This window comes from Melanerpes formicivorus, unplaced genomic scaffold, assembly GCF_026170545.1.
Source record: "Melanerpes formicivorus ecotype bairdi unplaced genomic scaffold, bMelFor1.0.p_v2 SCAF_48, whole genome shotgun sequence".
NCBI classification, from domain to species: Eukaryota; Metazoa; Chordata; class Aves; order Piciformes; family Picidae; genus Melanerpes; species Melanerpes formicivorus.
The window spans coordinates 4,628,504-4,772,682 of record NW_027142400.1 but is presented as its reverse complement, the minus strand read 5'-3'; the positions used below and the strand labels follow the sequence as shown (position 1 = coordinate 4,772,682).

The 144,179-nt window shown below is 42.1% G+C and overlaps 3 protein-coding genes across 7 annotated transcripts in view; 1 reads left to right on the top strand and 2 right to left on the bottom strand.

Annotated features, from left to right (window-relative positions):
* Positions 1-16,565: 16,565 nt before the first annotated feature.
* ZBTB42 (zinc finger and BTB domain containing 42) lies at positions 16,566-22,925 on the bottom strand. Of its 2 annotated transcripts, none has more exons than XM_068160260.1 (2): positions 22,711-22,925; positions 16,566-21,332 (listed from the first exon to the last, which is right to left on the bottom strand). In XM_068160260.1, the coding sequence occupies exon 2, from the start codon at positions 21,316-21,318 to the stop codon at positions 19,891-19,893; it is 1,428 nt and encodes a 475-aa protein (XP_068016361.1). In that variant the 5' UTR covers positions 21,319-21,332; positions 22,711-22,925; the 3' UTR covers positions 16,566-19,890. The 2 variants fall into 2 exon arrangements, with proteins under 2 accessions (XP_068016361.1, XP_068016362.1); XM_068160261.1 differs by lacking the exon at positions 22,711-22,925 and adding an exon at positions 22,054-22,107.
* Positions 22,926-53,162: 30,237 nt separating this feature from the next.
* On the top strand, positions 53,163-125,973 carry AKT1 (AKT serine/threonine kinase 1). 3 transcript variants are annotated; one of them, XM_068160255.1, is made up of 14 exons: positions 53,163-53,265; positions 60,284-60,459; positions 92,860-92,988; positions 99,436-99,547; positions 102,283-102,430; positions 104,185-104,316; positions 104,457-104,522; positions 106,187-106,255; positions 106,968-107,093; positions 108,275-108,403; positions 112,977-113,191; positions 118,780-118,867; positions 123,502-123,604; positions 124,324-125,973. In XM_068160255.1, exons 2-14 carry the CDS (start codon positions 60,414-60,416, stop codon positions 124,401-124,403), a joined length of 1,443 nt encoding a protein of 480 aa, XP_068016356.1. In that variant the 5' UTR covers positions 53,163-53,265; positions 60,284-60,413; the 3' UTR covers positions 124,404-125,973. The 3 variants fall into 3 exon arrangements, with proteins under 3 accessions (XP_068016356.1, XP_068016355.1, XP_068016357.1); XM_068160254.1 differs by lacking the exon at positions 53,163-53,265 and adding an exon at positions 53,379-53,740; XM_068160256.1 differs by lacking the exon at positions 53,163-53,265 and adding an exon at positions 54,794-54,868.
* Positions 125,974-142,025: 16,052 nt separating this feature from the next.
* The window catches only part of SIVA1 (SIVA1 apoptosis inducing factor), a 2,998-nt gene continuing 844 nt past the window's right edge, over positions 142,026-144,179 (bottom strand). Inside the window, exons 1-4 of one of the 2 annotated variants that reach the window (XM_068160258.1) lie at positions 143,615-144,179; positions 143,252-143,458; positions 142,695-142,854; positions 142,026-142,253 (exon numbers count right to left, since the gene is read on the bottom strand). The exon at positions 143,615-144,179 is cut by the window's right edge and continues 844 nt beyond it. In XM_068160258.1, the coding sequence (XP_068016359.1) occupies positions 142,196-142,253; positions 142,695-142,854; positions 143,252-143,458; positions 143,615-143,732 (543 nt within the window). In that variant the 5' untranslated portion in view covers positions 143,733-144,179 and the 3' untranslated portion in view covers positions 142,026-142,195. The remainder of the gene's footprint in view (positions 142,254-142,694; positions 142,855-143,251; positions 143,459-143,614) is intronic. The other variant, XM_068160259.1, reaches the window with a different exon arrangement.

Below are 144,179 nucleotides of genomic sequence, written 5' to 3'. Positions count from 1 at the left end.
GCTCTGAACTTCAGACCCTTCATTTGAATTTGAACCTTTTTCCTCAGAAAATCTGTTTTCCATATAAATCCCCAGATATCCTTTCCTCCCTCAAAGATGTGCGAAACGTTTGGCCTAAGCAGCTCCATGTGGTAACAAATCCCAAAGGCTAATTGTGTGGAAAAGCATTTCCTTTCATCAGGTTTAAATTTTCTGCCTTGTAGCATTGACTGCACCCTTTTCCTTGCATCACGGGAAAGCAATGTTTAATGCACAGAGCTGGAAAGAGCCCAAGACCACCGAGCTATTGCATGAAGACCGGCAGGCTGCCATCAGCTTTACATAATTGTTGATCACCATCACCAACAGCAAATTCCAAACATTACCAAAAAAAAAAAAGGCCAAGGTCAACCCCTGTTTCTAGGGTATAAAACCAGGTCCTTCCAACTGTTCTTACAGTGAGCAATTTGGCTCATTTGCAGAGGACAGGCAAAGTGAAGCTGTCAGTCACTGTTAGGAGGAGAACACCCAAGGCTTGGGAAGTTGCATCTCTCTCCTTTATTTTTCCTGGGTAGTTGCTAACATTGCAAACAGCTTTTAGAAAGAAAATGCCAAATCAATCTTCTTTCAGTTTGAAATTAAAGCAGTAGTTATTCTGACTTTACCCAGCAGTATCTCCAGGACATCTTTGCAATGTGAAGAGATTTCCTCCTCCCTGACTTCACTTTGGTCTCCCAAGTGTTCTCAGTGGCTGGTGGCTCTGAAGGCATGTTGGGAAAAGCCAGACCAAGGGAAAAGCTGGCAGTGCCCTTTTATTGGTCTTGCTATGGAGCAACAGCAACTCTGAACAGAAATTGGTTCAAGCCCACCAGCCCAGTCTGGACTGAACAGCTTCAAGCCCATCTGTCATGGATGCAAAGCTGGGATGGCAAGACAATAGATTCCTACAAACCATGCAGCCCACATCAACCAAGGAGTGGAGGGTCCTGGATGTGGTTATGCCATAGCAAGGCAGGTAGAGACTCAAGTCAGCTTTCCCATTGCCACCTCCTTATAGGTAATCAATGCTCAGCCTGCACCAGAGATGGTCCCCAGGGATTCAGCAGGGTGGAGCACATCAGTCTTTCCTTTAAGAAATCTGAAAGCAGCCTTGCAAAAGAGGGCATGCACCCAAACCCAGCCATTTCAAGAAAGGAAAGCCCTAGCTATGCCAGGCATCCCTTTATCAGGCCTCTAAACACCATTTTACTCCCATTTTTGAAAAAGGATAATTTTAAAAGAGGCAAACTCACCAAAAGGCCAGTAAGTCAAACCAGTGCAGTTTCCCCAGCTCATCAGTGTGGCTAACAGTGGCCATCAGTCAATGAAGCCATCATTCCTGGCTCCATCTGCTTCTTTCCTGCAGCAAGCCACACACCTCTGGTTGTGCCCATGCCATGACCTCTCCTGAGCACAGAACAAGTCATGCTAGGCAGAACAGGCAGCAGGCAGGTCATGAAGCACTGGAAGAGCACCGCAGTGTTTGTTCAGACCAGGTAAGGCAGAGGATGCCCTCATGCACACAGCTGTGTTCATCTTCCTCCCATTCCAGTCACCACTGACAGGGATGAAATAACTAGCTGATAATCCTAATAAAAATGAAATTTAAAATCAGGCATTACCACCCAAATCCTTTGCTGTAACAATATAAGCTTACAGCAGATTAGTTGGCAGCTCTCAGCCATCCTCTACTCATGTGCATAAACTCCACTTTTCTGAAATAGCTGTTCCTGTAACCCACATCCTCAGATACATCAGCATTGATTTGCTCCCTTCCTTGAGAAAACATGGCATGTGGGGGACAAATGCTCATCAGAGGCAAGGTAGGTATGGGATAAATCCCCTGTAATTATCCATGATGTAAACAGAAGTGCTAAAAAGCAGTTAGCTTAAAAAAATATATCAGGCTACTACATGCGAAAATGTGAGTTTTGGGGAAGTTATCTGAAGAGCAGCAGCTTTCCTGAAGCTCAAATCTGCTTCCATTTAAGTCAATAAACAGGAACCGCTGCTGAACTACTTAGCAGAGATTTCTCCACAGATCCTTCATTCAAAATCTTTGGGTGAAAGAAAGTATGATCATAGTTTTTGTAGATTTATGACTAAGAAAATGTAACTAGGTTATTATCATGGAAACGGTATCACTCCTACCACCACAGGGACAATGGTGAAGTTTGAGGTTAGATGTAGCTATGAATATGCATTTTTGGACTAAAGTAAAAAGATACACTTTTGGCTCTACAATGCAGCCAAACACAGAATTAATTTCAATAAACAAGGTTCTGAGATAGATGATTTTTTTATTTTTTTTCTCTCATTTCTGAGAGGGATTTTTTTTTTCTATTGAAGTTTGAAAACTACTTTTTTTTTTTTTTTCCTCTTTTTTTGTCCCCAGCAGGGTGGAGCTGGACTGGATGAGTTAGTTTTAAATACAATCTTCTTATTTAATTGGCCTCATTTCCTCAAATGAAACTCCTGTAGGATAAAAAAAATAAAATCTCTACTTCATCCATCCACACAATTATTATTGCTTAAAAAAAGTTTCCATGTCAAGCTCAACATGAACATCTATCCTATACACGTCCCACACACATTCAGATGGGCAGTTATGCCCATTCATAACCTCAACAGTTAAAATTTTGTTTAAACAACTTGCCTCGAAGAGCTCCAGAACAAGCCAGATCTGTTGCCTGCAGTACACAAGCTTCACAGCAAGGTCTGTTTGCATTCACATGTCATTAGAGACAATATTGATGAGTTAATGAAAGGTAAAAGTGGGGCAAGGCATTAAATAATAATTGACAATAATCCAGGGACAATTTTATATTGAGAAAAGAACTGCTGTAGTCTAAAAAGGCAGAGAAAGAAGTTGAAGCAAGAGCAGAAGTGCAGGCAGATGCTAAGGCAGCCTCTGCATGCAGAGTGGGAGATGAGGGAAGAAACTGAGCTACAAGTTCTGCTTGTTGTCAGCTAAAACCAGCTGAAGACATGCAGATAATTTTTCCATCTCAGTTTATTTCCCTTTCTTTATGCTTATGATGCAAGTATAGATTAATACAATTTCAAACAAAGCCTGACTTGCTGCATAAATTCAAGTTCTACAGAGAGTCTTGAGGAGAAAAAAAAAAAAACAAACAAAAAAACATGAAAGAAGAGATCAGTGTATGAAATCCAAATAGTAATAGAACTTTCCTTTGGAGTGTGGAGGTGATTTTGTTATCTTTCTCTCTAATAAAGAGATAAATGGATATTTTTGTCTCATACCTCAAAGGGTAAAAAAATTGACCAGACTTAGCTTGAGGCTGGGGGACAATCCAAATTCTGTTAACATACATCTAAGATACCTTCAAATTCATTTTCCTTCTGCTTTTTCCCAACTGCCTTCTGTAAAGAGACCTGAGTGCATGGTATTCCAAAACCAGGGCATCGGGACTCATCTGGACTTGCTAATAACCAAGTGTCCCCCTTCTGTGCTGGAATGAGAAGATGAGTTTGGTTTATTTCAGCTTGTTGCACAGTTTTGCACACACAAGGTCTAAAGAATCCCACAACAGGTTAGTTTGATGTTTTTAATGGATTAAGTGGTAGTATGGAAAACAGCACGTCAAGAATCCTTTGTGAACCAGGTTTCTTTGTTCCACATCCCACAAAACAAATGTTTCATGCCCTTTATTCAATTTCTGGGCTACTCTGGCACTTCTCCCAGTCTCAGCAGCAAAGTACATGGAAGAACTAGGAATGGGAACTAGACCCTGCTCTATCACCCTACCCTGTTCAGTCACACTCAGCCTCATGCAGAATCCAGTTTTCCTGAAACTCAGCTTGTGCAAGGACCACATCCACACTTTCTCACCTTGCTGTTGCCACCTTCTGCACAGTGTGGAAGTGCTTCCCCAGCAGGTCTGCAGGGCCAGGCGCCCAGGGCAGCAACCATCCTACTGCTGGGAACAGTAGTTCTCCTACAGTGCAAAGGAGATGAGTTCTCACCCAAATATCTTTTGCTGCTTGTTATTCTAGGGAGAGAGGGCTTTCTGTGGGTGATGACAGTATTGCAGAAATGACTTCATCACTATTGGTTCTACCACAGCAAAGACATAAATGCTTTCTGCTACTTACCCCTCAAACTCTGGCTGATGTTTACTGTATGGCCCTGAATGCATTAGTGAAGATGTGCACTCACATACACCACTTGTCAAAAAGACCAGTTAATTTAATTTGTTGATACAATTCAAAGCAGTTTGAGTTATTTGCATCTATGGGTATTGGTGTCCAGGCAGACCCTACATTCATCCACATATGCCTTAGTGAAGACTTAAAAATAGGTAATCAGTTCCTCTGTATTTGAAATAGCATGTGTAATCCCAGGAAAACAAAAAACTCAGCTGGGATGACCTTAGCCAAGAGAGTGTGCTGTAGATGGTATTCCTAATGTATTTTCAAGTATTTCTGGCCAGGTCCTTCTGCTCTTCTAGAGCTCATGGCTGGAGAGGGGCACTGAAGATGCTTTGGCAGTGCCAGCACTGCCACCATGGCTGGGCTTAGGTACTGATGAGTGGTAGATCAATTATTCATCAGCTAAAAGGCAGACTTCTATTACAACAGATGTTTCTCTGAATGTTTGACACTGCCCATTAACTCACCCTTTAATTTTAATTGCTTAACTAATGGCTATGTTCAAGGTTAAATGAGTTTAAATTTTCCTTCTTCTCTTGTGCCACTTAAAATAAAGACACCATCTAACCTAAAGGGGAGAAGAGAGGGAGAGGAACTGCACCAAGTGTTATCAACAACCTGCATTCCTTCCTGGGTGTAGGCACAACATTTAGACCTGGTTTTCATTAAAGCAGAGAAGCAATAGAAGGATTCCTCAGGTTGAAGGTAAGCGTGGAGTTGCAAAACCAGTGTGGATTTGGGACCACAATCAGGAAGAAGGTAGTGTAGGGCAAGCACCTTTCCTGAACCCAACACAGAGAGGAAATGCCTGCTAAGGAAGGTTGGAAGCATTTGTTTCAAACATGCTGTTTAGGTAGCCTCCAAATTGAGAACTCAACATAGGTAATTTAAATTTAAAAATTTAAAGTGTGGCAACAGGATGAGAGGTAACTATTTCAAATTGAAAGAGGGTAGATATAGATTAAATATTAGTAAGAAATTCTCCAATGGGAGGGTGGTGAGACACTGGAACAAGTAAGCCACAGAAGCTGTGGATGCTCCTTCCAAGGTTGGATGGGGCTTTGAAGAGCCTGATGTAGTGAAAGGTGTCCCCACACATAGCACCGGGGTTGGAACTAAACAATCTTTATGGACACTTCCCACCCAAGCCATTTTTGGATACCTGTCCCTTCCTGGGCCACCAGGGAGAGATTCAACTCTCAGAGGATACAACCCTGAAGAAGTGCTGGCTGCATGGCAGGGGATGCAGTCCCTGCCTTGCTGCCGCCATTGCATCCTTCTGGCTGATTCTCCACTTGTTTTGTTCCAGGTGGGACTACACAGCTGGTGCTCAGCATCTTAGCAAGATCATAAATACACAAATTTCTTCAGCATGTGTAGCTACAATCTTGCTCTCTGCCAAGCCAGTAAATACCATGTATTTTAGCTCTACAACTTGGCACCTCCCAGGATTGAGCAAGGTAGGTGTTGTTAATGCCACAGAAAGAAGCATGCTGCTGTCCTCTCACTGCTGCCCACCACAGGCACTAGGATGCCCCCACAGCAGTACCCACTTTCACTATTGGGATCAGCCACCTCAAGTCATGCTAGATGAAAACAGGACACATGCTAAAGAAGCCACATTTCCCAGCTCTGGCAGGCTCAAAGACACCTTCTGGCATCACATGCTAGTTCAGATCTGCACCCCAAAAATAAACTACCAGTACCAGTGGGAATAATGGAATAGGCAGGACCAGACCCAGCCCTCCCCAACCCAGGGAGCAGCAGCTCCACAACACCCCTAATCCCAGGAGAAGAGGAAGCAGGCAGAAGAATAAGCATTTTTTTTCAACACAGAGGAGAAAAGGAAGCACGTTTCCGTCCTTTCTGGCTTGTTTTCTTCCTTTTGTTCCCCTTTCAAGAGGTGATGAAGCAGAGATCAATGCAGATTGTTCTTACCCATCAGGATCTTTTGGTCTAGAAATTCCTTGTCTGCTTTGCAAATAATTTGGAGTAAGAAAGGTGAGCAAACCCTATGATAGGGCTCCAGGATTTTAGGACCCGATCTCTACTTTGCAATTTAGCCATTACAGCCAAATTAGGCTCTTAACATTGTGTTCCTACCAGGATTTGTAAAAATCCTTTGTTTAGATCCCTTGCTTAGATTCAGGAAACCCAGGCCCCACTTTTTGTCCTGGAAACAAGGTCAGTTGGACTCTGAGCAACTTGATCTAGTTGAAGATGATGCTGCTCATTGCAGAAGGGTTGGACTACCTAACTTTTAATTGTTCCTTCCAATCCAAATTACTCTCTGATTTACCAAGGAGGTTATAACCAGTTGCTTCACTGCTAACCCACATCAGCTGCCACTACAATTGCGATCTAGAGCATGCCCTGGCCTGGTTGCCCATGTGGGAAGAGTCAAAAACGTTAAAGGACATCAACTGTCCCCTGTTGCCACAACCAGCATTACACTACAGTTGTTAAAAGCATGCTTAAAGCATCCCTCCGGGTCCCAGGGACAGTTTAATACAAGGAGAGATGCTTCCTCCTTCCTGCCAGAGTCTCCTCCTTCCCAAAACAGTGCCAAGGAAAGACAGCTGAAAATCTGTGACCTTCTGATTTTGCATGCATCAGGAATGTTTCCCAGTCCTTCTTCCCAGCGAAGCAATTATAAAGTGGATCATGCCTCTTTAGTTGAGTTTTTAAACTGAGAAGAAGTTCTCAGGTTTTTTAAGTTGTGGGGTTTTTTCTTTTCTTTTATTTTCTTTTTTTCCTTCCCCCAAAGCAGGCTCACGAGGACATCCACTCATTTGATTTTGGCTCCAGCTCAGCAGTGTTCGGTAGTGACAACCATCAATCCTGCCAGACAGCCGATGGCACAGACTGCTAGGAGTGGGCGATCTCAATTTTTTGCAGCTACACTGCAATTTGCGTGGCGGTTCAACGCTAGCTGGCAGGCAGCCAGGCCTTCAGCATCCTCCTCTCACCCAGAAAGGTGTCTCTGCAGAGCAAGGTGCCGGGGCTGCGTGACGGCTGCCAAGACCACGGTGTGAACCGTGCCAGTCCCGCAAATAGACACCGGATTGCAGGGCTGTTAATCCTACACATTTCAGTGTCGCAAAGTTCACCAGTGAGATTTTTTTTTTCCTCCCACCCACCAAGTGGTATTAAGTTTACTTTTGTGGATGGCTCAGTGCAGCCCAATTTTTGGAAGAAAACAGGAAGGTTGCACCAAGCATGGGCAAAGTCAAGGTCCAGCTACCAGCTTGTCCCTACATTTTGGTGAATATTGGATTTCTAAGTATGGAAGCGAGGATTTCATTCTTTGTTCTTGAACTCATTCTTTCCATCCCAGGGGCCAGTGGAATGTAATCTCTCCAGATGCCAGCACCTCTTAGGAAATTGTAATATAGCAGCTATGCATTGTAAGTGGCTTATTCATACACGGAGAAAAGAATAGTAATATCCTTGGGGGACAGTTTTGAAGCAATGCGCAGTGACACAATCATGGGGACAGGCAGGATTTACTTCAGCTGAGGATCTGTCCCCCAAACACACTCTTCAAGAGACACAGCAGATATGTTGTTTCACATTCTGCTCTTGGTTTGTTTAAAGTCTTTTCTTGCTGTTTAAAGCCACCAGTGCTTCCTTCCCGGGGAGGGAGGCAATGCTTCTAGGGTTGCTGTAAATAATCAGAGCCAGAACAATCGGTTAAGTAAATTATCCTGTCTGCTGACACTAACAGACTCCACTGAGCTACTAGGAAACTGATCAGATTTTCTCCCCCACTTGCTACTATTGCAATAAAATAAAGATTTGATGAAAGTCCTTCTTTGGAGCAAAGGGAAAGAAATGCCTGATGGAGAGCAATTCTAGGGAGCATTCTCAAAGCTCTCATTGACCAACTCCAAATTAAGAGGTTTGTTGAGAAGAAAAAGCATGAAGGAGAACAAGGGAGCCCAAAGAGCCAACTGACAGATTACCACACAACAAAGCTAAAAGAACTCCAAACCCTGCCAGCACGGTTGCCCGCAGAGCTTGCCAAGAGCCAGATGCTGCCACGGGGATAATATCCTCCAGGGCCAGGGAATTGGGTGCCTCTCAGCTGAGGACAAGGGGATGAAGAGGCAGCTGTGCACCCCAAGCCCATCACGTCTGTAAGAGAAGACCAGAGAGAGGAATAGACAAGTCTCTTTGGGAAAATAAAACAAAGCAACAAGGAAAAACAAACAAACAAAACCCCCAAACAAACAAAAGCCACAAAAACAACCACACAACACAAACCTGTAAACCAAACAATTGAGTCTTTTCGGGTAGTGTCTTTCCCCCTTATGCAAAACAAATTGTCACTTGCAGCTGGGAGACAGCAAACAGGTCAGCCAGGGGAAGGAATGACACACAGGCAAGGGAATAACCAATATGCTTTGCAGAATTAACAACCAAATTACACATATTCAAGGAGATCAGCACTCACCCCACTCCAAGCAGACATTTATTAGCAACCAGCTCCAATGCCTCTGCAGAGTGATTATGCTGAGAAAAGGGCAAGTTAACACAGACACATTGGTGTTAACATTACCCTTGAATAGAAGTACCATAAACACAAAATATTTGTTTCGCTGCTACTGGGCAACATCTGTTCCCAACGTCTTACTCATTCTCTGCTCTCCCTCCCTTGGGGTTTCAAAGTACACAACGAAGAGGGAGAGGCTTGCAGGTAGGCTACACTGTTGTGCCCGCTTATACATTGTGCAACATCAGAGCCTGTTCAACAGTCTTTATGTGGGCAAAAGTCTGCACCACAGAACTGGAGTTTGCCCCACCAGCACAGAGCTTTGCAGGGTACAGCCAACAAACCAGCCACTTTCTATAGAAAGTGTGTTGTATTTTCCTCAAATCAGTACCTCCCTGTGTGAAAATCTATGGGGACAGCAAGTCTTCTACCTGAAAGGCTGCAGATCTAATGCTTTCCTTAGCAGATTTTTTTTAAAAATGGGGAAAAAAATTAAACCCCACCAAGTCAGCCAGCTTTGGCTGCAGTGCCAAAATCCAGGGATGCAGTAAGAGCTCTCACTACATCTATTTTTCTTCCACAGAAACCTTTAACGCCACAAAGTTCTAAAAGCTCAGGGAGGTTTGTGCCAGGTCATGATGTGGAGACAGGCTCTCCCAAGGAAACTCCCAGCACTGACATTTTAGCAACGAGACTTTGAGATATGTCAACTTGAGAGGAGAATTATGAGATCCAGATACCATGACTGTGCTTGACATCATCCTGCGGGACAAATTCGTGTTTTGTAGTTACATTCCCAATACCTCTCTGCACTCCCCTGTGCTCCATCAACCGCACAGAGCCACACCACATATCCTGAAGACTCAGTAAACAGAACACACACACAAAAAGGCACATTTTGAAAAACCATTTTCCAAGAAAAATCTCCTACATTTCCTTATTCTGAAAGCAGTTGACATTTTCTGTGGGGCTTGAAATAAATGAAACCAAAAGCCAGAAGTTCTATTTTGAAGGTGGATAATAAAGCATTGTGAGAACTTGCCAGTATGCAGCTGGCAACACAGCGAAACACCGCAAGGAAGTCACTGTGCTCATAGCTTACTTCAGAGCAGTGTTCAGCATCTTTTCATGTTTGCAAATACTGCAGAACAAAGTGTTGTCTGATCTTTTAAATTCTAGTTTTACAAGTGGCAAGGCCTAAAAACCTCAAGCCCAGTAAAACAGGTGGCTTTTGTTGCCACAAGTCTCAGGTGACTTTTTAGCCTAATTTTAGAGGTAACAAGAGTTTCTGATTCTGCTGATGCCAAGGAGCTAAACACAGTGCTTTAGAAGTATCACAGTTTCTCTTACCTGTTAGAGCTTGGTGCTACCAGGAACCAGAAAACCTTGGGCCCATTAGCGCTAGCAACAAGAACCAGGAGTGCTCTTACTATCATTTTGAGATGAGGGCACACCCAGACCCTTGTACTTTGCTTCAAATATCAATCACCCCTTTTGCATTTGATTCGGCAACCCCAGAACTGTCCCTCACCAAAGCTGTCTCCATCTGCTGGGTGCAGAGCCTGGTTCTCATCTTCACTGTCTCTTCAGATAAAGACTTTCTCTCGCAGGAAGAGATGCAGAACTGCCTGCACCCAAGGCAACAAGGCACTTAGTCAAGGTTGGGAACAGCACATTCAAGGTCTCAAAAGCCATGGAAGGCCTGAAGCCCTAACTGCATCCCTCAGAGCAAGCACTGCCACCTCTGGGTTGCTGCACCAAATGGCATTAGTAACTCCAGCTCCTCTCCTTCCCCATCTTTGCAAAGGTCCTAATGAGATGACATCAGGTCACCATCAGCTTGATGGTTCCATCTCTGAATGTGAAGCTGAACAGCTTTCAGTGGTCCAGTTACATGGCATTGAAACTAGGACCCGGTGACAGTTGAGCAGAGCTCCTTCAGACCTGCTTCCCCTTGGGCAAACTTGAGCTTAAACAAACTTTCCAAGCTCCCTCAGAAACATAGAATTGAAAATTTGTCTCTTAGGTGTAGAAAAAGCACTGGCCAGACCAGGGGATGCCAATGAGCAGGCGTTAATCATACATCACCCATCAGCCCAGAGCAGAGATCTAGGTACCTGAAGCATCAGATCTCACAGAATAGGTTTCTCTGCAGTCCTCCAGCAGCATCAGACCCTTTTCCCTCCAGCAGTGAGTGTCTCCACCATATTCTCAACATACACCAGCTGAAGTGCTCAGACTCCACAGGGCAGAATGCAGGAAGGACTATCATACTCACTGACCACCACAGGCTACACCGGCCAGCTCCAGTCTAACACGTCTCACAAACTTTGGTGTAGCCTAGTCCCCTCTTCCTAGCAGGATGTATCTGAACACTCACCTTTCAATTTAATGGGAAAAAAAAAAAAAAGTTTCATTACTAAGTGGCTAACTGGGTTATTTCTGATATCAGAATTGGAAGTTCACAGGATCACAGAATGTTAGGGGCTGGAAGGGACCTCAAGATCACCTAGTCCAACCCCCCTGACAGAGCAGGATAACCTATACCAAATCACATAGGAATGCATCCAGATGCATTCATTTTGAAGGCTACAAGAAAGAGAAGTCAACCACTCTGGGCTGTTTTCCCCCACCCCTAAAAATGTCAGTGATGTTAATTTAAAAGAAATCAAAATTCTACCATAAGCAAAAGCCTAAGACAAGATAAAGGAGAACACAGCCTATTTTTGGCCAAGCAGATGTAGGTCTCTAGAAGCTTCCCGAAGAACAAACATACCACTGAGGTCTTGGGTGGCACATTTTACAGAAGTTACCTCTGCCTGTGTTGACTCAACAGCCCTTTTCTCATGCTGCCCACCTACAGAGAGACACTTATGCCCTGGAGCCTCCTATATCTTTACTGGCCATGAAATAAAACACCCAGAGGACTTTAGAATAATCTTGTCCTGTGGTTTGGGTGCATTGCCCAAGACTCTGCATCCAGGTCTAGTTTATAAGCTGGGTCAGTTCACCCCATAAGCCCATTTTTATAGCTGCCAGTAAAGCCTCCCCTCCTTATCCACGAGGAAAGAAAAAAGCATCAGATCATATGACCTGGCATGACATTACAGGCAGAGGAAAAAAAAAAAACAACAAAGCTTTCTAAGCTAAGGGGCAGGTAGGCACCATGACAGATTGCCTGAGAAGGTTCCCACAAGTAGGTTAGGCACATATTTGTCAGGTAAAACAAATGCTGAATTTACCCTGCTCAGTAGCAGGGCAGACCACATGCCCAGACAAGGTATCTACACAAAATCCTCAGAAGACAATGGGTGGGTATGTTCTTTGACAGCAGAAGGGTGAAAGTGTTTGTTTACAACCTATTTTCTGAAACAAACCTGCAAGAGCATCTCTAAGGAAATGATTCAAAGGAAACTTCTCTTCTGACAACTAACATCAGAAGGGTTGAAATCCCAGTCATTGTGACTACTCATGTCTACCAAAACTAGTATTTCTATTTAATTTACAAAGTAAAGGAGATAGAAGCATCTGCTCCTTCCAACATAACTGCCCCTCTGTAAAATAAAGATAGCTTCTACTACATGAGAAATGTTGCAGTCCATTTCTGGTCCTTGTTCAGTGCTTGTTGCCATAACCCATTGCACAGATGTGATGGATTTTTGAACACAAGATCTATTATGTTTCCTGCCAGAGGCTCAAATATGCACAGGCTTTCAAAACACCTTGCCAGGTACTTACTTTTTATACTTACTCAACATTTGCCAGCAGTCACTGCCAAGCATTAGCTCAAGTCTTACCAATAAGTTGGGAAGTCAGTGCTGCTAATGAAATGTTTCATATTATCAGAAAGATCATCCTTCCCTCCATCCTGGAGCAAAATTGAAGTAATCCTCACACTCAGCTACTACCAAGGTAAATAAGTGGGATTTGTGATAACCAAAGCAGATTTGCCATCACTCTTTCTGCCTTCCCTCTTGCACCCAGCCCCACATCTGTTCTGCAAAATCCTGCTGCCTTATTTCCCCCCTGCCCTTTGGGGACACTGTATTTTCACACTTCTGCTTTCAAGCCCAAGCTCTCTCAGTATGACCTTGCGAACAAAGATGACACGGACTCATTCCCATCTTGTGCCAGCCAGAAAGCCCAGTGCATGCCAAGTGCCAGGCAAACACCGCAGAACATCACGAAGTGCATGGAAGGTTCTTTCCTTCCACAGCCAAAGCCAAAAGAGCCATTTGATAATTAACCACCCTGATTGAGCCAGACAAACCATGACAATGATGGTGAAGATTGCTGCGCTCCCCTGCATAATCTGTGCCCCAAGGGGTGACTGGGAGAAGGTTAGGAGCTGACCCCAGACCTCGCTTGCAGACACAGCGGCAGATGTGCTGGGCTTCCCCATGGTCTCCCCCTTGCCTGGCAGATGCTGGCCTCTCTGGGAAAGTGCTAAATGGATTCTGCTGAATCACTGCAGCAGATGGTTCGTAACACCACCTGGATAGCACAGAAAAAAAAGAAAATAAAAAAAGAGAGAGAGAGATAAGGAAGGTTGGGGAACAGACAGTACCTAGTGTGCGGGCTGAGTTATCCCCAATGAGAAGTAACCTGTGGATGAGGTTGTCATCTGAATTTTTGTTTCCCAAAATTCCCATGGTATTAGGACTGATAACATCCCTTTTCTGGTAATTTTGTCCTGAGGTCTACAGCCTATAGAGCTTCAAAACCCCTTTAGGTGCTAGAACCCACCCTCTGCTGCTGGAAAATGCTGACAGGTTGCTTTGCCTGGCAGCAGCACTAGCCATCACCCTTGCCTGCACCAAAGTCATCTTGCTGGAGCAGGGCACACACAAGGTTTGATGCACACACAAGGCCCAAGAGCATTATAGCAGGGGCCTTGAGGGGTGGAGGGGCGTTTCATTTGTTTTTAAAACCAGGTTGTCAACTACTTGGTGTTTCTGCAACAGATCATTTTGAAAGGGCAAAGGAGCCAGCTGTGTACAGAAGCATGCAGCTGTGCAAGAGAGAACAACAAACAGGAAACAGGTAACAATAACCAGTGTGTTTGCTCACTCTTCTCTTGTTAAGCAGCATTAGCAGTTTTTTTGTTCTTTTCTCTCTCTTCTTTTTTTTTTTTCTCCAGCTGAGATGAGAAGAGCTGGTCAAGAGGAATGCAGAGGGCTATGGCCCATACACAGAGGGTGCGTATTTGGAAAGCACTTGGCGTCCATCTGCAGCAGCTCATCCCCACATCTCAGAAGTAGGAAGCCAGGACCCCTTGGTCCAGTTGTTATGAAAGACACCTCACTGCACAGTTGCTCAATCTGCAGCAATTCCAGCCAGGTCCTCCCTGGTGCAAAACATAAGTCATTTGAGACAAAATGTTCTCTATGCAGGCGCTTGCAGCCCCATTCGCAATTCTTCCTCCTCCCAGGACAAGGAGTTTTCACACACCAACTGCACTGTAGGATCAACTCCATTTCACTTGAGCCTAGCTTTGTCCTACATAGGCTGTTTCTGCTGGGTCACACCTGCTATTGATTTCCTCAGATAACAGCTGCTATTTTGTGATCTGCTGTGCATCTTCCTCAGCAAAATGGTACAGAAAGATACTCATGGACAAGCAAAACTCAGGGCAGCACAATTTGCCCTCAAGCACCAGAAAAAGCTGGGTGGTGACATACTACTAACAAGCTGGGCAATACAAAGATCCCTCTATTCCTCCACCCCTATTACTTCTCATGTGGGACCTCCCTCATTAACATGCTTGGAGGCTTGTTTCACTTGTAATAATCTAAGCAATAAATATGGTCCATCCACACGGTGCTTCTCACAGCCAAGATCAAACAGCAGAAACCTCACCTGGTGACATCTCCATGGGTCAGCATGAACTGTCCCCAGTGGCTTGAAGGCATTTAGTCCAAACTCATCCCACCACCTAAGCTAAGAAAAAGCCATAGTATCCTCTGCAGTCTGAAGATGCATGGTGGCATTTGGTGACATACAGCCACCCAGACATATACAGCCATCCCTGTATGCACCTAGGCCAGACCACCTTGCACGTCACACTTCAAAACAAAAGCTATAAATAAATAGATACATTTCACAACACTCACCCCAAGGAGAACCAAACTTTGCAAGGGCAGCAGGAACCTAAGCTGTTGGCATTGGCAGGGCTGACCCTTGCCAAGGTAAGGAGCCTGTAACGTACTGCAATCCTGGAAGATGACAACCCCTGCAGCACAAGTTTAGGACAGCAGATGCCCTTGGGGGTCACCCCGTTTCCCGCAGAGATAGGCAGGATCATTCACAGCATACATATAAGCTGGCAGACAGGGAACTCTGCCTAGAGGGATCCCATTGCTTAATTGGTACATATGCACCCCACACCCTCCCTTTCCAGTATCCGCTTAGTGGCTTGGTTTCTTCTCAAAGCTTTTTATATTTCACATTCCTAAGATTTAATTATGTTATCAGAACAACAGGCATCAGGATTTGGAGTGCCAGAATTCACATTAGCAATTGCTATCAACAAAGAAAATGGGCACAGCATGCCCATGCCAGAGTAGATGTGGGCTGCTCTCCTCAATCTACTCTCAGTTATTTATAGCCTGTTTGCAAGCCATCCACCTCCTAGGTTTAGCTTCAAACTCACTTCTGAGCACTCTCCTTCCTCAAATAAAAGCCTTTTTCCCCTCCCCCTTCCCTGGCACAACACCCAGATTTAGACACATTCAATTAATTTTGGGGGGCAGGAGGCATAAAACACCTTTGAATCTTCTTCCATACAGTCACAACAGTAGAAAAGAGTGAAAAGAGTGTCACAAATAAGCAGCTGCAGGGACACCCACACCCCAAGGAAAGGGTTTGAAAAAATATTTATCGTTTCTAACACTTCGCCACACTGTAGGCAGAGGATGCAGGATCACTGGGCATCTCCAGCAGCACTCTGCCCTTCCCACAGGCAGGGATGAGAGCACAAGCTCCGTGAGGCAGGACACAAGCTTGAACCCAAGAAATACCTGCCTATTTTGAGAGGACTGCAGAGAAGCAACCACATGATAGCTGGTGGGAAGAGAGAACTGTGCCTCCACATCAGCATTAACTGTAATTTGCCTATCCCTCAACCAGCACCATTTCAAGGCCGTCTGCTTCTTCCAGGATCTTTTGCCTCCCAATAATTCAGAAAGAGAAGACACAGTACACATAGTACAGGTGGACCCTCCAGCTTATTTTCCTCTCCCGAGCAGCAGCTGGCTGTTCCTCTTCCTCCTAATTCCAGTTCCTCTTCCTCCTAATTCCAGTTCCTCTTGAAGTTAACTCAAGTTTTAAGGTGGATGTTAGCTAGCCCGATCTCAACTCTCCCAAGCCTGGGAGAGAATTGACACTTAAAGAGAACACCTTCACGTAAGATAGCCAAGACAGATTCAGTCAGCCCAACGGTGTTGGGATGCCTGGCACCTTTGCCAGGTTATCCACAGGCCTGTCATCTGATCCCCAGCCTGCTGCTGTAAAGCAGTATCCCTCGGGGCGGGGGTGATCCAAAGCTCACTCAAGACATCAGAGGGAGAGCTCATTCAAACCTCCCTAGTAGTCTGTTTAAAATGCAGAAGTGGTTCTGGTTTTAGTCCGGGCCAGTGACTAAGGACATGCTTGGTCAGACTGACTGATACACAGCAGCTCCTCACATGCCTAAAATTCCACGTGGCCCTGGAAAAGATTCTATACTAGAGTATACAATAACTCTATTTTTTTTTGGCTAAGCAGCAAACACACCTGCAAAATATTAGTAATAAATAATAAAAGCAAAAACATTATTAGTAAATACCCAAACACCCACATCCCTTCTACTAAAGTGGGGAAGAGGAGGCAGCTCAAGCTTACAACTCTAGCACATTTTATTTCATGTAAATTTATAAAGACAACAATCCTAGACACGATTGTCACATTGTACAGCACATACCAATACAGTTGCAAACAGAACTCCACACAACTAAGCACTAACAGTAGCTTGAATCACTCTTCCTGCGATTGTCGTATCTAGACTAACAGTATTACACTAACACTGAAGGAAAAAATAGTTCACTATAAAACAGTGATAGAACGTTTTTATAAAATATATTCCATTCCAATAGCTTTTCTACATACTGTATACTATAAAACTCTCCCACAAAAAATTAGTGTCTTTAAATATACATATTTAATCTGAACTGCACCAAGATTAAAAACAATTAAAAATATCAATGATTTTTTTTTTTTACATTAACTTCACAGTATTTGTAAAAGACAAATCCAGTGTTTAAAATGCAGAGCAGGACTGTTCCCTACAGAGACAGCAACCGCCCCACAGTGAAACAGTTTATGAAGAGACAAGCATTAAGTGTGTCATGGTTTTAGTACTTCTTTGTAGAGCCATGAACCTCTTTGAAAACATGCTCCAAGCTATTGCAACTTAAAAGTAAGTGAGACACACAGAGATAGCCAAAAAAAGTCACCTTAAGAACAAAAATAAGTGCAAACATTTTTTTTACTTTAGAAATTCAAGCTATGAGGAGTGGGAACACAAATACCAGACTATGAGAACAGCATGTTCATGATGGAGGCAAGAATGAGCAAGTTTTTGTTGTTGTTATTTTTGTTTTAAAAACTTTTGCCCCATATTCACTGCAGTACAGAGCATGCTTATAGCATCAGTTTAATTATTTCTATACTAAGATCAGACACAAACTGGTTTCAACTTTCCCTGCTCCGTACACTAATGATGTTCTTATGGCACATCCTATCTTATGATCTTCTAATAAAAAAAACCCAAAACACAAACAAACAAAACACAAAACCAACCAAACAAACCAACAACAGCAATTGAAGACTGAAATGCAAAAAAAGTGTCACAACAATGCAAAATTAAGGTTATCAGCTTCAGTACTGCTGACTCTACATTAAACTCTACATGTTGTTCAACATGCAAAGGCCATTGTTATAAAATTTAAAGTGGTGTAAATTAACTAGCTTTGAAATAGATTAACAGTAATAATTCCACTTACAAAAAAAAAATCTAATAAATACTATATCAAGTATCTTCAGGAGAAAAAAAAATAACTTAATTTTAGTAGAAAGAAAAATAACTTAATTTTAGTAGATTTTTGTTCAGTGCTATTTCCAATCACAGCAAAAAGGAAAAAAGAAAGAAAAGATTAAGTAGAATAAGACCACAGTACCGAAGCCACTTATGCTCAAGATACAGTACTCTCCCACAACTTTCATATGTAACAGGTTCAGCAAAAATATTTTACAGTCAAGAAATCAGACTGAAAGCAACAAACCCCAAAACTATAAATAGAAGCAAAATTTCACATTACATGTACATTCATAGTTTAAGAGATGAATAACAAGAGGAGGCTGTAACAAGTATATCCTGATTTCCTTTAAACAAGGAAGTACTTTAAAAAAAAAAAAAAATAGAAAGAACTATCAGTTCCATATTATTTTTGTAGGTAGTGCTCAGTTTTCAGACCAGAGGGCAATGGCATTGGAAAATTCTTTCTTCATAAAATGAAATACAGTATTTTAAGTAAAACTCAGCGCTTCAAATTGATTTCAAAATTAACACTTAAGTTTCACAAAACAACTCCAGGAGTGTCAGGAAAGCTGGTGAAGCAATGCTAATGCAGCAGAAAAACATTCAAAACCCTCAGGTATTATTATTATATTTCAGTCCCATGTACATGTGTACCTTGAACAGGAATTTTGGCTGGAAGGGAATAATCTGATATTTACTGCCATGCACAGACCAAAGGATGCTCTATTAGGCAAGTAATTGAGTTACTTGGAGTATACTGGTTATAGTTACAGGCAGCCTGTTTACAAACAAACATTAAAGGGGGGGGGGGAGGAGGGGAAAGAAAAAAAAAAGGGGGAAAAAAGAAGTGTGGGGGAGCACCTAGAAATTCCTCCAAAAATGTCCCCGAAAAGGTAGGACATGGGGTAAAAGGTTGGGCCATTTTTCCCCTCCAGCAGCTCATCTACACAGTGCCCCTTCAGAACACTAGCAATTGCACAGAATTTACCCCAGAGGGAATCACCAACTTCATTAAAAAATTTAAATAAAATTCTGAGCTGCTGATTTTTAGCAGCAAACTCTTCAGACAGGATAGCAGGGTATTTCCTAACACATGTGGTGTGAGTTACCGTGAACCCAAAAGACCATTATTAAGGGATTATCACTACAGCGGTGCTGTCCATCCCCTCACTGGGGAGAGGATCAGCCCCTGGGTGATGATACAGGAATGCAAATATTCACATAGCCTATGATTTTTTATTGTATGTCCTAGCACACATCCTTCAATGTTTCAGGAGTGAATGTGCTGCAGACAAAGTTTTTCCATCCATATTTTATGCTCAAAAGCAGCTTTTCAGTAGGGTCAGTCCAGGGAGGAGGCTGGGTGGGTAGCATTTAAGTCAAGTTCCAAGGCAAATGCTCCGCATTCAGAATTTAGGACTGACTGTAAATTATTCTAATATAACAAAGAGAATAAAAAAAATGACCAGTACCAAACATGCAGCCAGGAAACCTCAACCCCTTTCATAATTTGGGCCAATTTAAGGTCTTGTCTAGCTCTATAAAATAAGAATACAGCCGCTTATGCTGTGATATGCAAACAAGTTTCTCTACACTGAAATGTATTTAAATCATAGTACACCTCTTCAGATGTTTTTATGCAACATGCAGAGAGCATTAGGGGAGCTTAATAGAATCCAAATTTTTCTCTGGAATTTGCTGATTTTTTTTTTTCAAACTAAAGAAAAAACAAAACAAACAAAAAACCCCACAACAAACAAAAAAAAAAACCCAAACAACAAAAAAAACACCCACCCTGACCATGAAGTAAGTACTTCCAGCATGAAAATAGATGCTAAATCATTGCAGAATTACTTAGATCATTTCACATTAATAATGTAACATGGGTGCACAAGAGAAGACCTAAAGGACAGTGCTGGGAAGGGAGAATGGTGGGGGAAGATGGAAAGGTGGAAGGGTTTCATCACAAGGCCTCTGGAGTGTATACCTCTGCATCTTTTAAAGACCATATACCTGAAGGGAATATCACCAAAATAAAAGGGGGAGGAGGTGCAGAAATTACAATTCAGATGCTGCCTTTTTTCCTGTTTTTTTTTAAAAGGGGAGAAAAAGGAAAATAAATCACATCTCAAACAACCAAGGACTTTACAAGGCCACAATGAAATTTGCGGATATGTCTGTACAAATCCCCAGACTGTGTGAATCGTCTCTCGCACCACTTGCAGCCATGGGGCTTCTCCCTGGTGTGCACGACCGCGTGGCGGCTAAGGTTGTGGGAATACTGGAAGCTCTTTCCACACTGGCCACAGGTGTAGGGCTTCTCTCCCGAGTGAGTCCTCTCATGCCTCTTTAACGTGTACATGCAAGAAAAAGTCTTTCCACAGAGGGTACAAGTGGGGACTGACCCGTCAGGGGACAGACGGGTCCGGGAGCCGTCCTTGTCACGGAAGTGAGAGCTCAGGTGCAGCTGAAGGATGTGAGGGCTTGGGAACACCTTGCTACAGAGGGGACAAATGCAGATATGCCCAGGAGGCACGAGGACACCCGAGGAGATGTCTGAGGAATCCATGTCGTCCTCACTCTCATCTCGCTCTTGATCTATATCCTCCTCTCGGGCATGAGAGCTGCCATTCCCTGCAAACATGTGTCCTAACCCTGTCACTAGGCTTTTGGCTGAATTCCCAAAATGCTGACTCTCTGGACTCCTGGCTTCGCTGTCCTCCTGATCTGACAGCAAGTCTTGTTCATCTTTAACAAGTGGCTCGGTACCCTGCTGCTGGCTGTCGGAAGCCAGCTGTCCAAAGACATAGGAGGGGTGTAAGGAATCTCTCCCCGGCACGGGTTTGAAAGACAAATCCAGTGCACAGTCCACATCACTCGAGGCCAGGGGATGGTTAACAGACCTTTGGGACAAAGGTCCTGTGGAACTATTGACATTAGCCTTTGTTTTTCCAGCTGCTGTGGCGCACGGTTCTGCCTCTGTCGGCACAGAGCTGACACTTATATGATCAGAGGACCAGGCGGGGTGACTGCTGACCTTTTCTTTGCCTGCTGCTCTCTCGTATTCTGCAACGCTGAATTTTTGTTTGTTTCCTGGGTCAAACTCGTGTACCAGGGGCACTCCAGCATCTAGAAAAGGCTCTGCTTTCTCCAAACTAGTCGCCTCATCATTAATCTTCTCTTCCGCACATAATTCTTTATCTTTCAACTTGCCCTTGCAGACTTTCACAATGTCATACATGTGAAGGTAGCTAGCTGCTGCCAGCACATCTTCAACGGGGAGACTGTTGAATTCCAGCTTTCCCTCGTACATGAATTCGAGCAGCAGGCTGAAGGCAGGGGCTGTGACAATGTCACTGTTCAGATGCACAATATCCCTTTTGTCTAACTGGTCCCTGTAGAAAAGATGGAAGTACATACTGCAAGAGGCAAGAACGGCTCTGTGAGCTCTGAATTGAGCTTCTCCAACTAAAACAGTACAGTCACACAGGAAGCCCTGGTGACGCTGCTGACTCAGACACTGCAGCAACTGGCGGCTATGGTCTGGAAACTCCATTCTTCCTTCATAACCTGTTCAAAACAGGAAAAACTTGAATGCTACTGTAAACTAAAGCCTCCTAGCAGCTGTAACAAACAGATCGTCTTTTTGGTAACACAAGCCAAAGAAACAGCCTTGGAGATAACGTTTACTGTTAATTGACTGTAATAGTTTTATTAAAGGGGGGGGGGGGGGAAGGGAGGGAAGGTAAAGAGGAGCAAAAAAACCAACACAACATGCTTCTCATCCTTTCACACCTGCTCTGAACAGGAAAAACTTGATCGCAAGTAAACAAAAGCTAGTAAAGCAGCAGCCCCTCCAACCTTTGTTTCTCCCACTAAGCACTTTACTAAAAGTAAGATGCATGCACACACACACACATATATATATAAAAGGCATGAACTCCCAGTCTGTATTCCTAGCAACGCTAACTCGGGGCATCTTTTAATAAAGCTTATCGCCCGCGTCGCGCACACACACACGCACGCACACTGAAACTTTCTCCTCAGTCGTTATGCACCGAATCACAACAAAACGTTGGCGGCGGGCGCGGGGGAAGCGGCGTTTTTGCGGGGAGGGAGCAGCGGGGGCAGCAGCGGCCCCGGCCCCCACATGCGTTAAGGGGGTGCGGGAGGAGGGATAAAAAGTTTCCCATTAAGTTGTTAAAAGCCAAAGAGGGAAACAAGAGGCGTAAGGACAGCAAAGGGCACGGCTGCTCCTGCAGCCGGCTACCTGCCGCGGCCGGGCGCTTACCTTCCCGCGGGGCGCGGCGGAGCCGGCCGCGGGCGCGGAGCCGGGCAGGCAGGAGGGAACGCGGCCGCGAGTGCGAGCGAGGCGCGGCGGGAGGGAGGGAGGGAGGGAGGGAGGGAAGGAGGAGTGCTCGGTTTGCTAATTACACCGCAAGCTGGAGAGTCAGCTGCTCTGACTTCACTGCGATGGAAATGCTACCTCCAGCTGTGCGCCTTTTAATGCCATATGTTACTCCAAATCTCGCTACCAGCCAACCACAGCTTGCTGCCTTTTAAAGTTCCAGCAGCCCCATTTATAGCCCACGATTAAATCCCACAAACTTGCCCTGAGTCCGCCCCCCCCTCCTCTACACCACCACCCCACCCCCCCCCCTCCCGAACCCCACCTCCTACCGCAAAGTTGCTCCCCGCAGCCCGCCGCGGTGACCTTCGCCGGCGCCCGGCTCCAGGCACCGCGGAGCGGAGAGCGCGGCAGGGTGGAGGCGGGGGGGGATAGGGGGGGGTAGGGTGCACCAAGGAGCCGCTTTTCGGAGCCTCCCCCCTTTGCAGCTGCACTCCCCAACTTTGCAGGGAGGACTTTCCTCCGCCGGGGGTTATGTGGGGTGGAGGGGATGGGGAAGGCAGGGGAGTTGCCCTCCCGAGTGGCTCACCGAGTACTTACCGGCGGGGGGTGGCGGGGCTCAGCGTCCGCATGTGCGCGGCGCTCCGCGGGTGCGGTGCGCGGCCAGCGGCGCGGTGGTGTTGTGGAGCAGGTTGTTAGCCGGCCGCTCTCGCGATACTTTCTCTCCGAGCCGCGGGTGTGTGTGTATGTGTGTGTGAGTGAGAGAGAGAGAGAGAGAGTCGCTGTGTGTGTGTCTCCGTCTGGTGCACACAATAGTCCCCACCGCCCCGGCCAGCCCCGCCGGCGGCGGCCGGTGTGTGCTGCCGGCTGCGCCCTCCCCCTCTCTCCTCCTCCTCCCCTTCTTCCTCCTTTTTCTCCTCCTCCTCTCTGGGCCGCTGCATTGGCAGCGCGGCCGTCCCGCTCCTAACTCCGCTGCGCCGCCGCGGAGAGGGCGCGTCCACCCGCTGCAGCCCGACGTGCGGCGGGGCGAGCTGCCCGGCAGAGAACAGTGGCCGCATCCGCGGAAGGCCGGGAGCGCGGCAGCGGGAGTTGCGCGGCTCCTGCCCCGCGTCAGGGATGGGGCAAGCAGTGAAGTGCTGCCCCGGATTTATCTTTAGTTGCGCGTCAGCTGATAAATACCAGATGCCGACGGATTTTTCAAGATGACCTTTTCTATAGTTGATTTGAATTTTAAATTTTAATTAGCTGTAATCCCATCAAAAGTGAGCGCCTTCAGAGAGAGGGAGTGGAGAAGAGCGGGGCTGGCGGGCGGGGCGGAGCGGAGACCAGCCGCGGTTCCCATCGCGGTTCCTACCGCATCGCCCGGGGTCACACTCAGCCGCCGCCGAAATCCGGCTGCCGGAGCCCAGGCTGCCTCCCTAGCTCCGGGGGGGGGGGGGGGGGGGGGAAAGGAGAACGACGTCTCTGCCGTAGGGTGTCCCGCGAGGCTGCGGGCTGCAGCAGCGCTGGGGGGGGAGGCAGAGGTGGCCACGGACACGAAGAGATGGATTATGTCGCCGGGTCGCGGTTGATGTTTCAGGGGTTTGCTGCCCTTGAGAAGAAAGAGGGATGAGTTTGAAAGTGCTGTGAAGCTTTGGGGCAGCGGAGCACCGTGGTCACTTCGAGCTGCCAGCCGGAGTCTTGTGCTGTGCTTGACCCTCCACCAAGTAAAGCTGGGAAACTGCCTTCTCCCCCTTTCTCTGGATTGTCTTGTCTAGATCGCAATACCTGCAGGACAGCAACTGCTTTTTAATGTCTTTTCCAGTGCATGATTAGCACCTTCAAACATGAGGTTTATTGATGATTTGTTACTAATTTAATTCCATTCATTGATATTTCGTCTTCAGGCTCTGCCGCTGAAGTTGCAGTCTGTATTGCCAGCGCTGTGTTTCTCTTACAGACCACAATTATTTTAAATGCCTTTTGAGCATTAATGACTCCATCCTCTCAAAGCTCTCCTCAGGTGTTTGGTAATACTATCATCCATACTATTCAAATTGGGAAAGTCCAGCCTGGAATGTGGACATCCCCAGCACCAGTGAAAGAGTCCTGAGGTTAAATTGGTCATTGTTCAGTAAAGCTGAGAGCTTTATCTATTTGTCCACTGTGACAGACCCAGTCAGGAGTTCTCTGTCCTTTTAAAGCAAGTGTTGTCCAGCATTCACAGCCTGAAAGTACAGGCTTTAACAAAAGTGGAGCAATTTCTTTCCCAAAGTGCAAGTGCAATGTCCCTTGAGTTGCTCTCTGGATTTATTGACTTGTAGAGTTTTGCTGTCTGTCTCTTGTGTTCCAATGAATTACACTGCCTGGTAGAAATCCCTTGTTTTGTGTAATTATTTGTTCCATTTTTCCTCTTCCCTTTAATAATAAGGGGAGAAAACATAATATAAAAAGAGAATGAGGATTTTCATTCCTCTTTGGGTGCTGTAAGCTAGGAATAGTATCTAGCAGTGTCTTATTTTTAGTAAACCAATTACAATTTCACAGTAAGTCTGTGGTCATTACTGAGTCTGAAATGTCAGAAAGCCTAAAAGCAGGTATCCATTTTGTGCCATGTTGTTGGCTTACTTGTCCAGGATTCAGAAACACTATACTCGCCTTCACACCAGGGCAACAATATATGCAATATAGGTGTTGTACTGATTTAACTACAGTTGTGTAAAATACTGGTAGCACAACTCACTAATGTAAACAAGCCTGAAGTCATTACCGAAGCCAAAGCAACAGGAAGAAGTGCCCCAGAACTTTATTCCAAGAGCTCCTGAGTTTGTGAAGGCCCTTGTGAAAGCATAACATGGTAAGCAAACCATCTGCTTTCATCTCCCTGGCCTCTGAGCTTTTTGCAGGCTGAAGGCTCCCTTACCATAATGCCCAGAAGAGGCTCTGTTTTCAGCCCTCACTTGAGGGAACAGAGCCAAGCAGCAGTTGCTTGGCTGATATGGAACTCTCTGATCAGCGTCCATGCTCTGGGGAGATCATGACCATCATGCTGCTGGACATGAGGATGGTCAAATATGAACAGGGGCGTCAGGAAACACCATGTGAGGCATCCCTGTACAGTTGCATGCATTCCTGTGTATGGCTAAAACCCTCCTGGCTGCCAGTGAGCCTGTTCCTGCTTATGGAGGCTTCTGGAGTTGAGCAGAAAGCCCAGGTTTAGGGCAGAGAGAGTACCAATCAGTGGTGCTAGTATGGTTTTCATTTGCCAAACAAGGCTAGCCCTACTCCTGGTTGTTTATGCTGCCTGGATGCCAGCCAAAGCCCACAGAAATTAGTAGAAAAACCAACTGGATGAGGTCCATAAAGCCTGAGGACTTGCTTCCATTCTTACTCCTTTGATCCAACAAGGGTATATATTTACTGAGGGGGCCTCTCTAGGCCTCGTTGTTGGCCAAATGCAGAAGTGGTAGTAACAGGTTTTTCATGCAATTTGTTTTCTCTCTCATTGCATTGGGCAGAAGCCTCCTTGTATTTGTTTCTATATGATTTTAGTGCTTTTATGTTGATTTTTTTTTGTTTTGGGTTTTTGTTTGTTTGTTTCATGTTTGTTTAGTGTTTGTTTGGTTTTGTAGGGCATCTTCTTTGTGGTAGTCCAAGTCACATTTCAGAAGGGGAGTCAGGGTCTGAGATTGTCAGATACTTGCAGGATTGATGCTATTTTAAGTGAATTTATCATAGTGAGGTCTATTTACAGAAGTTCTTCCAGACTTTTCCAGAGGCTGATTTTTCCCACACAGACAGCAGCAGACATTAGAAGGACCAAATACTTTGCTCCCTGCTCTGAAACAGGGAGGCATTTCACCTCAAAGGATGCAGAATCCTGTGGTGGTAAGAGAAGGAGCTGCCATTGGTATCCACAGACCTTCCCCAATTAGCAATCTACTGCAGCACCTACCCTGCAATCAAATCCAAGGTCAGCATTAGAGGGGTTGCCCAGTTTGCAGTCAAGTCATAAAAGTGGGCATGACCTTCCCAAAGATCTTTTCAAGCACGTCATCTAAGACTCAAGAAAGCATTAACTTGCACTATTGCTATTCCAGACATTAATCAGAGCATGTATTGCAGACAGTCTTCTCAGCAGTGTGCTTATGTGAGTCGTATTTGTTTTATGGCTGTCCTGCTGATTTCTCCCTGATAATGAGACCCTGTGTGTGATGGAGTATTTGGGAGTAGATATTGTAGTAGCTAGGGCCCTTGTCAAGTCATCCTACCAAATGGATAGGCTCATAGCACTAAGCTGCATATATAAATTACACATTAACTTCTATTTACTGTAACACGGCTATCAATAAGGATACACCGATCTAGTGATATGCATTAGGAGCGCAAAGGACTTTGCAGAGGTACTGCTGGCACAGGTCATGTTCTGCTCCATAACAAAAGCCTGCAACATCCCTATCCAAACCAGCCAGGCATTTAATATCACACCTGTACTGCAGCTCCCTTCTCAGCAGCGGGGAGACAGCTTCCTCTCAGTTATTCATCTTCCCTAGTTTCACTGAGCTTGCGTAACCCTCAACTTCTGGTTGGTTTTGTTACAATCTACTGTGTTCTGGACTTGCAGAAATGGTAAATGAAGGTACTTTGGAGACTTTGAAAATCCTTTTTTTTCCCCTTTGTCCTTAAAGGGAGCACAGTTCTTGGTTTGTAATAGTGAAGGAAATTTGCATGGCATTGGTAAGGTACACTCTCCTCTCTGAGAGGTTTTTTCCCCTTTTCACCCATGCTATTCACTCTGACAGCCATGTTTTAATGTTGCTTGGGGTTTTCTTTGGCATGTTCAGAATATAATATACATTTACTTTTAAAGATGCAATACAATTAAGCATGTTATTTCCTTTTTAATATTTGTTTAATTAATTTATACATCTCTAGGAAGAAAAATTGAGAAGCCACTTTATAAATTAATAGATGGATAGAAATTTGTAGCAGCATATATAAAGAATGACAGTGAAAGGACATAAATACAAATGACCAGTAAGAGACAAAATTGGTGTTTGCTTTGGGACCAGGCAAAAGATTTATCAGGCCAGACAAAAGTCTTTAAATCAGATGTTCATGTATTCCCAGATATGCAGCACTAGTAAAGGTCCAGTGTAAAATGCTGATTTCTTATTAAGTGAGGTGTTCTTCATTGGTGTTGCTCTATTTGTAAGCAAATAATACACCATGTTAACAATGCACTTTGTTTTAGTAACTCCCAGAAGAAGAGAGAGCTAAATACTGCAGAAATGTTTTGCTAGATTAGGACTGGGAAATCTCACAATGAAAATACTTGCTAAGCAAAAATATAACCTAGAATAAAGGGCTTCATACTGGCAATATTCTGATGCCAGCTTAGCGGCAGGTCCTCAGAAAATATTTAGTCCCAGGATAAATCAATTTTACCTCCAACTATTACCCTGAGCTTTGTAAAGCAGAGAGTTGGTGTACCTATCCCACTGTCTGTACAAGGTCTTTTAAGGTCTTGGGACTTGTGGGATTGGCTAAATATATTCTTAGAACAAGTGGTGTGATCCTCATGAGATAAATGTGCAATCTTGGGGTGTAAAATACTTACATTATTCCAAAGGTGTGGCATACAGTCTTGGTCTTCTGCTGATTTTTGCTCTTCCGTGGGGTTTTCAGATCAACCTAGCTTGAGCAAATATGCATCTAGGTGCCAGTTAAAATAATAAAATCCCAAGCATCCTACTTTTCTCCATTCCTCACAGTAAAACCTTCATGTGCCACACAGTTCATACAGTCATTTCAACAGTCTTCTTGTTGGCCTTATTGAAGACCACTTCTGTCCTTTCAAATCTATCCAGATAGCTGCAGCAATCACCTCTACTATTTCTTTACCTTTTCACATGAAGGAGTGAATCAAAACCAAGCTCCTTGCTTCGACCTCCAAGACTCTCTATTTTGACATCATATTCTGTTTCCATTCCATTCCCTTCCTGGATGTTTGCTTCTTCCCTCACTCCTATATCCTTTTTGTGCTGTCATGTTAGACCCCTTCAGCATGGGCTTCTGTCTTGCTCTTTGCTATGCCTCAGGCTTTCTTTGGTGTCATTCTCAGTCTAGTTAGAGAAGCTGAGATGAGGATTTTGGGAGAAGCTGTGTTGGATAGCAAGGATTTTGGAGTGAGTTTGGGAGCTCTCTGCAGAGAGAAGCTGAACTTGGCGCACTCCCACCCTTTGCTTGACTGCTTTGGGAGCCTGAATGCAAAACCCATGTCTCTGAGAGTAGTCCAGCTTCCAGGATGGAAAAAGAAATGGGAGACTGGGGATGGGAAGAGTGAGACAGACCATTTTTCTAGTAAAAAAAAAGCTGCTGTTGTCTCAGGGCTTTAAAGTAGCCATCACACTGGTCTCTCCGCTTCCCTCTGATGTAATCCAAGTGGAGGGGAAGTCCAGAGACTGTCATGTAAGAAATGCAAATAAAAATATCTTTGTAGCCTCCCTTCTATTACATGCTGTCTGCCAAAACCTTTGCTCCCCTCCTTTACTGTTTTGCCTATGGATGGGGTTTATACTTTTATCTTGCTCTTCTAGTAAAAGAAGAAGTACTTGCTGTGAATTTACATAACTTGCCTTTTAGTGCTCTGGAAGTGAATGTGGAACTTTGGTCTTGCACTTTCAGTGCAAGTCCCCTTCTAATGAATCACTGAAATATGTGATTAGCATTAAGCCTCAGAATATGGCTGCAGAGTTGGGTATGTGAAACTGATTGTGCAGCTAGACCTATGGGGAGATGACTGTTTAGGACCCAGGTGAAGCTGCAGTGAGGGGAAAGGGACTCTTTGAAACCTGAGTAGGTTTGAACTTAGCTGCAGGTGGACCCCTCTGCCTGTGGAAGAGTTTTGATTTCAGAGCCCGTGCTTGTGTACTAAAGACTTTGCTCATGTGTCATGTCTTCACTATGCAATGAAATTACAGACTTCACAGCACCAGGGGCTCAGGCTGAAGTTTGAGATCAAATCTGTTATATTACTGAGCTCCACCTGCACCCTGGGAGGAGAAGGTTTTTAGTAGTTTGCTCTTAGAAACAAATCAGGATGGTAGAAATGTCAGAAAATGTGCAGAACTTTGGGGAAAAAAAACCACCAGCTCATGAAGATGTGCTCCTGATGTTTTTGCAATGTGTCAGTCTTGCCTGCTGAACCCAGTGACACTTCTTAAAAAGCATTTGGAAAAAAGGCTTCCAAAAGGCACTCAGCACAGTGCTTAGCTGGAGGTCAGTCTGAAACAATTAATAAGTGAAAGGAAACAACCTGGAATGGTAATCACCTGCCCAGGACCTGCCAGGCATCAGTGGTAGGGTGTCACCCAGTCAAAGCAGGAAGAGATGAATGGATCACTGTCATGGAAATGGGGTTGGTGACAGAATTTTCCATTTGGTACACAAAGGGGTTTCACAGAAGGTGGCACAACAGTGAAATGTTCCTTTGCGTAAAACAAAAAATGGACTAAAGTAAAACTAAACAGACTAGAAGTGTTGCAGAAGTAGCAGCGGGCAAAAACACTGTGGCTTTTACATTTCCCTTAGTTTGGCCAACCTGCAAGACCCAGGCTTGAGGATGTGCCTAGATGGTTCATTTGGCTGGAGTGACTGTAGGACCTTAGTTTGTGTAGCAAGCATTGTACACAAAGTGATGTGCTGCTGCTCATGTCTGCCTTTAATTCCATAGTCCAAAAGGCTAAGTACTTATTTTCAGCCAAGTGAAGCAGATAGCCTCCAGCTTGAGTCCAGAGCAACGTTCAAACTACACCTTTGTAATCTGAATACTCTCAGGCTCTGCTGCATCGCAGGGATAAATAAGGCAGGGGGAGGGTAATTTGTGATTTAGACCAGGCTTGTAAGAAGGCATCTCTGCTTTCCTTTTAAGATCAGTTATTATAGAAGAACCCTGGAATTTTGTGCTTTTGTTTTGTTATTGGGAGTTACACCTGAACTTTCCCAGCTCTTCTAGTGCTGCAGAATCAATACTGAGAAGACTGGCTCTAATGCAGAAACTGAAATCCAAACAATATATGTCTTTCCTAACTAGGAGATCAGATTGCTGATTTAAGTCATGTCTACAGGTAAGGTGGGCAAATTAAAGATTTTTACAAATAAGAGATTGGAAAGAAATAAATTACAAGTTAAACAGTGTTTGAAGTTTTAGGGAACTCTGGGGAAACAGACAAAACCTGAAGAGCAGGAAAAGGATAAAAATGGTGATGTTCTCTAGAAAGGCTGGAAAAAAAATACATTTTACTTACTGCAAAAATAAGATGGGTAAAGTCTAAATCCCACAATCCCTTACTTATGCAAGGAATCCTCTTGACTTAAATACTTGTGTAAAGTATTTGTGGGCAAAGGATTTGTTGGACCATGTCCAAAACTGAGTTAAGGTTGATGTTTTCACAGAGATGGCAGTCTCTCATGTGCTGCTCCGGGTAGTAAATGACCATCATGGGACACAATTTACTGGATGCACCAAATAAATAAAAAAGAAACCCCTTTGCCTAAGCATGTGGGAGGTTTAGGGTAGCAGAGGGCTAACAGGAAGGTGAATTGGTGACCTGGGAGGCAGAGTCAGTGGTTATGACTCTGCTGCAGCTGAGCATGGACCCTCTGCTGGGGAACACCGCTGCCAGCACAAACTCTCACAAGTTGTTTTGGCGCCTGGCCTAGAACAACATGGGGCTGTTTTTTCCCTTTTCTGCTCGACTCTGGGTCAATGTGAGACTTTTTAATTTTATATGCAGAAGGTGGAAAGAATGCAACCTTTTTTCTTTTTTTTTTTTTTTAATTTTCTTTCCCCCCCTGTACTTATCTCTACATGTGATGGCTTTACAAAGCCAGGTCAGCAAATACTTTATTTCAGAGACAAGCATTTTGTGCAAAGGGCACAAGGGGTGACCAGGGCACCTGTAATAGTCACAGACAGAAGAGAAAACCCAGGATGTGCTGCCCTCCTTCCTTAAATTTTTGCAATGGGTTCTTTACCTGCAGGCTGCCAGGTCCAGCTGATGCAGGAGGAGGGAGAGAGCAACAAGAAGAGCAGGAATTGGGAGGTTTTGGGTACTTAAAGCCTAGACAGACAAATGAGAAAAAAAGGCCCATCTGCCCTGTGCCCTGCTCTTGGCACCAATGACTCGGGGACCCAGGCTGCAAATCTTGCAGTTGTCCAGGTGTTTCTAGATGGGGATGAGTGACTCTGGCCATGCATGATTCTTCGCACATCTTGAATGCAGCTGTCAGAGTGACCCTTGTTCCCAGCAGCACCAGGAAGTGTTCCACTTTCCTACACAAGGCCAGACTGAGGAAACCAGAGGAAGAATTGCTCATCACCCTCATCCTACTTCAGAACTTCGCAGAAGGTGCTGTGTATGTGCACAGCCCTGGTGTCATTGAAGCTTAACACTAGGCAGGTGCTCCTGGATCAGAACCTAAATGGTTAAATTTCAAGTGGCTTCTTAGAGCAGATGTTCCCATGTGTATCCCCTCCTTCCCTCTTCTGACACATTTCCTACACAAACAGCAGATTGCATTGCTGCTGTCCTTTTGATCTGCGGGAGGGGGAGGAAAATCCCACACAAATTATATTAGTTCTCTTTTCAGGCAGGCTGGTGACAGTGCATAGGGGCATGTGCCTTCCTCCGCTCCCTGCCCAGATGTCTTTTTCTGGGACTTTCTTCTTTAGCCTCTGCCCACTTTTTTAAAGGTTACTTACTTTAAAGTCTGAAGGAATGAGTAGGTAAGGTTGAGCAAATCTTGGAAAAATGATGATTGCATGCTCTCTGTCTAAATGCATGCAGAGGCTGGGGTACAGGCTGCTCCGTCTGCTGCCACTCTTTTGGCACTCCTGTGGTGCCCTGCACTTGTACACTCTTTGTGGGCACTGATGAATTAAGCCATGGTGCCTGGGTGAGGGTTAAGAGCTTACTAGACTGAAGCATGTGTCCAAGACCATCCCAGTCTCAAACTTGCTGTTCAGGATGGTGGGATGTCATCTCACACACCTCAGTGTGGTTGCAAAGGGATAGCTCTTGAAACTGCAGCGGGGCAACACAGGGAGAGATGGCAAGAGCCAGCAGAATTGGATCAGTACAGGGAATCAGTCCTTCCCTCTTTCTTCCAGGATAAGAACCAGAAACAGCGGATCAGCTTGGCAAGATGGTAGGTTCAGGATGAATTAATGGAATTAATTCCTTATGGAATTGTAGTTAAGATGTGGATTTTCTTGGCACAGCACCTTCAGGGAGCTAAGACTGCATGGATTTGAAGGACCATGACAAATTTTCATGGTCCATAAATTCACCAAAAAGTGTTAAACACAATGCACTGGTTTTGGCTTAGAAAGCCACACTATCAACACTGTGGAGACTATTCTGAGGAAGCATCACTGATTGCTTACCCTGTTCTTACATTCATCCCTCCATACCTCTGCTGTTCTTTGTTGGGGCAAAACCACTACACTGGTGTACCTTTGGTCTGCCCCAGGATAGCTCTTTTTGTGTTACTGTCTCGGTAGAGGGAAGAAAGCTTGCATTCGCTCTGCTACTTCTAGCAGCTGCCGAAGCCCTCTAGAGGTACGGTGGAGATGACAAAGGTGTAGGTGTGGTGTCCACTGCATTTTCCAGCATCGTCCTGCCGATTCCTTCCTGTGCTTTGGCTGCTGTGAAACAGGCAAACAGTTCTGCCTGAGCCCTTTCCTAGAAAGGCCAGATGTTGTTCAGGAGGAGCCCCTGGGATGGCTGGGGTGTGTAAAGCTTGTGGTGTCACTGTCCTTGCCACAGCAGCCAGGTGGATACACCAGCATGAGGCAGGACGCATGTGTGAATGAGCCTAATGCTGAGCTGGCTGCTGCTGAGAAATCTAAATGTAGTGGAGTGTTGGAAATTTGATCTCTTTTTTTTTTTTCATTTAATTTTGTCTTCTTTCCCTGCTTTAGAATCATCCACATTTCTAACCCCCAGCAGCAGGCTTAGAGTATCCGGGCTCTCTCTTGCTGTCTTTGGAGGCTTCTAGAACAAACACCTGATTATTATGAGAATGATGTTTCTTGAGGCAGGGGATGAGAAAGCTCAAACGTGACACTGTGACCGGCCTGAACACAGCAAGCCAGGGAGTGACTGCTTGAAATGCTCTAAATAACAAATTCTTATAAATCAAAAGAATTCCAGAGAGACTCAGTGTATTTGCAGATGTTATTCATAGAGAGAGAGAGTCAGATATCATCAAATAACCCATTAAGCCTGACTTGCTTACTAGCTTGGGGAGGATACACTAAGCTTTGTGCTTTATCTCATTTGGTTTCTTGAGCCTGAAAGAAGAACCAGGTAGACTGCAGCAGTCAGCCTGCATGTTCCATTTATCTTCTTCTTTAGTTAAAATTATTAAAGTTGCTCAAGTGTATGTAAGGAGACCATCTCCATGTGGTTGCTCAACAGCAATTCTGCAGAGCGTAAAGTACCCGTGAGTGCTGCATGGGTATGTGTGGTTGTATGTATCAGGGAGGGTACACACAAGTGATGTAGGGTGGCACAGGCAGTGCTAGAAGCTTGGCTTTCTCAGCACCAGAACATCTGCCCCTGGCAGAGGGCACCAGCAGTGAGCAGCATTGCTTTGGGGGCGAGCCCAGCCCTATGCAGTGGCCAGGAAAAAGAACACATGTAGCAGCAACAGGCAGCAGTGGGACAAGGGAAAAACAGACTTGTCACATTCCTGGCAAGAACAGTGCAGGTTGTTTTTCATTCACAGCTTCTCAAATGCAACAGCTTTTCCAGTTGTGTTTGGGATGGTGATTATTGGACATCCTTGGATTGCACAAATTTCTGGTGTTTAGTGTTTCCCCTTGGCTCCAGAGAAAAAAAAGAAAACTGCCCCATTCTTTGTCTTCTCCGTTTATATTTTTTCATTATCCCTCCATTGCAACTCATCAAGTGAGCTCTCATTGCAAAAAATACAGGGGTAACAAAATCTGGAGTTTCCTGTGCTTGCATTTCCCTGTAACCTTTCAGAAGCTGATAAAATTAGGGGAAGTTAGAGACTGAGACTGAAAAGAACAGCAGTAGGGAAAATGGGAGCAAGTGAATCCCTCCCACCCTTTGCCCTGGCATTTCCCCACCACCTTTCATTTTACGTTGTTCAGCAATAACAATAGGAAATGGAATCATTTATCAAGTAATCAAATTTATCAAGTAATCACATATTCTTTGTGATTGCTCTAAAAAGTTAATTTTTTAATTTTTTTTTTTAGTTTGTAAGTGTTTGGCTTCATCGCTATACATTCTCAGGGCTACTCTAACGGGGATTTGGGGTTTTTTGGAGGACACATTTGTTTGAAAGGACATCAGAGTTGGATGAAACAAATTAATTTTAATTTCAGATTAAGTAAGATGAGGGAGGAGGAAAATGGGAAAAGTTAAAAGTAAGAGCTTTGGAGCAAAGCAGGTTATGGTGGGAACACTCACAGCCACCAGGAGCTCAGGCTGAAGTCAGGAGACAAGGATTCACCCAGAAGCATGGGATGACTGTGGTTTCCATGGACCATGCAGGTACACTTGCTCTTGAATATTATTCTGTCCATCGGATCATACTGTCTCTATGATATCAAGTAAAAGCTGCAAGCAGGCTCTTTGGGCATTTCCCAAAGCTGCCAGCATCCCTCATTCCCACCTTGTGGCTGGTCCACCACGTGGTACAAGTTCTCCTTCCCAGCTGCTTTTGCAGGATGTCCCAGGACTGTTACCATAGCTCAGGGCTTAGGTGGTTGCTCTTCACAGCAGGGGAATGTAAGACGCATTTCACCATTAAAAAAGGTAATTTTATCTGTTCCATTACCTTGTGTGTAATATGTATTTATGAAGTGTGTGTCTATATGAGTTCTACCACTGAGTTTCTAACCCTGTGGCTGCCCTAAGGCTTAGTAGACTTACACACAGCAAAACTCAAATTCTTCTGTTTTAACATCAAATCGTTCATTATTGTGTGATTTATTCAAAGGCTTCAGCATGAAAAGTAAGAAATGCCCGTTGTTGCCAATAGCATAATCACATGGGGCTTAATCCTGTAAACTCACACAAGTGAAGTTACTTACATATCTAAGTCTTTGGTGCATACAGCCATTTGAATAAACTCCTCAGCCTGAACGTGCATCTGTACAGTATTTAATGCGAAGAGTTTCAACCAGCCTGAGGTCTTTGTGCTAAATATACAATAATTATTATGAGAGCATTAATGATTTGTTTGTGTGCTGTTCTTGCATCTAGTGCCAAATATTAGTGAGAATGTGTATCTGGGAAGAATTCAGCCCTTTGCATTTTATATCTGTAATAATCCATGACTGAGTTGCTGGATTCTGTCTCATTTGTATATGCCATATTTTTTTTCTAGAACATCTGTTTAAACCCACACTGGATAGCTGCCAGATTAGTGGAAAGGATATGGTATAAAGAAGACTTTTGTTTCCTCCGAGCAAGGAGAAAAAACAAGTTACAAGTCAGTGCATATTGCTGAGAAGAAGCAACTTTTTCTCTCCAGAAGCAGATGTCCTGTAGTGTTTGAAAATGAAATGGTTTTGTGTCTCGCAGGCAAAGGTTCTGTGCTTCAACAATATTGATTGTCAGTTAGTACAGGCTGTCAGCCTTCCATGGTTAACCTACCAGTTGTTGAAGAGACAATCATGAGCAATTAAGAATCACATTTAGCAGTTTCAAATGCATCCATATTGCCACTTTATTCAAAATCTTTTTTCTTTTTTTTCCCATGTTGGAAAGTACATTGGTGAGAGAGAAGAAGTTCTCTTTTTCCCCCCTTGCCAACCAGATTTTCATTGCTGGCCACATTAAGAGGAAGATATATTGATCATAAAATTGCTGCAGCTTCTTGATTAAAATCTTACATGCAGCACTCCTTTCAACATCAATCTATAATGATAAGGAGGGAGCACATTGCATTGCATGTCTTTGTGTTGTGCCTTAGGTGCAAAGCACCAGGGAAGCATAAGGGGAAGAGTCAGCTGCAGAGCAGGCAGTAGCACAATGAGAAAACGACCATTCTTTGCAAATACAGATCTTTGTGATTGGCAACAGGGAAAAGGATAGGAAGGTTAAAATCAAGAAGAGCCAAAGACTTAGCAGCTGAAGGTACCATTGTACTGGCTACTCAGTGGTTATTGAAGCGTCTGACAGAAGCAAGGTAGCAAAGTGCTGAAATCAACCTGTTACACCAAGAAAAACAGCCCATGTGAGAGGAAACAGGGAGTGCTACACAACCCTAAAATCAGCAGTGCACAGAAAGCTTGTGGCTCTTGTCACCTCTCTGCCAATCATCCTTCAAGGCTTTGGTGGGTGGTGGCCTTTTAATCCTGAGCAGCATCAAAATGGACAAAGCCAGGTCTGGACCTCAGCTGAGTCCCATAATACTGCCTTGGCATTTCAGCACTGCCAAATTAATCAAATGAAATCTTCATGATTTGGGATCTTGGCAGAAGCATTTCAGAAATGATTGACAATTTGGAGTAGCAGCACTAGTAAATGAAAGGTGCTGAAAATGGGGAATCACAAGGAAAGAGGGAAATTATGTAGTGAATAATATTGAGAAATCATCTCCCACGCACAAATGTACGCAGGTTCTTATACCAAGGCTGGTATGAGTATAGAAGGGTTTCGTCTTTAGTAAGGCTTTGCCGGTTCAAAACATAAAGGGATTTCTGTGCAGTTGCTCTCTCTGACCATCTTCACCTCCCCTCTGTACTAAACACAAAGTTTGTGGTTTCACAATCACATTTTCCTATTTTTGAAACATGTTTTCTCTGCTGTCTTGCTGTGTGAGAAAGACACTGAAACTGCAAGAGAAACTGTCTCGATGGAGGAAACTGAAATGGCTTGGTGTATGACATGTGAACAATGGAACAAAGTAAACACTGACAAAAATAGAAAGCAGTGCTTTATTTTCTCTCTGATCTTTCATTTTTAGGGGATATTCGTGATTATGGAGATCTTTCAGGCAAATGGGAAATTTTTAAACTACTGCTGTAGTAGAGAATTTAGCTGTTACCATGCAATGAAACAGTATCTTATTCTTCCTGACAGCAGGATACAAAGATTTCTTGTATCTAGGATTCTTCTTGAAACTATCAAGACCAATGGACAAATGTCTTTAAACGGCCAGGAAATCTTTGCATCACACTTAGTAACTAAATACTCTATCTCTGATTCTTCTAGGATGAAACATTCAAGAAAACTAAACATGATTTTTCTCCTTTCCTATGTTTGCCTTTGAGCTGAAGAAAAGTTTTCTATGCAGCAATTCAAGCTGTGGAAAATGTCAACTAGTCTGAGCACCTTACTATGATTTTTGATACCCAAAATCTTCATCTTGATACCAGAGATGAGAAACATGGATCTGTACTGAGGAAATGACTTGGTTTTATGCTAATCTCAAGCAAACTGTTGACACTGACATTAAGCAAACATACTACAGTGTAATTACATTTTACACTGATCTATGAAATATTCATTGAATAATAATGAATACATACATGCAGTCATACAATATCATCATCATAAACTGCGGTCAAGTACATATGATATTTGCAATGCTTATACTTTGTTCTTATAAATAAATATTCATTAGAACCGAAACTAATTACTGCATGGTCGATGACAACTGAGAATATTAAGCACTACTACTGAATTATGCCTTCAAAGGCAATTTTGAAATGACATTAATTTTCAAGTTGTGGGTCAGTTTATTTGCCCAGCTATGATGATTTTTTTTTCTTTCAAGTGGAAAGAATAATGTTTATACTGATTGTCATGAGAATGTCTATGCATTTCTGTGACTAGTAATCAAATTAGGGAGCTGTGAGTATCTGTAAGTACACCAATTTTTTCATATTTAAAATTGGCCTTTCCCACAGCTCATTCAAGTTTATGTTCTAGCCACATGTCCCACAGACAAACAAACAGATGCTCTATGTAAAGAGTTAGATCATATTCTGAATGAGTGAGGAACACATGTCATCATTAAGGGAAGATTTGGTGCCAATGCTTGCATTAAGGTAGAGGAAAGAAAACAAGGAAAACTTGAAATAGAGTAATATAATCCCAAGAAAGTTGTCAAAACCAGAAGAGAGGCTATTTGCACTAGAGCTGGCAAGAAGATGCTATCTGGCAGGTTTTTTTGCTGAAAAAAATACCCCAAAAGAATAGCAAGAGGATTTTTTTTATTTTTAATTTAAAATATCCTGTTGTTGGTAGTTTGGGCTGAAACTAAAAATTATGTTTATTACCTGAACATGCCAAACTTCTGAGTTTTGTTTGAACAGAACTTTTTATGAGGGATTTAGGGGGGCTGGTTTTCCAGTTAAAACAATGACAAGACAAATAAAACAACTGAAATTTTCCAGGAATATTTCTCTTTGTTGGAAAACTAATTTATTGGTTTTTTTAGTAAGAAATTTCCATGGAAGCTTTTTTTCACATACCACTAATGAAAGGAGGATATCCAGATACAGCTGATAATAGCTCTGTACAATCTGAATGTAACAGGATGGCATTGGCTTTATTGTTACTATTGTATTGTGCACTTCATAAACAGAGACTGGAAAGATACTTCATGCTCAAGAAATCATTTTAATCTAAATGTAAGTCCAGAGGCTTTATTTATAAAATATACAGAATCAGAGCTTTTAAATCGCATGCAGAAACATTATTTAGAGAAAAATATTATGCACACATAGAAAGAATTTCAATTTCCAGGTTTCAGGAGAATCGTAAGTGAAAAATCATGCTGAAAGTAAAAAAACTGAAGTTATCTGCAAACGTCTCATGAATCTATCTGCAATTTGATCTTGGCAATTGAGCAAAGGATTAATATAGAAAACCTGGAAAAGGCTGAAGAACTCCCTGAAGTACCAGAAGAAGGAAGGGAGTCTGGGCAGAGCAAAGAACACTGATGCAATTAGAGGGTTTATGTAGTATATTGTTTCAGGTTACAGCTGATTTTGTAAATTACAGACTTCCTAAAATACAGCCAAAGGTGTGGCAAATAATAATGCACAAAGCACTGGAAGGACAGAGCTTTTGTCACATGAATTTTTATCTCTAAATACCCTCAAAAAGGGTTTCTTTTTTGGATGAAGTCCACAAGAAACGAGGGATTGAAGGGCAGGAAGAGAGAGACAGTCTCAAGGAAAGGAAAAGACCCATTTCCTTGGTGTTGGTGTAGCATGACAGGATCAGGAAACTGGGGACCAGGCTGCGAAGCCTCTGGCTGGGGGTATGCAGGGGAGGGACCTTCTGCATCTGCACATCATGCACCAGGTCCAGAGGAGGTTGTCAGATTTAACAAAGCACTTTTGGCTGACAGTTGCATTGGCCAGTGGCAATTGTAGTTTTGGCAGTACATAACTGGGTCTGCATTAGACTTGGCTGCCTGCACCATCTTTTTATGCACTTAATTTGAGAAATGAGTACACGACAGAAATTTCTGATAGCTTGATGCAACAGAAAACATCCAGTGCTCTGTAAGCTGAAAACCTCGTAGAAAGCCCCAGATCCAGGCATAGTCTTGTCTGAAGGAAACACCTGCCTGGCACTCTGGATTTGGAAAATAAACTTTACTAGGGAAGATTTTTTTGGAGCAGGACCATTCACACAAAAAAGCTTTGGGCTATTTCTTGTCCACAGCTGTGCAACTGCAGTTCTGCCCAGGTCTTCAGTACTGCCACTAAATTACTCCCACATGAACCAATCCCTGCCAAAGGGTCCCAGACATTTGGGAGTAAGGGAAAGAGGCAGCCTGGTCTAGGGTGACCACTTAAGTTTTCTTCTCCCAGTCGCTGTGGCTGTCACCACCTGCTCTGGGTCTCTTGGATGGGCTGGTCTTCTGAGTTTGACTGGAATGAGAACAGAGCTGTGGTTGGCCCAATGCAGTCAGAGGGTGCTGGCAGCTGGTTGGCAATTGGGTACATTCCTACCTCAATCCAGCTATTTCATTTATGTGACAGTTTGTGAGAAACATCTGGCATAGCATCTGACTGACATGTCTGCAGCTACAGAAAACTGAGAAAAATCAAAGCAGTCACCAGGGATAACAAAATGCATTTTTATGCATCTTAAGCCTCATTCTCTTCTCTCAGACATCAGATCTGAGCCAGGGGTAATTCAGAAAAAGTCAGTGAAGGACAGGCTAAAGACAGTGTGAACTTTGGTTAAACTGTTCCTGCCAGATGAGACACTCCCTGAACCAGGCCATCCAGGTTTCCCTATTTGCACCATCACCAATTTTGTGTATGACACTGGGCAAGTGGTTCTTTTCCCCCCTCACTTCAACAAGAGGACGTTTTTGTCATGTATTTTGATAACCACCAGTGCAACCTAGAAGAGTGAAGAGTAATTACATCCATTCTTGCTCCACTGATGATTGTATGTAAATTTTGGTGATTATCCAATGGCCAAAGGTAAAACAGGACCAGAAGCTAGAAGGTGAAACATTTTTGTATCAGTCTGAATGTCAAGAGCATGTTTTTGGGCAGATGATGCAACAGCTTACTGGTGATCATTGTGGATTCTCCACACAGAATATCTACAGGTGGTATGGCTGTTTTTCTGATATTAAAGATAGAGGGTTTAGAGGAACAGAAATGTGTTTTAACATTTACCTTTCCTTCATCCAACAGCTATGTCCTCACTACTGTAAATTAACTAGTATTACATGAAGGAAACCCAGGTTTCTGCAAGGCTCACATAGTATGATCCAGTTACTGCAAGTCAACAAGCTACCTCATGTCAGCTGAGATGTGGTAACTCTGTGAGTACTTGCTCCTACAAGCAACAAGAGCTCCCCACAGCAACTGTGCACTATTTCAGTTTTGCTTTCCCCACAACCAAGAAGTGTCATCCTACTGCCTTTACAAGAGAAGCAGCATGCACACAGAACAGTTGCCCAGCTCAGCTGGACTGATAAGTGTTAGCTTGTAAATGGCAGTAACTCAACTGAATGTCTAAGCACTAATATTGAAACCACAGAAAGTGAGAAGACCTCTTTGGAGACGTGTTCATTCTGAAGGTATCATAAAAGTGGATGTGGTTGTACAGTGGTAAAGTTCAAACATGTAGCCCACAATCTTCTCCATGAAACTCCAGCTTCATAAACAGTCACTGTTGCTGCTACCCAAAGTTGCTGCTTAAAATACTCTCTTCTGTTGGAATACACTAGAACAGGCCTTCTCCTACATCCAGCCCTTGTACAGAATGAGCTAAATGCAAAATAAGCAACAAAAGGAATGTTTTTGGAAATAATTAGGTCAATTAGAATGTAACAAGGAAAGTGGTCTAGACATAGATGGCATTTAAATTAGCAACAAACTGCTCCATTTGGGTTCTTCAGTTCAATCACCTATTTAATCATCAATTCATCTATGTGAATTCCTAGCAAATTAGAGAATTTGCTAATTTAACATACCCTGAAGGTGGTGACTAAATTATGTATCAATGTCACTGGTGCCTGCTTTGTCCAAAGTGTAAGAGAAACATACCCAGGCTCTCCAGAGAGCACGTTTGGTGTCACATGCTCTCCAGGGATCACACAAAATGCTGCATTTTAGGAAGGTCTGTAAGGTTTAAAAAAGACCCTTTGGTTTGACATTAGTCAGTCTGAATTCTGCTTAAACATTTCTCACTCAAACCTGAAGCCCATGCACAAAGCTGCCAAAAAGAAAACTGAAATAAATTTCACTCTTAACGTGTCCTGTACTCCAAAGTGGCAAGTGGACATTTTTGAAGCCAAAAGTAATGAACCATAATCACTTTTATAAGTGACACAATATACACAGATCTAAGAGTGAGAGGTGAAAAAGCAAACCATAGCATCCTCTTACATTATATGCTAAGCAACTAATCCTGTGGCTTATATAGCCCTTCTTTCCAGCCATACATGATGCCGTCAATCTCTCCTAGTGGGACTAACCCTTACCTGGGTGAAACTGGCTCCTGTGGAAAGCCTGCAGAATTTATCTGTCACTCAGGTTGCTTCTCTAATTTCAAATGGCAAATAAAAAAAGGAGCTGTTCTGGCTTTATAATTGACTCCCTGCCAGAAGCCAAAGTGTCCTTTCTCTGGGGCTCAGCTGTGATCCTTTCATGTCCTTCTTCAGGGCTGACAGGGACTTCAGTGAGACTGAAATGAAGCTGAGTAAACAAGTGTATGGTGCACCTCTGAAAGGGAACTTTGCAGAAAACGTGGGTGGGGAGAGAATGGAAGATGAGGAAGTTGGGTGGAGAAGAAATCTCGGAGGAAAACAAAAGTGAAATTTTTTAAGTCTAATTTTATGCTGCACAACCTGCATGTTCTACCCTCTTTCTGATTCAGTTTCAATTTTGACTCTGCAATTTGAGGAAGCCCCTGCTGTGTAGTCAGTAACAGATTGGGCTCTGCCGAGAGCAAAAAGATGGTATTATTTGTCACACAGAGTAGATTAGCTTAAACATCCCCTAGAAAAGGGCATGATCCTGTCTGGAGAGACCAGGCTGACAGTCTCAGAGATCCTTTCTAGTATGGTGGATGGAGTGGTACCTCTACAGGAAAGAGGAAGCATTGCTCTAGTGCAAGGTGTACTTTGTCAGCATATTATCCACAGGGGTTTCTGAGAGGTTACACAGTGACTTGAAAGCAGGCCTACTGTCAAAGAGTTCAGATGCCTCTTAAGTGGTATTCAAATGCCTAGAGATACAGGGATGGGTGCAGCTTTGGCAAGATTTTAAAAGGAAGATAAAGAGAAATGAATAATTAGGCTTCTGACTGGAGCTGAAAATTCACTTCTCCTCAGGATTGGTGGACTGCTTTGGCTAAAATAAGATGCAATTTGAATTTTTGCCAGTTGCCTGTATTAAACAACTTTTTTCCCCCCTTAAGATCAGAGACTGCTTTGTTCAGTGTTGAAGCATGTCAGAAATTCTTCTGCAGTCCTTGGAAGTCTAAGTAGGGAGAGTGAGTGGAGAAGAAGGAGTTACCATATTGTGTTTGGCACCAAGTGCAACTGAGTGTTTCTACCTCCAGGTCTGGGTCTGTGATTCAGCAGGTATTTTGACAAATTAGAGAGGCTGCATAGATGCAGATACCCATCTTGCTACCTCTCCATGCATGTTTTAGGACATTTGTCTTGGTTAAATATTAACTCCAAAGAAGGGTCCCTCTGTTTTCTCCAGAGCTGGCTGTTTTCAGAGAGATTTGCCCTTCAGCCCAAGACCTTGCACAAACAGCTTTCTTCCATAGCCACTTGCTGGCTTCAAAAATACTTGCTCCCTTCCCAGATTGGCCTGGGCAGGGAGCTGGCTGGCCCTAGGCCCTCAGGATTTTAAAATGTTGCAGGCACCACTGCAGCCTAGAGCAGAGCCAGGAGTGGGGTTACAAGAAAAACTCCCTTTGACTTCAGCAGAAAGTGAGATTATTTGGGCAGTGAATGAATACAACAAGTATACACTATTGTGGCCAGATCTGAAATGAAAATAAAGAGAATTTTAGCATTCCTTTACAGTGCCTGATTGCAGAATTTGGTCACATGGCAGGAAAGGTCACTGAAAAGCGTCCTTTTAACAGAAGCTCATTCGTATTTTAAACTGGTCACATGCCTTTTCATTTGTATCTTCTCTGATGTGAGTCTCCTTTTCCTGTATCTTTATTTACACTGATCTGTTTTCATATTTTTCTTTCAATTGCAAGCTGACTTTTCTCTACTAGCTGGATTAAGGGGCAGCAGAGGCATCCCCACTGAAGTCCTGTTTGCCCTGTGTCTCAGTGGAACAGTTCTGCCTAATGAAAGAGCATTATGGCAATCACAGTGGTACAATGCATTTTATGCTGACTGATAATTTCTAGAAACAAACTGGCACAGAAGTGCTTCTACTCTTCTTTTTGTCTCTGCAATCAGGCAAACACCAAGTACATTCCATGACATGTTGTAGACCAGAACAGAAGATTTGCATCTAAAACAGTGGGACTCACAGCTAACATTATCAGAAGTGTTTAGTGATGTCACTGTGGCAAAACACAGACTTCTATCAGTGAAACATAGATCATGCTCAGAAGGACAGCAGCATTTGTGAAAGCATGCAGTACATAACAAGGAGAATTTCATCATGCAGAGCAAGGAGACGTGTCATCAGCTACAAAGCAATAGATTTAATTCATACCTGAGAATAATTTGATCTTCAGTTTTCCTCCACACTACTTACTACTCCCAAACAGCTTGTATGAGCTATTGATGGGCAGAAATTGTCTGGGAGTTATGGCTTTTTAAGATCTGGCTTTCTCAGCAGCTGCAAATGCAAGGGCAGAATGCTGATTAGCTCTAAGATGACATACGCATAAAAAGAGGGACCCCAAGAATAAAATAATTCAAGGCTACTTAAAATGAAATATGTTTTTGTAAACATTATGCAAGTAGTGATTTGGGGAATCTGAGCCCCGAGCCAAAAGCCAGGGGGAATGCATTTCCAGGGAATGTGAAGCTAGTACTTCAACCATGCTAAGATTACAATGAGCTTTTTTGACTATTGCTAACTATAAACAGAAATTTGAGCTGTGTGGGTCAACGTGGTGACTCAGCAATCAAAGTTACTTCATCCTGCTGCAGTCGGAGGACTGCAGTTTGGTTTCCAGCACCACGTTCAGGATTTACAGAGGGAAGAGGAGATGAGTCAGGGATTTAGAGCAACCTTGCATTACTTAACTAGTGCTTGTGGCTTGATCAATGGCACTGGGCAGGCTCTGCTGTAGGGAACCCCTGCAACAGTGTCGCAGTGTGGTCACTATTATAGAGCGCTATGGAGGCTGCCAGTGTTGTCAGATGGGGGGGGGGGGGGGGGGGGGGGGAATAAGGGAAGAATGAAAAAAATATATACTCAGCAAATAACGTGAGATTTTACATGGGAGGTTATATTTACCTTACTATGCATGAACTGATGCATACTGTATCCCAGCTGTGATGCACGTAGACACAAAACTTTATGACCCATGGCTCAAAAATACTGCTCTTTTCAAGGTGCAGCAAATCACCAGCAAACTAGAATGCGCCCAAACCCCCACACTGCTCCTAGAACAGAAGTGTGTCCTCACCGGTCAGCTGCAACCTCAGGCAGGTAATTAACAAATGCCTGGATAGAATGAGTGAGGTCTTGTTTATCAATCAACATAGTATTAACTAGCTTGTGTCAGTTTTAACTGAACTGATTTGTATTAATACTGGCTGTCGGTGTGAACTGTATGGCACACCTGCAAGGATCTGTGCTTGCTCTTGAGCTTAAATTTTGGCAGATATTCTAATCTAGGAAAAATCTTCACCATTTCAAAATACCAATCTTTTGAGAGCTAACTAGGCTTTTTTAATAATAGAACCTATAAACGGAAAAGCATCCTCTGACAGCTACATCTGACATAAAATCAGAGTAACAATGTTATGCAAGAAACTGTCTAGTGGAAACCATGTCATAAAACAGCTCCAACGGCACACACACGGGGAGGGGGACTGTGCGTACTGTAACATTATTTGCAAATTATTATAATAGCTTTCCACATCTGTTCTCATGAAGAAGGAAAGCTGTGTGGCTGCTGATATTTTACTTAAGGTTTGAATCCATCTCTATTGCTTTATGTTTTGTAAAAAATCCACCACTCTCTTCATTTTACTTTTTGTTACTTTGTTAAAGGCAATCCTATAGCTCAGGTTACTCTGGAGTTGCCATCATTCCAGGATCAGGTTAAGCCTTTTCTGGAACTGAATTGTCCCAGGTGTGCTTTCAATGTAAAAATTACTCTATGAGGACAAATATTAGGGCAATCACAGCTGCTTCTGTGCTACCGAACATGATTGTTATTTTATCATTTATAGGACTGACAGAGCTCCCTGGTGCTGTGTGATGTCCTGGCACCTCACAAGAGGCAACATCTGCCCCAGGGAACCGGTAATCAAAATCCACAGAAGGGGCTGGGGGAAGGGAATTAATCAATGATTGACTTTCTCTGTGTTAAATACAAGAGTGTCTGAGGTATGGAGATTAAATGACTTGGCTAGGTTATGCAGAGGGTCTATAAAAGAATTGGGAATTGAAAGTAGACCTCTTCCATCTAAATTCAGACATGTTGAGTCATCAGTCAATAAAAAGACTGATTTCCATGGCAGTAGCGTTTGGAAGCTTTAATCAGGTTTCGTGTCCTATTATACTGGGTACTGTGTAAATATAGGGTAACGGATACTTTCTGCAGGCATGTCCTTAAACAGATCCCTGCTGATTTCAGTGGAACTCTACATGACCAGAATGATACCCTGGAGTAGACCTGGTTTTCTAAATAGGGATGAGATGCAGCAGGCAGAAGCAAAGCCTACAGGATTTATAGGATACAGATTCTAGATAATGGGATTACAGGGGTGCCTGTATCACCGCATCACTAAGGTTGGAAGAGACCTCAAAGATCATCAAGTCCAACCTGTCACCACAGACCTCATGACTAGACCATGGCACCAAGTGCCACGTCCAATCCCCTCTTGAAGACCTCCAGGGACGGTGACTCCACCACCTCCCTGGGCAGCCCATTCCAATGATGAATGACTCTTTCTGTGAAGAACTTTCTCCTCACCTCAAGCCTGCACAAGGTATGCAGTATAGCAACTTTGCTGCTCTGTTGTTTTATTTTGGAAAAGGGTAAATGAACAAGGGAAAATCATAAACTTTTTCAGTGAGTATATGGAATCTATATGCTTTGAAGTATCTGAGTACTGGTGTCTTACTGAATTGCAAAGTTTTCCTACTCAAGAATAAAGAAAACCCACTTACAAAGAAAACCCACTTAAAACAACTGCAGCAGAGCTCCCATCCATTTTTTTCACAAACAGAATTTATCAAAGAGCAAACTCTTTGCTAACTTAAGAGGTGGGACAGTGAAAGACAAATGTGAAATAAAGACGCTATAATGGGAAGAACCATGAGCACGTTTGGAGGACATCTGCTGAGATGTTATCAGTGGCAAAGAAACCCTGCCCACTCAGTGACATCATTTTCTGCAACTTCCATCCAGTCCTGGCAGGCTCAGGGGCTGCAGTGGGAACAGCGTGTGAGAGCCAGGCTGGATGCGGCAGAAAAATACAGTGGGCCTGATTCCTTCCAGGCTGGCAAGACCATCTGGCTGAGGAGCAGCCAGTTCTCCAGATGAATGCAGATGACAAGGCTGAGGTCAGTGAAGACTGCAAGGCAGGTCAACAGGTTGATTCCTTTCACAGTTGCCTTTAATATTTTAATATTTAGCATGTAAGCACCGAGAAGGTCCTGCAGAGACTGTGCTCACCATTGGATGCAGACGTGCTGAGAGCCAGGTCCTGTCCTACACAGCCCTGAAAGGATGGTCCTGTTTTGCATATGCTTTTAGTGGATCCAGCTTAATGTGTGAGCCATTCTGTTCAAGGCTGGGATGGGAAGTTTAGCAGACAGTCAATGTTTGTTGACTTAAGGTCCAAGAAAACCAAAGCCATGTGTTGAGTATGGTGAAGAGTAAGCATGCAAATAGGTACTTGCTATCTTGCTATATCAGCACACCTGCAGGGCTTTTTTAGCCTAGATTTTGTAGTGTTTGTGCATGTGCTTGACTCTCATGCCTAATATCTTCTTACACTTTGGAGTTTTCTTTCGTAACTTCTGCATACCATCAGCTCATGTGGCAGCAAGGTTTTCAATGCCTGTGTTTACATTAGAATGTTTGAATCAGCAAAGTGCTTTTGAATCATATGTCCTGATCACACTGATTTACCATGCTTTGGTTTGCATCATAGACCAGACTGGGAGTGCATGAATTGGGCTTCCTTTCAGCAAACCTAGTAGACCAGTTTACATGAAGTCTGGCCAGCACTGGGCACACAGTCCATGGGATCCTGTTACAACTAGCCGGAAGCACTTCTACCTCACTGATGTTGAGAGAGGCTCCTCAACACCGACTGACTCACTCCAGAAAACCACTCCTTGAGAGCCACTACTACTCACACAGACCAAAGCCATTGCCACTTGTTGCCCACAGTAAACTTCAAGCCCAGGGAGAGGAAGAGGATTTGATCTTGGAGAGAAGCCCTGCCCTTCAAAGCAAGATGGACATAACTTACTCTGGCCACAGGCCTATCTGTAGGCATAGATAACAAAACCAGCACGGATGCGGCCAAAGGCTAGCAAAAAAACACTCATAGGTTTTGTGACAATAACAAGTCAGGCAGCAGAATGAGCCCAAACCTGATTAGGTGTCAAAGAACTACAGGAGAGAGATGCTGCAACAGAAAAAAAAATTAAAGAAAAAAATATATTTCTCCAATATAAAAATTATTAGCAGCATTCTTCTTTCGTAAGACAGCTTCTTGTATCATAAATAAAGCAGAAGGTCCTCTTTCTTGTTGGTGTCTGGTCAGCATAACTGCATCACCAAGGATGCAGCAGGCTCTGAAGGAAAGAGAACACCAAAGATAAAAAATTATCTGTTCTCTCCTTTCCTGCTTTAATTCATAGCAGTGTCATCTTTTACCTATGAGGTATGAATACAGATGAAGACATTACTAAGTGCAATTTTATGGCTGCAGTAACCAGAAGGTCAGACCAGAATGATACTGAAATGGTCACTTCAGCCCTTAAAAGGACACAATTTTGATTCAAAGGGTAGCAGATCTTCACATGTGTGCAGATGCCATTAAAATGCACCAAGGAAATTAAAAGCAATCCCTTCTCTTTTGGCATTAATATACAAATAATAAACCCCCCTGCCACTCCACTGGATAAATGTTATATGTATACACACTTTAAAGGATCTAGGAAGCCTGACACCATAATGCCTACACCCAAGCATTACAGCTCTGCATCTCTAGGAAACTGCACACCTCATGGGTTTGCTCAACACTAGCTTTCACCAGGAGCTCAATGCGATCAGAACCACTGCTCCAAGAATCCATTTCTGTGCCAGTACCAACATCCAACAGCACAGCTGCTGCTTCGTCCACATTTCCATGTGGGGATCTACAGGGGTAATCAACCACTGAAATTGTACCAAAGTTGTTGTGTCCACATTGTACTTTGTAATTTCAGGTGAAAAGCATAATCATAATTTGGAGTGTGAGAGTTGGCAATGCAACAGAAAACTCTCAGGTTTTAATTTAATATATGTTAAAAACCTCAGTATTTTGGTCTCACAGGATTTGCCTTTCAGGCTACAGTTAGGATCATGGTGTTTTCTTCCACAAGATCATTGAATTTTCATCATTTTCAGGCATCTTCCCAGAACTAAGAACTCATGACAAAAGAAGTGGTTTGAAGCAGACATCAGTGCTTTCAGATCAAAGACCATATCTTCTAGTGTGCCTGTATAGTGCCTAATGGTGCCTGGTCCAGACTGGGACTTGTGGCTATTACTGCAACAACAAAAGCAACTGCAGTGGTGTACGGGACAACACTGATAGATTCCCTATTTTTTGTATGTTCTATATTTAACTAGCACATTTTTTTGTGCAAACCAGTTTGGTTCCTTTTTATATACCAAATTCCCCACTGTGTGTTTGCTGCCCCTTGTCATGACCATCATCATTCCCAGTGAAGAGGGCTGTATTGCTCTCATTTTGAATTTTATCAACAGCATTTGTGATCCAGCCAGAAAGACTCTTTATGGGACTGTGAACATTGGATAAAGCACAATGTGATTCCAGGGCTGTCCAGATTTTGTACCCTGGTGACCAGGTACAGAAGCTGGAAACCAAACCTAGGTCTCCTGTCTGACCTCTCCCAGAGCTTTTAGTGAGCCATTGGGAAGAGCTCCCAGAAATATGTCAGCAGGCGGGCATCATTCAAGGTCACTGCCCTTGCCATGACCAGTTGAGCTGATATTTAGTCTTACAGGAAATTCATTAGAGAAGTACAAACCAACCCATTCACTTATTTATTCACAAAATTAACTTCTAAAGAGCAAAACTACAATGTTTCAGTATGACTATATTTATTATTTTTTTCCAGTTAGGATGCTATTGTGAAATACATCTTGAAACACTGGATTAATTCAATTTTAGAAGAATAACTATGTTTATTATATTTGGCACCATGAGATACACATGTAATTTGTATTTTTATTGAGCTACATTTTTTGTCTGAAATGAAAGCTGTTTGTTTAAAAGCTGTTACTGCCTAGACTGACAGACTAGCTCTGTAATTCTAATTGATGTCATAGAGCTCTTTGAGTAGAGCCCACCTTTTCAAAGGAGAAGGAACAAATTCACTGTTGTCCCATAAAGGTGCTGCCATTACTTGCAATCATGCAACAGAACTTGTTCTACTGGGGGCTAGCTTAATAATTCCACTTCATCTTCCTGTGCTAGTATATCTTCTTATGACTGACTAGATAAAAACCTATTTTATTCACAGTTGCATAGTTTCAACATTTTAAAATAACTTCAAAAGTTACATTGAACTATATATTACCTATATGTGTGTTTAAAATGGATGATAAAAGGAGTGTCTGCTCTTCTGGTGTGGCATTGATACTATCAGCTATTATCTGCCCACTACGTTTGGTATTTTCAGGTAACATAATACTGAAGATGCACCTTATCCTGAAGTACTTAATAAATGAGAGTCAGCAGATGTGAAATTTGAGGAAGCACTCAGGGAAACCTAGGGACTTCCCTGAAAATTAGGGGTTTATAGACTATAATCCCATTGATGATAACTGAGTGATAAACCCCACATTGTTTGTGTTTATAACAAGTCTTGAGTGATTTAATTGTTCTCAAAGAAAAAAATAAAAAGCTGCCTTTGTTCATTGTTGATACAAAGTCACCCTTGTTGCAGACCAGGCACTTCCTACTTTACCTGAGTATTTTTATCCACAGTACTTTGCTGGGTTTGAGAGATAAGCTCTTACTCCAATCTCTGAATCACACTTCCCTCTCAAATTTGGGGAATGTCAGATACAAATCAGGATCCAAGCTTTCTAGTTGGGGCTTGTCTTTTATCATGGTAAATCAACAGGCAGCAAATCCAAACAATCTGTTCATCTTGAAATTTGGGTTGTTTTTTTAAATTGTACTTCCTTTCTAGCAAACAGCAGAGGTTTATTTTCTTCTCTTCAGGACAGAAAAGTGTTTACTGTATGACTTTGTACTTTAAACTGCTGCTTCATTTACAGGGGGAAATCCTAATGACCTTGCTCACCACACAGCTTGGGAGCTGATGGTTAATTTAATTTGAAATATATCTTTTATGCCTACCTAGATTTTAATCTACACTAAATACTCTGTACATAATTCATGGTAGGTCAAAATGTAATCACACCCCCATATTTTTCCTTTCCATTATCTTAACATCTTAGAGAGTTCCCACAGCAATTCCATTCTGTCTTGATATCAAAAGAAATATTTCCACCAGCTGCAGCAGATGAGGATCTGACCCTAAACTAGGTAACTGGGCCTGTACCACAGGGTCAGCTACTGTGCTAAGTTGCCTAAATGGTACATTTTCCAAAATGCACTGAAAACTGCCACAGTAAACCTAAAATACGGCCAAAAAGATACCATGCTGGGTAGCAGCTCTGCCAGGAGAAACTGGTTTGTTCCTTCGTGGAAAAGGAGGTCTTGCTCTTTCTCCCTTGACCATGAATAAAAATGAAGCCTTTCCTCTTCTCTCTTATTGCTGGCTCCTCTAAGCACACTGGTATACCCAAAACCCAGTGGTCCATTTGACACTTAAGAAGAAACCCTTGCATCAGATATGATTAAACAGACCCAGCTCATCAAAGTGGAAAAAAAAAGTGGATTTCACAGAATGTGTACAATCATTCAAATGATGCGGCAGAAAAGCTTCTTCCTGTATCAAATGTTTGCGACCAATGTAAAGGCAGAGTTGTATTCCCCAGCCTTACTGCTGTAAATGCATTTTATGCACCTTCACCTGTGGAAAGGTGTGCTGTTCTCTGAGTTACAAATAACTTACAATTGCAGAAATGACATCCTCACTGATTGCACGTTCCTGAAGAAATCCAATCAGTTCTTACAGCCCTGTGTTTATGGCACTGCCTATTAAAAAATAAAGAAAACCCCTTAATGACTAAAAGGAGCAAATTTTGATACTGGAAGCACAGAGAAATAACCAATCTGTCAAAGCCCTTCCACAACATCACTTTTCATAGCAGAATGGCTCTTACAAATCTTACAAAATATTGCCAGGCTGTAAGCTGTATTTAAGTAATTTGTGATGTTTTGAGCCATTCCTGCTGCAACAGCAGGATGACCTCCAGCACACAGAACAGAGGGAAGAGCAGCATCACCACCTCGGCCCTCCACCACCTCCAGTCCCTGGGCGATCACATCACCTTTCCATGCCACACAGCCCTCCCGCTGCAGAAAGGGTATAGAGATATGCCCCAAGCTACTGAGAGCCTGAATTATTTAATCAATCGGTTTTTTTTTTTTTTTTTTTTTCTTTTTTTCACGAGAACAAGAGAAAGCTCTGAGCGCAGGGTAAGAGGACAGGCACCCCCCGCTTTTAGGAAAGCTTGCTGGTGGCACTCCATGAGGTTTACAGGAGCCTGGCCCTTCCCAGAAGTTGAAATGCCGGGGGCCGCCCGATCCTATCCACTACGGCGGGGTCAGGCCCCTGTTTTGGGGGGTAAATTGACCGTGATCCGGGCACCAGGCTCCTAAAGCTGGTGGCTTCCCCCAGGGCCGAGTTAGGAGAGGCCACATCACCTGGCGGAGTATAGCGTCCCAAACGCCCTGGTCAAGGTCCGGGACGGTGCCGGGGAAGAGACCCCGACGTCAAACGGCCTGGGGTCAGGCCGCGCTGGGGGCGCGGAAACACCGCCCTCGGGGCCAAGGGCCAGCCTGGCGGGTAGGGCGGAGGGGGCGGCAGGCGGGCCAGACCGGCGAGCGTTGTCCCCGTGCTCTGAGGGGAGCTCCAAGGCCGGCGAGGCGGGGCCGGACGGCGAGGCACAGGAGGCGAACTCCCCCACACTTCCCCCTGCACCGTGGGGAACGGCGCGGAGCAGAGTGGGGCGGCCCCTCAGCTCGGCGGGGCGGGCGGGAAGCGGCGCGGCGGCGGTAGGACCCGGCGGCCGCACCCCAGAGGATGTGAGCGAGCGCTGCGGAGACGCGTGTGGGACGAGCCCGGCCCCTGCTGCGGGAGCTTGGCCTGGTGGCGCGAGGGGAGGAGGCGGCGGCTGCAGGGGGGCTGCTGAGAGAGGCGAGGGGCGGCCTCCCCCTCCCGGCCGGAGGCAGGGCGGCGGCGGGGGCGAGGCGGAGCGGCGGGGAAGGCAAAGCCGGCAGCCAGAGCGGGCGTGTGAGCCCCATGGGCCGAGCGCCTGCGAGAGGGGGAGGAGGAGCCGCCCCGCCGCCCGCCGCCCGGGGATGGTGAGGAGGCGGCGGCTGCCGGGAGCCCAGTGAGGCCTTCGCTCGGCACCCGCCGGAGAGCCCGCCTCGCCAGCCTTCCCCTTCCCCCGCTCGCTCGCTCGCTCGCCCTTTCCCTCCTCTTCCCTTGCCTCCTTCCCCGGCTCCCTTCCCGTGCCGCCGCTACCCTCCCATCACCTCCTCCCCGAGCTCCAGCCATGTAAGTGACCCGCTCCCCCGGCTGGGAAGGGCTGGGGGAAGGAAGCGACGGGGCTGGGGCCTGCTCTCCGCTCGGCCGCGCCGTGCCCGCCGCATTGTGCGGGGCCGGCCGGGAAAGGGAAGGGGGACGGCCACCCTCCGCCTTTCCCGGGCGGCGGCTGCTGACCCGCCTAGGCCGCGGCGGTGGCTGGGGCTGCTATCCCGCCGCCCTCACCGGGCACGGCTGAGCTGTGGCAGCCCCGGGCCGTCCGGGCCGAGTGGGGGAGGGTGGGGTGTGGGGGGGCAGGCTGCGAGAGGCCCCCGGACGGCGTCCTACCGGCGGGCCCAGGGCGGACAGGAAGCTGTTGGCTCCCCCGGGGTGCGGTGGATGAGAAAGCGGCGGCGGGGGGGACGCTTCCCCGGCGGCCCTCGGGGCCCCTCGGGCCTGCCCGAGCCGCGGCCCTCTAGGGCCCGCGGGAACTGGGGCTGCCCGGGACCTGCCCGAGCATCCCCCAGGAAAACGGGGTGCGTGTACGTATACTTATAAAGCTGGCAAATAAAGTTGCCAGCTGTTCCCCCCTCCTCGCACTTTACTCGCCCCCATTTTCCCCCCTTGTCTTCCGTAGCCGCGTTGTGCGGCTCCGCTTTGCGGACCACTGAGTATGTGCCGACGAGTGTGCGATTATCTCCGTGGGCATTTGGCATGTGTAGGTGGCTGTGCAGCGTTTGGACTGGATTTTTTTTTTTTTTCTTGCAGTCATATTTTGCAGAGCTGTAGGCAGCTGTCTGCAGATACCCACCCGCCTCCCCAGGTGAAATTCTGCAGTTGCCAAAATGTTCTTGGAGACTACTGTAACTTTTGTTTCTTTACCAAACGTAATTATAATCAAATGTATGAACATGCAGAGACATTCTATATATTTTACTGACAGTACTTCACAAATGCTAAAGCAGTTTGTACCTTATCGGTATTCTCCTCCTGGTGAAAGTATTTAAGTGTGTTTGTTTTGTTTTCCTATTGCCTCTAACATATAAGAAGCAAATCCCTGATTTGCTCGTTTTATTTTTACCCCAGGTGGGATGTACATGTCAAAATACAGTTATAAAGGGGAGTTACTAACACTTAATTCAGAAGAGTATTTGTTTACAGGTAAATAAATTTGACATAGTGTGTGACTAGTAATTACTTCTGTGTAGTACTTAATTTCCTGATGACAGCTACAACATTTTCTGAGTTAACAGGTTTAAAGACATCATGGAAATACCTTTGTTTTTTTTAATAGGAGGGGTTTTGTTGTGTGTGATGTTTATAGAACTGGTGTGCAGTGGTGGTAAATCAAATGTAAGAATTGATCCAGCATCCACAAGTTGCTTTTATCTCCAGTATTATCTTGTTGACTTATAAAAATGTCCTGTAAATGATTACATTAGGAATTAAATAGTTTCACAATTGACTTGATTTGTTTGGGAACAGAACAAAACTTCTGTTGCAAATACTTTAAAATGGATTTAGATTAAATGTATCGCAAGTTGGTACAGAAGTGCTGAGCAGAACAGTTCTTATATGAGCATACACTGAAAAGACTTTTTCTTGTTTGGGAACATAAAGAGGATTTTGTCTGGGCTGTGTCTTTGACAGAGAGGGTATGAAGACGTCTTTTCTGACATCACTCAGTTTAGAAATAGCTTAGTTTGCCCTATCAAACTATAGTTGTGGTTGCAGCTTGGACAGCTGGATGTTGTAATTCTGGCCCCTCACCTGAACAATATTAACGTCCTGTCTATTGGTCAGCAAAGACATGTGAGCGCAAGTATTTTAAACCGCAGTTTTGTAAACCTAGATTAAGCTAAGAGGTTGAAAGAAAAGTGGATGTGGCTTTAGGGATTGTTGTTCTCCACTAAGCATTTTCTGTATAGCTTAGTGTCAGAGAAGCCTTTCAGAACCTTCTGATAAACTGCACTTGCTACCATAAAATACAATTTTAGATGTGGTGTCATTCAACACAGAACTTAGAGTAGTAAATATAGTGTCCACACCTAAGTCATGGCCCACAACGCATTTTTGTAAAGTAAGCTAAGATGCTGGTACAACATGGTCCTTCTAAGCTTTCTTGAAAGCTGTCTGCCCAGATTTGGTAACTGGGTCATGGTGTGAAGCTACTGCAGGCCTAGAGGGCCTTGAGTGCATTGGAACTGCTGCTGCTGCTCCCACAAAACACTCAATGCAGGATTTGCGTAATGCAGGAGATGTACTTCGCTGGTCAAAGCCTGGTACCTATCTGTATGCTCCACTTGACATGCTGGCTAGAGCCCAACTTTGTTGTGTCTGTTGCTGTTCAGGTGCGATTGGTTGTCATCTGTGAGCTTTTACATTAGGTAGGACTTACCTAATGGGAAGAGGGCTTAGGTTGCACATATTGCCTGTAATGGGCCCAAATACACACCCCTCTGCCCTGCTTCAGTTCCTGTGCCTCATCTGCTCTCGTGACAGTGTTGTGGCTAAGGTAGGCAAACATGAGTAAATGAATCCTTTTTGCCTGGTCCTGCTGTAGTGCAGTATAAGAATATGTAAAGACATGTAGCATGTTAGGGCTCATGGTGGGATCATCTGGACTCTGCCACAGTGGGGCAGTGGGCATCAGTAACTGGTGTGATGGGCAAAGTGCTAGTCCAGGAGCATGCTTTGCTGGAATCTCCTATCTGATCTGGGATAACTAGTACAGCCTGGGCACAGTCTAATGTGCCATGTGAAGGCAATGGTGGGACTGAGATTGGTTGGTCTGAGCTCCTTCAGACTCATGATTATTCTCTCACTTGAAGGTAAGTTTATCCTGCATCCTGTAAGCTTAGGTTTCAGCTTCAGTGCTAACGGAAGAATTCCTTTTCTTCTTACTCTGCTTTAGAACATGGGTTCGAAATGAATAAAAAATTTCATCTTGGGGAGAGGACAAAGATTCGTCTCTTGATGTTGTAGAGACAAAAGAAAGTAAACGAAATAAATAGAAGAGAATGAGAGAAGGAGCTCTAAGATGACTCTCCCAAATATGGATAAGAGTTCTGCTCCATCTTCTGTTGGAAGGTTGGCTAGACTGACTCCTTAAAGCAGGTTTCACTGCTGCAGTGCTTAGGGAAGTGAGTTATCTCATTATTTATGAAGACATTAATAATCTTTAAGGAATTAATATATGTGTAAAACCAGTGTCATCGTGATACGATGCTGATGTCATGCCATTAATAACTTTATACACTTCAGCCATGTGAGGAATAATTTGGTGCTGAAAAAATACTACAGAAATGCATATTGTAAAACAAGTAAACAGAAGGGTAAGAGAAATACAGAGTTGTTTAGCTTTTGATAGTGTTCAGTCATGTGCAGACACAGGTCATACTTACCTCGGATGCCCTCTGCTCACTGGGAACCATTCCTAGATGGCCATGAATGAGGATTCTAATATTTTTTTATTTATCCTCCCCTGTAAGGATTTTATGGAAGAGGAACTTTCTCTGGTTTATGCTTCTTCAGTAGTATGTTGACCTGCACTTAACTTGCTCTTCTCTTCTGGGACATTAGTCTTACTTGCTGCCACTCTCTTGACTAGTGTCTTTTACTAAAACATGTATCAGACCCAGCTCGAACATGTGTTTTGAAAGATACCAGATAGAGAGGGTTTGCTGTGGTTGGAACTGTGTCTATGGACATCTTGTCAGACAGTGAGAAGGGATCCCCAGCTCTTCGTAGTGTGAAGAACAATGTGGAGTCCATGCTTGCAAGTTGGTGTCAGGGAACATCCAGTGTTGGCCCACTTAATTGTGCAGTGATACTCCAACTTTCATGCAGAGCTCCTTTATAATACCCTCTTACCCCTCCACCACCTTCTCCCCTTGAAGAAGATGGGCAGGTAAAGACACATCTCTGATAGCAGGGCTACAGTAGCAAGCAGGAAGTGTTTCTTAGGTGGAAACTGTAGAGAAAAGGCAATCTGAACTTTTTTGATACCACAGAGTATAGGAAAAGCAGTTGGATTTCTTTGTAGATCTTCTGGGCTGTATTGTCATTGAAGTTCATATTGTGAGATGACAGTGATGAGGGGGAGGCTGCCAAGTGATAACCTTGACAAGCATTAACCCAGAAAACAGGGACTTAGCTGCGGATTGCAGAATTTTGGGTGTTTGTGCTTTTTTTCCAGTTTTAATAATAGGATTGTCTTTCCTACAAACTAGTTTGGCTTGTGACTTCCTTTTTTACATATGATTATTGAAAAGTGTATTTATAGTTCAATGCAGCTAAATTGCTGAATTCAGAATGCAGAGGTAGGTTGCACAGGCCCCATGTTCTGTTATAGCACAGCATTAGAATTGTTAACTTTCACACCTGGGTGTTGTATTTCCAGACATAAACTGTGATAATCTTAGGGGTTTTGTTCAACACTTTGCAAATTGCTCAATGTTTAAATGAAGCCTCTAAATGAGGTCTAGTTTCCTTTTAACTTCACCAAGTAAGTCTAGCTTGCAGGATTATTGTGCGTTAAATTTTGGAAGGAGAGTAAAAGCCTACCGTTTTCATCAGGTTCTATCCTAGTTGCTCTGGAGCTAAAGGAGTTTGTTCCAAGGTAACTGGCAGTTGTGGGTTACTGGTCTATTCTGCAGCATATAGTGTTCTCACATTAGTTATGAGTTACGAAATTAAGGAATTCTTGCACATCTCTTGTTACAAAGTAATTTTTTTGTGTGTTTTTCCCTACCTCAGGTAAACATCTTGTATGTTTCTTGGAGTTGATAATTATAACCAGTTAGATAGGTTGGATTTGTAATTTGGAAAAAAGCACTCCACCTTGTTTCTGCAGAAAATTGAGAAAATTAAGTGTTACTGGAAAAAGCTGTGATACACAGTGAAGATTTCTAGACAAAGTATTAGGGGAGGGATCTCCTTTTTCCCAGTCAGTTTCTGCTGACGGTCATTGAACTTGCTCATGTTTGACCTCCTTGCTTTGAAGACTGTCCATTTCAGAGCACTGGTGATGAATGGTACAGAGCTCTTTGTCGCTGCTGGGGTTTCAGTTCTAGGTTGGATTCATTTTAACCACCTGTTTTTTCCATTCTGGGTTGTATCTTAGTGAGTTACAGGGAATTAGTTGCTTTTTAATCTCATTTCTGATGGATGGCTGTTACCTGCATGTTCAGAGATAATTAATGCACATGTGCCTAATGCATGCAGAGATATTTTTGTTAGGCGGGATGCGATGTCTCTGTGGTTGTCCAGTAAAAGCGAGGTCTTTGGTGGTGGGTTACAGATACTGCTGCATTTTGTTTTGTTAAACTTCTTGGTTACTGCTGGGAATCTGTTGTGAATTACATTTTTTTGATCATCAAAAGTAATACCAAATTGAATGGCAGTATGGACACTTCAGAGAGCACATAAGTCATTAAAGAAAAACAGAGAACATGTCTACCACAAGCAGGAAAATAATCAGATACAATTTAGAAAATAATAAATGCTAATACTTTTGGGAACTGATTACTTTCAGTGACGGAGAGAAACACAAAGAATGTTTCTGTGGTGGTCTGCCGTGAGCTAGACGTGTTTTCAGTAAGACAGGGCAATTTTGAGCTATTTAGATAGGAACTTCTCCTAAAGCAGAGGAGTAAAAATCCCAAGTTGTACTAGGTGTATTTCATTGTGAGAAGGCAGCAAACTATGGTGTGATGAGGGATGAACAATGGTTAGGATGCTCTAAGTGTTGATTTAGAATAATAAAAAGACCTGCGAGGTTATCTGAGATTTCCTGTATACCTCTAGGGGAGGTAGGAGTTACAAATATCCAAGGTGGAGACGACAGTCTTGGGGTGTTGAGGAGATCTGGAAGGAATTAACAGGATGATGCTGAAGGCAGGAAAATCAGAAGCCAAGTACTGGGAATTTTTTTTACTGTTGGAAGTTTATTTTGTAAGATGCACAGTGTGGTAGTTGCTTCTATACATCAGGCTGTAAAAAACCTTCAAGAAATGATTCTGGAAATCATCGTACCAGGGAATGTTTAAAACTGGACTTTGTGAAATCTTGGAGTTTTTATTGTTTATAGATTCATAGAATGGTTTCGGTTGGAAGGGACCATAAAGATCATCTAGTTCCAACTCCCCAGCCATGGGCAGGGACACCTTCCACTAGGGCAGGTTGTTCAAGGCCTCATCCAGCTTGCTATTGAACACTTCCAGGGAGGGAGCATACACCGCCAGGGAAGGGGCTTTGTTGTGGAGGGATGGATGTCTACTGGGCAAAGTCTTGCTTTCCCTGCTAATCCCAACAGCATCTCGTGATGCAAGTCTGCCACAGTCAACCTGCTGAGTGAAGAAGTAGGACTTAACAAACAAGTGTTTTGGCACCTCCACATGTGGAGATATAAAAATCCTTGGAAAGAGCTAAGCCCTGGTTTAGAATTTGTAGTAATAATAATAAAGAAAATCCCAAAGCAACAACATAGCAATGGAAGCTACTCCCTATTGCATCCCTTACTGTACATATACAATGTGCTTCAAATTGATGGTGCACTTCTCTTGATCCTTTCAGAAATAGCCGAGAAGGAGAAAACCAGAAACAAACCCAAACGTCCCTTTTGTGGAGCCTTCTGGAGGAGTTCAGGAATTTCAAGAGTGGTCTTTTGGCATAAACTGTTTTTTCAAGAGACATTCCAGCCATTATGAATGAAGTAGCAATAGTGAAGGAAGGGTGGCTTCACAAACGAGGTAAGTGTCTTTTCCCTCCAGAACAGTGGGTTGATTTTCTCTGGCATGGTGATCTGCCCTTTATCAGCATATCTTCAAATAGTCTTACTTTCCTGTTCACTGTGATGAGATGCAGCTTTTAAGGTGTGTGTTTGCCTCAAGTTTGAGAAAACACATAGGTGTTTTTTGGGAGGTGGGACGGTATGTTCACTGAGAACTGCATCAGCAACTGAAGGATGTCCTAACTGGAATATTAAAGTTTAAAATGTAGCGAATTATTTTGATTTATTTGGACATCTGTAGCTTTTTGGGTTAGAATTGTCTTGAGGTGAATCTTCATGTGAGCAATGAAAAATATGCCTTCATTTTGTGAGCAATGCTGTGCTCTTGCAGAGACTTGCTAGAGAATATGCTATTTTGTTCATGTCTTGTATCAGTGCCCTACTTGTGTTTTGTTTGCTCTTGGTACCAATGTCCTAGACACGAAGAATGACCTTGAGTTTGTGCACTCTGCATTTCTTTTGTACTACTAATGACATTTGGTTATTGTAAAATGTCTTTATTCTTGACTGGGTGGCAAAACTGAAATAACAGTCACGTGCACCATGCTTTTTGCATTCTTAAATGTTTTATTCCTAAAACAGTACTTTTGTTCTATTTTGTGGGGTAGGGAATGTTTGTTTTCAAATGCCACAGCATTGCTTCTATATGGTACTTTGACTTACTTGTTTCCTTGTAGTCTATCCTTCCTTGGAAAGGAGAGAGCAGTGTTAGGTGCTTTCCATAATACCATCATTTTTTTGGACCAAAACCAGCCTCTGTGTGCTCCAGCAGTAGGCAGTAAGCTCATGTGGTTCTTCAGACTCAGGATTTTTCTAGAGGGTTTGCAACAACTTGCCTGAAGGTGCAAAGCTGTAGCGTAATCATTTGTGGAATAGAAAGACGTTATCATAACCTTGATAAAGGCTGATGGTTCTTCTGCAACAATATGACATATATAAGAATTTAGAAAACTCATTCATAATCCATGTTTTAAAAGGGTGGAAAAATGTATTTCTAACAGCTGGATACACAGCTTAGTGACACAGTGCAGTGTCTGATGCTTGATACAAAAATGTTTTGATACAGAGTTTTGCTTTATTTCTTTGCACTGATTTATTTCAGAAACACCTTTCCAATCATTTTCTTCAGTAACTAATTTAGTAATCCTGGTGTACCCAGGCTACCTTGTTCTGTTAAAATATTTGAGAATTATACAGGAGAAAGAAACACAGAATTATGCTTCCCATTTCCATTTATCAATCTAGAAACTCTTCAAAAGTTATCTTTTTAGTTTTAAATTATGTTTTAGTCTAAGGATTGCTTTTAACAATTTATTGTTACAGTTAATTTTGCACTTACCTAAGTGCAGAAGAAATAAAGACTTATTTTGAGGAGCACTGTACAAAATCTGGAAGAGAGAGGTTTATTTTGAAATATATGAAAATGGAATTATATTGTCAGGATAATTCAGAGGTGGATGTGTCTGAAACTTTAAACCAGTCATGTTGTATTTCAAGCTTGTCTGTGTTTCCTCTTGAGGACTGATTTTTTTGTTATTTCTAGGATTATAGTAAAGCCATTTTCAAGTAAGGCAACCTCTGGAGGAGTCCTTAGTAAGAGATGCCCTGATCTCCGGGTCTTTCTTTTTTTTTCTCCTTTTCCCTTTTAAAATTACCTTAGAGAAACAGATTATTATCTGTGGTTGTTTTGAGATAATACTATTATGAGATTATCTGATGAACATATTTCCATTTATAAAATGTTCCTTTGCATGTTCTGCATATTTGAGACTGCAAATTTGTGCCCAAAATGTTAAATGTATTTTGGCACTTTTTAAACCTGTTCCCCAATGCTGCTTTGCCTTCTTGGTATGTGTGGTGACACCTTCATTCCACTTCATTGACTCTGCAATTGTTAATCTGGTGGTGTCCATATGAGGAGGGTTTTAGAAATCAGTGCTATCTCTCCTTCCCAGCTTGCCTGCGAGCTGAGCATGTCAGCTCCGTTACTCTCATGGTTTCTTTTGGCTGGGGGTGTGTATGCAGGGAATTGATCCACTTGTGTGTGCTTGTATTTTGTGATGAATTTTTTTATTTTTTTTTTAATTATCATCTACAGTTATTGCCAGACACTATCAGTTTGCTGGCTCTGCAAAATGGAGTGCTTCAACCACAGGATGTTTCTAAAACTGATGTCTGATACTGTGAGCTTCTGAAGTTAAGGCATAAACAATAATTACTGCAGGGAGGGACTGCTAAAGAAGGATTTTAGATATAGGAAGTGCATATTATTTGTCTTCTGGATCATTTATAAAACCAGAGGTGTTCTTTAAAGATCCTAGGGCATTCCACATGCAAATGTTTTAAATAGTGACTGGCCGAAAGCCAGATTGGGCAACGATGTTCTCTCTACCTAACGTTCCTCCATAGCTTTGATTGGATATTGTGTCTCTTACTTCATGTCCTAAACAGTTGAATAGCATGGCTGTGTGAAATTAAACAGTTGCTACATCTCACCCCAGCAGTAGCTTAATTTTGGTGATTTTAATGATTTGTGTATGTATAAATCAGGCTGCAGAGTGCTCTGGAGCCTTTCTGGATGGCAGGTGTACATAAGCATAAAGCCATCATTAGCAGGAGCAGGTGTTTTGGCCTGGCAGGGAAATAGCAGGGTTTTCTAGAATTGAGGGGTTGTTTTCTTCTGTCAGCATGCTTTACATTTCTGTTTTTGTTTCCAAGATTAAAAATACAAATGGAGAAATGAAATTAAACATTGCTGCCTGGCTGAGAGCTCTTGGCAGTTCTGTCAGTCAGTTGCTTACAGGAAGTTCTACTTCCAGTAGTGCAAATGTTTTTGTGCAGGGGCCAGAGTCATCTCCATGACATGTCTAACCTCAACCAGGCAGAAACAGAAGAATTCATGAATGAAGTTGGGTTTTTGGTGTTTTTTTTTTTTTTCCCTTTCTTCCCCTTTTTCCTTTTGGCATGGCTTGGTGGTGTTACTCCAGTCACAGTGAGGTGATAGACTCTTGTGTGAAGACCAAATGAATAGTTAAAACACTAATGCATCTTAGCATAGCTGTGTGGCTGAAGTGTTCGACACACACATAGAAAACACGAAGAAACCCAGACTTGGGGTTGGTGTGTTTTATGTGTACTTCCAGAATATGTAGTCCCCAGTTGTGTTACATTAAAGGTTTGTTTGGTGAGAAAGGATGAGGGAAATGGGTTGATGCAAAGGTGCTGTAATTGTGGCTGAACATGGAGGAGAAAAGAGAAAATTATCTTCCCAAATTGCTGCTTGTTGAGTTCTGAGATTACAGGCTTTTTTGAATGTGTGTCATGAGTATCCTCAAATTTGGTTGTGTCTTGTGGAACTTTCTAGATAAAAGAGGTACATGCCTGAGCGTATTTTATTTACTTTACTGATCCGTTTCAAAGATCTCATTAGATTTCTTGGCATTTTTCTTCTCTCGTCCCTGTTTATAAAGGTCCTTCTATTGTCTTCAGTCTTCATCCTCTTTTTTTTTTTTTTTTAAAAATCTTTCTGCAAGGCTAACAAAGAGGGGGATTGTGCATTTTGATACTCTGTCATCTTTGTCCTCCCTAGTATGTCCGGTTTTCTTATTAGGGCATAAACTCTTATGGAAAAAGGAGTCTTTTGGAGGCAGAAAAAGAGGGGGAGGGAGAAATGTACACTGGCATTTAAAAAGGAGAACTCTGAAGCAATTTTAGGCAGCAGGAGAGACCTGTGTATTCATCCATTAATATTTAGCAGCAAATGCAGAGCTACTTTTTGCTTTTGTTTTTAAATAGTGTATAAACACCACAGAGTAATTTTAGCTGTGAAACCCAGAACGTGTCCTCCAGTTGTCAATTTGTGCGGACTCCAGACAGATAAAACTATTTGACTGGTTGGAACTCTGGCTTCTGAGCTTATCAAAATTATTAGAGATCTTTAAATGAGAAATTACACAAACGAACTATTCCACTTACTTTAAATAATTATTTCTTTAACGAAACGGAGTGTCCTAATAACCAGTTGTTCATTGTGATTTGTCTTCCTGTAGCTTCATTGCATGAAATGACTGCAGGATCTGTATGTAAATGACAAGCCAGGAGTTAAAAGCTGATCATTTCTCTTTTAAATTTTTCTAGCACATCCTGTGAACTTTAGCTTGTGTATGAAAATGAGCAGAGGTCCATACTTCAGTATTCTGTTAATATTAATCAAACCAGGATCTTAAGAGATATGACCAGAAGTAAACTACATTTTTTCCCCTTTTTTTTTTTGCCAGCAAGTCTCTTTTGTTGCTGTTTTTCTTTACCTCTTCTTTCTTCTCTCTTTCCTGTTCTATGTTCCCTGCTCTTTCTCTGTGTATGTGTTTTACTTTGGGATGTTTCTTACTTTCTACCTTGACTTCTGTCTGTCTGTGCGATATAGCAGAGCACTTTCTTGGTGATTCGTGTAGCTAAAACCTTCAAGGTTCAGATTAGTTCAAGGATTGTCTGGCTTTCTTGGTATTTCAAAGGAGTGGCTGTGGGACTGGATACAAAGGATCCTAAGATACATCTAAACTCTGAAGATGCCAGCTATAGAGGGCACAGCTGCTTCTGAGGGAAAACCAGGAGGAAGTGGAAAAGTAAGACACAAGATTGGGACTGAACAAGGAAAGGAGAGAGGACATTTTAACAGAGGGAAGGAAACTGATGCTGTTTCCAGAGCTGAAAGCTAAAATCTGTTCTCTCCTTATTGGAAACAAAAGATAAGCAGTGTCCATTTGTGGTTTTGTCTGTGTCTCTTTCAACACAAGGGGCAATAGTTTTGCAACTCTCAGTTGCTTTCATTTTGCTTGTTCTGTTCTGGGAAAAAGGGACTGAGGCAGAACCAGGAAATTGTCAACCAATAAATCTGACCTTGGTGGTAGGCAAGATGCTTGAGACATTAAGAAAGGATGAGATCACAAAACATCTGGAGAAATATGAGCTGATAATGGCTAGTCAGCTAGACTTTTGGAGGGTAAGTCTCATCTGATGGAATTATTTGTGGAGAGATCATAGGAAACAGGCTGGATCCAGTATTGTAAAAAAGTCTAGTCTGGATGACAAGAAAGTCAGATGCTGAAAATTACTTAGTACAGTGTAACTGCACTGTACTGTGTCTTTGCAAGAGGTAGTATAGCATAGCAGTTGCTCATCTTCCTTCCACTAAGCAAACTACTTAAGTCTTTGACATCTTTGTTCATTGCCAGTGTTGTTTTAGAAAAGTATTGCAGAACATTTTTTCATGTAGGAAACCCTTTAAGACAGTTTTGCTATTTTAAAGGGTGAAATCCAAATGTTTCTTTGTTTTCAGTAAAAATTGCTCCCAGAAAAATCTTCATTCCAATGCTTTCTCCCACCTTTTTTGCAAAATACTTTCAGTTCCTTAGAGAAGTCGCGCTAGGTCAGATGTTTTCCTCTGATTTTCTAAACTGCCTGTCTGGAACTTGTATGCAAGTGACACTAAGCACACTCTTACTTTGAATGGCAGAGAGGATGAGCTCAGGTGTTGATGCCCACATTATGTCAATCCTGGAAGTTTACTTTCATATTCTGTTTTATTGTACATCAGAAGTGAAACAAACTAGGTCTCAATTTTATCTCTAAAAGTGGGATAGCATCATAAATTGCTGTTACTTGTCATTAAAAAAGATTTGAGAATGAGGGATCTGGGACATTGCAAGTCCTGTTAAAGTGAGCCTGGGAATGCTTGATGCAGTGGATCATGCAGAAACTGACTGCTTTGGCTTTGATCCTCTTTTCATGGTTCCTTCATTTTTGAGAAGAAAAAGCTAAGCCCATGCGAAAAAAAAGTTGTCCACATGTAGTTTTCCGTTCTTTTTTTCTCTCAGTAGGCATATTGGCAAGTCATCGGGTTTGGTTTTAGGAAGGAAGAAGTACTGAGTATGCTATTTTGAGATAAAGAGAGGGCAAGAGAGTAAATCTTGCCCACTGTTTTACAGGAGTGGTTTTAGGCAAGGTACAGTGCTATGCATTTTAAATTTGGCGCCTTGTCCTCACTTGAAAATGTCTTCCCCTGCAGCTCCTGGGTGGATGCCAGAAGGTTCCTTCCCTTGCAGCATTCACTGCTGGTGCTTACCCTGCCTAAGCACCATCAGTTGCCCTCCTTGCCAGTGCCTGCAGCTTCCCTTGCCTAAACATGCTCTGCACTACCACTCTTAGCCCTGAACTTTACCATCTGAAAAAGCTGGTGAAGACTGATGCTCTTAGAACGGTGTATGGTCACATGTAGAGTGTGTATCTTGTCCAGTTCTGGGCCCTTCAATTTAAGAAGGATATTGAGACACTTGAACGTGTCCAGAGAAGGGCAACAAGGCTGGGGAGAGGCCTCAAGCACAAGCCCTATGAGGAGAGGCTGAGGGAGCTGGGGTTGTTTAGCCTGGAGAAGAGGAGGCTCAGGTGAGACCTTATTGCTCTCTACAACTACCTGAAGGAAGGCTGTAGACAGGTGGGGGTTGGTCTCTTCTCCCAGGCAACCAGCACCAGAACAAGAGGACACAGTCTCAAGCTGCACCAGGGGAGGTTTAGGCTTGAGGTGAGGAGAAAGTTCTTCACAGAAGGAGTTGTTGGCCATTGGAATGTGCTGCACAGAGAGGTGAAGTCACCGTCCTTGGAGGTGTTCAAGAGGGGATTGGACATGGCACTTGAAGGCATGGTTTAGAAGTCACAAGCTGTTAGGTGATAGGTTGGACTCGATGATCTCTCAGGTCTTTTCCAACCTTATTGATTGAATCTTCTTTTACCCATTTTTTATGTTTCTAGTAGTTACTTTAAAAATTGGAGTGGTGGTCGGTGTCAGACTCATTCAGAAGACTAGTATGTGTTGGAAAGGGGGATTTGCGTAATGTTTGAACATATAATTTGAATGCATTGCAGAAGAGCATTGTGGAAAACATGCAAATGACTGTCAGCCTTATGTTTTCTTTCCCCTTTTAAATATTGAAGTAACTGATTTACTAAAAAAATGAGTTAAATTTTATTTAAAAAGTCATCTCTCATGGGGGGAAGACAGAGGAGGGATGATTATTTTTGGATGCATTATGTTGCAGGTACAATGTGCCTCTTAAAGGGGGAACAAAACCAAGGAAACTATGTGAGGAAAGAGGAAGAAAAAGAATGGAGAAAGAATAGCACCATATTAGGTGTGAAGTAGTATGTTTCTGTGAGAAATACTGCAGCTGAATGGGGGGAATAACTAAAATTGACTGAGTGCAATTGGAAAACAAGTTACAGACCTCTGGGATTATTCTTCTACCTCTCCCAAGTTGAGCCAAAAATGTAAAAACGATAGCTGGTCAAACAATATTGTGAAATTTGTCAATTTATTCAAAAGTGCATGGTCATATTTGAGGACAGCTGAAGTAAACAATCATCACACTCTGCAGACAAGTCAGTTACTGTTTTCCTGAGTCTCTTGGGTAAGTTGGGAGAGCATGTTTTGAAGTGCTGTCCAAACCCAGGCCTTTGGTGAACTGCATGTAGAAATACACGTTGGAGTCAGTGGTTCTGTCCCTGACTACAGTGTGTTTCGTGCCAAATTGAGAGTGAGTGCAGTATCTGAATCAGAGGCTATGAAATCAGTCTCCTCTGCTTATGTTTTACTAATGTACTTTAATGAGGGCCATGAAGAGGTGAGTTTTCTGTTGGTTTTGAACCACGGCCTTCATAGGAGATACCTGTTTGGGAGGGAGCTCCAGTCTTAGAATGGTTTGGGTTGGAAAACACATTTAAAGATCTTCTAGTCAATCCTTTTTTCACTGAGCAGGGACATCTTTCACTAGATCAGGTTGCTCAAAGCCCCATCCAACCACACTTTGATCACTTCCAATGATGGGGTCATCCACAGCTTCTCCGAGTAGCATGTTCCAGTGTTTCATCACCTTCAGAGTAAAGAATGTCTTTCTTAAATATATGTAGCTTAAAAACCATTATGTAAGTGTAAAACCATTATGCCTTGTGCTGTTACTATAGGCCCTGACCTCTCAGTCTCTCTTACAACCCCACTCTTATGTGTTAAAAGACCACGGTAAGATCTCTCTGGTGCCTTCTCCCAGCTGAACAAGCCTGACTTTCTCAGCCTTCCTTCATAGGAGATGTCTTCAAGAGAAGTTAATTATGCTGATATGAAAGTCTAACACATGAGGTTAACAACAGTGTTACTTGAGTGGACTTCAGGTGCTGCTGGAGGTCAAGGTTCCTTATAGCAATCATTGCTAATTCTCAAGTTTTAAGTGCAGCCCTTCTATTTGTGGTGGCTTTATAAATGGTTCCAAACTGTAAAAAGCACAAAGGTTTGAAGTTTTGCCCCTTCTTTTTGAAGTGGAGGAGCTTACTAGTCCTCACAATGTAGAGGAAAAACTGAAAAGTATAACCCAAGTGCATTCTTCACAGTTTAGACAAAGAAAAAGGTCTATTTAATTATTTTTAATGAAAAATCTCAAAGAATAGAGATGAGGGTTTATTTTCAGAACTCTCAGCCTTAGCAGTATACCCTGCTATTTCTGCAAGGATTGGAGGAGATCAAGAAATGCATCCTGGTAACACTTTAGAAAGCAAGTGGTATAAAAGAATCACTTTTGCATTTTGTGCAAGAGGCTTGACAGGCCTAATTGAAATGCACAAGTAAAACTATATGCGAACTGCTTTTTTTCTGTTCATCAAACTTCAGTAAAACTAGATCTTGGGATTTAAGAGGAAGAATGCTATTTAGGATTTTTGTGGTGTGTTTTCATATGAGCCTTTGTTCAGGCCATATTACAATTGCCAATGTAATGCCAGAAAAATATTTGCATTAAGTAGGGTTTATGACCTGAAATACAAGAGTATGCACCAGTTTGTTTTCTTGTTGTTATGCCTAAGTTGGAGCTTCACAGCTGGGGTGTCAGCTGAACAAAACTGTTAAGCAGTTCAAAATTCGTTGTCAGGCTGCTTCATAGTTGCAGAGTGGGAATACAGCATTTCATGTACCTATTTGCTCTTCAGGGACTTCCAGACATGTATTGTCCGGACCTTTACTGTGTGTGTTTTGTGCATATCCCTGCACCTGTCTGTGGTCTGTAAAACTTTTACAAACAGGATTCCATTGCTAAATGAAAATGTGTGCTCTATAATGCAGATTTTGGGGGGTTTGTTTTATTAATTTTTAACTTTCAGTTGTTCTCTCTCTCCTATCCTCGTTAAATAGAAACAAAATTTTGGGAACACCTAGAGAATAAAGGGCATATGTTTCTTAGAACACTTGACTTAAATGTTTAGTTCCACAGGTTTAGCTATACTGTATATTTATTATTCCATTCTAGTTGTAATAATCTGTTGTGACAGCGCTGGCTGTGGGGCTTGGAAGTGGTTTTATAGGTGAAAATTGATTTCTGGACTTAGGGCAGGAATCTTTTGCCACTATCATTCTCTGGTAAGTGTGGTTTGTGCTGCTCTGGCACTGTCTTGAGAAGACCGTTCTTTAGATTGGAAGGTTAAATGGCACTCATTATATCACAACTTTCACTTAAATAATATTTTAAAAAAGGAAGTGTTGCTTCTTTATGTGGTTGTTCATAGAAAAAATGTTTTGCTGCATTAATACTGCATTTGGTGATATGCTTCAGACAGTGAAGATGTCAGGTGGCTTTTTCAACTTGGAAGTTTTCTTTGCATTAGAGATCTTCTATGATTTTTAGGTTACCTTTTGTGATATAGATACATTTTTACTACAGCATGAACATTTGAGCATGAACAGATTCATCTCCTGGTGTAGAAGATGAGACTGCCTTATTACTTGCATGATAGAGAAAGCATTTATTCTAAATAAGAATTAGGGGGAAATGACTTTTTCATACATGGAGAATCACTGCAAACTTGCCAGCAACAGCCTTCAGCTGACTTGCCTATTGAACACTATTGTGACAGCTTGTTTCTGTCATTTTCACAGAAGTTCATCTTGTAAAGTCAAGATATCTTGATCTGAGAGATAGTGAGATAGTTAAATTACATCATCATGGAAGCATACCAGCATACTTAGCTTTAAAGCCATTCACAACTACATTGGCACCCCTTTGTTATACAGTGTAGCTGAAAACGAACTGCAGCAATAATGAACCAATCCATCTAAATCACAGCAGCTGAACAACTGACTGTTCTATCTCAAAATGCAAATGCCTTGTGCAGAATGGATTTAATTGTAAATGTTTGCTTAGTAGGGAATATGAGCTTTTAGTTTGCGACAATAACCATAAATACAAAGACCCACAGAATTTTAGGGTTTACATAGATTGTCCCTGTTCTCATAACAATACTTCAAAGTCAGTTTTTAAAAATGTTCTGTTTGGCTTTTTTCTATCCAGTGAATAGAACTCTAAATGTTCAATCTCTAAGCAGTGTTTCAAAAACTGAAAGATAAATTTAGCTCTATGTATTTAGATCAGGCAGGATTTTCTGCTGTATTTCTTTCAAATATGTGGTAGGGTTTCTATATAGCTTCAAATAGTAAGAGGAAAAAGTGCTGACTTTCAGACCTTGAATTTGTTTTTGCAGTGCAGAAATGCCAAGTGTAACTTAGAGTATTAGCATTTTCTTTAGGTTCTAGTAAGGTGGCTCTCAAAGAATTAAAATATTGCCATTAGGAATTAATGTCTAGTAAAACAAGCAGACAACTCCCCCTCTCCATATTCAAATCTTCATTCTTTGTTAAATTCTTTGAACCTGGCTGCTGAATGCAACTTAAGAGGATGACTCTCTTGTCACCAGCTTGAATAAATTCAAATAAAACCTTGCTGCCATTTCTTGAAGAAAAGGAAGAAGCTTACTGAACTTCATGAGTAAAAGAGAGAAAGCAGAAATACCTGCCTCCAGGCTGTTTCTAGGTATCTTTATATTTAAGGAAAGGCAGATAGAACTTTGAAAGCACACATAAAGTGTGCATGTTTATGCTTCTGCTGGGATTTTGTATGTTCTTTAATAACCTTCACATGTGGATTAGTCCTGAAAAAAAACCCAAACCAACAAAAAAATGCAACCAAGCCCCCTGAAGAATAGGCCTTTGTGACAATGAAGAAGTTTACTGTGCCAAAGTTATGGTAAGAATTTGTAAATTTTGGCTGCTGGAGTACTTCCTTCCCCTGCTCTGTTTTTAATGTTGGAAACTTAAAAGTGCAGAATAGAGGCTGGCTTTTGGTTGTTGGGTTGCTGTTGTGTTTGTTGGGTTTGGTGTTGTGTTTTTTTTTTTTTAAATGACAATGCAAACATTCATTTCACAAACTAAACCACCCGTTCACATGACGCTGCTGGCTGTATATAAACACCCTGTTGATCTTGTTCTGCAGAACTCTTCCTTCATTGAGCTTCCTGAGTCATACAGAAATTCTCTACTGTTCTTTTCAGGGCTGTGCTGTGGACTTAGGCTGTATCTACTCAGACTTAGTTTGCCAAATTAATGTCCCTGAAAAAAATGCTTTTACTTGGAACAAGGCCATCAAATCTGGGATGTTTTTCTATGTATCTTTTTTTTCTGTGTGTTTAAAAATATTTAATTCTGCTCTCTTGGGAATGGTTTTTGTTTTGCCTGTATTCCTCAAATAAAGCTGGACCTGTCAGGAAGCTGTTTAGTATTTTGTAGTTGCATCATCTTTCTCTTCATTTCAATGTTTTGTCACATGGATCTTACGTTGAATGTTGTAGTTTGTGGGTAGGCAAAATATCTTGGGATGAGAGGGTCCTGCAGAGCACAGAGGGCTGAAAGGATGCCGGTAGCTGCACTGCCCCCTTTCTGGCACTGTGTGGGACACAGTGATGAGCCATAGAATACAGTTGACTTTTTGGAGTAACCAAGGGCAGAATTCAAGTCCAAGGCTAGACTGTCATGGTGACAAAATATTTAGAAAACATTTTCTTGCTTGAAACAAAAGCTTAGATTGTGCAATGCAAAGTGCTGTCCTAGTGTAATAAATGATGAGTATCTCTAAAAGGTTCTGTGTGTTCACTGACTGTCACCTCATGCCAGATTCAGCATGTTCAGGTAAAACAAGGCATTTTCCTTTGAGCTGATGCCTTTACAAGCTGGTGTCATTCTTCCCCTTTACACAGTGGGGCTGCAAAGATACAGCAGCTAAATCTGGCCTCACCTGTTGAAATAATGGACATCCCTGTCAAAGACATGCAGTGGAACAGCTTCTCTTCAGCTGTGCTGGCTTAGTTGCTTAAAAGTTACACCTTGTCATAGACTGATCTGATCCAGAGTGAGCTCTAGTCCTAGACTTGATTGCTTTTACTAAGTTAGAATGTGCTGTTCTTGCTGCAGCAGGAACCTTTTGTACTGTGTTTGTTTCATCCTTCCATAATAACTGCTATATTTTTTTTTTCTAATACCTGAGTTTTTGAGATGTCCCAGCCTTACTGATATTTACCTCTGACTTGAAAGGAAGCCAGAGGTCTAAAGTGGCTGTAATATATTGTTCATTGGGAGTAATATAAAATGATTTTAAGATGAGCAAGCCTGTGACAGCTGAGTGAAGATTGCTAGCCAGCCATGTACAATTCAGTTCACCATAACTGTGCCATTTGGAGTTAATGCATTTTTCCCAGTCTAGTCTGTGTTTCCTGGGTAATACCAGTTGTAATTTTGGAGAATAGTGTGATTTTACACATATACTGCCCTCTCTACTTAGAGCAGCAGGTGGTCAAATTTCTGTCTAAAATAATGACTTGCCTCGGCTCTACAGCAACCAGAGCGTCTGCAGAGACTGTATTGTTTGATCTACAAAGAAGTTGATGTTTTCAAAGTTCCTGCAGTTGTTGGAGTATACTGTTGTTCCTGAAAAAGGAAAACAAAAGCAAAACATGGAGGAGGGGAATATACTTTTCTACGGTTTGCATCATCTTGCATCTTTGTATGCTTAGCATGTAACCTTGTCCCATTCAGAGTGCTGCTCTGAACAGAGCAGAGCTCGTTCTTTGGGCTGCTGCTTTGTTGCTGTCTACTAGTTCCTCTTGCATTGAGCTGCAAACCCAGCTGCTTTTGCTTTTCATACCTACTTTTACCATCTCTAATTTGCTATTAAGATGTTAACTTCTGCCTCCACTTAGCCTAGTATGTCTCTACACTGTGACTACAACATGAAGACAAGCAAACACTTCTGTGCTTTTTCTTGTGCTATCCTTTCACACTTGGGAAATGGCCCCTGTAAACAGCTGCAGTACTGCTTTATTATCCTCTTTGAAAGCTCTTGCTCCTTGTGTTGCTTATAAAAGGCTTTGATGAACTTGCAGTACTGAGACTGCTGTTCACTGCGATGCCCAGTATTGGTCACCCTGTTTTGTGTGTCTGACCTTCCATTGTCCCTGTCCTGTGACAGCGAACTGTAGAACAGGAACTGTCTCATTTGTTTATTTATACAGCAGGTGATCCACCCCCAGATGTGTATCTGAAGTTGCAGTGTATAGCAGTAATACAGATCATTACGCTGTAGAAAGCTTTATCTAAAAATGGGGAGGGGAAAGAAGGTCAGATTTACTGTGAGAATTTTTGTGCATTTTTGAGAGTTGGGTTTGATGTGGGGTTTGTTTTTGTTGTTGCATTTTTGGTTTTGCATTCATCCTCTCACAGGTTACTGGCAGAAATGTGCAAAAATCAGTATATATGAAGTTTTCTTCCCATTTTAAGAAATCCTTTCTTCTCAGGAGCTGCTCCAGGCATCTAAGAGCAGGCTATTTTACAACAACTTTTGTTGGTGTCTTGGAGAGGTTTGTTTACTCCCACAACCAGACTGGGTTTGCTTATGGCAAACCCTCATGTTTCTGGAGACTTTTCTCATTCAGGCACCATTTTAGAAGTGTAATGACACACAACAGGATGTGTGGTTTCAGATAGATGCTTATGCTTCAGAGGCCTTACATGCGTTTTTGACCATGTACAATCCTGTGCTATTTATTTTTTCATCATTCATGTGGTGAAATAAAACATGGAGGATCACAGAATTAATTTCTTCTTTTTATGCCCAGTACATGCACAGAGTGTTTATTGACATTTGTCTTTTTGCTGATTCTTCAAATCCTCAAAGCAGTTACTGCAGGTAAGGAAATTAAAATGAGGGCACATGGTCAAGTAGACATGAGGCTTTCTTCCTAGAATTTGATTTGAAAGCTGCAGTTTGATAAAGTTGTTTTAATTGTGTTTCTCTCTTCTTTTTTTGTTTCCTGTATTAATTCTCCAGAATTACCTACATACACTATTAGCATTAGGATTTCTTTGTAGCATTTTGGATTGCCCTGCTTTGAGTGGAACATTAGACCAGGTCACCTCTAATGGCTCCTTTCAGCATAAGGCGTTCTGTGATTTTTGACCAACTGGATACTGGAAACCTCATGGAAAGCCCAGCCTGGTTTTGAAGCAGCGTAACAACCCTGTTTGTAGAGGTGTTTGGTTTTAGTTTTGATATTCCTTGCGATGGCCGTCAGACAGAAAATAAATAACAGTTCCTTGCTTATCAACAAGCCTTTTTTGTTTTTCACTGTTGGTTTATCTCTTCAAATACAGAAGTAGGGATTTTTCAAGGAAAAAGTTCAAAACACAAACAAGTGTCACTAATTTACTATTTGTTGTTACTGTTCTGGGTCTGTGCTTTGGAATTGAAAGTTGTTTTTTGCATTAATTTTTAGAACTTTTGGTTTAGCAACTTGCTATGTAGCCATGAAGCTGCTGGGAGGTTTTGCTTTCATTTGTCTGTTTGGCTTTTGTTGCTGCAAGGCTTGCTGTAAAAAGTAGAAATGCTTCTAATCTCTTCCCAGCCTTTCTCTTTCATCCTTTTGTAGTCCTGGTGTATAAGAAGGAGAAAGAGGGGTAACAGGATTCCTTCTCCAAGGAAGGCTGCCGTTATTTTGCCACCAGTGGGTGTTGAATTAGGTGCCTTGATGGTCACCTTCAGCAGTAGCTGGTTGGCTGTAGCTCCTCAGCACTGACCATGACGAAGGCAGTATACTTTAGATTTACATTGTCTTGCATGGCTGATCTGGTACCTTCAGATAGCACCAACTCACAAATTTCTTCCTTTGTTCCAACAGCAACAGTGACAATGTTGTCATCAAGCCTGTTCGGGATAGTTTAACAGTGGTCTGTCATCCTTTGGCTGTTATGATGAGCAGCCACTTTTTGGAGTCAGACTTGATAACCCAGGTGATCCAAAGGGCGATGGATCTCCACTGTTCATTCCAGGGTAATACTCACCTCAAAGAGTTGACATTCACAGCTCCTTTGTGAATGCCCTTAAGTTGTAGAAACTTATTTCACAACTAGTACTTTAGATGGTTGCAACTGGAGTCCCAAAAGACAGAGTAAGTTTTGGACCTCATGTGACATCTCACATAGAAAAGAGAGCCTTTGAGGGCAGGGTTGAAGTTTTGCTCAGCCAGAAATGAGAAACCTTGAGCTGTCTCCAGCCTCTGGAATTTGTTTTATCCGAGACAGGATTGTTGTGTGAAGTCTGGAGACAAGGTCTCTCTGCATTGGAACTGTGTTTAGATCCATGTCTGAAATGAGATAGCTGTAGTTCTAGAGGGATTTAAAAAAAAAATTCTTGTTGTTTTATAGCCTATAATCTCCAGAACAGATTGGTTCTTGAAGGATGCATGTCTAATAGCAACTTGCTCTTAAAACTTTCAATAATTATTTAAAAATTATACTTCTGACCTGCTGCAGACTTTTTTATTGTTGGTTGGGGTTTTTTGTTGATTTTTTTTTGTTTGTTTGTTTTTGTTAATCATTTTGTTACTTTGAAAGCTACATATGTCTTCCTTCCTTTCCCCACAATACAATACCAGGATAGTGATGACTATTTCAGAGATTTTCATTGTTCAGATTTGGACTACTGAATGCAAACAATGCCAGCATCCAATACCCTCTTACAGTTTTGCTGGGCTGGAGATGCTATTAATAAAAGAATCATGGAATTGTTTTGGTTGAAAGTCTTTTAAGATGAGTACAACCAAATACCACTGTGTCCACTAAACCATGTCTCAAAGTGCCATGCTTTACATGGTTTTCTGAACACCACCAGGGATGGTGACTCCACCACTTCCTTGGGTAGCCTATTCCAATGCTTGACCAGGGTAGATAGGTTGATGGGTCAAACTGACGGCAGAGCATCTAGAAGGTGAAGAGGTGGCTGGTCTATTAGAGTACCATCCTGGAACTGACAACTGAAGCCAGTCCTCCCCTGCTCTGACAAAAACTTCCTCCTATATGATCATCTTAGATAAGGTTATTTTTATCTTGCTGTGCCCCAGTTCCCTATCTGTAAAATGGTGATAACAGCACTTCCCTACTTCTCAGGAATGTTGTGAGGACAAATGCAGCTCAGGCTGTGGGGCTCTTGGATACCGTGGTAACTGGGAGCACAGATGGAAGAAGGGAAATGTTCTGCGTAAAAGCTTTCTGTTCTTTAAGCCCAGTGGTAGGTTACACCACTGATGCGAGTGTGGCTTCTACTGATTTCATGGCTTGACTGCTGCCATGTCTTTTTTCTGAATGTTTCCTTGCTCACTACTGCGGGCATACCAACAAAGCACTTAATGTCCTTGATAAACGCTGTTATTTACATCCTTGGCTGCAGGCTCTGAGAGCCCAAGAGCGTGGGTGAGACTTGCTACTTGTGTTTGCCAGTGTTGGCTGCTCACAGTGACTGAATGGAGCATGTTCTTCTGGCAGTAGTTGCTTAGTGCATTTCACACACTCACTCAGATCCTGGAAGGAGTTAAAATACATATGAATGGATTTTCACTTGCGAAATTCAAATGACTGTAGCAGTTACTCTGAGCAAGCTGTGGACTGCAGCGTGACCAGAAGTAAGCAACTGTCCTTGACATAACTGGTTAAATTTTGTAGAAACCACATCCTTTGTGTTGCCACTGACACCATAACATTCCTTAACGTTTGATGTCAAGTGGTACTTAATTACCCAGCTGTACACACAAACATGCTTTCTTTGGAAGTATTTCTGTCCAGATGCCACAGAAGAGTGCAAACCTTTCTCCGTTTTAACGGGGACTTCATAGCACTTGTGTATATATAGTACAAGCAGGTAAGAGACAGGAAACGTATCTGCTTAGCATTTACATTGCCACATGTCCAAAGGGAAGGCTGTGGTGAGTTGACTATTTGTTCAATCAAATCTTGCTCATGCAAATTGAAATGTGTTTTGATGAAGCTTTTGGGGCCAGGATGGGAGGTAGGAGTGTACTTCATTTATTTCTTACTCCTTGAAACATGTGGCTTATGTCATCTTCCTTGTTCACCTGCTTTGATAAATTCCATATTTAGTTGTTTCTGTCCATCCACTTAAAAAAGACAAAAATAACTTCAGTGTAATCCAACCTCTTAGTTGTTTCTTTCTCCATCCCATCCCTCCCCTTTCCTGCTGCTGGGTTTAGGGCATTCAGTTGTTTGGGAAGTGGTGGATTTTTTTGTTTGTATTGCTTTGTTTCCTTACAAGTAGGGTTGAGGGGCAGGAGAAAACATTTATACCCTGCAATAAAATTGTTGTGAAGAGTATGCAAACTGTCAGAAACACTTCCTCCTCTCTTGCAACATTTGCTGAGGGGTTAGAGTGTGTGTAGAGCGTGTGGACGGAGGTGGAGCAGAGAGGTTGGGAAATGACTTGCAATGTGGCATACAAGCTGTCTGACAAAAAGCCAACCGTGCCAGGGGATAAATGGACAAACAAAGAGAGTTTCAGTTCTGAACTCAGGGGTTGAACTTAAAGTTTGCACAGGAGCAGCTCTTTAGATAAGTTTCCAATGGACCTTGACTCATGTTGTGCAAACACATGGTAGCCAGCACAGAGGAGACTGTCCTCTAAATCCCTGCTTGGGAAGGGTTGTACACATAGACATTTTCCTGTGTTCCATGATATGCATCATATAGATTGTCATAAAATCTGACTAAAATCAACTGGCCAAAACTCCGAGAAGTATTTCTTATGCCCAACCCCTTGACTTTATCCTGAATTATTTAGAGACTTGCTGATCTAGTGGTGGATGTGGTTGTTTTTATCTGCATATTGGATAAAGCATATCAACTGAACTTACCAAAATGTTTGCTGCCTGTGTTATCTGAAATATTACTGTCTTCCACTATTACGCTGATAGGGATTTGAGGGAACCTGTATTGTTTTGGTGAAACTGCTTTGAGATACAGCCTGCCAAGTTCCTGTATCTTGAGCTGAGTGTTGAATATGTTGTTCCTGACAGACATATTGTCTGGAGATGTGGAGGGAGTGTTTGTTCCCACCAAAAAAAGGTTACGTTTTGAAACTAAAGTGATCTTTGTGTTAAAAGTGATGAGGAACAGAAATATTGAAGGAAGACCATTTAATAGATGCTTAACAGAATTTAAATTGTCTCTTGATGAAATTTTTCATGCATTATCTGCCTTCCAAAAGAGAGTTGTTGGTTTTTTTAAACTTTATTTTTGCATTCATGTACTGCAGGATAGGAGGAAGAAAGAATTGGTTTTGAAAACTGGTCATAATTTTAAAGACTAAAATTCGCCTTTTTTCCTCCTCTTCTGCTGTGTGTCAATGAAAGCCCAAGCTCTGTGGCAGTGTTAGGATGACAGTGCTGCCCCACTTTGACTTGTAGCATCCTGGGTGATGCCAGTGTAAAAGGACAACTAATTGGAGGACACAAGATCATACAGGGACTTCTGCGATGTGAAGTGTGTTGGGCAGTGCTGTGGAACCGCTAACCAAACTTGACTTTCACTTAGAAGCTTAAATCCCAGTTTGAACCCCCAGGCTATGAATTTGTAACAGGACTTGCTACTGGAGCCTGCCTTGCCACCTCGGTTCTATGAAGTGGCATCCCGTTGCCTTGACTCCTGTGCTTTCTCCTGTTTTTAAAGCAAAAGGTGCTTTGGTTTTTAGGAATGTTAATTCCTTACCTGCCAAGCACAAATACACCCTCTCAGTGCCCCAAGTTGGGAGTGCACTTTTATGATTCCAAGCATAGTGTAATCCTGTTAGTCTGAGTTGCTGCAATGGTACCAGGCAGGCCAGGCTGCCTCCCAGGCATCTGCTTCTCTGCCTATTGAGTCAAGTCAATATCCTCAAAATGGTAATTTTCACTTTAATGATGGATTACACTTGCCACGGTTTACAGAATTTTGTCTTGTGTGTTTAATAAAAGAAAACAGATTCTAATGCTTATTATTTCTGAAGTCTGATACATCTGAACTAAAGCTCAGTGTATGCAAGACAAACTATGCTTTAATTTTACAACTGTCTGATGGGACTTTGCGATTTATTTGTTGTTACTTCCTTAATGATGTTGCAGTCAGAGGCACTGTTTTGCTAAATGTTGTGTAAAAAGTAAATTGTAGCACAGCAGATGTTGGTATTTGGATGGATGTCGGTGCAATGGGGGGACAGCAACAGTCATCTCTGTCAGCTGTCTTCAGGCTCGGCAGGCCTGCTGCGTGGTTACTTTGGTGTGTAAAAACAGCTCGTTTTGCAACTGGGAAGTTTGGCATTACATTTGGCACTGAGCCATGTAACTGGGTTAACACAAGTGTTTATCCAGCAATTTTCTCAAAATTGGTAACTTGGAGAAAATGTTTATTAAACTTCAGTACAAAGGAAGGTGTAAATACTGCTGGATCTTGCCTTTTTGAAAGGCAGCGATGTTTGTAAGGCTAAGCCTCATTTAAAAAAATTCCTTTTCTCTCCCTCCCCACCCTATATGTCTTTTGCTCTTTCATCATCAGTGTTTTTGCAGCTTATTGTTTACAGTTTCCTTTTTAAAGATTAAAACAGGGAAGCATGCCTGATGAAATGAAGCTATTTCATTGCCCCCGCCCCCCCCCCCCCCAGTTTGATAGAAATACCAACTTGCAGCATGGAGCAGGAGCCCTAATCTGCAGAGCAGTTGATTTTTGTGTGATGAATTACTGTAAACTTAACCTTCGAGTTAAGTACAAGAGTCTCTGCAGGCCCTCAAGAATTCTTCATAGGACTCTTGTCAATATTGGACATATTTCTTTATGAGAATAGCAATTTAGAATTCATTTTTGTTAGGGAGGGGCAAGAGAAAGCAGTACTTTTGCGAAGCAGCATCGGTTAAAATTGAATCTTATAACTAGAACTAGAAACTTGTTGATTTAAGGTTCAATGAGAGGATTTATAATAATGGAGACAGTTTTGGAAAAGGGAAGATGATTAAAGTAGGAAATTTGGACTCTCTAGTGAGAAGAAAAGTATGCAGAAAAACAGCTTCTCAGACTGATAATGGTGACCCAGTTGTAGAAGTGTGCTTAGTTAATTTTGACACTGAACTGCAATTTTATCACAAAATGCAGTACCAAGATAGCAATTCTTACAGGGTCCTTTGTTCTCTTTTTTCTTTTCTTTTTAAAACTTTGTTTAGAGGGTCTTGCCTGTACCTTCCAATTCCTGTACCCAAGTATGACTTCATTTAGAAAACTATAATTTGCAAGAAGGCCTGCCCATTACAAAGATTCACGTGGTGTGCTGTGGATAAAAGATAATTGCAAATTAGCCACTAAAGTGTCTGGTGACTGCTTTTTGAAACTTTGTTTTATGTCTGTTGACTTGATACTGAAACTGTAATCCTGATGTTAAGATGTTTTTTTTCAACAGTATGGAGGAGGAGGGGAGAATCAAGGCATATAATCATTAATTTGGGAATTATCTAAACTTTATAGCTTACTCAGACCAGAGGATGGGCTGATTCTTTGGAAGATTTCACTGTGAGCAATGATTCTGCCTGCAAATCAGCCAGGTCAGCGCAGCAATGTTGTGTACTCATGGCCAGGCTCTGTTAGCTCTAGTGTACGTACGTGTGCACATGTACTTAAAAGATGTAGCTTTGCTATTTAAACTTGCTTGGACTTGGCCATGTTTCAAGAATGAGGCCCTGAATGGGGAGCATTACTCTGCCCATGGGCTGGGCACAACCTGCCCTTCCAGCTGCCCCTGTTGCTGCTGGGTCGGAATCAGTACCAGGACTGGCAATTGGCACAGGCACAGCTAGTGTGACCTGGGATGTGTCAGGCTGCCACCTCTGCCTTCACTGCCTGTGTTCTCAGCTGCCCAGCACCTTCCCTGCCCAGCAAGCCCCAGCACTGAGGATGCCTCAGTTTGTCCCTTTGACAGCATCCTTCTCTCTGATGAAGCATTCTTCAAAAAGAATTGTGGTAGCTGTATCTTGGCTTGCGTGTACCACAGTCTTCTTCCTTGGCACAAGGTGCCTCTGTCCTCCCCCTTTTCCTGCTCCCTGACTGCCTTGCTGGCAGCAGCAACACGTTTTTCAGGGTGGCATTGCTTGGTTTGACCCCTGGGGCAGCAGAAGAGCCCCTAGCAGCTGCTGTCTGAACTGATAGCATCAGATCAGGGACCAGTGGAAGAATATGCTGTAACCAGAGTTGTGTGCTAAGCATCAAATGACAAAGTGGGGTTTGCGTGAAGGGTTTTCTTCTACCTTCCCTTGCAGAAGTCCCTAATGCACGAAGTGGCCCCAGATGACCTTCTTCAATAACATTACCCCAGGTGACCTCTAGGGCTTTTATCTTTTTTTAAAAAATATTTTATAAACAAGACAAAAATCTCCTGTGAGTTTAAAGCTTAATTTATAGCTTTCTGGTGTTCTCATGTTTTAAGTGGGGGTATCAAACTTTCCTGAGCAGCTGCTGAAGTTGTAAGTTCTCGTACATACCTGAAAGGTAGCTGTAACTGGGCTAGGCAAAGGATGTGTTTTGGTGTTTCTTTTGCTTCTGTTCTTTCGGAACATGCTAGTAACAGTGGGAAGGTGAACTACAGAGAGCAGATTGTGTTCAGTTGTGGGATGGGGCCTTTAGGATTCAGATGGTAGAGGGAAATATGCATGGTGAGGAGCAGTCATGGTGTGCTGTGCTGTGCTTGGAAAACCAGGTGCAAAGGAAAGGTGAGGCTGATGCAGCAAGCAGTCCCTGACCTCTGCAAATCTGATGGGACAAGTGCCAGTTTTGATGCCTATGGAAACTGGTGTGAGTTTAGGGCTGGCTGTGGGGGTCGGGCATATTGTTTGGTTTTTCCCCCTGGGAAGTGGAGCAGTTTTAGAGGAGTAGATTGGAATTTTGGCCATGTCTTCCCAAAACAACAGCATAGGGCACCACAGGCTGAAAAGTGCAATTCAAGCTCCTGTCTTTCTGTGTGCATCTGCTTTTAATTTTTGTGGTGTATACCTTTAATTTTTGAAGCTTTATTTAAAAACAAACAGAAACAGCTTTAGCATACCAAGATGCTGTTGCAATGTGAAAATTAACTCATGTTAATAATGTCAAGGTAGATGGGTCTTTATTTCATTCCTCCTTGTCTAAGAAACAGATTTTTGTCTGACTGCCTGGAATACATCTCTCCTGGAGCTGGAGCTCTTAGGGAGAGGTATGATGATCTGACTTTGGATTTCAAAAATTGAGTCACATTTATATGTATGTGCTTTTAGTAGTGCATACATATATTTCAATATTACACAGATAAATTGTGGTTGTACTGAAATCCAGAAGGAATTTTGCTGTCTGATTATATTGAGGCTCAGTCTTTGTACTGTGTATTGTAAAAACAAATTCATTTTAATAGTGCTTAAATTGACAGAAATGTGTCTAGCTGAGCCTGGAACACTGAGAGACAGCAAGCATTGATTGTGTTCATCTTTATGGTGGCAACACACCTCAGTCCAAGTCACAAAAATCCTTGGCAAAGTTTCATCTGCCTGTGTTGCTGTGCTAAGCTTAGCATCAGAGCTACAGTGGCTGTTTGCTCTCAAGTTACCCAGGGGTGAAGGTTTTTTAATAAATTCTCAGTATGCAATGAAGTTATTTTGCAAAATTCCTCTGAATTGAGACAGGCACTGTAGTTATCTGGAGGAGACTTCCATTCCTGGGTTTAGGGTAGTGACTCAGTAAAAGTTATCTGTGGAATACTAAATTTGGAGGCGTAACCAGGAGGTTGCCATGATAACAAATATTGGAACTTGCCTTCTGGGAAGTACTTGTAGTTTTTCCATTGATGGACATTAAATGGCTCAAGATAAAGGAAACTTTTTATTAGAACTAACATGGTCTCTGTGTGCTCCTCCATGGTTTCGCAGACTTGATAGTGACAAAGAAAAGAAGGAAATCCAAATTAGCCTCAGCCATATAAACAGTACACCCCTTTTTGTGTTGCTTCTTAGTTTTGCCTTTGAAATATTTGCTTAACTTGACTGTTATGCATCTTTCTATGAAATATTTACCCAGTAACTGCTTGTATAAACATATTTAAAATTATGCATTGATATGTTGGGTTTTTTCCCCCCCTTCCTTTGGCACTTTTAAGAAATTTCCTGATGCGCAGCATGATCACAAAATACTGGTAGATCTTTTATTGTAAGTAGCCTAAAACAATTCTGTATATTTATGTTGAAAATTAGGACTCAAACCAAGAAGCTAAAGGATAACAATACAATGTGTTAATTTCTTATCCTCTATAAATTGCTTATTTATAAAAAGTCCATGTTCTGCAGCTTAGTTTTCACAAATAGAGCCTTTTTTCCTGTTTCAGAATGCCTCTGAAGTTGGTCCATATCATCTGTTTCAGAAAAGCTGCTGTTTCCATGAGTTTCCCCTAATGTCCTTTAGCCTTTTTTTCACCATTTCTTAACAATTCCCCGAGGTTTTGGTTGGCTTTGTGAATGACACAATGATCTCGCCTAGAGCAGCAAGCCAGGGACTCATGGGTCCTCAGTGCGGATTTTTTTCTGTGTGGCTGTGTCCTTCCTCTCCTATGTACTCCCACCTCCCTCCAGTTACCAGCTCACCTCACAGCTTTGCCAACTTTGGGATTTTAATGGGGAGCCTCTGCTGAGTACTTGTTAGATTTAATGTTCACAAAGCAAATAAGTGGATCATAAAAATCCTTCTTGCCTAAGTCTTTGGCTTTCCTAATCTTTTTGTTTTGTGTTTTTTTTTTTAATGGGACAGAGTCAGGGAAGGGACCTAAAATAAATTTTCAATCAATTAACAATGCTTTTCCTGAACATCCTCTATGTGTAGGCAGCCCTAAGAACTGCACATTCAGACTTTTTTTGTGTGATCTCTATAAGAGCTTTGGCGTTTGTGCTTTTCTTTGCATCGTCCCCTCTCACACTGTCAGTCTCTAGGCAGGATTTACTGAACAACAACACTGGGTACGTCATATTCAAATAAGGCATGTGTTCAAATAAGTGCAAGATTCATAGCTAAGGATGCTTATGCTAAGAGGTAAAATAATTAAATCAGCTTTCAGATGATGTCTAGAAAAGCCCTTCCTTGTTCAAATACATGAGGGTGTGGTGTTTGGTGTGTTTTCTTTGGTTTTATTTTTCTTTGTATTTTTAGTAGGGATCATAAAATCTTTGGAGGATTAAGTCACACCCTTTATATAAATACGTGCTGTGCATTTAAAAACCTGATTTGCAGAAATACTGATTGTATTAACTTCAGATTGAGCTCGAGAAATAGTTGTTTTTTATGTCACTTATTTAAGGGAAGATACTGAAAAAGTTGCTGAGGCTTTATTAGTCTAAGTGTCTTGTTTACCTGCTTGTGCTATTTTCCTTCATAATGTCAATGTAAAAATTACTTGGGAAGAAATATTATTCCAAGCATGCTTAATTCAGTTCAGTGGATCTGACATCTCCATATTTATAAATGAGAGAGTTGGGCACCTCTCAAAAGGAAAGGAATCTGTGACAGTTCTTTCTGTTACAGGAGCGTTTGTGTTTGTTAAAATGCTGTAGCTGCTTGCAAGCATATTACAGAAAAGATTTCTCTCAACGGTATAGGACACTTCATAGTACTTTTGAGTCCTTTTGCTCCCACTGTAAGGAAGTGGAGATGCAATTCACTCCGAGATTTTTTTTTCAGCGTAACTTAAGAAATTGCTTTATTTGTTCCTGTAATTTATGTGGCTATCCTTAAAACTGCTGCTTTTAATGAAACTTCATTTACATCTTCTCCCACTGGAGACAGCTGTAGGTTAGGACTAGCCTGACTAAGCTGTGCCAAAGGTAGGAGTAAGGAGTTTTTTACATGCTGATTAATTCTCTTTCACTCCTTTGGGAATATCTGGTATTGCTTAAATTGATTGCTGTAAGCAGTATGGCAACATTTTTGACCTTCTAAACTGAAATTCAGCAGTAAAAAAAAAAAAAAAAAAGAGGGAAAAAAAAAAAGATAGACCTCTGTGTTTCAGTTTTACATAACCATACAGTTGAAATACAGTGATAAAAGATACAGAAGTGTGCTCTTCTGTGGTGGTGGCGTTGCCTGATGATCTCAAACCCTTTGACAGAGATGGAATCAGATGTACGTGGTAGCTGTCCATTCCTTGCATAGATAAAGTATTGGGTGATACTGTGTTTTTCTCTCTCCGTAATCTGACTTCTGATCTCTCCCATGGCCTAGCTTTACAAATCAGAGCACCCATTCCTTGCCTTCGTTAGGTATTTCCCATCTGCGCTGTTGTGTAACTAAAGACTGAGGTAGCTTCCAATACACTTATTTTTCTACAGAGCGCGCCCACAGAGCTTTGTAGAAGGCGCTAAGCCAAGGCTGTTTGTTGCTCTCTGAAGTTGATTTACAGATGTCGGGTGTCAGGTGACCGGGAGCAGTCCTCGCAGGCTCCCTTTGTCGCTGGAAGGCCAGACTGCTCAGCTGTCCCATTTCGCCCCACCTCCAGCTCCCCTCTTCATTCCCTCCCTTCTCAAATTCCCCCAAGATATGGTAATGAAGCAGGTGCCCTCTGTTGTAGCTTTCTGTGAGCGTGAGAAAAGGCAGCAGGTTTAGAAAAGCTGGAGCCGAGCAGGAGGGAGGAGGAGGAGGCATTTCTTCTTAACCTGTTGGCAGTCACGTCAGTCACGGCCATGCGGGCAGCCGGTGCACCGCACGACCGTCCAGCTGCCCCAGGGAGCATAAAGCGAGGAGCGGATTTGCCGTGCCCTGAATTGGCCCTCTGCGACCGTGGGAGCCCGCCTTGGGGTGGTGACAGGCGCAGAGGAGCCGGGCTGGGAGTTGAGGAGCGTTGGCCTGGCGAAAGCAAGGCCCAGGGCTGCGGGTTGACCTCCCTACTGGGGAGCAGCCCCGGCGGCAGGCCCAGCCGCCTCATTAAGATTCAGGGCACGGGCGTCGCCTCCGCAGCTGTACGCTGGAGGCGGGCGCGGAGGCGTCCGGAGAGGGGCCAAAAAAAAAATAATCAAAGAACCAGCCCCCTTTGCTGCGCCTCTGAATAGGCAGACAAACCAGAGGTCCTCCTCTCTCTGCAAGTGTTGAGAAAGACATTAGCATAACCTTTTTTTCCTCCCCCCTTCTCTTTTCTTCCTTTCTCCTTTCCCCAATCTACCAAAAACCTGGCACTGTGTTTAAATATCTTGTTTTGACAGTTTGTGAAGGAAAGGGAAGAGTGCTGCACCAGCCTGGTGGGTGTCTGTGCAGCTATTTTTAAAAAAGCCCCAACATATTTGAACTGCAGAGTTTTCATTTGGGTCACCCTAGACTTAATTGTTTGGTGTCAAGTCATTAAGGTCCAGAATTAGCTTGCTGCATTTCAAGGGGCTTGCTTCTGAGTGCTTTAGAAATGCAAAGGTCAGTTTTCAAGCCCTGCTTTCTTCTTCCGAATCTGTTTTGATTTCAGCCGGTCTTGAAGCAAGTGAACACTTACCCTATTTACTCAGGCAGCAAAAACTAACTGTAAATCCCTGTCCTGCTCTTCAGCACGCACGAGATGGCAGCTCCTGAAAGCTTCGCGTCTTTGAGGAAGCTGGCATCTGTTTCACCGAAACCTTATTAGTCTGACAGGATGCAGACCACTTCTCACGGCCATTGAAGTCTCAGAAATGAGTCATTCCGCCTTTGACCAGTGGCACATTAACACTGTGATTGGCATAACTTTCGTGTTTCCTTCAGACGGTTCAGTGCTGTACAATTAAGGAATGTCATACATCTTCTGAGTGTGTGGGAACGTAGAGAATACTTTCATAACTCAAAAGCTTTAATATTTTGAGTTCTAACCTTAAGTGTCATTAATGTTGCTACTTCTGATGCTCCACGTAGAAAGTTTAATGCATTATTTACCCATAGATTTGTGGTAGCTACTTGAGTGCATTTCATATAACTGAGTTGGTGGTCCTGGGCTTGTGCTGGTTAATTTGAGGCATAGGAGAGTTAATGGTCAATCAAGTGCTTTTCTAAATATCAAGGGTATCATTGGATGCCGACTTGGTTAACCTAATGATTTTTCTTCAAACCATTGGTATGTTATGAGTTGATTAAAACAAACAAAGAAAAAAAAAAAGGCAGAGGCTTCTTAAATATAGGCTGTCCTGAATTAAAGGGTGTGGTGTTGGCTTTGAATGAGCTCGATGCAGCAACAAGCATGCAGCAGTTGGTAAATAAAGATGGATTTTCTTTTGTTCTGCTGGTGCTTGCTGCTCATTATTCTCCACTTACCCCGTGAGCTTCCCAGGGAGTGGCAGCTGTTTCTGATGTTAGACACTCTATCAGTGGTAGACAGCTCCAGATTCGGTGAGATACTGTTGTGGAGAGGAGAGGAAAATAACCTAGCCCTGCGTTATTGTAAATCCTCAGCAGAATTAACTTTTCATGAACCAGAAGAGTTTTGTGTTTAACTTTTTTCTGAAATAGTCAGGTGTAAGTGTACTTTGCAGTACGTGTTACTTTGCGAAAGCTTTTCTGGCCTGGGATGGATTTACGTTCTAAGTGTGTGTTAAGTATTTTAAAGTTCAGTGTGTGGGGGCTGACACAAGGCAATAAAGGGAAATTGGTCTTTAACAATCTTAATGTGTATTTCCAGATATGTACAGTTTGGGAATCTTTGCAATTTGGAAATTGTTTGGAGTAAACAGAATGGTACATAAAGATTTTAAATAATAAGGCTAGCAAGCTACAGAGGAGTCTATTTGGTTCCAGGATTTTATGTGTAGGATTTATAACCCATGCTTCTGCTTTCCTGTCTCTGCAGTGTTAGCATTCTGTTACTGAAAACAAAGAAGGCTGTGCCAGGGCATTACACAAGCAATGAATCACAGAGGAAAAAATGTTTTGCTTTGTAAATTGTTCACTTTTCCATGGTGGATTTTTTTTTTTTTTTTTTTTTTTTTTTAGTGTTGTCTGATAGAATTTGCCACACATGCTTGCATTTACTGTACATGGTACAGTTCTTTCTAGTGTGACTGTGTAACTACTAATATTGATAACTTCAAGTAACTTTATGATTCTTAAAAACAAAACCGCAACAGAAACAAAAAGCACAGGGCAAAAAATGAAACAGCTCAGTTCACTCTTCAGGCATGACAGCTTACTGAGAATATTGGAGGATGGAAAAGGTGTTAATGCTTCTCAGCTTTGTCCCACAGGCTCCACATCATTATTTTTTGTCCTTATTGCAAACTCCTTTTTTGCCCAAAATACTCAGATTTGCCATAACGTGGTCCTCTTCACAGGTTGTAGAAAGTGTATTGTGGTTTAGATAATCACAAAAATATAAACCTGTTTCTGAACAGTAAACACTGCCTGTTTTCTTGATGACTCCATTGATGAGTCTGTGCTTCAGAAGCTCTACAGAAGAATGACAGTCTGCTCAGGCTTGAATGTAAAATTGTACTTACAGATTATCTGATGGGGAAGTCAACAGACCAGGCAGCGTCTTGCCGCTTTGCTGCAAGATGCGAAAGTATGTTACATAATAAAATTTATACCACAGATGCTGCAGTGTGCCTCACACTATTCTTGGCAAGAGCAATAATCAATAATGTCTATGCTTGTCATATTACAAGTTTTATTAAGTCCAGATGTAGAAAAGGAAAAAAAAAGAAGTTGAAAATCAAATTATTTGCAAATATAAAACGATGGATCAGGAACTAGGATCAAGTAAAGCAACAGATAAGGGAAGGTCCAAGTAGAATGTGTGTCACTAATAAAATCCTTGATTTTTCACACTGAAAGAGTGAATGGTGAGCAAGTGTGGAGGAGCATACTATATATGTGTGGAATGCACCATTTAAAAGACTGTGTGATTAATCCTGTTGGATGATGTGTTTTGGACAGAGAAACAGACTGGTGGTATAAAGCTGTCAGGAAGTATGAAAGGCAAACATAAGCATGCAATCTAAGAGGAAGAGTCTATTGTGACAGTACAATGCAATTTTGTGTAAAATATGTATACTTCATTGAAAATAACCAGATAATAATTTCAGAGTCTGCAAAAAATAGAAATTCTATGATTCTATAAATATCAATGGAGAAGAGATATAGCATTGGGGTTGCTTAGCCTGGAGAGGAGGAGACTCAGGGGTGACCTTATTGTTCTCTACAACTACCTTAAGAGAGGTTGCAGACAGGCAGATGTTGGTCTCTTCTCCCAGGCAGCCAGCACCAGAACAAGAGGACACAGTCTCAGGCTGCACCAGGAGAGGTTTAGGCTGGATGTTAGGAAGAAGTTCTACACAGAGAGTGATTGCCCATTGGAATGGGCTGCCCGAGGAGGTGGTGGAATCACCATCATTGGAGGTGTTCAGAAGGAGACTTGATAGGGTGCTTGGTTGCATGGTTTAGTTGATTAGGTGGGTTGGATTAGTTGATAGGTTGGATGCAACAATCTTGAAGGTCTCTTCCAACCTATTCTGTTCTATTCTGTTCTATTCTGTTCTATTCTATAGATTTAGAATAGACTCTATAGATTTAGATTAGAATAGAATTAACCAGGTTGGAAGAGACCTTTGAGATCATGGAGTCTAACCTATCATCCAGCACTATCTAATCAACTAAACCATGGCACCAAGCACCCCATCCAGTCTTTTCTTAAACACCTCCAGCGATGGTGACTGTAACAGAAATGGAAACTCTGTCTTGCCCTCTCTTTAGCCCCATCCAATATGAATTAAGTCCTGAATGCAGGTACGATAAGGGGTATATGATCATTCCTTGGTATCCTGGGACTTCTTCATGCAAGAGAAGGAAAATCTATGAGTTGGGTATGTAGCAGTGCATTTGAAAATTGTGATAGTCTGGATAGCTGCTTCCCTGACCCACTTACCTGGCAAACTTCTAGTCAGGAGCTAGGTTGAGCATGCCATGTGTCTTCTCGTCCCTGTGGTCACATCTGTGGTGTAATACTAATGAGACTGGAGTAATCTCACTGATCTGGGCTGAGTTAGACTGATAATTTAAATGTGAAAGGCTTCATAATCTCTACTCATCCAAGAAAGTTTTCAGCTTTTAATTAAGGTCAGAATTAAAAAGCTGATGACAACAAAACCTTCTACATTTACTGCCTTGCTTATAAATGTTAAGCCATGACAGCTATAGGCAAGTTCTGAAATTCTAAAGCAGCAATGACATTTTTGTAAACCCCTTATAGGTTAGGATAACACAGCCATACCAGATGTCTCTACAAGATTGAGAAGGTTTGTGCTCGTTCCTTTTCATCTTCTCTTTCTTGCCCCATGCCCTGTTATATCAGTGCAAATGGGTGTTTTCAGCAGACATGGCTGCTGTGAGAAAGGTAGCTGTGTGACTCTATTTGCCACTTCACTACCTCTTAGTTTTTTTTGCTGTAGATTGGAAAACTAAAACCTAACAAGGACTAAACAGGTGAAAGCAGTGCCTGGGGTGCACAGGCCCATGGCTGTTTGATGTGAACTATTGGAATTCCTTGTGCTTCCATGCAGCAGAGAAAAGTATGAATTTGAACAGAGAAGAAATGACACAGCTGGTGCCTGAAGTAGGTCGAAACGGTACCACAGGAGCAGAGGTCTGTGGGAAGAGGAAGGAGGCAAAGCAGCTGCAGGGGAGTTCCTGAGGCAGGGTGCACGTTGCTGGGAGAGAAATTGCCAGCAGAGGAGGGCCGAGCAACAGGAAAAGAGGGTGTGAGTGGAACCTGGGAGAACAGGAGAGTAGCAGATACATATCTGGGGAATCTTCTCTTATTGCTCTCTGTGGCTCTTTGAAGAGCTCACCAGCCTATGAGACCGTGAGCACTGAGTACACAGCCACTGCAAGAACAGCATCATGGGGTATGCAGCTGTGCTCTTGCCCCAGCAGATCAGAGAGAAGTTTGGCACTCTCGTCCTCTCCCTGATGCTGAACAAACAAATGAGAAACCGTACTGGAAGAGAGTATAGCTGCTGCCCAGCTGTGGGGTGCTTTGTAGTGACCACTTTCTTTTTCTTTTATTTTTTTTGAAGTCAGTTATTCTTGGAGTGTGCAGATTTGGGTAAGTGTGGCTGATAGCCTGATTGAAATAGCACCTAGAGTGAGGTGTTACTCAGCTGACCAGAGACATTACTACAGTATATTGTAGCACCTAGAGGGCCACCTCGGCACCACATAAAGCTCTTTGAGCTTCTGAAGAGATTGTCTTGAGAAAATGGCAATGTGAACAATGAGCAAAGGGGGAAACTGAGGCACATTCACAAAGGCACTCAGAAGAGCTGCAAATGGAACCCCTGTCTTCTTTCCCTGAAGCCCAGCTGAGTAAATCCCCTAAATAACTGAGGTTCTAACAAACTTCTGTGTTTTTCACTGCTGGACATTTTGAACATGGCTGTAGCAGTCACGCGATTTGTCACCTGTGCAGGTTACTCAGATGAGCAATTGTGAGCTAGGGATTTTTTTGCTGACAAAGGAATAGATGTTTGTTTTGTTCTTTGTGGTAGCTATACATCATCTAGTGTTTTTCCCTTCATATTGTTATATATCATCTGTGTTTCATGCTTGAAATGTTGTGAGAGAAGTGAGTGATGTTATGTAACTTAACCAGAGAATTATCTTTTTATGTTCTAAAAGTGACTGTTGGTTTGATAAAGCAGTTGACTAATTAGTAAATTACCCATTGTTTAAAATACTTGCATTGCAAAATGTAAATGAAAAAAATTTCTTCACTTGTCAGTATGAAAAATGACAATAGCAAAAATAATACATAGGACATCTGCTCTGATTTTTATTTTTTTTAATTTAAATGCATTTAAGGCAGATGTTGCAGAATTTGAATGGAAATTTGAGTGGATGGAAGAACAAAACATTGCTGTTTACCTTTTGTGAAGTCACATTTTTATGCTTAACATCACTAGCAGTATCTGACTCAGTGCCTATATTTTTCTACTTTTTGTATGGGAATGAATTGAATGCTCTTAAAAGTGCTACTATGCCAGGCTGACATATAGTTTCAGTAATTAAAAAAATTATGATGAGTCAATATTTTGAGGTGTTTTCTTATGTTCTCTTCCTTTGCCCATCCTTTCTTTGCAGGAGAATACATAAAAACATGGAGGCCACGGTATTTCCTTTTAAAGAACGATGGCACATTCATTGGCTACAAGGAGCGACCACAAGATGTTGACCAGCGAGAATCACCTTTAAATAACTTCTCAGTAGCTCGTAAGTGTTTTTACCTGCTCCCTTGTCCAGTTTCGGGGTTGATGTCTCTTTATGGTCATGGTGCCATTAAGCTGCATCAGTAACGCGAATCTGCCCAGAGCCATGGATCTAAACACTAAATGTGAGATGGTAAACATCAGTTGTGTGTTTCTCAGGAATGATTGCCATGTGTAGGTTTGATGTTCTGCATTTTTTTGCAGTTTTCTATTAATTTTACTGTTTCTGGTTAGGGGATAAAACAAGTTGATTTGTTAATGTTTTGTATGTCTGTTATTCAGCGTGTTTTAAAGTGAAAATCAACCCAGGTATATGTATTGGTACTTGGCAAGTGGGCACAGCTGAAGTGGTTCAGCCTCTGTTCTGCTATCTGGCCTGGATTCAAGTGGTATTGACATAGGTCAAAGGTACTTGATTGTTAGCATGAGAGAATGCAGGGTGAGCACTGGTTTTGATGAAACACACTCAGTTTTTCTTAATCAAACCCTTTTTTCTTCTATTGGAGCCAACAAAAGGTTTTTGGAAATAATAACATCTCCTAACCTCTGCACTCTGTGCTATGCAAACATTTCCGACTTTGCTCAGGTGCCTGCAGCACAGGATGTGATAGAAGACTCTGAAGATAATTTCCTTTGCTTGCTCATGTTTTTAACCTTTCACTGTATACTTCCAGCTTTTATATTCTCCTATTCTTAATCTTTCCTGTCTCATGATCTGCCTGTGTCTTGTTCCACCATTTAAAATAGATCATTGTGGCACCTGTTACTAACAATGATCTGTTCTGTGTTCCTGGTCACTAGTGGAAGTGAAGTTCTGCAGAGAGAAGGATAGGGGCTTTCCCTCTTCATTACAGAGTAGCTTGAAATATGTGAGGTTCATCTTTGAAGTTGACCTTTAAGCCAACAGATTTATTTTGCAACACCCAGGGCCCAGAAGAGGGCTGGGCAGCACTAGGGATTAATGCAAATGTTCTTTTTTTTCCCTCCTGCTGGTAGCAACATATACCTGGCTGATGATGGGATTAAGTAATGGACATGCTGTTGCCTGGTGCCTCTGTGCAGGATGCCAAGAGTGCTTTGGGGGTTTTTGTCTTCTTTCAGAGAGAATTGTGGTAGTGTTTTCATTTCAGTAATGACACAGTACTTTTCTCTTTAGACTGGTATCTCCTTGTGGATCAAGAAGGTAAAGAAAAGCAGCAGAAAGCCATTAATTTATAAATTAGTTCAGTACTTGATTTGTGGCCACAGGCTTTTAACAAATGCACTTTTTGCAGGACAGTTCTATCCTGTTGCTGCTAACTGCACTACTTAAGATAATTATTTACTGCAGCTAAGTGCTAAGGAGTAAAAAAAAGATGTGCCCATTGCCTTCTCTTTGTCCAAGCTGCCTTCAAAATAGGTTGACTTAAATGAGTTTTCACAACAGCAATATGGTGTGGGGTTTTTTGGCATTTTGAGCCCATCTTGGCATCTATAGATAAATTGTTACCATGGCATCAGAACATTGTCAAAAAAGATGCAACGCATGCCTACAGAGTAAGGAGTAGCCTCTGTAAGAGGGGTTGCAGTGATGGTGGTGGGTGGAAAGATGTTCCTAGCAGTGGCTTTTCCCCAGTGAACCAGTGGCAGATTGGGAAAGCCGTGATGATTAGGGGAGGGCTTCTTTGCCAGAAGTCATTATGGGGTTTTGGGCTTATAGAAGCAGCTGTTGCCCCACCAGGATTTAATTTGTTATATAGGCACTGACATGCATTGCTGCCAGCACCTGATGTGCGGTTCTCTTCTAGGTACCTTCCACATTTGTATCTTTTGGATGTGTTTTGCACCACAGGTTTTTCCCTTTGAACTTGCTTGCTTGATGCTTTCATTTGGGGTAACTTGTCAAGTTAGCATGAATGAACTTGAGCTGCCTGTGGAGGAGGCTCAGGCCTGAATGCAGCCATGTGCTGCAGAGGTAGCCTGTGGATGCCTCCTGCCAGTGAAAGATGAGGAGAATTATGCTTAAATGTTTTGTAAAAAATAGTATTTTTTTTTTTTTCCTTCAGGAGGCAATGATAGCCTTGACTTTTTTGTTAATTAGTGAACTAGATTTTTTTTTTTCTTCTTTTTTTTAATGAGATGGCAGGCTGTCTCTGTCAGTCTGTTCTTTGGAAGAGGTCCCATGTTTCTGACTAAAATCTTTACTCTCTTCTGCTGTAAAATAATGTAGGCTTATTTTATCTTTGCAAGTAGATTTTAAAATTTTTGTTTCATGATTAGGGGAAGGGACTCTTCTTATTGTTGGTGTAAAATTCATATTAAGTGATTTTTGTCAACCTGTGAGAGGTAGGAAATACTTAATGCACTATCTTTTCTCTTAACAGGTGTGAAGAAAATATTACCAATAAATAGAATGCTTTCCACATGCTTGACAGTCTCATCTTTCTCTAAATTAGTCTTTTTCTTTCAGTTTGAGGGTTCTGATCATCCATCTTTGAAAACTTGTTTCTGTGGTCCTCCATGGGTAGAAAGATTCACTTAAAAAACCCCCACAACTTAATTTAACCTCATATTCCATTTAAAGTAGTCATATATCTATATTTGTGATTTAATTATATGGTTACTAAGTTTATTTTCCCTGGAAGTTACTTATTGCTGACTGATTCTAAAAGGAAACAGAGAGAAAAAAAGGCAGCAACATGTGCAAATGATGATGTTTGAGCATTTAATTGTGATTTTTGAGTCATATTTGTGTTCTTTACCGCTAGTAAGATAGGTACAGGCTTTTATTATTCCTTCTAAATAGTTCCGCTCCAGAGACCCTTCAGATAAATAACCAATAAAGCCTGTGTTGTAAATCCGAGAGATAAGTAGCCCTCATACTGATTGTAATCTCGGATTATCATGTATGTCTGTCTATTAGGTTATAAGCCTTTAAAACCATATAGCTGAGAAGAGCAGTATATTGTGAAAAACCACATGGAGAGAGAGGCTGTTCCTGTCGGAAAGGATTATTTCTCCCACTATCAAAAAGGAGGGTGGACTGTGGTGTTTATGATGTACAGCTGAAAATGTACTTGTTAACAGTGTGAGTGCTCCCTTTGGGACAGGACTGCATGTCTGCAGTCAAGCATTTATCAGAGGTAATGGGATGGCCAGGTTAGTGGGTGGGGTTTTTTTCTCTGCTGTTACAAACCCAGGTCTGTAACTCACTTCTGCCATGCTGAGATGTTGGGGGACAAATTTATCTGGTGGTAATAGTGAATAAGGAGCACCTCAGCATAATATTCCTGCTTGCTTTTATAAAAGTTTATTTATTCATCATTCTTTTTGCCTAATACACATTTTTTCTTTCCTTTTTTTTTTTTTCTTTTTTCCCCTCCCTTCCCATTGCTTTCCTTAAAGAAACCAAAGCAGGAATGGGAAGGATTCTTCTTGCCATTACTGTTTTAGGTGTGATGTCATTATATAGGGGGCAGAGTCTGACACTTTCATAGCAAGTAATCTGCCTTTTAGTTTAAGTGCTGTGGAAGCAAATATTGTGACATTTTAGAAAGTCATTGGGATAATACTAAGTGTCTTTCAAATACAAAATGGTAATTTACATTTCAATGCCTTGGTGTCTATTCCTGTTAGGAACAATTTCTCTGTCCTACTTACTTTAAAAGACCAAAGGCCAGGAAAGAATCAAGAGGTTCTTTAGAGCAATTTAAATCATTTTTAACAAGCTGCTGTTTATAGTACTTACTTTGTTGAAAATGGGAAATACTTAGGTTGGCCTGTTTGACAGGCAAAACTGTCTTGGAAGTGGGTAAGTGACCCTCAGTCTGTATTTGAAATGTGAATGCTTTCGTAGTAGAACCCCCAAACATGCCACAAATCAGACCTAATGTTATACAGCATCTGCATCTGTGCTCTGCTGTTGTGGTGCATGTTGTGGTATGTGATTATAGAAGACAAGTTTGGTGCTTCTTTAGCTTGCCAACTATGGTAAAGAGTACAGAATTGGTTTTAAAAGTAAGAAATACCTTCAGCATCATCCTTTTGTTGATAAAATCCATGTGATTGTCGTATAAGGGGAGAACTATGTGGTAGCCTCAAACTTTCTGAAACCTATGTGGTATAGCACTTTGGTAAAGCAATTTAAAAATACAGCCTTCTGTATTTCTTGATATGTGCTGTTATGATTGAGCAGGGTAATTAGACAGCATATTGTTCTCTAAACAAAACGCTTCTATGTGACATACTTGAATTATAGTGGTTATTAACTGACAAATCTCTATTATTCATCTTGCTGTATGGCTTAAAGATTGCTGGATCAGCAAAGCTTTAACAAATATCAATGGACAGTGCTGGTTTAGGGGAAAAGTTTAGTCAGTCCCCTTGTATGACAGAAAATTAATGGCTTGTGTAGTTTATTACACTGAAATTCAATGGTTTAAGTTTAGACTTTGTGGCTGGTTTAAGTATCTGTGCTGCTACTTCAGAGTACTTAATCTGAGACACTAAATATGAATCTAAAATCTGTTTTAAAAAGTAAGCAAAACCTCTATTTATTTCTTTGTAATGCTGCACTTCTGGTTAAGTATAGAACAGTTATGGATTAGCACAAGGTTAGAAATAGCCTATTTTCTTTCTTCAGGTTTTCAGCCCACATCAGTATCTGATAGGGCTGCATTGTGCAGTCTCAGAGGACAGCCTCAGCCATAATCTAATCCCATTAAGCAGACAAAAATGAGAGAAGGCAAACCAACACCAAAGCTGAGCAGCTAGGCTAAGGTGGGCAATCTGGAAACAGGAATGAGATCTTTTGTACTGAATTTATCAGAATCAGACTTAATGGGCAGAGCCAACTCCTGCAGTTGTGTTTGGAGGTATGGAGGTATTTGGGAGGCTAAATCTGGCGCTCTGCAAGCACATTGGCAGCACAGTGTGGAAGTTCTTTAATCTTGGTGAATGAAAGAGTGCTGTTTATCACACTAAAACCTTTTCATGACTCATTAATAAAGTTTCTCATATCTTACTGCAGTGCTTTAGTAGGATGCAGTATAACCTCAGCATGCTATTAAAGAAAAGTTAGATTTTCTTGTGAAAAATGCAAAGCTACTCTACGAAAAGCTTATAATTCCAGTAGCAAATGAGGCATGAAATATATTGCCAAAAATACAGCGCCCAAAAACACTGCTGCTAAATATTTTATCTTGGTGCTAATTAAGAGCTTGAATTTAAAACTGAGCATTCTAAATTTTCACAATAATAAAATTAACCCGGTGGTGCCAGTGTAGTTGAAGTAATGTGCGCTGTTGCTCTGGCCAGATTCCACCTTCAGCTTACACAGTGCTGATGGTGAAGGATATTCATAGCTCTAGCAATAAGCAGAAATTTCTTGTTGTCTTCATAGTGCCTTTTTATTTACTTGGAAGTTGGTTAAGAACTTGAAGGCCAAATAATAGCAAGCTTGTGGTTTCATTTACTGCAAGGAAGAGAGTCTAATGTAATAAAAAAAAAATCCCCAATTATCTCTCTTTTTTTTTTTTTTACCTCTACTTACTTCATGTCATAATTTGACTTTCCTTTAATATAGGAGCTTCTTAATTAGCATTAGATTTTCTCTTCATATAGATCTGAAAAATGTGGCATTTTGGTGGTAATTTCATTGATTTTCTTTGGTTTTTCAGTATACTAGTGTAGCTAGTGTACTTCTATTAGGTGCATTTGCAGGCCCATATTCGAAGGATAAACACTCAAAACATCCTATGAAGCTTACAATAATAGGTGTGATTAAAAAAAAAAAGAAATTAAGGCTTAGCTTTCAAGAGCATTTTTGTGAAGGAAGTGGTGGGTTTGGATGTAGCTGTATTTCTTTAGTGTTTTAGGTTGTGCTTCGATACTGGCAAAGGTGGAAGCTCTTGGCATGTCTGTACAGTGTCTGACTCTGACTGTCCTGATGGCATTTTGGATGGGGTCTTTTCTGGGAGTGTGATGTTCCCTCTAGTGTTTGAGACCTGGAAATGCTGAGTCTAATTTTCATCAGGTCACTGCCAAATGACCAAACACAAGCCCTAGCAACAACTTGAAAGCCAAGGACAGGGTTTTATGTCAGGAAAGTTTCAGTGGATTGAATTGCTGCATTATCAGCTGACTTCATCCCTGTGCTCTGCTCTGGATGACCTTTGGAGTGTGGGATCTGAGTCTTGAACAGCTTCTGTGTCATCACATCACATTTCTACTTACCTCTATGGGCCAACAAAACACGGAGCCTTTCAAAGCAGAATTTGATTTCAGTGCTGCTTAGATGGCTCTCTATCACATGGTTTCATCAACACAGTAAATTGTCTCAAGTCTCCTAAAGAAGTACTTACAGAGATTTCTATAGCTGATTAATTGCAACAGTTTGCTAGATAAAAATAAAGACAAATGATTATTTAAACCTGCTTATGTACCATGACTCTTTCTTCCTTGATTGTGGTAGAGTGCCAGCTGATGAAGACAGAACGACCTAAACCAAACACATTTATCATTAGATGCCTCCAGTGGACCACAGTCATTGAAAGAACATTTCATGTGGAGACTCCAGAGGAGCGGTATGTTTCATTCATATTTAATACATAAACTACTTGCAAAAGCAGATGCAAGTGTTTAGCATTAATAGCAAGTCCTTTGCTGAAGCTCTTATTTGTCAGATGATGTACGTTGAGACTGAGAAGCAACAGATAATTTTTGAGTGCCTCAGTTTTAGCGCATATTGCAGTATAAAAGATACATTGAAGGGGAATTTCAAGAGAGTGGATTCTGGGTAGTATTTGTAAATGAAGCATTGCTAGGTTGGATATCCAAAATGGACAGGTGCAGGTATGTACCAGCAATCAGGTAGCTATTTCTGGAAACTTGAGGTTTATTTCTCACTGGAAATGTTGTGGCACATGAAATGAAGAGTTTCTGATCTGGGAGTTTCTGGAAAGGTGTACAAGAGTGGAATAGAGAATCAGGCAAAGTTGAGTTGTGTCAAAATGCTGACCTTTTAAATCTTTTTAGATACCTTGTTTTTAAAGAAAAAAGTTAGTTGTATCATTGCTGATTGCTAATGTTTTATGCAGATGAGATAATGAAAGTGATAGTTATCTGCTGCAGGTGCAGATTCTGTTTCAGCTGTTAGGAAGCAAAGCTAAGAGCATGCATCCTGTGCTCTTGTCATTGGAGAATTGATCTCTTACCTCCTGAGAGAACAGTTTTTGAGCACAGCTATTTGACAACTACTGAGTATTTAAATATTTACTTGATCTTCAGGAACTGAACTTAAATTATTCTGGTACTGTTGCCCTGGGGGAAGGGGTATTTTAAAACCCTTGTCCTCTGTAGATGTGATACTGGCATGTTGGTGGGTTTTTGGTTTTTTTTAATCAGCAAATTCTGCCTATTATTCCTTGATTGTTTTCTTCCATAGCCTTTGCATGTACTGTTGTAGACAAAGTTTTTGTTTGTCTATTATGGTGATCAGAAGAAGGTAAAATTAAATTAAAGAACGAAAAAGGAACTGATCCTTGTTCCTTCTAGTAGCTTTGTGGTCAGTGACCCTAAAAGGAGTGAATAACAGTTTCCACTTGGAGGAAGATTGTATTTCAGTTTTGTTTTGTTCCCTCCTAGCCAATTAACTCAGCTTTGTGACACTTCAGGGCTTGGAGTGTTAGTCACCTCTGTTGTGTACACTTGAGATGTAAGAGCTGAGGGTGAAATTCTGGTCTCCCAGAAATCAAAGATACTCATTTCATGAAGGCCAAGATCCCAGTTAAGTCAATAGCAAATCTTGAAAGAGATATGAAGGTAGATACGCCTTTATCTTTCTCTGTGCCTTTTTAAACCAGCAGGTTTTTTTAAGAGAGGTGGAGAGAGAAAAATACAGAAGAGAAACTTTTTGTTGTTGTTCTGAATATGAAAAATGACTAGTAAATGAGGGAATGTGTTTGTGATAGTGAATGAAGTAGTCTGTGTTGAGAGTATAGGGAGGATATTTGGAATGTTTAGCATCACCTTGTTGCACTAGACAGGGTTGGATAGACCAAACCCAAACCAAAACATGCACAGGGCAGGAAAGACCTTATGTGCAATTTGTGAAGTTTTTACTAGAATCTCACGTTGGGTACTTATTCCCTGTAGACTTTTCTTCATCTGGAGAATGACCTGCCTCTTCTCCTTAAAGTGAAATTCGTTATGCTCAGATACCATTTTAAAACTATTTTAAATAATTTTATAGAACCAGTGAAAATTTTGACATTGATGGGGATGGCATGACTTCACTGCAGATTATGCATAGCTTTTAGCATTAGCTGTTTCTGTTCCTGCCACAGTAGCAAAGTATTTACCTGGGAGAAGAGGTTAGCCAGCACACAGAAAATATCCACTAAACCACTATGTCCCATTCTCTACAGATCACAAAAGATGGTGAAACATGGTAAATTTCACACAGTCCACCAAACATGTCATCAGTCCATCTATGCCGTAAAAGTCTATCCCAAAACCTTGTGACCCTTGCGAGTTGTATGCTTTATGTTCAATAAATTTGCAGTGAAATGAAGGCCAAGAACTTCCACTTCAGTAGTTTCCAAAGGTGTGAAATTTCCCACAGGACACTGGAGTGGAAGTAGTCTCTGTAGGAGCCTGAGGGTTCACTATTAGAACACCCATTGCTGAAACAGCTGTGAAAACTTTTTCATAACCAAGACCTGTGCCTAGGATAAGATGTCACTACTTTTCCTGACTTTATACTAAAATTCACACAGGAATTGCTGTAGTTCTGTCTTCATCTTTACAACAGAGGAATAACCTAAGTATCCTGAGCTTGCCTAGAATACCCTTGCCATTAAGATTCAGGATTTGTGTGTGAAGAGGTGGCATAGTGCCCCCAGCAGTTGGATATGTGTTTCAGTGCACCACAGGAATGGAGAAGCTGTGTTTAACTGCTTTGTGCTGCATGGGAGCCTTTTGCTTTTTGATTTTGTTATGTAAATCTCTGTATCACCAGGTCATATCTTGAGCTGTTGACTGAATGCCTGTTACAAATTCTGTTGTCTGAAAACCTTTATACTGTATCCAGACTGGGAGGACTTCAATTGTCTCTTGTTTCTAGTATGATTAATAAAGATACACTTTTGAATTGCTCTTAAAAAATGCATTTTGCAGTGCTTGAAAATGCACAGAATTCTTTGTATGTTGCAGTGATTGATTGGAGAGCATTAGTTGCTCTGTATTCCTTGTCAGCCCTTGCTGTGGCAGGTGGTAATCAAGTCATAAGTAATGATTGTCTTTGCTTGTATTTTGCCAGGGAAGAATGGACAAAAGCCATCCAAACAGTAGCAGACAGCCTCAAGAAACAAGAGGAAGAGATGATGGATTTTAGATCTGGCTCTCCCAGTGATAATTCCGGTGCAGAAGAAATGGAGGTTTCTATGACAAAGCCAAAACACAAAGTGGTAAGTGAGCATAGCAGGAATAACAACATTTTTTAGGTGTTTGCAATGTAGACAAGAAATAGCCATCAAGACACATCTGTTCCCCTAACAACTACACAGTTGATTGTAGATGTAGCTACTGGAGGAAACAATTGTCTGAGCTGAGCAGACAAAGCTTATCTAGCTCTGCTGAGATTCTGAGTTCAGATGCCCCTACTGGATGGCTTTCCAGGCCAGCTCAGATCTAGATTTGATTTGCCTATTTTCCTGTTGTATAGAGGTTGAAATCATAACTCCTGATGGACCATGTGACTGTGTCAACTCTTTGCAGGCTGGTGCAAAGATATTCCAGTAGATTAGCAGGATTTAGGATGGGTCCAGTGGATTTAACTGCTCTGGATTTAGAGTTTAAGGTAATTCCCAGACAGCTGTGGTACCTGTCCATAGTGTTCCTACAGCCTGGGCATCAGGCACAGCATTGTCTGAACATCTCAAACAATGGCCATCTCAACAATGGCCTTCCATGAAAGAAGTATCTGCCAGAAGTGATCTGTGTTCTGTGGCTCCCTGTTAGGTATCTGTCTTCAACCTTGCTTCATTTATCTCTTATGCCCTCATGGTCTTCTGTTTAGATTTCCATTTTCCAAAGTGTTCCCACCTGGTCTTGTAAGGAAAAAAAAATAATGATAGAACCTTCTCCCATGTGAATGGCAGCATGACGTGGGCCCTGTGGATTGTATGAAGGTGTTTCTTTGTGTCTTTATCTGACCATGTGTCAGTTTGGGGAAAACTAAGTTTTTAAAGCACAAAGCCTTCCACCAGTGTCACCACAAAGTATGTGCCAGCCTTGTGTCATGTCAGTGGTTTTAGACTGATGTAGGTGGCTTCTTACATGTCACTCTGAATTAGGCTGCCATTAGGCTTCTGTGGTCTTGATTGAATGTAGATGCGTAGCAAGAGCAGTATCTTTATCTTCATAGAAATGCAAGAACCACCTTGTTGGTCAAATAAACACATTCTTCTGAAAAAAATTATTTTGGGATCCTGGCATCAACTGTGTTGAAAAATTAGCAGACATTCTTCTCATTCAGCTCTAGGGAAGAATATGAAAGAAGTTTGCTGTTGGGAGCATCTTAATATTTCTCCCCAGTCAAGGCTACAGTAGCCTCTGGCTGTATAAATCTTGCTTTTGCCGTGTTGGCAGTGGTCATTGACATGACAGTACAGAGGCTATCCTTAACTTAGAACAGATTCTGATTTTCCAAGATTTTTCCTAATGACAAAGATGAATGGCTAATCTGTGAGGCAGTCTTTTTGCCTCTGGGTTTTGGTTCTGTTCCATGAAGTACAAGAATGCTGGTCTCTTTAGGAGGTGGGCAACATCAGAAAAAAAGTATGGGTTTAATCCCTGATATCAGGACAACATGTGCCTTCTATAGAGTGTCTGCAATGACAAAGTGCTCAAAATGCCTATGGATTAATAATAATATGTTGAGTGGTATTTGCACAGTTGAGTGTTGAGTCATCTGAAAGAGTATTCTGGTAATTGAAAGCTTACTTTTTTCCCTAAATAGCTTGATGGATTATCTTAGGGAGTGCACAAGTATTCATTTCTGTGGAAGAATCGTGTCTAGTGCTGAATTCTACTAAGCAAAAGGGTTAAAAAGAACACCACAGGTGCAACGTATTCTCATGTGAATGAGAAAATCTAGTCTGGAAGTAATATACTACTTAGTTCATGTAATTAAGTTCTTGTTTATCTGTATTGTTAACAGACAATGAATGAGTTTGAATACCTTAAACTACTGGGAAAAGGCACTTTTGGAAAGGTCATTTTAGTCAAAGAAAAAGCAACTGGACGGTATTATGCTATGAAAATTCTGAAGAAGGAAGTGATTGTAGCAAAGGTGAGTAGATGGGAAACTTGGGACAGCCTTCGGGAAAGGTCATACCAAAGATTCTCTGAGTACTTGTAAATTATTAGTGTTTTAAATGGACTCCTCAGCTGGGGAATCCCTTTGCTGACTCCCTTCTGCTTGTGTTTCAGGATGAAGTAGCGCACACGCTGACAGAAAACCGTGTTCTGCAGAACTCACGGCATCCATTCCTAACAGTAAGCTTTTCTTTCTGCTGGGTGTAGTTTGACATTGTGACAACCAAGACTTTCCTTTTTTTTTTGGTTGGTGTTTTTTCGTTTGTTTGGGTTTGGTTTTTTTTTTTTTGGTTATTTATATGATGCCTCTGAGATCTGTGCCCTCAGTGAGGCTGTGTATTTCAGTACTACTGCCATTTTTGGGAAGCACAAATTAAAGTGCTTTTAAAATTCATCTGATTCTTGCAGAGCATGTACTCAGAATCTCTTGAAGACAGTGTTTCAGGGTTTGGTTTGACTTCATGGCTCACTGACTTAATGACTTGCTATCTCCAAATGCTTGGTCTTCTCTTCATGGTAGAGATCAGGGTGACCCTAATCTTGTGACAAACAAGTTTGGGAAGATACAGTGCAGGGGAAACCCCTTTAATTTTGATTGTCTTTGTTGTTTTTTGAAGTTCCCAGATGCAGGTCACTGTGGAATCAGTGTTGGTTATGCCAGCCAAAAGATAGTGGTGGGAGGATATGGGATGGAACAGGGAAGAAGAGGACTTTGCCTTATCCACTACTTTGCTTTTGAACTGGCTTAGCTGTAAAATCAAACTGTATTTTCAGTTCAGATCTCTGGTGCCAGCAATTTCTTTGAACTGAGTTTAGATACCAAAGTTGTACTTCATGATTTTGTTTCTAGTATTTATTACAAGTTGTCTCTGAATTATTTCCAACCACATAAGCTCTGTAAGAGACGTGTCAGATCCCAGTTGTTTCCTTTGTCCAAGTACATAAGTGTTTTGCTGAAATCTAGACCTTTTAAACATAGCCTCTGAAAATAAATATTGGCTGTATTGGTTCTAATCAGTAAATGTTTGTTGCTGCATCTAAAACCTGATCCTCTGTCACTCTGCAAAAATACAACTGGTTTAGAAATGCCACCCCTAGCAGTGAAGATGATGATATAGTATGTGGTATTTTCTTTTTAATGCTTTCTTAAACATTCAAAACAAGAGCTGCCTTGAGAAGGCAGCTATGAGACTGGGTTATGACCAAAAAAAAATTGTGGCAGACTAGTTGATGTTACTTTTGCCGCAGGAATACATGTGACAGGACTGTGCAAAGGCACATTATGATGCTCTGTTACACCCTCTGTCCAGTCTGTTTTTGTGAATCGCTCACAAATTGACAGCATTGCTCAATCCTCTGGCAGCCTGTCAGGAGGGAGAAGTTGCAGGCAGCAAGGCAGACATCAGGAAGATGGTGTTTGTAAATATATGTGTGTTTTATATAAGAGGGCTTGTAATAAGTGATTAAACCTTGTGCTCTGGGGTTTGGTTGTGGCCTCTTGTCTAAGAGATGAAACTGTGAGAGCTTGTGGCCTGGGGAGGAAACTTCAGAGGTGCTATCAGTACATTTTGTATCAATGGGACAGGATTTTGTTTCACAGAATTGTAAGTGTTCCTGATAGCTTCTACAAGGGATTTAAAAAAATGTTTTATTAAATTATTTTAGGGAAATAATTCGGTGGTATCTTAGTCCTCATCTGCAACAGGAGTTTATGTAAGATATGATGCATAAGTATGTAAGATCAAACGACAAAATGTCCACTAATATCGAAAATTCCATGTCTGTCTACAGTTCTGAAAATCAGCATGATCTGTCTTCTGAGTTTTGCTTTAAATCTGTTTCAGGCTTTAAAGTATTCCTTTCAGACACATGATCGCTTGTGTTTTGTTATGGAGTATGCTAATGGAGGGGAGGTAAGGAAAATGTAACAATGTTCAATACTTTAGGATTTTGTGCTAATACTGCTTGACATTATTATAGCTAAGGTCCACGTTTGCAATTCTAATTAATCCAAGTTGTCTCAGTTAAAAAGAGCTGTTTGCACGTTTGACTAATATTAAGAATTAAGACTCTTAACTCTAATTTTAGAGAATAGATGTCTTGGGTGTAGGGTCATATTTTACATGACAGCAGCATACTGTAATTTGACATGTAGTAATTCAAGAATGCAAGGTTGCTTTCTAGTTGCTCTGTGGAAAACTTTTAATGCTTTTTAATGTGTGTTGTGAGCACATGTTACTTTGGAGGGAGAACTAGAAACAGCAAACTGCTGTTATAGTCAAGAAGGAAAAGCTGGAATATTAACGTGTCTTTAAAATGTGCTTTAAGCTGTAGTTTCTATATGTAATTATAGCTCAATCAAAATGAGTTTTCATAATTTTCCACATGTAGAAGAATGTGCATCACACAAACTGGTTATCAGTGTGCATCTGTGACTATGAGGTACAGTTGTTGTCTAATTGTTTAATTTATGGTGCTTTAAAACACATTTGGGGACACAGCTGAGTGAGGATGGGAAGGAGTTTTCTCTTAGGTAATCTCACACTCCAAGCAGGAATGCTTCAAAAGTGTGAGATGCAACTCAAACATGGGCAATCTAAAGGTAAAAAATTACTGTTCTTGCAGTTGTTTTTCCATCTGTCAAGAGAGCGTGTCTTTTCTGAAGACCGGGCTCGGTTTTATGGAGCTGAGATTGTTTCGGCACTGGATTACCTACATTCAGAGAAGAACGTGGTTTATAGAGATTTGAAGGTATGAAGAAAAATAATGCCATAGGCTTTTTGGGTTGAGGCTTTTTGTGTGTAGTCACAAAAACAAATGAACCTTAATTCTAAGAAGTTATTTCCTGAATGAACTTTAACATAGCAGTTATTGCAGCTCTTGGACTTGACTTAACGTCTGAACACCTCTATAGTCTGAGAGGTTGTATAATTCATTTAGCAGAATCCTGGCAGCATTTTGGAGAATATTAAGGGGTGCTGAGCTACTTGGGTTGTATTTTCACTTGTCTGCTTATGTTCTAAGAGAAATTTTGCTGGCTTTTCTGTGTGGTGAAACATAATCCTGGGTTCTTTAACTCGGGTCTTACTAGATTCATGTAAACTCATGCTGTGTGGAAGTTGCTCTTCCTTGCAGTGTGCTGTGCAGCACTATCTCCTTAGCACCTCCTTGCAGTTTGAAAATTGGGTAAGCCTCAAGTTGCCTCAGGGCAAACAAAATTGGGAAATTCTTGAGGAAAATGCAACAGCTTCCCCCCAGCCCTGTCCTAAGAAGTGTTTTCAGGAAAGGATGGGGGCACACAGGTAGTTCATTTAGGAGCAGTCTAAAATGAAGCATGCTGCATAATGTTTTCAGGCTACCTCAGAGTAGTTTTGGGATTCCTGCTGGGATTGTGTCTCCCGTATCACCATGATTCCTTTGAAAGTGTGCTTTATTTTGTACATAGTATCCTGAAATCTGGATGGCTTCTCAAAAGTCAGTGGTGCAGGCTAGGATGAATACCATGTGCTGAGTAAATCTGTAAAATAACTCTGATGTAAATGGCCTCTTTGGAAGTGTTTCTTTAGCCTTGCATTTGATTTTTGTTTCAGTTGCTGTCTCTACTGTCTCTACAGTTATTTCTTTAAATCATTTATAGTAAAAGCAGGTACAAAATTGTTTGAGAGGGGATACTTAATATACTTTTAAAAGAACTAGTGTTCTGTTTGTACTAATATTCTAGAAGCACAAATACAATGCCTACATACCTAATGTTCCCTAAAGAAAGGGATGTAAACGTACATTTACATCGTATGTGCTTTGGCAGCTACTGTGATTCTGACCCCAAGTGAGAAAGAGGTTGAAAACTGATCTGCAGAAATTCATGTTTCTCCTTGCCTTGCTCAGAAGCATTGTGCCATATGTGATGTCTTTCATTTGGATTTTCTTCTCAGTTGGAAAATCTTATGCTGGATAAAGATGGACACATAAAAATTACAGACTTTGGACTATGTAAAGAAGGCATCAAGGATGGAGCAACAATGAAGACTTTTTGTGGCACTCCAGAGTATCTTGCACCAGAGGTATGTTTTTGTTGGCTGTTGTACTAAATTATCTTCTGAAATGACATCCATGATAGCTGTAGCGATGGGGAGTACAGTTCCTGTGCCATAATGTGTTCATACAGTAACTGCTATTATGTAACAACACATACTGAGAATCTTTTATTCATCATGCTCTGGGACATAACTTTAGCATAATGATATGTGATAATTTTCGGGCAGAGTAGTGTCTTCCTTCCTCTTCAGGGAATATTTGCATTTTACTGGAACAGTGCTTCCTTCTTGTGTCAGAAATCTAATTTAAAGATAAACCTCTAAAGCCATTTCAAATGCTCCATGATGGGTTGGTGACTGTTTTGCAGTTTGTTTCCTGTATGTTTGCCTGTTTCAAAGTTATCAACAGGGCTTTGTTTACAAAGTAAAAACATTCTCCAGTCCCTTTACTTTTTGAAGACAGTATAAAGGGGATGCGTTTTCAGAAGCATGGTAGACCAAGCTTTTCCTGCAGTATTTAGCATGGTGCACATTACAAGTGCCCACTGTTTCATGACTAATATTAATTTGAATTCTTCAGTTTTAAAGAACTAAATCCAAGCAGGGGATCTTGGTCCCCAAACTATGTGTTTTGGGGATTTTTTATTATTTTTTTACTAATTTTTTTTTTTCAGTCTAAAATGCAAATGTGTGCTTTCAGCTTTCATCTTGGAAATGTTGCTTCTGAGAGTTATGCAACACAGGTGGTGTTACAGCTGTGTTAGTTGCATGCAGATCAAAAGCAAAATGGTGTGATAGAGGATAGATGTGTACATGGTATTTAACAGGCAGACGCTAGTTCTCGCTACCCACGCTTGGAGCTGTCTGGAACCAGACTGCCTGTATTAGTAGGGCACCAAGCCTGAGCTGACGTGGTGTGCCTCACAGAAGGGCTGGCTGCCTTGTGGTGGGTGCTTTGCTACCTGTGGCGTTAAGACTTCATCTAGCTTGGAGCACAGGCAGAAGCAAGCCTTGGCCTGACAGCAAATTATAGATGGTTGGCACAGAAGAGGGAACTGGGGTTGTTTAGTCTGGAGATGAGGAGGCTGGGGGGAGACATCATTGCTCACACAACTAACTACCTGAAAGGAGTTTGTAGTGAGGTGGGTGTTGGTCTCTTCTCCCTAGTATCAAGTAACAGAACAAGAGGAAATGACCTCAAATTGCACCAGGGGGGGTTTAGATTTGACATTAGGAAAAATTTCTTTACTGAAAGAGTTGTCAGGCACTGGTACAGGCTTCCTGGGGAGGTAGTGAAGTCACTGTCCATGGAGGTGTAAAACAAAATTTAAAACAAATGTGTGGACATGGCACTTCAGGACATGGTTTAATGGCCATAGTGGTGGTAGGGCAACGGTTGGGCTTGATGATCTTAGAGGTCTTTTCCAACTGAAACAATTCTATGATTGGCACAGCCAGGATGTATCCATTCTCTAAAATGGGGCACTTGGGCATTGCAAACCTTTCTTAAGTTGAACTGTGCAGAAGTGGAAAGTACGGAAAACCAGAGCGGAGGAGGAGTATTTCTACTGAGAGCTGATTTCTTTGCTGCCCAGCACTTTTGCACTCTCTATTTGCATAGTGGTGGCAGCAAGCTCTTGGCTTTTGTTTGTATTTTTTTTAATTCTCTGCTGCTTTCAAGAGCCTCCAAGTCTCTTCATAATAATGAACGTGGGCATCTGTTGAAGTAGCTTGCAGCAAGGAGGTGGAGCCAGTCGCAGGATAGCTGCCAGCTCTCCATGGATCCCCAGAAATATTCAGTGAATCTGAACTAGGGTCCATGCACCACAATTTGAAATTTATTGATGCAGGGAGTAACTAGCAGCACGCCAGAGTGGTTTTTATTCATAAACAGAGTTTTTATTCTAGCTTCCGTCTTAAAATCACTTGCTGAGCTTCAGTTTCTCATCAAGGATTTTATGAGGAGACTGAAAATACTCATTGTTTTGGTTTTGTTTTTTCCTAACTTGGAATGTGGGGATTCCCTGTGCAGGTGTTACGTTGTTTCTGTTATATTATTTGCTATTATTTTTCTTTTTAATATTTATGATGAGTTGGCTCATCCAAAACCCTGAAATCCTTTTGATTAACCGAGCTCTCCCTTTTACTTGCAAATCCTATCTGTGGGTTGAAGTGTTAAATTCTGGAGGCTTTTGTCATCTAGCTGATAGCATGCAAAAAATGTGGAAGTTGCACACAAGCGATACTCCATACCTTTAAGGTCAGACATCCTTAAAAGCAGAGTCTCAATCCTGTCTGCATTTGTGACTTGCATCTGGCACAGCAGTGTGTTTGTACAGTTGTTGCATTGTTGGTTTTAGGTTCATACTGGAATCTGGTGCATGGATGACAGTGACTGAACCATGTCAACTTTGATGGCTGTGATGTTTACAGCTGTTCTGCCTTCTATTTCAAATTCTGTCTCACAGCAGTGTAGAGCTGCTTGTTAGGAAATGATCCCTTACTGAAGTGAAATGACCTTGTTACTTTACTGCTTCCTAGCTATCCTGTGTGTTGCAATAAATGAGTGCAATACCTTTTTGGTTACAGTGTATTTTTGATACTAAGACCATGGCTGTGTTTTGTGCAGTCACTTATAGAAGTGTATGGTCTTTGTGGCAAAGAACTTAGAAGAGATAAGCATTTTATATTCTCTTTAGAATTAGCGAAGGTGAAGAATTGTAGTTAGTAGTCCAGTTTATCATCCAGGATCTTAATATGCTGACTAAAGTAACATTTGAAATATTTGCTGCATTTCGAAAGCACCCATCTCATTTGCTCCATACACAACAAAGGCCTTTGTGGTTTTCTTTTTCTTTCAGTCTCTCCCAGTGCATCTCTTGCAGCAGTTTAAGAAATAAAAATAAAATTGGAGGCCCCATGACTGTTTTATTTTAGGTAACCCAAGTGTAGGGGAGTGTGAACAGGAAGAGCTTATTGAACGAGGTGACTCAGAGAGTGTTAACTGCATTGTCACACAATATCTCCTGAGAACTGAAGGGCCATGATGCCTCGGGAAGCATGAGGCCGGCTCCTGGAATCCTGTCCGGCCGGCAGCTGTGTCGACCGTATACATGTACGGGGCAGCTGCACAGCCAGCTGTCGTTTGGTGTGAATCATACAGCAGGGGATGCTGTAAATAGACCAAAGTGAGGTAATCTAATACCTGGCACCCTTTTGCTTTTACTGCAGGCCCTTTCCCTCATTCAGATAATTAAGGGGAATAATTAGTGAATAAAGGAAGACAGAATGCAAACAGTTGTTGTGTGGAGCGTCTCGATGCTTCTTTTTTGTGTGCAAAACTTTATCAAGATTTGCAAGAGGTTCAGATCCCGCTTTTTTTACGCTTGACCAACTGCATTTGGCCCTTTCACCCTTTTAATTTTGAGTGTGAAGTATTCTGAACTGTAGCAATGTAAAGCTCACACAGATGCCATGCAATAAGAAAACACAATGGTGGTACTGTTGTGGTTTGTCTCTTAAAAAGAATAAGCAGTTCAGTGCAGACTTGTGAATAGAGTGAAGATGACAACTAAAACTTGAGGACAGAATCTGGAACGTGAGACTGTTGGCATCAGCTACAGACAACTGTGTAGGAGACACAAAGTCTAGAGACGTTCTTGTAACATCCACTTCACAAGACACTCCTGACTCCCCTCAGCAGCCTTCTGTGCAGAAGATCAGAAATGCACTAAGACAGAGCTTCTCTAGAGCAAGCAGGAGAGATGTAGGCCACTACTGGGGTCCCAAGTCCCCTGCATCAGCCAGGGCTTTGTTTGGTAGAAGTGCCCAGGGGAAGAAAAGAATGAACTGTACTGGGTTCCTTCATCTGTGAGACCTGGCACAAGTCCACCCCAGTGACAGTTCCTGAGTTTGCAGCCCTCTAAGCAGAGGCAGGAGTGTTAGAGCTAGTAAGCAAGTGCCTTTAGAGAGGAGCAAAGAGGAGGAGGGGAAACATTCCAGACAATGTGGCTGTCATTTTACGGCCTTACAGATGGTCAAATGTTAGAAGCGGCATTCTGGTTCTTAGCTTTTAATGTAGATTAGGCATTTAGTACTTGTGAGCGGTCATACCCACCTGTTGGAGGGTGCAGGTTGATGCGAAGATGATACGGAAGTTCAGCTTGTCACCTGTGAAGTACAGATTGATGTTCTTTTCTCCACATACTGACTCCTTGTTGATTTGGGGGTTTTCTAAAAAAACTGTATCCTATTTGGAACAGTCTGTAATGAATAAGTGAGACTTTAACAGCTGTGAGAAGAGTGTGAGAAGAGTTCTTGGCCTTTGGACTTTTGAAGGTTGTACTTACCATGACCATAACATGTGAGGGAGGATGGGAGAAGGAAGCTGCTGTAATCTACCCATGTCTCCTTTTGCCCTGTCTTCACACTTAGTGCTGTGATGTGGATGCCAGTTCCTTTCAAATGGGTCTTCTGCAAATATGTCATTGGTTGATTTGGCTGTGGTGTGTGAAATGGGGGGTGAATTTTGCCTCTCAAGTTCTGTGTTCATGCCTGGTTTGGGAATGTCTCCTAAAGTCTTTTCCTTATATTTCTGCAGGTGCTGGAAGATAATGACTATGGTCGTGCGGTGGACTGGTGGGGTTTAGGAGTTGTGATGTATGAAATGATGTGTGGCCGTCTCCCTTTCTACAATCAGGACCATGAAAAGCTCTTTGAACTTATCCTTATGGAGGAGATTAGATTTCCACGCACACTGTCACCTGAAGCAAAATCTCTCTTGTCAGGTTTGCTGAAGAAAGATCCTAAGCAAAGGTGAGACTGTTGCTGAATAGTTGCAGTCATGCTCTTAGAAAAACTGATAAGAAAAAAGAAAGGCAGGAAAAACATTTTCTGTTAAAGGCTTCACAAAGAGTAAGTGCTGTGTAGAAGCATGTCTATGAACGGGAGCTGTCTTGAAGACCAGTGGCTTAAAAGTGACCATTTCTCTGCTGCTGTATGAAATGCCAATATTGCCACCACTGAAAAACAGTTGGAAATGGTACCGCATAAAGGGCTCTGGCATGCACGAATGCCGGGCGTTCATTTAAAGTTGAGGACGGTATCTTAGGTAAAATCGCAGTTTTGTTTCTAACCCATTCAAAATAATCACCCATCAAGAATGCAGCAAGTGGACCTACTGATTTTTGGTTTAACTTTTAACATGAGCTGACACAACAGATAGTGACAGGAAGCAGCTTTGGGGATCAGAAGGCTGGACTTCAGAAAGCGGTAGGTGCTGTTGGTGCACAACTGCAGCCTGGGACAGAGTGAGCTAGCCGTGCCGCTGGGCATAACGAGTCCCATGGCTGCTCTGGGTTACACGCTGCTCTATGCCAAGTGCTTTCACCTTCTATCCCAGTGTCAGGCTCCTTTCAGTTTTCAGAATTACTGTTTAAATCTGTACCAGTGATTTAGCATCCTGCTTTGGGCAGTAGGTGGTGGTGTTCATACTGTGTTTGTGGTGGAGTTTATGCCATGCCTCATCTACTTTTCCTGTTTCCTCCTTTTGTTTTGCTATGCTGTATTATTTTAAAAGTAACCCTTGTTTTAAAAACAGAAAAAAAATACCAAAACAAAAAATCCCAAGCCCTTAGTGGTTGACAAACAGAAAATAGAACAAGATCCAAAACGGATGTTGACCTTCGTGCAAAGATAAACATCACTTTAAAAACGTACTATTGTGTCAACCCAGACACAATAATAATATTGTGAATATGCTCCTGGTCTCCTGTCCTTACTTTCCACTGTAAATGGGCCCCATATAGGAAATCTTTCATGTGAGGTGCAAGCAGAGTATTTGGACTTGTTTTCTGATGTTTGTTTAGTCTGTGTGTGTGCGTGCACATAGCAGGAAAATGGGTTTTATCGGTATATGGATACTTGTAGCAAGGGCTTTTGTCACTGCTGTAGGTTATTTCCATAATTTTTTTAAATGGAAAATACTGCTGAGAGGTCTTGTAATGCAAATCCACAGTTTGTACTGCCAGAGGATTCAACTTAGCAGTGACATGGGGTACTGGGAACAGTTGTAGTCAGGAACATGGCCAGCTCTATACTAGGTGGCAACAGCTGCGCACCCCTCCTGAACCCGGCGCCTGCAAGGGGACCTCCAAGAGAAGGTTGTCTAATTGATTAGAGCCCCCCCCAGGCACTGTGCTGTGCAAGCGTTGTAGCCCCTGCCAACAGGATTCCTGTCCACGAAAGTGCTGGGTTAAATACAATTGTGACCCTTCTGTAGCTTATTCAGGTGGGGCCTTTCAATCACTGGAAACACAAGCAGCATCTGCTGTAATTTGTTCTTAAAGGAGCATCTCTGATGAACCAAAATGCAATTTGTTTACAAACAACAAACGCCCACTTGTTTCTAATTACAAGGCTTTCCCAATGCCAATAATTACTCCACAATATGCTCATTTTATACAAATAGCCACTTCTTCACACGTATCTTCTGCAGGCTTGGAACCAGTGATGCTCTGATCTGTTGGACAGATGATTTTCATGCTGCTGATAGAATTGACTGTAGACCAGACAAGCCCACACACATGCCTGCAGCTTGCTAATTACACTCATTGGTGCTTCCCCAGTTTTTGGATCATGGACCGTTCTTAAATACTGGTTTCTCACCAGTCATTCTCCCAACTTTTTAACTGAAGTTGTGAGTGTTCTATAGATCCCCTGCACTTTGTGGTGTTTCAGGCAGTACAGAGAACTGAGCTGGGAGCACTAAGGGTAGAATTCCTGTCTTGTCCTTCAAGTTTTATGTCCTTTGGACTTCATGGTCTGATTCCTGAAGTGGGCACCTGGCATACTTGATGGCTGACTCAGAGTTCATGGAGCCATATTGAAGGGAAACAATCGAGTAGCTACGAAAATACATTCAGTCAAAAGTTAAATAATGTGCACTAGTCTGTCTGACATTAGCCTGTTGACGATGCTTTGGGGAGCCACTGTGGAATCCAACAGAAATCCCCTCTTTCACAAAGCTTAGTGGTGAACAGAAGTTGGTGTCATTGAAGCATTGTCTGTGGAAGAAAACACTAAATTTGGCAGTATTTAGTAACTTCTGATGAACTTTAGAGTGGGATGGAGGAGACAGCCAAAAACGCAAGCAAAATGAAACTAGGAGGTGTTGGCCCTTCCTGTAAAATCCTCAAAAAAACCCAACAACAAAAAAGGCTGATAAATATCCTCATCACTGAGCTTCATTTTTAAGTTAAATACCAAGGAGCTAGGGAACTGGGACCTGAATCAGTGAATTAAATCTTAAAAATTACTTCTTGTACCTGAGCTGGATACATAGAAGCAGTCTTAATGCCCTGTGTTTGGTAATACCAGTTCAGTTTCAAACTCCTCAGGGGAAATGAGAAGAACAATAAATTGCATTCTGCTTTCAATCATGGCTGTTTTCTAAATTTGGTTATGTAAAATCCATTTTGTAAGAGAAAAGGGATTTTGAAGTTTCTTTTGGGATTGATATAAGTTTATTAATTTTGTAATGTGAGTTGTACATTTTGGGAAAGGGAAAAAGCTATACTGTAAATATTTCCTTTTAATATGACCTGAAGTTCAGTGCCTCGCAGGCTCTGAATCTTGTCAGGTTTTAAGCTTGAGAGAACTTCAGGGTGGTTTCATCTGAGTTTTGATCACACATTTCCACTGTATGTTTTAGTGGCCTGTCATAGGTCAGGGTTGTTCACCCTCTTTCAGATGGGGGTTTGTCATAAGCTGCTTCATCTATTTGTGTCTGCAGTGTTATTGGACCTTTGGAGGAATGAGAGGAAGAAAATGCAGCATTTCACAGCTATTAAAAAATTGAATGACTTCACAGAGTTGTAGCTGTGGCTTTGGAACAGTGATAGTCACTGTGAACTGGTGCTCAGTCCTTGCAGCCACACAGGGCATAGAGAGAATGAACTGATGGTGTTTCTTTCTAAATCCAGATGTTCACAGAATATCAGGGTCAATCAAACATTTACCTGCATGAAAACCAAGATCCTTGTTTTCTTTTCCTTGTGAAAGGCGATGATTTATAGTTAAGATGCATGTCTGTGGTGGTCTGCTATGGGAAGGGTAGATGCCTTAGGCAGATTTGCTCTCAGACATATCTAGGTCTGCTGCCTATGTAGCTGCTGGAGTTGGAAGAGGTAGAAGTGACAGTCATAGTGACTGCAGGGTCTGGAGGTGGTCCCAACTAGGTGGGATTGAAGGAACTCCCAAGCAATACATAGTTTCAATGTATTTTGGAAGAAGTTCATATCCAAAATAGCTGATTTCTATAATTTTCCCACTCACTTTGAATGGATCAGTCTAATAGTATTTTTAAAAGGTAAGTTAAACATCTGGGGTTTTTCTTGGCATCTTCCTGATTGTGTCAGCCCTTCATGGAACAAAGGCTTCTATTAGATAACGTATTCTCCAAGGCACTCATACGTGGCTGCAGCCAGCAGCCTTCCTGTATGCTTCTGCAACACAATTCAGGTTCTTCTTAGCTCAGAGTCACTCCTGAACTTCTTGTGCAGTCTGTTGACATCTGTGAATAAAGAGGATCCACTCCACCCTCTTCTTCAGCAACCATTATGTGTGCTGGGGAAGCAACAAGGAGCTTGGTAGAGATTTGGCAAATCCTCTAGACCTGTGGGGAGGTAGCTGAGAGATGACTACTCACAGAGTTTGTCTCTGTTCCCAGGCTGCCCTGGAGTTTGTCTCTGTTCCAGGTGGCTCTGCAGCTGTGTAATGTGCTGCCAGGCACCTGGAAAAGCCATGTCTGTCTTCATTTGGCCTCTGGGACTCTAGGATGAACCTAAGTTTATCTGTCTTAGAACTTAACCTGGGGAAGGAGAGCATCACCCCAGTACTTTGCTACTGGAAACTGGGCACCTGTTCCACTGCACATTTCCTGAAGGAACATATAGGACCAAACCCCTTAGGTTGCTGTGCTACTAAACAGAAGAAGGCCAGGAAGCAAGCATGGACTCTGAACTGCCAGGCATCTCTGCTGCTTGATCCCTCTAGTACAGCTGTGGCCTCTGCCAGTTTGCATTCTCTGAAGACAGTGCTTGGGTAGTATGGGCAGCTGGTCACTATATTTGACCCCTCTGCTAAATGACTGTCCAGTGCTGTCCTGATAACACTGTGCCTTCAAGTTACATCTGAGAGCACGCAGTTTAGTCTCACCCTGTGAGAACCCCATTTTGATGGGCTTTTGCACAGCCTATGCATTATACTTCCCCTCCATCCCCAAGTAATCATGCCACTAGGACTGCAGGGTTACCTTGGGGCCCAAAGGCGATTTAGGGCCAGCTGTTGTGCAGCACAGATGAGGCCTGACTGAGAGGCTTGGCTTCAGGTTCAAAGAACAGTCCTTGGCCTTTTTTTCTGTAGCAGTATAACTCTGGCCTTGGTCATGTAGAGCCATGGTTCCAGGCTCTCAAAATCAGGATAATGGTTCACTTGCCAGTGGCATCAAGAATCAGAGAACAGGCAGATTCTACAGGTCAGCCTGGATGAACATGGTGCCACCTCTTGTAGTTAAAATCCTGAACATCATCTTAACCTTGTTACCTGAAAGTACATCTCCTGCTTATTACTTGGTACATTTTATGTTTTCTCTCTGCATGCCTTTGCTTGCAGATGTGATGCAGCCTTCTTCAGGAACATTTTAGCCTCCACAGCAAAATTTAAGCATCTGTTAGCTCAAGACTGCAACTAAACTGATTGCATCTATAAGCTGCGTGGACGGTTTTATTTTGGAATAAAAGTGCTTTATCTTGATAGACCTTAAGTCAATAAACCACCCTTTGTGCTTTTGTGAAGCCAAGGAGGGGGAAGGATTTGCATACAACATGATATTATCACTGCAGATGTCAACTCTTTTCTTTAATGGAAATTTAAATCAGGTTGCATAAATCAGTTTGTCTTAAAAATCCTTGCCTCTCTTGTGCTTCAGAATCAAATTCAGTTTTACTGCTGGCATCACTGCTCTAAAAAATTGTAAGGGGTAGTCACTTGCTAATGTAGCAAGAGAGAGGATGTGTGGCTCAGAGGTTTTTACTTGCAGGAATTGCTGTGGTGTCTCGATCAGCATCTTTACTGAAGGGCAGGTCTTTTGAATTGTGATTGTTTGTTGGTTTGTTTAAAAGAGTTCTAATTTTGTTTGTTAGCACATTTCAAGTCTTCTCGTGGAACTGTGTAGAAACCTAAAAGAGACCACCCTGCAGCCCTTGCACAAATATGAAGCAAATACTAGAACTTCTCCCAAACCTCTTATATAAACTCACAAATTCTTAATTAGCATTTAATAAAAGTTGTGTGAGATAAATAACTGTGCTCAAACATTTGATTGCTTCTTTTGCCCCACACAGGTTAGGTGGTGGTCCTGATGATGCCAAGGAGATTATGCAGCACAAATTCTTTGCTGGCATTGTTTGGCAAGACGTCTATGAGAAAAAGGTACTTTTGTATATACAACAATTGTCCCAAGGTGAATTGTAGCTGTGGATATACTGACTGTTTCAAATTGTGTTGCCATCTGTAAGGTACACAGAAGTCCTTCACAGAAGAGGTTTGCAATTGTTGGGTTTTTTTTCACAAGGCTAAATCCCTTCATGTTTCTTAAAATACTGTAATAGGATTGATTCAGAACCAAAGGTTTTTTTCACAATGAGAGGAGTATCTCTCAATGAGATACCTATTGCTGTGACTGCATAAATAAGAAGTAACCAAAGTTGCTTCCATATTTAGACAGTATGTAAGCTTTTCATTTTCCTGTAATTGTTGTTCCCATTCCTTGCTATTAACTGACATACACCCTGTGAGCCTAGGAGTTATTGTTGATTCCTGAGCATCTGAAGCAAATATTCCTAGAAGCAGTAGTGGTGGTTGGGCTGCTTTTTCCCTTTGCATTTTTCATGTCTCACATGATTAAATTAGACTGAATAGGCAAGTGCAGAGAAGTGCAGGCTTTTACGTCAATCCAAGTCTATTATTTTTTTGTTTTAGTGACAGATGTGAAGTCTCTGCACTTCATGGCGTTTGTCACTGGTTTTCCTTGAGACCCAATGAGTTTTTAGGCTTTCCAGTGAGAGCCTCTGGAGTCAAAGAGCCCAGCCCTTTCGGTATGAGTGTTTCATCATCTGTCTATGCCTCACTGCCCCTTCGTTCATGTAACTTTCTTCACTCCTCCAGGATGCTCTGCTTTGTGTTCTCAGGGCAATCTGTTGTTGCTCTTTCCCCCTTGTTTCTCACCAGTTACATTTTCTATAAGGCTCATGTGAAATGCAGCTAAGCATAATGTGAGTGTGTTGCAAGGCTCCCATGTGCTGGTGCCACAAGAACTCACTCAATCCCAGCCTTTCCCAATTTTTCTCCTCTCTGCAGCCTATGCAATATCAAATCTCATTTGATCTTTAAATACAGTTTAGTTCTTTCTCCAGCTGTTTGTACTAGGTAAGAAATTTAGCAGAGTCTGAGTAGTAATTATTTGCATTATTTTGGTAAAACTGTGATGATCTGTTAGCACTGGTTGTGTGCTTAGAAATTGGAGCCTAGCACCTCTGATTTCCACTTTGCAGTGGGAAGATTTTGTAGTTGTACCCAGGCACTGGACAGGGTATTCTGTTTCTTTCTCTTCTTTTGCTTCCTCACAGATTTGTGTGGCTAAAGGGAACTGAAAAATCATAAAACAAGTTTTTGTGCCTTTAGACCTCTGTCCTTTCAAAGCATCCCTTGAGAGAGAGCCATATGTGGTCATGAGGGCAAGAGGCAGTCATACTGAATTTTTTCATTTGGTATAATGTGAAAATTGTATCTGAATTACTGTTCCAAACAGGAGGTTATCCCCATTTTCACCCAGCTGACAAGCTGCTGAATATTTGGGGCTTTGCTATTTTTTTTGCAACTTAAGATAAAAAGTTGGTAGTGGGGTTCAAATGTTCTTTAGTTACTTGTTATTCAATGGTAGTCCTGGTTCCTTGAATGGAGGAGGAGTCACAAGCTGAAGGGAATTTATTTAAAAGTAGAAATGAGAAAGCCTTCATAAATTGTCTAATCGGAGTACTGACTCACATTGTTGTGGAAACAACCAGGGAATTCCAAGCATTAGCTATTTTGGAGAAAACAGTGTGCAAATAGAGGCTGTTTCTGACCTCAGCATAGCCAAGGAGGCTATTCTGGCTTTTCTCCTGTCCTTTCAGTGTGTGTCTGAAATAGCCACTCTGTGCAAATGGAGTGATTTCAGAAAGCCTGTGAATAATTGCTGCTTGCATTCTGGGTGGTCCAAATGGGATCTCGCAGCATTTACCTGAAATGTAGCCTAGCAGACAAAAGCTGAATTTTGTCAGCTGCCTAGAGCTGTTCATGTACTCAGCTTGGTTACTTGCTATCTACAGATAATGGTGAATGTTTATGGGTATAGGCTTGGGGTAATCGAGAGCACTTACTTTGTAATTAAGCTTTTTGGAACAATAGCTTGGCTGTGAATTTTAAGTTTCGAGTAACTGAGGTTGTCCCAAATATTTAAAATGTTCATTAGACTCTCCTGGATGAGCTATTTGTCTGTGGTGAAGTATTTCACCCACCCACAAGCAAACCATATGCAATGAGACTTTAATCACATGCTTTTTCTGGTATTTTTCTTTTGTCTCTTAAGCCACTGTAAGCCTGCAGGTACCATGGTGGTCTGCAGCAATGGGAGGATACAAGTGGCACCTCTCTGCTAGTCGAACTGCAGAGATACTGCAGTGACAGCTTTTCAGTAAAACAACATATTTGCTTGGTAAAGCCAACATTAAAGCTTTCTGTGGCTTCCCCTCTGTTTCCAGCATAATGTTCTGAATTTGACAGCTGGGGGAAAAAAAGAAGTCTTGTGGGTGCATCATAACGTGTCTCAAGTTGCTTTTAACAGTTACTAAAATAAAAGGGAAAACGATACAGGCAGTGCAAGGCGAGCCCATTATACATGTGTTCTGACTCGGGATTGCTGCTCCGAGTTGTTCAGATGTGCATAGTTCAGGTGTCTGCTGCAGTGCCCAAGTCCTAAATCACTCTGTGCTGCACACAGCACGCCAGAGCAACTGGGAGCATTATGGGTGCCAAAACCACCATTAGTTTAAAAGAACAGATAGAACCATACACACTTGCACAGCTTGTCTAAAACAGAGGTTTGCTTTAAGCAGTATGCAGAAACCTGCTATAGGAAGAAAGAGAACAGATACAAAATGGGGAAGAAGGAATGCTCATCCTCCACAGGTTTTTTACATATAATGTACTGCTGTGACTTGGTTTGGAATAGAGTTATTAACATTTCAATGTGAAGCATTTATTCTTCAGTAGCTCCAGGAGGGCTGTGAGTCTTAGAGTGACTCAGCTTTGGGATATCCTGTTTCCTTTTCCTTCTTAAATTCAGGACATAAAGACCACTTCTAAAGACCTAATTATTTTGACAAGAACATTTGCCAGGCTTCTTTAAGTCAGCCTTGGGCACAAGGGATCATTAGTAATTAAAATTGATGAATCTATACTGTAATTGTGCTCTCTTATAATTGCCATAATGTTTATGTCCCTTCAAAAATTAAGGTTGATTTTAAACAGTAAATGTTCCTTTGTGTTTGGAAATAGTGCCATATGTGTAGATTACATTTCTTAAAAGTCTTTACATTAAAAATGGAATTTCATTGGATTGCTGTTTGTAAGACAGGACAACATTCTGTTAGGTGTGCAAAGCAGATCTGAAAGGTGATCCAAGTGATAAGGAGCTCAAAGCTAGTGCTTTACTTATTTACCAGATTGCCAAGCAAATAATTCTTCAGATCTAGGCTGAAGGAAAAAATGGGGGTGGGGAAGCGTTTTTTTGTACATTCAAAATTTGCTGATGTTTTCCAGGTAGTGATTCCTCTTGGTGGTGTTATTTCTGTAAGAGCGAAAGTGCCAGTCTCGAGGTCACTGCTTAATTCCAGTTGGAGCAATTTACCATTTGCCTTGATAAACCTTTCCCTGCAGTTTCGGATTGGAAGCCATATACATCCTCAATCACGCTCCCAAGTTGTTGCCTGATGTGGCTCTGTGCTATTAAAAGATGACCATGCTTAACCCCAGTGGTGGGCGAGCTGAAGCCCTGTGCTGAGAGCTATTACATGTCCTCTGTGGGAGGCTGAGGAACAGTGTTTGCATTCTGTTTGCCGCTGCATGCTGCAGCGGGGAGGTGAGCGAGGCCTGAATCCCAGCTCTGCTGCCCTCCAAAATTGTATGTCTTCCAACTCTGTGCATCTGTATGCAGCCAGCTCTACCACCCCACTTTCCAGACGCACTCTTCCTCCAGCCCCAGTCAAGCAGCTCTGCTCCATCTGGAGTTCCTTTTGCCAGAGCTTGCCTAGGTACACATGGATAATTTCTAGCCTGCCTGCCCAAGCGAGTGTCAAGAATAAAACCCAAATAGTGCAACTCATGATGTAACACAAGGAAGATGTTCACTAGGTGTGCTTGTTGGTTTTTTTTCAAGCACTCCAGATTTTCTGTGTTCAGAGTGGACACTGAACTGCTTTTGGGGGACTAGGAGTGTAAAAGCTGCTGCCTTATCCTAAATTTTCCCAGATTGGTTATATCTACAGCAAGTTGCAGTCAGCACTGCATGGGCACAGGAGCTCTGTAGCTGAATATTTTTGATGAGCATTACAGCCCTTGTGGTGATATATCGTCTAGCTGATCGATTTGGTTTCACTAAGTATCTTTCTTACCCACTTTCATCCTCCTCAAGCATGAAATCTGACTAGGTGCAGTTGACAATTTCCATATAATTAGGTGGGGAACCTGGATATCCTATTATTTTTAAACATTCGTAAGCATATTATTTATTACTTGAAGAAATGTTAGGATTCCAGGTTTTTCGTTGTACAATTTGCCTTAAGACAAATGCACACCTAAATAAGTAGTTCATGGTTCCTTCTTTATGAAATGATTTTTAAACTTGTATTGAGAATGTGGGAAAAGGCACTGTAGCTTAAAACTATTTCAAATTCTACCCATTTCAAACAGTACTGCAAGACCCTGTAAACAGACAGGATTTTCTTTTGTTTGTTTGTTTTTCATAGCTTGTACCTCTGTTTAAGCCACAAGTTACATCTGAAACAGATACAAGGTATTTTGATGAAGAATTTACAGCACAGATGATAACAATCACTCCTCCTGACCAAGGTAAAGTTTTCCCTAACATTTCCCATTCTGTTCTCCAGACTACCAGAACTAATTTGCTGTAGCATTACCTGGTCTCTGTAGGCCATGTGAAAAAAACCCACTAGTTTAAACTTGCTAGGTTTCCATATATGCATTTGATGAAGAAGTTGGTAAGTTGATGTGAAACTTTCCATGTATCTTTCTAGTTTGGGAAATGAAAAACCTGGTTTAGAAGACACTGAAATGATTTGTACTGTTGTGTTTCCCAAATCCCCAGATTCTGACTAGAAAATAATTCTGTCGCTGAGTTTTGCTGGTGTACGTCTGTACATAAATGCATACATACGCACACTGTGCATATGCAAGCAGTCAACTGAGTAGGGGCTCAGGTCTGTATTCAATCAGAATTCCTTTTATTTCCCTGTTTGATGGCTCTGCAATAGCAATTTCCAGAAATTCAGAGCACTGAATATGGATTTACACAGTACAACTCTTAGCAGTTTTAAATGGACATCTGAACAACTATTTCCATACAACAATCAGGGGCTTCTGTGATGCCTGTTGAATGGGGTATGATTTAAGACATCCTATTCCATTGTCTTTTTGAGTTGCAGAAAAAAGTGACAGTGAAATTTTCTTAAATATTTCTACCATGCATCATCTTAACTGTTGTTTACTTAAACCCAAAAAGTTAGCAAGTGTTGCCTACTTGTTTTTTGACCCTTTTTTTTCCTTCCCAGACGACAGCATGGATTGTGTAGATAACGAGAGAAGACCTCATTTTCCTCAGTTCTCCTATTCTGCCAGTGGAACCGCTTAATGTTTTGCAATGTTTTCCCATTCAGAAACAAAACAGACTGCATTTTGGGGACCTTACTTCAATGGACACTAGAGAACTTTCTATATTATCTGAATTACAAACTGTGTTTGTATTACAATTTAGATGAATTTGTAGGAAGCCTCACAGATTCTGTATTTAAACCAATTCTTCAATGCATTTTTGAGAAGGAAAACAGATCCATTCTTAAAGTATTATGTCAAGGCTTTTATGCTGAATGACCATAGGTTTTTAAGAATACACACCAAAACTGTTTACTTTAGAAATAATTAAGATGTTCAACATATCAGCAACTCTGACAGAAAATCCCCTTATTTTATTTATTTCATACAGTTCATTAAATATAGAATCTGCACTCTGAACAATTAGATTTATATAGGAAGATATAAGACTTTAGCAGCTAGTGCAATAATATAAACAACAAAGTGAACAAACTCTGGAGGGTTAAGGTTCAAACTCATTTTGGACAGCAGTGAAGTGTCATCTATCTCCAGAAAACCAACTCTAGAACAGCATTAATGGCCTCAGTGAGGTAATTCAAAAAGCAAAAGTTATTTTTCTTATAACATCTGCTACAAGACATTACATATCAAACCGAATCCAGTGGAATTGCCACACTATACAGATGAGTATTCCGTTCTAGACAGCGCGTTTAATTGTTCCGTTTGCATAGATTTTAGGAATACTTCATAGGATTGGCTTCTCAGAACCTAGAAAATGCTTGGTTTACCAATCTAATATGGAATGCAGTGACACAAAATCACCCACTTTTCACCACTGTATAAAAAAATACCATACAGATCTAAGTGAGAAATTATCTTAATGAGTGAGTCAGCCAGACAAAAGTACATTTTTGGCACTGAAGTAATGACTTGTTGCCGCCTTTGTTTTTTTCTTGTTTTCTTTTGGGTTTTTTTATGAAAAGATATATGAATATATATAAACACTTAATGATTTTTTGGATCATACCAGACCATTTCTTTATTCTTGAGTGTGCATTAAAGGCATCAGCCAACAGTTCATGGTGCCTTCTCACTCTTGAAGATTCACTTTAGCAGTGTTTCCCATGTATAAGAGAAAAAACCTAGGTTGAAACTTCGGATGTGTTTGAATAATATTGGTGTTCAAAAAGTGAATTTTTTTTTTTGTTGTTGTTATTCTTCATTTTTAATCTTAGTGGAAAATTCCCCACACCCTATTTTTGTTGTATCATGTTTTCTTTGTAATTTTCATAAAAGCAGTCTTATTCTGTCTCTGCTGTGAATGAATTTATTCCATTGTAGGTTGCGTTCTCTTAATTCGCCTTTTTTGCGTGTGTGTTCATTTGACTGTATAAGAGATTCCGACATCTGCTGCAGTTAGCTAGCCTTTCATTTTTTTATTTGAAAGGGAGTATGTTATGAAACCCCTTGCTTCCCCTTTCCATCAGAAACTGCTGTCTTTGCATAGAGAGCCCATCTTCCTGACATTTTTAATGGCATTCAGCTCTAGTCTTTTTACTCATGATATGAAAGTTTCCCTCCCAATACTTAAATAAAAATTGCTTTCACAAGTTAGGTTCTTATTTCTTGCGGCAGGAGCCTTCTGAATTTGTAGAGTTGCAACAGCTCCAGTTTCTCAAGTTCGATGCGCTTGTCATTGAGGGACTTGGACTTTTCTGCTCCTCCTCAGTTGTTTCATTTCTGTGCTGAAATTTATTCAAAGATGTTTTTGTAAAATGTTTTGTTAAGAGAACAGGAGGACCCTGTGCCAGAAATAGTTGTCTCGAGGTGAATGAGGACAGGCCTCATGTTGCTGTCCTGCTGATGCCAATGAGACTCTATTACTCAGGCCTTAATCTTAAAAGGTATTTCTATTCCAGTCGCTTGGGCCAGTGTACAATGTATAATACTGTGTTTACTTTCTGAGGACTAATATTTGCTTCTAGGAGGTAGTTACACAAGGCTGGAATGTCCCCTTACAAACAAGGATGCAGAGAAAAATAGAACATCCAAGAAAAATGCATTATGCTTCAAACAAAGCACAGAAGTTGCAACTATAGTAAGGCATTAAACATCCAAAGCATTTTTTGGTTCAAAGAATAAACTGTAATTTGCAGTACAATTTACTACATATTCTGTGAAAGGAGAAAAGGTGAAAAAAAGTGGAATTTGTGTCTCTGTAGAGACTGATGCTGGACAGCCTGCCCCATTCTGCAAGTCGGATCTCCTAACTGCTTTCCTTCTTTTGCTTCCAAGCCTTTCATCCGAGTTCCCAGCCAGCCCAGGGACGAAGTCCAAAGAACTCTTCTGCAAGTCTACAAGCCCTGACAAGTTCTGAACTAACACGCTTCATGCATCCAAATATAGGCAACACAAACGAGCAAAGGTTACCATAATCTGCCCCAGGAAAATATGCTGTTTCAGATGCAGGAACAGACATGGATTGGGTTGTTTAGTGGAGGCCGATTATGTCTCTGAACAGTATTTTTCTGCCAGTTGTTACTAATGGATTTTTGTTTTAATTCCCTTACATAAAATGGAACTTTAAAAAAGCTGCCAAAAATGTCTGGGAATCTTAGTATTGCGAGCTGTGGGGGCCACACCTGTGCAGGGTCTTCTGGATGTTTCACCTGTGATTATTCAAAAGGCCTTGTCCATTGTCTCTAATTGAATGATTGCCAGTGCTACAGCTGTCTACCAGCAACCATAACATGGATTCTTTAGATTTTTGCTTAGCTCAGAAAATCCTATCACAGAAGTCTGTGACCTGAGTGGTGTTCACCTCAGTTTGCTTTTGTATCGTGTATGCAGAGACTGCTTGAATCATGCACGTACTTCTAGCTCTTTCATTTGAAAACCTCAAACTTTTCTGTCTGTACAGCCAAAGTCACCTCATTCTTCCTTATGGCACTGACAAATGTCATCTTGCTCCGGTGTTGTACCTGACAGCAAAGATGATGCATCCAGAGTGCAGAACACTGGTATGCCACAGCTCAGGAACTCAGCTGTAGACTCAGATTAGAAGAAAAATAGAGGGGAAAAGAACACCTGTGCAAGAGCAAATTAAGTAATGTGCAGTTCTGTGTGCCGGCAATTGCAGTCAGAAGATGAGGTCAGCTGAGCGCTGGTCAAAACAGATGCACTGCTGCTCGTGTTCTTTGGGGTTAAGGGACATTGTCAAAAGCCAGGTGATTGTGCAAATTCCGTGTTGTGTTCTCTTCTGTAACTAGAACATCCAGCACAATCCCAGTAGGATATGGCAGGTTGTTTTGCCTTTACATTGGGCAAAGATCACAGGGGTTTATAGCATTCCTGGCTCTGCACACCCGGTGACCTCTCACCCTCTACTGTAAAATAAACTGCTCGTTCTTCATTTTTCTTTCTACGCTATCACCCCCTCTGGCAGGTAACCACTATGTGCTCTGCAGCTGCTGCACTGCTCTCATGCAGTCTCAAGTATCTCAGCTGCTTTTTGTTCTGTCTCCCAACTGAGAAAGAAATTATGATAGATTTTTTTTCAAGGTTGGAGGGTAAAAACTTTCCGTGGTTGTTTGAACTGGATGATCTTTGCTTTAACAGGGAGTGAGTTGTCTTGTCTGCTACTTGCATTGCTTAGGTGCTTTTAAATGTTTGGTACAAGAGTGCTGTGTTCTCTCTGCTTCTAAGTGTATGTGAGAGAGATTTAAAAAATCCTTGTTAGAGAAAATACCTTTGCTTTTTAGAGCTCATATGCTAAGTCAGGTATTTATTTTATTTTTTGTTATCTCCAGCAGCAAGACTTAGGGGAGCGGTCACAAATCAGAGGCCACAGCTTACAGTGGGAATGCAAGCTCCAAGGAGACAGAGTGGCAGAAAGGAAGCCCACACACGTAAAGCAGCTGTGGGAGTTGTGGGGGTTTTCTGCCTGGGAAGTTTGGGAAATAATAATTTAGGAGGAAGGTTTGATTTATTTCATTGTATCTAAAAGAGCTTCTGAGGTAAAGACATGTTTGAAGAAATGGGTGAATGTAAAAGAATCTTGTTTCTTCAGTGTTGCAAATGAGTGTGTTTGTCTTCCACTTTTAGCTCAATTTTCTTAATAACAGGGAGGTTAATTGCCACTAGAAGTAAAACGAAAAGAACACACAGTGCCTATAGCAAATGGGAGCTTATTATCCCCAGTGCAGCTGAGTGTACAGACGTTTGGTAGCTCTGCCTAATGGAACATATGTTGCATTCTAATCAGGTGATGACTAGTTGCTCTGTGTCTGAAATCATTTTAAACCAAACCATTTTGTTACAGTAGTTCCTGCATGCCACTTTTTTTCACTTTAATTTTTCTAACTCCTGGTCACCATCCTGCTCTTGTGAGCTTGGTCAGTTCCTTCTTGAGGACCTAGTCAAGGACTTAGTATGTGAAAACACTGCATGTTTTTTTTAATGTGCTTGTAGCTCAGTTCTCAAGTTTCTCCTTTGCTGAAGCTTCATGTGGTTGTCTGCCTGTTACTGCTTATTACCTGTTCCTTTAGAGCCGGACCTTATGAACTTCCTCCTGTGTTAAGTGTAGCCCCCATCTATGCTAAAATTCCAATTTTATACATTTCTTCACACTTTCTTCATATATTATCATGATTGTTTGTATTTTGCATCTCCGTCAGCTCTTTGAGTTAGTTTCAAGAGAACAGTGACATTGCCGACAGCCAGTTGCTGTATTTTTGAATTCTGATGGTCTCTTGAATGCTTCACGTTGTTAAGGAATACATAACACAGAAGATACAATAATTATTTTGAGTACAAGAGTGAAATCACAGAGGAGATGCAACCCCTGCCCCAACTGTTGTGATTTTTGGTTATTTGTATACTCTACCATATCTATTTCCTTGTTATGTTGTGTTCTTACAGTACTGGTGCTGTTAGTCAGAAAAACTGTTGTGTTGAGAAAACAGTATCGGAACAAAGTATTGATTGTGATCTTCAGCAGTGCCTGGGAATTCATCAAAACTGGATTAAAATAATCATAAAATATGTGCTTAAACATTATTTTGGAAAAAAAAAATAATTGCTCCCGCTGCTCTTCCTTCTTCTAACTCAAGTGCAGCAATTGGAACAAAGGGACTCCTCTGGGGAAGTCTTCCTGACCATATGTGGAGTGGAGCACTGGACTAGACAACATCTGGAAACCCCTGCAAACCTTGTCTGTGAATGTATTTCATTGTTTGGGTCCTGGATTTGTGAGCCTGTGCTTCAGTGGACAGGGTTCTTCATGTAGTTTTTTTCTTTTTCTTTTTTTCTTTCTGTCATCTCTGGTATGTATTCATACTTCCAGACTGAGACAACCAGCCTTGCTTTGAGGTGCTCCCAGTAACACAAATCCTGCATTCTTTCTTTTTCTGTCATTGGCCCTGGTCATTTCAAGTCACTGCACATACTTTGCTTAAAACAGTAAGTATCTTTGTTGACCTGTACAAGTTTTATTGCAGTTAGTAAGAGATGCCCTTGGGGCTACAGAGCACATTTTAGTCTAGTATATTGTCACTTACTGAACTGGAGATTGTTGGTGCATTCTTCTAGCAGGATCACCAGCATCTGCCCTTGGATTACTTGACAGAGGTGCAGGGAGGCTAGATGCTCTAGGCTTCCTGTTGGCAGGACTAGGAGTGAAAACCGTAAGTTGTATTTATTGTTTCAGGTGAAGGATGGGAGGATTTCCACTCCCAACAGGATCCTTTGGCTGTTTCTGGAAGGCTGCATTAACAGCACCACCACCAGGCACTTTCATCTCTCCTTGGTTTTGGTGGTTGCAGTTTTTCCTTTCTACAGTGTCATGCCCAAATTAGAGTCCTTTAATGTTCCTTTCACCTGCATGACACAAGTCACTCTGAAGTTGTTTCTAGTACAGACTGGAGCTGTCAGCTCCCTTAGGTGGCTTTTACCTGGAGCCGCACAGCTGAGCCCTGTGGATTTGCTGACTCCCAGTTTGCTGTCTGCCGTTGAAAATGCCAGTTTGATGTGGATCTCCTGATGGCATTGAATCCAGCAGTGCCTCAGTCAGGAGCCCCAGTATGGCTTGAGGGCAAGGTCTGAGCTGTAGAGGCTTCCCACCCTGAAAATGGCTTTTTTTACTTTTAATTCAGTGAAGTGTGGAACCTGACTTTGGAGAAGGATTGCAACACCTTTATCTCACGCAAAAGCCTGGAGATGATGCAGCATTTGAGTGACCTGAAATAGCGGATGAACTTTTCTGAAGTATTTGACAAATTGCTGCAATGATTTTTAAAGGCTTTATGGGCGTGCAGAAAGATGTAAATGTAAGCCCTTTAGAGAACTGTAACAATGGGGAAGTGGAGTCATACTAGTCTTAAGAGTGTTGCAGCATAGATGAAGCTTTCCATATGGTTCAGCTTCTGTAGTTGTTCCTTATTCTGGTATTATTAGGGGAAAATGAAACTAAAAGGGAAGGCAGGAGTCCAGGAAGGAGTATAAAGTGAAATAGTAAAAACAAAGTGGAAAGAACAAGGTCATTTGGTGCAACTGCAGACTGCAAGGTTGCAGAAGAAGGGAAGTATAAGAGAGCAGAACAAAATGTACTTGTTACGTAGATGAGGCGGTCATAAATGTGATTCGTAAGATAATGAGATTAAACTTGGCATCACCCTCTACTTTTTGTCAAACTTGAAATCATGTTACCTTTCCAGAGTTTTACTTTCTGTGCTGATTTGTTCAGCTGTTAAGGAAGTGGAGATGGGAGGTGGCTGCTTGTTATTTGAAACGGACCTTTAAAAAAATTCTAGTAAACAGCTCATTGAGTGATGCTTCCTGGGATTTTCCAGGTAACTGAGAACCTTGTCACACCTGTGCTTTGACAGAGGCAGGAGAGGTATCCTAACAACATTGGGAAGCACTGAGACTGATGAAGTGATGCGGTGTTGTCTGGGGTTTCTCTCTGCAAGAGCTGTGTCATCTTCAGCTTGCTGTTGGTAGCTCAGTTTTTATTAGCAATCTCTTAATAATGAAAAAAACACTGGCACATGTTGCAAGAAAGGAAAAGGCAACAAGGATACTTTTCAACATGAAGAAACCCCTAGATATAAATACACCTATTTCTCTAACAGGTTCAGCTGTACCATGCTCACAGTACTGAGATGCATGTGCACACGCCTGAGCAGCAGATGACGCGGGTATGCAGACTGGTGGAGGCCCTGAGCACTCGAGGGCTGCTGGAGAAGAAGGCTGTAGCAGCACAAAGAAGCTTCCAACTTCCCATCTGGAAAAATCCCCCACAGGAGCACAGGCAATGGCAGTGCCATCTGTCTCTGCTGCAGAGCATATCTCCTCTCCTGGGAGCAGAAAAAAAGCTGGCACAGGGAGGTGGCCTTTCACTTCCCTGCTGTATGGCGGTTGGATACAGATTGCTGGGTGTTACCTGTAGAGACCAGGCTGCTCTATCCTGGCCTGTCTTTTTTTCAGTCAGTTTTGTCTGAATTCCTGTTCTTTGCCTTTTGCTTTTTTTCTTTATGACACCATCTTCCTTCCCCCATCTCTTCCCAGCAGACAAGAAACAATAGATTCCTTCCTCATCCTGCCGCCTTTCATTCTTCTTTAACTTGCCTTAGCCTGTTTCTGATCTCCTGCAGTCCCTCCTGGAGGGTGTGTTATGAACTGTTAGAATACCTCTTTAAATATTTGCTTTCTCTTGGGTAGTGTCTTGATGCTGGATGCTCTTGGGTCGCTGTGGAGACTTCAGACACCAAATACACTGTTAAGCTTCCTCCTAAATGGTAAAAGGAAGCTGCAAGACCCTCTTTCCTTGTCTCATACAAGTGCAGATGCAATGAGCAGAAGGAGGAAGGGTAGTTAAAGCTATAGTGTAGTCTTCCTTCTACCAGCACTGTCTGCTGTAGCACATGAACTAAGAGAAAGTCCTGGTCATAGCCTCCAGTGTGGGTCAGGACTATGCTGCTGGTCTGGGTGTGGTGACTTTTCTAGAAGATATAAAATAGTGCAAATGATCAAGTATTTGACTTTAGAAATGGATGTATTAGGTGTACTCCATCAAATAATATTTTATCAAATTTTATTCTTTATGAACTCTTATTTTGGCAACTGCAGTTCTTCAATGTAGCAAAGCTGGGCAAGTTAAGCATTGTCACCTGACCCAAACCCGTAGTACTACATGATATAAAGCTACACCTTCAAATTTCCTGACAGATCTTGACTGATGTATTTTGGCATGAATACTGGCCTCACCAAAGGAAAAAGTGTGTCTTCCATTGAGTTCCAAGTATGTTTTAGTACCGGTTTTGCTCCAGAAGCATAGCTAGAAATGACTGGGATAAGAGGAGGGAACTGCCGAGCACCTTTTGCAACATACTCCTTTCTTTAGCAGAGTTAGAGTTGCCTGAAAGAAAAAAATAGATCTAGTCATCCCTCACTGCCTGGCATCCATTTCTGTTCCAGGGCATCCCTATATTTGCGTGGGTTTCCATATGATAAATGTAAGAAACCTGGGGGAAGCAAAGCAGACTATTTCTCTGCCCTTTAGTGTATCTTTTCATTGTGGTTTGAGCTATCAAGTTTAACCTATCCAGAATTCTCTATAAAAAGAGTTAAATCCCTGATAAGACGTTAACTGGAAATTGCTGATGGAAGATATTTACATAGTCTCTTTGTAACTCTTACAAGCTCTTAAGAACTCTTTACAGTATGGGAAACTAACACCAACCTTCTTCAGCATCCTCAAGGTCACCGCCTCAGCCTGCAGCCTGTACATCCTGAGACCTGTTTAATCCACTTTTCTAGTGGTGTGAAAGGCTTGCAATCCAACTCAACCAAACAGGTGAAACTCTTGGAGCACAAGATTTAATCATGTCCTTTCCCATCCTATTTCTGCAGAACAACTGAGACTTTCCATCTCTGGCACCCATTCCTCATTATCCCCTGGATACCCACTGATCCAATTTTCTTAGAAGAACTCGGGGAAGTCCTGCCAGGCAGCTCTGTGGAAGTTGCCCAAGAAGTTTCAACACCCTGCTCCTGGATGACACTGTCCCATCCTATAGTTACCCTGCTTGGCTCCAGCTAGTCTGCGCTGCAGCTTTATAAGAAAAATCAAGACAACGTAACTTCCATATTGCTCCCTCCCCACCTTTAGGCAGCTAAGTGAAATACAAATATATGGATTCCATAAATTCTCTTGTGAATGGCCTTGTGTTAAATGCTCGGCCAAAGCAATGCTTATCATTAAACAAATAACGACAACACTAGACCATAACACAGATTAGATGCAGGCTGAGATCCTGAGCTGTGTAGCTCAGTTTGCTCAGGGGTCCTAGGCTGCTTTACACCAGAGTCTTTTGGGCTTGGTTTTGGTGCAATCAGCTGTCTGCTATGAAATCAACAAGGAATCCACACTATCCTCTTGCAAACCTTCAACTCCTTCTGAATGAAATACTGTTTTGTAGTGTTTTCATAACAGTACATGAATATCGGAACAGGCTGCCCAGAGAAATGGTAGAGTCACCATCCCTGGAAGAATTTAAAAGATGTGTAGGTGTGGTGCTGAGGCACACAGTGGAGCAGCAGACTCGGTAGTATTAGGTTAAGGGCTGGACTTGATCTTAAAGGTCTTTTCCAGCCTAAGCAATTCTATGATAGCAAATCTTTCAGCAAACATACAGCATAAGCAAGAATGTATCCACAGCTAAGCAAACCATACTAAAACAACTGAAATAAAATACTGCTGGAGACAGGTTTAAATATAGACTGACTCAAAAGCATGTGAAGAGCAGTTCTGCTGCTGGGGCAAACTGTCTCTCAGTAACATTAAATGCCATAGGGAACATGTCAGAATGGTTTGCTCTAACAAATGCACACCCACCCTCCAGCCTACTGAATTTCTTTGGTGCTTAATGATAAATGCTTAAGTACAGCCTAGGTATTCCCAAATGAAACTTCAGAGCACATTGTATTAAAAGAGGTATCCTAATAATGATCTTAAATTTATGTCAGACCTTTCAAGAGTTCAGTTCATAGCACTTTTCCTTGTGTGGCATCTGACCAGATTGTCAAACTCCATTCTTACAGGGTGCTGCAGGGTACTATAACTTAAGTGATTCATGCATGCAACTGTTGGAACTGCTTGTTGGGTTGTGAGAAAGCTCACAGTGCCAAGTGCTGATCTAAGGGAACTCAGATCTCCATCAGCCGCCTTGGCTCTGAGAAGTTACTGAACAACAGATGGTAGCACGAGTTAAGCAAACCAAGAAAATATTCTGAGTGGAGGACTAAAGTTAAAAGCCTCACAAGGATTTAAATTCTTGAGAAAATGCAGAGAACAAGTGTTGAGGTTTGAACTAGTCTTGATGTCCTGGTTAAATACTCCACTAACCTGTAAAGGGCAGTCTCATTTCTGACAGTACTTCTGAAGCACTCATTAGTATGAAAGTTTTCACTTCACTTGGGTAGAAGTGACTACACGTGAATTAGTGTTACAGATCTTTCAGGAACAGCTCAAACCTGCACTTGAGTGTAAAACACAACCGAAGAGCTGGCACTAAGGAAATGATAAAAGATCTCAAATTATGTCATTTTGCAGTGGGTTACAAGTGCCAGCAGCAAGGAAGGGACAGTGTCATGAACTCTCAGGATCCCTTCAGCAATGCAAGGACAGCAGTACACAAATGGAAAGCTTATTAGTGTTAAGGTGAACAGATGGGCACAAGCTCTTTATCAGTAGCAGCAGCATAGAAGAGACAAAGTTAGTGTGAGACATAAGAAAAAAGGTTACAGCAACAATCCTAACTACAAAATATGTAGCTATATGAATGTGCACAGAGCAAAGGGAGAGGAAGACTTGTACCAGCAAAGAGGGAAACTCCCTCTAGCTTGTTTTACAGTAATTTCTAATTCTTGGTCTCACTAAGACGGTACTCCAGTATTGGATAGGCGAGGAACAAAAGATGTTTCAGGATTTACAGATGCTTGTGTTCAGCAGTGCCACCGCAAACTCACACAAGTGAAGCCATTTTCCATAGAATTTCTTCACTCCCTGTGATAGCTGAGTAAAACAGTTCTTGCATTCACGTGAAAATCTGACCTGAACACACAGGTATCTTACACCAGGTATCTGACTTACAAGGATAGCCGCTAGGCAGTAGCAACAGATGTGACTACAGCAGAGACCAAGTTCTCTGTTTTTCAGAGAAGCGAGGACTTCCAGAACAGCCTGGAGTTAAACCACACTGCAGAAGATGAAACAAGCTACAAATTAAATACTTGGAGCTGGCTTCTTTTTTTAAAATATTTTTGTGAGGAAACTGTGAATTCTGCACTCTGATTATGTATTTCCAGACTTGCATTTTACTGTACTTTCATTCCTTATACTGTGTACCCTAACTGACTACAGTCCCACGTCTCTAAGCTTGTTTTTACTGAGTTTAAAAATACTTTAACATATCATTTGGGGCAGTAAATAATCTTGCTATCACAGAAAGAGAAATCAGAACAATCAGATTACTCATTTAGTGAGGTATTACTCAGTGCAAGAAAGAGGGGGGAGAGTCAAGCTCCTAAACTGAAACTTGCTGGGACTGAGGTACATAAAAGCACATTAGCTTTTGGGTTTAAGCTCTTTGGTTGAAAATGGGATTATTTCTTTAGGCTCAGGAATCTGTGTTCTGTGAAGTGCTGCATTCTACAGCACAGCTCACTAAAACACTTAAGGATATGAGTAAGTTTCATCATATCAGTAGTTCTAGCAGAGTAAACAGGATGTAAGAGTGGACACATTCAGACCACATCTCCTTTTACCAGTTCCTCATTTCTGACAGCTACCAGCAATCAGTGCGTAGGAGAACTGAAGAATGAAGCAGGTCTAAGAGTGCTGAAGAGTACCAACAGTACTGTGAATTCCTAAGTGTATTCTAAAGCACCACACATGAAGAGCTGCAAACCTTGCAATCCCAACAGAAATCACTAAACACTTGTGCTTTTGATGAACTCTAAAGGCCACAACCATTCCTCATCTGCAAACTGGAAGTTGCCAGGCTTCTGCTCCCATAGTTTTTCTCTATGCTGTAGGGTCTTCAGGACAGCTAGGCCTCCATGTGTGTGACACCACCACCTCTGGACCTCACACATAAGGGAACTGTGCTGCCTCTGCTCAAGCTAATGCAGCCCAATGGAGTTTACCGGGGCAAGGACACACGGACTCAGATGCAGTCTTCCCTGCAGGACACCCACTGCCTCTTCTGCAAAGCTGTTTTCTAGTCAGTCACCACCCAGCATAGGACAAGGGGTGATGGTTTTAATCTGGAGCTATGCCATCTGCTATGAATGGCATGACTGTGTCTCTACGACAGGGCTCTGCATTGACCCTCACCAAATGTAGGAGTCCCTCTGTCAGTTCACTTCCATGGCTTGCTGAGGCTCCTAAGTTGTTTCACTGTTGAGTTTACCCCCAAACAAGTATTATCTGGGGACCACCTAAGGGTTCCGTCCTTTGTCCCATGGTCCAAGTCATTAGCAAAGGCATCCATGTAATAGCCACAGAGCAATGCTGCTGCTTGGGTTTGCCCTGCCTGTCACAGCCCAGCAAAGCTTCTACCCACCTTACACCTTGCTAACATGAAGGTGAATGACATCCATTTCTCTCTTATCTGGTGCTGTTTATCTCATCAGAAAAGGTAGTTAGTTTGGTGAGACATGATTTGCCCTTGATAGATCTTTGTTGACCACTCCAAATTATGTTCTTGCTCTTCACATGCCTGGATGTAGTGCTGGACACAGCATTTATGAGGATTCAGATTGTCATCTTCCTTGGATTTGAGATCAGACAGACTAGCTTGTAATTCCTCAAATTGGTCTTTTCAAAGAATGGCAAAACCCTCACCTTTTCTCAGCCATCAGGATGATCACCCAGTGGCCATTGCCATTCAGTGATGAGAGACAGTGGCCTTACAATGATGTTAGCCTGCTCGCTCAGCACAGTTCTGTTCATTACAAAGCCCAGCTTTACAGTCCTACTGTAGCATAGTGACCACTGTGTTCTTTCACGTCTTTGTGAGAAGCAACCTGTTTGTGATATGCTAATTTATTGCAGCAAAATGTGAAATGCAGGTGCTTTAAGGGTTTTTTGTTTCACTGGGGTTGCTTTAAGAAAAGAGCAGTGTAACTTACATATCATGTGGCATATACCCTTGTTTATGACACTGGAACCTTAAACCTCCAAGAGAAAAAATAACGTGATTGATTTGTATTTACACATAGGCCTTACATTTTGCTTTTGTCTTTGTAGACACCCTAAATTGTCCATTCTGAATCCAGGCTGTAATTTATGAATGGTGCAAAGTATTTTGAATTAAAAAAAGTTTAGTTTTGGAAACATTTGTTCTGGGCCTACACATTTATAAAAAGGATGTTTTAAAATAAGCTTCTCCTTTCTCAAACTAGCAATCCAGTTATAGCAGGATCAACCAAGCTGTGAAGACTTGGGGGAAAAATCGAAGACCTTGGCTAACAATCCCCACAAAACTAACACAGTGGTGCCACCCTGTGGCTATAACATGGAACTGCTACTGAGAAGGTAGGGCGAAGGATTTTTTCTCTTCCATCGCCAATCAGATTAAAAGTGAGCTTCTGCACAAAGAACCACCCTCACTTTTCAGAACTTCACTGCAAGTCTAAGAGCATGCACTTATGTAGAACAGATGAAGACAGTGCCTGGTGATACTGTGTGAATATTGACATTGCTATGCAGGTTACCAAGTGGACACCTGGCCCCACCACCTACAACTGTTTTTGTTGATGTAAGAAGAGACAATCATCATCCATATCTTACAAAGTGACAGCATGTTGAACAAATGAGAAGGGGGTGATGATTTCAACTATTGCATCTGAGTAAAATTATGTTAGAAAATATAATTAGATAAATCCTAAAGTTTAAGAAAATCCTACAACCACAAAATGTTAATATTATAACCTCTTTGAGAGGTTGTTGTTGATAAAAACCTCTTCAAGAAAAGTAACATAGGTTACTTGTTTTGTAACTAGGTTTGAATGGAAATCACAACATGAGAACTAAAACCTTCTATTACAAGTGATTCCAGCTGAGGCTTTTCCTAAAGGTAAAACCAAAATGCCAAAAGCCCAGAATGCATACCACCAGCAAATATCACTAAAACTCAGTGGTATTGCAATGATAAAGGTTCAAAACACAATCAGCTATAAAAAGTATGGTGTTTCAGTATCTTTAAAGTATCAACACAAAAGAAAAAAAAAAAGATGTATAAATAGTGACAGTCTCTTTCTGAAGCCTCTTGGCTGCTTTTAACAGGTTAATCAATTTGCTTCACTATGAACAAACTCCACAATATTCAAAGCTTTGTTGCTTTCTCCTGCAGTATTCAGTAACCAAAACCCCTAAATAAAGTGGAAGAAACAACACAGGGAAACTCAGCATCAGGGTACAGATGATGTTTCTTAGCCTTATCTGTCCTCAAGCAAACACCTGCTGGAAAGACACTCAGAAAAGCTTCCGACCAAGCCTCTCATTTCACATTTGCAAAGCTGTAATACTCAGTGTTATGCTACAAAGTTTGGCTATACATTTATTGTGCTGCTGCAGCAACTTTGTTCTGCCCACTGGCAGAGTGCTTATGTTGTGTGACTAGAGGTTTTCTTCCCTCTGCTTGAAAAGCCTTACGTGATTCTACAATAGCTTGGGATCTAAGTTTACAATCTGACAACCAGTGGTAAACTGCTGCATAGAACAGGGGACAAGCTTGACATTGCACAGAGTGGAGATACACTGCCACGCTCTATGCTAACTAGAGTTTCCCCAAGCACTGAGGACTTCATGCCTAGGTAGTCAGCACTAGTGGAATCCAAATGGAAATTAGAGGTAGCACAAATAGCTTGTAGTTGCACCACCCCCTATGTGAAAACTGACCACACTTCTGTCCTCCTCCTGTCCTGCCCCTCACATCTTACAACATTTTTCTTCCAGCCCTTCTGCTCTTTTTCTTCTCCCAACTCTTCACTCCACATTGGGTATCTATCCTAGTGAACAACTATCTTTCAATAGGCAGACCACAGGATAACAAATGAGAACTTTAAGCCATGAAATAACATGCCATTATTTACAGAGGACAGCTTCCTGTGAAATACAGCAGTGACTAAATGAGCAAAAAACCATATCTATCAACTCCTTTGAAACACAAATAATTTGTAAACAACATGTCTCATCTCTCCAGAAGCCTAGAAGCAAAACAGTGTTTCACCCTTAGGAGAGAATGAGAAAAAGCAGACACATATTTAAAGGTTTCAGTCTGAAAAATATGCTTGACTGAAAAGCACTGTTGTTCACTGCCTATAGCTTCCAATGAAACAAAGCAAAGTCTTAGAATTCTTTCCCCAAACTAGCATTTAAATGCAGTAACCGACAGATCCTTCCCATACATTAACTCAGTTTTGAGCTTCAAGATGATTACAACAGGAACATCTTTACCCACCCTGTGATACTTGACAGCTGGGAGCTGCACCAGAGATCTATTACAGTTTTGAAAAGGTAGATAATACAGTGGAATTATTGTACACTGAATAATACTTTCACTGTCAGCTCACCTGACTGACTTCAACTGTTTACATTGAAGTGGGGACAAAATACATTTTACAGGTGCTCAAAATCAAGACTGGAGTAAGAACTATAAAGTCTCCCATTTTAACTGGCTAAAAAGCGTACAGAACAGGGGAACAAACCAAATCCATCAGCTAGACTAGGCTAATACACAGATGACTGACCTAGCAGCAAACTGATCCCCCACAAGGGGTGCAGCTATGAAGAAGTACAATCACTATCACTTCACTCTTTTGTGAAAGCATTCATTCTTCTGTTTGGTTAGCTGCAGTATTCTGAAACATTAAAACACCCAGTGAGCATGGCAAGGAAAGATGTCCCCACAAGAGAGAATTCTCTCAACTTGCATTGCAAGAGCCTGTCAGTTTCTTCAAATAGAAATGTCTGGAGCGGAAGGGAAGAGGTAAAAAACGTTAATCCATGTAAAACATACTAATCACAGTTGAGAAGACTGGGAAGCAGGCATGGCAGACTTGCTTTGGGAATTCAGGGCAAATAATCTGGGAAAGAGCCTTAGCTATGCATGCCGTGAGAATTTCTTTTCTCTGTCAAATCTGTTCCTTTTTCCCTACAGTTTGAAATTGGCCACTGAAGTGATCATTTTCCTTAGGTAAAGGCCAACGTAGTTTTTTCTTATATATGATTGGCTTGCAAGATCACAGGTTTGGTGGGTTTGTTTTTAAAAACATAGCAAAAATAGTACAAGAAAATTTGTTTCAGGAGCTTTCCAGTACTGCTTAACGATAGTTTAACTCCTACAGCACAAACAATAGTAAGGACACTGGCCTCTGCCATGACATGAAAGGAAAATGAGGAATGAGCTAGTTTGAGATGTACACTTGAACGCTGACCAGCTTTTTAGACTATCTGACAAGCTATTTTTGGTAATTCAGTACAATATGAAGTTTATAGTGTAGATGATTCATTTATACAAACAAGCCACTTTCCATGAAAGACTGCAGGAATTGTACAGGAAAATTAGTCTCTGACACTTAACAATTGAGTAAAAGTTTTTTTTACTCCAATTGTCCTTTCCATGAAAGTTACCATGGAAAGTAACAATTAAAACCATTCAAGCTGTCAGCAATCACAGAATGGGCTGGGTTGGAACAGATCTTAAAGATCTGGTTCCAAGCTCACTGCAGGGCAAGGATACCTTTAACTAGACCAGGTTGCTCAAAACCCCATCCAGCCTAGCTTTGAACACCTCCAGGGATGGGGAATCCACAGCTTCTCTAGACAATTCATCTCAGTGCCTCACTGCCCTCACAGCATAGAGTTTCTTCCTGATGTGATCTAAATCCACTCTCTTTACATTTGAAACTGTTACCCCTCATCCTATCACTATGCTCCCTGAAACAGTCCCCCTCCTTATCCTTCCAGTAGACCCCCTTTAAATACTGGAAAGCTGCCATAAGGTCCTCCCAGAAGCTTCTCTTCTCTAGGCTGAACAAGCCCAGCTGTCTCAGCCTGTCCTCATATGGGAGGTGCTCCAGCCTCCTGATCATCTTCAAGGCCCTTCTCTGGATGCATTCCAACAGTTCCATGTGTTTATTGTGCTGGGTACTCCAGAGATGGACCAGAGCAGAGTAGAGGGGAAGAACTGCCTCCTTCAGGCTGCTGATACAGCCCAGGATGTGACTGTCTTTCTGGGCTGTGAGCACACATTGCTGGCTCACAGTCAGTTTTTCATAATCACATTTGTAGCAGTTTAAAAAAAAAATTAACCAGAAATCAGCAACTTCTCTGCTTGAAAGAGCACTCAAGCCTGGCTGATTTTTCTAGTCAGCTCACAAAAACTGCTGTGTGTCCAGAACAATTTACACTCACCTACAAGTACCACAATGAGCAACCGATTTCTTATCACACTGAAGTGTGTGCTAACAGGTGCAACACATGGAGAGACCCTGGATAAACGTTCTAAATTCTGCATCACATAAGGAACACCATGTGAAAGCAAAAAGTGGCCCCTTCCAGGCAGTTGTATCACAACTAAGGAAAAAAGGTTGATTTGAAATAATCTAGAAAGCCTCAAAATATAAAAGTTTATTTAGCTACAATATTAAAAAGTACAATATAAAGATATAAAACGTAGAAAGTACATATTTAATTCACATGCTCAAAGGAGAAGACTTCATGAAATGTACAGACATCTTAGCCATAAAGGCTATTATTGAGTTTCAGACTTGAAACATTGAGCAGCCGTTGCAGAGAACTTGCTCTCCCACATCACCATAACTAGGGAAAGAAGAAAAAGAAAACCAAAAGAGACAATGTCAGTGTATGTATTGTTTCTGGACCACAACAAAGAATGCCATCCTATTCCATTATCAGCTGGACAGGACTCCCACACAGCACACTCAGTATTTCTTTATATCATGGAACTATTGGCAATGATCTCAAAAACTTAGTATCATTCCTTGGGAATGCATTCATCATGGGCCAGTACGCTATACTGATGGTAGGAAGGCAAGAGGAATTTTTACCTTCTAAAGCATTTACATAAGCTGCTAAACTTGACTTACCCTGAGATTGCTTATACTACTTAACATAGACATTTCATTTTCCATGTTTCAGATAGTTCTACTGCTGCTAAAACAACACAACCCCAACTCCTGTTAGTTCTTCATATACTGTAACAAACTTGCAGGGAAATTGAACTAAAACCAAGGTACTTACTCAACAGTGGAGCACAAGGAACAGGTAATTGTGTTACAGCAGCTGCAGAGCCTGCTGCAGTTCTGGCAGACAAACCGGTCGCACTGTGTACATGCTTCCTTGACATCAGCGATTCTTACACAAGATGAACAGGCTTTGGAGACTCCTACAGGTGGAACTGCTTGGAAAAGATGCAATTAGAAGGCATGAACTTACAGCAAAACAAAGTCCTAAGGCACTACAAGCACTACAGCTACAGGTGGCAGCACTTCGCAGAACAACACGCGTGCAGGCATCGGCACCGGGCTCACTGCTTATAACTTTCTTGGTTCTTTTTCTACTCAGTGGTGAGACCGCTAAGAGAGTCTTAAGGAGCCCACACGTGCAATAGCTTTTAAGTCCGCAAGTGAAGCTCAAATCTAATTTAACACTTCATTTTAAAAGCAAAAGAAGGCAGTAAAGACCTGCAGAGGAGCACACGCACGCTCACACAATGCCTGCGGGGGAGTCCAGCGGGCAGCGCCCGCAGCCCGGCTCAGGCAACAGCGCCGGTGCGCAGCCCACGGCGGGCCCCTCACCTTTCTCCATGGCAGCCGGGCGCCTCAGCAGTTTCCCGTCGTGGCCTATGAGCAGCTGCCCGCTCCAGCGACACCCCGCGCTGCCGTCCTGGGCCTCCCCAGCCGGCTCCGGCGAGCGGGTGACCGCGCAAGTGGCGGCGGGGCTGGCGGGCCAAGCGCCCTCCATGCACGCCTGGGCGCCCCTGAAGAGCAACCGCCGGGTTCTCTCTGCCGGAGGGAGGTGAGGAGAGTTACGAGCGGCTCAACGCCCTCACCGCCCGCCACCAGGCCCGCGGGGAGCGGCGGCCGGTAGGCGGAGGCCTGCGGGTGCAGGCCGGGCCCGGGGCTGGGGCGACTGTTCCTGCTCTTTCCCCCTCGCCTTACCGAAGATTTCCCGCCGGTACTCCTCGCCTCGCACGCCGCGGCTGAGTTCCCGCAGCCCCACGCGTGTTTTCAGCTGGAGCGGGGCCGCCTCCCCGAAGGGGCAGGAGCGCTTCGGCATGGCGGGCCGCCGTTCCCCGCCGCGCCTGGCCAACGGCGGGGCGGCACCGGCGAGCGCCGGCGATTGGCGGGGCGGGCGCCTTGCGGTGTCGCCCCGGGCCTGATCCACGAAGCCCTCCCTCGGACTCCTCCGCGTATTCCGAAGCCCAAGCCGTTCGGTTTTTCGAGCAGGAAAGCGGCCCGTCTGTCTCCAGGATAATACCGCCTTGCGACTGCTCGCTGCCGCCCGCCGCGGCCGTCTGCGTTGCCCCGGCAGGCCCCGCCGCTGCTCGAGCCTCTCGGCGGCTGGAAGTTACCTCCTCCGGGTGTCCCGGCGGGGCAAGACAAACCGAGCTTGGGTTTGTCAATGAGCCCTCTTTCTCGTTGGTGAAAGCCCCGCTTGGACTCCTCTTCCTGATCTAACTGAAAATGCCCGTGCTCGCTCCAGGGCAGCTGGGCTAAATGACTT

Coding starts and splice junctions, on each gene's coding strand:
- ZBTB42 (XM_068160260.1), bottom strand. CDS start 21,318: ATGGAGTTTCCAGACCATAGCCGCCAGTTGCTGCAGTGTCTGAGTCAG.
- AKT1 (XM_068160255.1), top strand. CDS start 60,414: ATGAATGAAGTAGCAATAGTGAAGGAAGGGTGGCTTCACAAACGAG. Junction 104,523..106,186: donor CACGGCATCCATTCCTAACA/GTAAGCTTTTCT, acceptor AATCTGTTTCAG/GCTTTAAAGTATTCCTTTCA. Junction 107,094..108,274: donor TGGTTTATAGAGATTTGAAG/GTATGAAGAAAA, acceptor TTTTCTTCTCAG/TTGGAAAATCTTATGCTGGA.